The sequence below is a fragment of the Uloborus diversus genome, unplaced genomic scaffold (genome assembly GCF_026930045.1).
Source record: "Uloborus diversus isolate 005 unplaced genomic scaffold, Udiv.v.3.1 scaffold_303, whole genome shotgun sequence".
NCBI lineage: Eukaryota > Metazoa > Arthropoda > Arachnida > Araneae > Uloboridae > Uloborus > Uloborus diversus.
Window position 1 is genome coordinate 1 of NW_026558465.1, and position 144,179 is coordinate 144,179.

Consider the following 144,179-nt stretch of genomic DNA (forward strand, 5'->3'; position numbering starts at 1 on the left):
ATCGCGAGCTGACGTCGCATTTCGGGATCCACTCCCAGATTTCCGAGCTGTCCGACCTTCGTCCGTCCACTGCTTCCAAACATGCATGATTGTGCTGCTGTTATGCTGCACAAGAGCGGCTACTGCACGATAAGACAATCCAGCTTCACGAAGGTGAACTATTCTGCTCCATTCAAACTCCGAAATTTGCTCAAATTTCGCTTTCTTTCGTCGAAGAGGCATAGTAAAGATTCAGTTACTCTAGCATATAACCACCGATAATCATACACGCCTCGCTACAGCCGTCTACTTATATTCGGTTCGATCCGCAGTTCAGAGGAAGCTGCTCAGCATACGCATGCGCTACCGGTCTGCAATTCTGATCATTTGCATATCATGCCGTACTTTACATTTCCTGCAATTTTCAGCTCACTCGCGTAAGTCATTCGTGGTGTTGCAATTTTCCCAAACGGGAGTGTATTTAATTAAAACAATTGATTTACTAATATCTAAACAAAAGTTACTAATACATAAACTACTAATGTTTACTTATGTTTACTAATACATAAACTAAAAGTTACTGCTTGTGATAAATAATGTTCCGTAAACAGATATACAAAGTAAAACAAAGAATTATGTTCAGAAGATTTTGGCATTTTTTTTTTTTTAAATTTCTTTTTTACTTTCTTCTATATCTAATATATAGAAGAAAGTATTGGATTCGTGCAAATTTTCGAATTTCGAAGGATTCGAACGTTTTGAGGTGTGCTGAGTCCATTTCGACCATTTTTGGAAAATGTCTGTCTGTCTGTGTGTGTGTGTGTATGTGTGTGTGTATGTATGTATGTGTGTGTGTATGTATGTGTGTCACGTCTGTGTGTGACCAGTTTTTTGTGGCCGCTCTACAACAAAAACTACCGCATGAAATCGAACGAAATTTAGTACACATATGTGCCCCTATGTGAACTTGTGCCCATTAGTTTTTGGCGCGAATTCCTCCAAGGGGGGTGGAGCAATGGGACGTTTTTCGAGTTACGCGTGCTTGCTATTCCTCAGGAAGTTACTGGCGGAATCAAACAAAATTTGGTCCATATGTTGGTATTAACAGGAACAGGTGCTGATTCAATTTTGGTGTCAATAACTCAAACGGGGATTGAGCTATAGAACGTTTTTTGTCGTCAATTGTGACTGCTGTATCTCAAGAAATAATGAACGGAATGAAAGAAAAATTTATTGGCAAGTATCCCTTAGTGGGTATAAGAACTGATTTTATTTTTGTGTCAACAGCTAAAAAGGGGGGGTAGCGCAATCACCCGTTCTTTTTTTCCATTTTGAGTGCCCTATCTCAAGAAGTAATGCTACGTTCTGGTTGAAATTTGGAATATATGTGAATCCATATGTAAACAGGCTTTGGTTCTATTTTGACGCCGATCGCTCCAAGAGGTGTTGATTTTTTTTTTTTTTTTTTTGCGAATAAAAATATTTTTATTAATGCAACAATAAGAAAGATAAATCGTAATAGATTGTCGTCTGCGTATTTCTCGTGATTTTAATTGTATGGAAATGATAGGAAATATTATCTCAATGATTTAAAATTTTTAACTGTTGCCATCTTATGTTTGTTAACAAATAAAATATTTGTAATTCATTCAAGCAAGGCTTTTAAAATAACTTTCAATTTTCGCTCTTTGCTTTGCTTTTGCAATAATTCAGACATTGGGTCAAGTTTTTGCATGTGTAATTTTGTTTTTGTTGGGAATATTGCTTCCTCGTCAAGCATGGGGAGGGATCAGAAAAAAAAAAAAGAAAAATATAGAAGAAAGTTTCGTGATGGCCACAACATACTAGTTTATTTTTAGATCTGGTTTCTAAATTGGAAAATAAAATAAATAAATGAACCATAGAAAAATAACCCCCATCCCCCCCTCCCCCGAATCGCCGCCACTGCGTTGCCCTTATAACCTCACATGCGCCACGAAAATATTTAGGCGTCCAGCAAAAGGTATAAAACTTATAATTTTCTTCAAAAAAGTTATTTAAATAAAATATCAAGTTCAAAATTTAACTTAAATTTGAAAAAGTCTATACATTGAGCACCATGTGTGAGACATTAACATATTGCAGGAGAGCAAACATTTCTATTCAACGCTTATCGGCTTAACTGTTTATATTGTTCAGCTTGATAACTTTTTGAAGGAAATTTCAAAATATAGGTCTCTTGCGTATCACCTAAATATTTTTTGTGGCACATGTGGGGCCAACTTTTTATCATCATGAAATTTCGAACTGCAAAAAACTTTTTTTTTTTTTCGATACGGCCTAGTACAGTGCTGGTTCACACTTTCAGGCTCAAGTCGGCACGGATTGTCGTTGTTCAAATTATATGAAACTTTTTTACAATTGTTTTTGCCCAAAAGGAAAAACATGAGGCTGTTCGTCTTGAAAAATCTACTTTCGTTTTCTTTTTGGGACACCCCAAATACGCTTGCGTGTGTGTACACACATGCGATATTGGCATTCTTTCCATCTTAAAATTTTGAAGCTTTTTTTTCGATTGGGTTCAAAGCCCCCCCAAGAGAAAAACGTCCAATTCCCTCCCCCCCCCTCATGCGGGGAGGACAAGGCGATCAAGCGCTCTCTCGCGGAAATTTAACGTGGACCAAAACGCATTTTTAAGCAGGCTTTGCTTAGAGGATGAGATTATTATAGGGCACTTAGCCCTTGTAGCAAACATATAATATAGGGAAAGTGGGATCCATTCTCTTAAACTTATTAATAATACTTAGTGCAAAAATTCCTATAGAAGTGTGCACTTTAGGTGCAACTATAATTGAAGTTTAATGAGCATAAATAATAAACACTAACCTGGAAACGCTTCTGTGAAAAATGTTGCTTGAACTCCCTAAAACATTATGTTTTGGAAATTTGTTTTGCCTTTAATTCTGTGACGCAGAAAACGAAGCCCAAAAATGTGCAAAACCAACCATACTGTGATGACAGGATTGCCATTTGCCACTCACTTATAGGTAAAAAATTCTTCGAGTTTACCCTGTGTGAGTAGCAGCATCACAACTGAGCAAACACTAATCCAGTATAATTTCGATTTAACGATATCAAATATACGGATTCCCTCAATTAAATGATACATTTCACTGGTTCGGATTTAACTTTATTGAATATATATATGCTGCTCGATTTAACGATAACTTTCTCCAGTCCCTTGGCAATTGTTAAATCGGTGTATTTGTATAAGAAAATGAATGTCCTAAAAGTTTCATAAAAACTTTTAGGACATTAATTTTTTTTTAAACTTTTAAGACATTAATTTTAGGACGGAGGGAAAATATAAATTAATAAATTAAAGAGGAAATGAAGAATTCATTAAAACTGAATAAATAGCATGGTGACTGAATATTTATATATTTAACTTTTTATTTTTTTTTAAAAAAAGCTCTCTTTAAATCATTCATTGCTTGTACCATAAAAGAAAAACACTAAACGCTAGCAGAACAGTATATTGAAGACTAATCTCATGATCTCTAAATTAAATTAGCATAAAATTCAAGATGCATGTCAAATAAAATATTCAAGACCATTTGATTTTACAAATAGATATTTTAAAATTTACTCAAACAAAAACCTGGGGAAAAAATGTGTATGTTAAAGCAAAATTGATTTTTATTTTAGTCTATTCATTTAATTTTAACTTTTATTTAATTATTAGTAGCTTATACATTTGCAATTTTTCCAACTTCCATTTCTGAAACGTCCTGCATTTTAAGAAAATTTGCAAAATTCCCTAGTTTTTTCCTTTTTTTTCGCGGGGGGGGGGGGGGAGGAGATTTTGAATTCCTTGTATTTTCTGGTTTTTCTATGGTATGGCAACCCTGCGTGACATGATTAGTGTAAATAAGTACAAAAGCTTGATGGATATTTAAGTTTTATGGGTGTGACCCACTTTCCCCAACGAACAAAATCTAAGAAGACATAATATAGTAAACTTTATTCTTCATTCTGTTTTTAATAACGTAGTTGACTCTCTTTTGTCCTAAATGATAAATAGCTGAAAAAAACTACCAATGAAAACAATTATTTATTTTTTATTATGTTATTTTTCCATTATATTGATTAAACTTTTTGGAAAACCAGAATTAGTTAGTGTTCCAAATATTTACTGGCGAGTTAGAGAACATAAAGCATAGTAGTGACAGAAATGTGCATAATGTGATTTTGTAGAAATGGCAGTCTCTGGAACCTTGAAGTGAGAATCTTTACTTATCCTTATCAAAAGCTAAAATTGAAGGAAACTGACATCCTGAGTTTCCAGTCAAAAGAGTCATTGGGATTCTACCTTATTCCCGAAATATAGCAGCCAACTAATTGTTTTTTCGTTTATCTTGATGGTTGTGTAAAGTCATCCCTGGCTATTTGATAAAATTCTTGATAATTTAAATTTATCACTATCTTTTTGCACTGAGGAATTCTTTTCTCAACTTCTCTGATAAAGAAAAATTGTGACAACATAAAATAGGTCAGTTAGAATGAGTCAAAAAGCACAAGTAGAGGAAATGGCAGTTAATGAAACCCAATTTCTGTGCTATGTGCCATTCAGTGGGTACAAAAATATAAGCTTCTTGGGAAAGTGGAGTGAAAAAAAACATACATTATGAAATCAAATTTATTAATATACGAATACATTTTAACAGAATAGAATACAGTAATGGCTTTGCAACTTGTTCAATCAGAAAAAAGGTTTTTTAGTAGTAACTGTAACAAAACTATCTTTTTTTTCCTGCAATTGTTAGTAAACAAGTTCCTATACTAATTCATCCTTTACACTTCCAGTTAGTTCTAATTTGGTTACAGTACTTTTACTACTGTTGCATTTTTTCTCTTGCTAAAGCCTTTGGTGAATAAATTACCTTTCGTAGCTTTCTGCCATTTGCACCTATCATCATTATTGCATTTTTTAAAATATGTTTATCTACTTTAGAGAGTTTATACTTTCTACTTGGGGCTAATTTCTTCAATATTAGTGAAATTAATATTGTTTGGAGAGAATTATAACATAAAAAGATTTATAAACTAGTTCACACAATGATTGAAAAAATTTTTTTCATCATACAACAAATAGATAAGTGTGAGGCATATAACTGTATGATGTTTGCTGCAATATATTTAAAATGTGTTTCTGGAATTTCTAGAAATTTTTCTAGGTCAATCTTTATCTATCCAAAAATTAAAATTCAAGAAATTGATGCCAGTTATAGTAGCTTCAAGTTAAAAGGGTTTCTGATAATCGACATTCTACCCTACTTCAAAACAGCTCAATAATCTAAACAACGCTAACTTTCTTACTAATCTAAACTCACCAACTTGTAAAGCATTAATTGTAATTAAAAGAAATACGTAGGATTAACGTAATTTAAAACATAGAGTACGAGTATTTAAAACAGTATTATATTAATAGGAGTGACTTAACAGCATGCAGTAAAGTGAAATATAAACTGTTATAGCAATAAATAAGATGATTTAGGACATGAAGACAGCTGTTTTTTGATCCAGACCAAGAGCGGAACATGTCCAGGGGTACTGCAACAATACTTTGAATGTAAGGCACCAAGAGAAAATGTGTCGACGAGGATGCACTGAAAAATACAAGCAGAGGAAATAGTAGCTAAAATTAAACCAAATCTCTCCACTATGTGTCATTCAGTTTTGAGCAGTCACAAAATTTCAGGAACCTGGAGGGTAAAAAAGAAAGCATTCATTTTTCAGTTAAAATATATAATAAATATAAATCAATAACATATAGTTGATCTTAATTTGTTCAACCAGAATTTTTTTTTTTTTTTTGTAGTTTTTGCATTAAAATAGTTTTTTATCTGCTAATATCAGAAAACAAACCTTTTCTAAAATTTAATATTGATTCGAAAGATCTGTAGTTTGAAAAATACACAAAGAGAAATTAGAATGGAAACAATATCAACAAAACAAAGGTGTTATGCAATTCAGTAAATAATATAATTATTATTCAGTAAAACCTTGGATTCCTGAACAAAAAAATTTACTTCACCTATAAATGAAAGCAACACAGCACCATAAACTAGCATAGAAGGATACAATTTTGAAGCAATGCATTACATTTTGTAATCAAGGGTCCATTGTACATGGTTTAGGGCCCTGAAGACCACTGTTCCTTGATCCAGACCGAGAGCCGCGCACCCCTGGGATAGAGAATAGAAGAATGTATGGCACCAACAGAATATACGTCGACGAGGAAGCACTGAAAAACACAAGCAGAGGAAATGGTAGATAAAATGAAACCAAGTCTCTCCACTACGTGTCATTCAGTTTTGAGCGGACACAAATTTCAGGAACCTGGAGGGTAGAAAAAAGCATTCATTTTTAAGTTAAAATACATGATAAATACAAATCAATAACATATAGTTGATCTTAATTTTTACAAACAGAACTTTTTCAATAAAATATTTTTTTATCTGCTAATATATATGTCAGAAAACAAACCCTTAAACAAAATCATTCTCTTCACTTCCAGTTGTTTTATTTATTTCATTATACCAGTTGAATTATGTTGCATTACTTTGATTTCAGTTATTCTTTTGCTTAAGAAAATTTCAGTAATTTGCACCTAACTCATGCTTTTGCAAATTTTTAATCTGATACTCTTCCTAGACCTAGAAACACATCTTTGAGCCACTTTTTTCTATTCTAAAATTTAAACTTGATTCGAAAGATCTGTAGTTGCAAAACAAACTAGCAAAGAATCATACAATTTTGATGCAATACACTACATTTTATAATCAAGGGTCCACTGTAGGGTCAGGTGGGGTGAAATGGGGCGGATTTTGTCTATTTTTTAAAATGATGCCATTTGCAAACCCATAAACTTTTTTTGTACTTTTTTCAAAATTTCTTCTTTACATCTGATTCTTTCCCTTTAATTTAAGCTGCTTCTCATTGAAATTTGTTGTCATTGACAATCTGAAAATTACAATTAAAGTATCTGACCCATTCCACCCCACGGTGTGGTGAAATGGGTTTTAATGGGGTGAAATGGGTCACTGCAATAGAAACATACAATAACTAAGAAATTATTACCAAAACACGTACAATAGCTGAGAGAAATTGTTTCCAAAGAACCATTTATTTATTTTAACATATTCAACACCAAAATATTTTGAACTAAAACTCAAAAATATAATGTCCGCAACAATCGAATTCTGCTCATTCAATGTCTTCAGAATTTGACATCTAGAAACAATGTCTGTATCTTCCTACTCAGGAAAGATGTAGTATTTGCCTGAGTTGGCTTTTTGTAGAAAATTTACACTGTTGTAATCTTGGTCATTAACTTTATGTCAAGTGATCAACAAATTCTTTTGATGATTTCTTGCCCGTGTATTAGACAAGAACTCACTTCCCAGGTGTTAGTTCTTGCATAAGTAACTCAGACATTTCTTCATCCAAGAGTTGGGTTTCATTCGGTTGCTGCTTTTTAGAAGATGTCCAGGCTCTTGCTTTCGTGAGCAATTCTTGCTTTCTCTTACATAAGTGGCATGCTGATCTTTTTTCAAAATTCCTGGCTCACTCTATGCCAAGAGTGCCACAATTGCATTTTTCAGAATTAGTCTTTATAAATACCTTAGCAACCATAATTGTATCTTTCTATCAAATGGGGAATCGCACTTTGTAGAGATGAAGCAATACATTTTTCTTCTTCACTTAGCATTGTACGTCTAACCAACCTTTTCGACTTTGTGCGCCGGAGACCCATCTCCTCGATGTTTCTCTTGGCATATTATATTTCCTTGCAGCTGCAGGAATTGCTAAATCACCATCAACTTAAAATTAGTGCAGTCTCTAAATCATAGTCTGAATTTTTCTTTTCCCTTTTTCTTACATACACCCCAGGCATTTTCATTGAATAAATAAAAAATTTGAATTAGGAAAGAGTAGGTAGGTAATAGGTTGTAAATATGGATGGCAAGTTTAGCTTTTGAATTCTACACATTAATAATACATACTTTATTTTTGTTACATGTAAAAATCTTCTAAAATTCCGTTTAAGACCTATTTATGGATTTTGAAAGTCAATTTACTCTCATTATGAATTAAAATTCGCTAAGCCTAACTATGCCCCATTTCACCCCACCACATGAAAATAGCAACAAAAAAAGAAAGAATTGATACTTTTTCTACCTGTTTTTTGCAAATTGTAGATGAAAGTCTGTTCTAACTGATAATGCTTGAGAATTTCAAGAGAAAAAGAATGTATAGCAAGATTTTAAGAAGTTTGTCAGGCTTCTTAAAAATTCACATGTGACTTGAGAAACAAAATGTCAGTGTAGTGCTCCCAGCAATTTACACAGAAACTTTTAAAAAATCAGAATTGTAGCCAAAAAGCCCCTCATAACTTGTGTAAAGTTTGAGAAAAATTCAGCCAGACCAAAAATTTTTATTAATAAAAATACACAGCATGACCCATTTCACCCCATGACCCGTTTCACCCCACCTGACCCTATATGGTTTAGGGCCCTTTGAGACCTGCTACATGTTGCTGTGCTTGAGTCCCAAGTGGAGCTGATATTTTGTTTGACTCGGGTTGCACTTTCTGAAGAAGAAAGGCACCCTTTATGAGGAGAAACTCCTCGGCTCCCCTCATGTGCCAGTCCATCAGCAACTTCATTTCCATAAACATTTACATGTGACGGTATCCACTGAAAAGTAATTTTAGGACGTCTGTAAAAGTAATGTCCGTCTACCTGTTACTATCAGAAAGATTTTCATAACATACAGCACTAGCCAAATGTATATAAAAACAGCACATTTAAGATCCATTACAAAATGACATCACTATTCACAGAATACAGCAAATTTCTCATTAAAGAAAGTTGAAGAATTTACAAAATACAGCAAGAGAAACAAATTGAAAAGAAAAGAGTATTAACAGAACAAATGTATTTTCCAATAAAATAAATACACATGTATTCAGGAAGAATTGCTTTTTATAATCAATGACATTTTAGTAAATTAAGGTAGCACAAGTAAAGATTATGTATTAAAACCAGGATAAAATAATTACTAATGTACACACAATTGTTCATACTATATAATTCACATTTCAAAACTATTTCCCCCAGAAATATTCCAATTAAAAAATTTGTTTAATTAAGCTGCGATATCTATAAAGTAACACACACAGGTAGATTACAGGATTTTAAATTTCTCCTTATTAAAACACATAATTAAACAATAATATTATCGAGACAATTCATACGGATTGACTTCCATTAAAATGCAGATACTACTAAATATTTCACTTTTTACACATATTAATTTCGTTTGAGATGTTAATAAGAGCAATTAAAATGACTTACATTGAATAACTTTAAATTCTGGTTCATTCTTGAATTGCAAATATCAATTTCTTACTTCAGTCGTTACATCGGAATGACGGGTCATAATCAAGAAAAAACACACACTTGGTTCTGTAATTTGTTCAATCAGGTTTTTTGTATCTCTCACTATGAGATAACACAAACCCTTTAAAATAAAAACAATCCATTCTCTTCTCTTGAAATTGTTTTATTTGATGATACCAGTTGTACTTGTGTTGCAGAACTTTGACTTCAGTTGATTCTTCTGCTAAGGCAGTTTTCAGCAATATGTACCTAACTACTGTTTCTGCAAATTTTCAATCTGATCCTCTTACTAGAGTAAAAATCAACTCTTGGAGCTACTTGTCTCTGTACTTGAAAGACCTGTAGTTTATAAAATATACCAACAGAAATTAGAACGAAAAGAATAGCAACATAACAAAGGTATTAGGGAATTCAATAAACAATATAAATATCATTCAGTGAAACCTGATTATCTTAACATACAACATTTTCCAAAAATAAATAAAAGCAACACAGAAATATAAACTAGAAACACAGAGCATATAATTTTGAAGCAATACATTACATGACAATCCAAGGTCCAAGTGCCACAGTTTAGGGCACCGAAGAATGCTGTTTTTTGATCCAGACCAGGAGCCGAGCACCCCCAGAGGTATTGCACCGATATACGAATGGATGGTAACAAGAGAAAATACCTCGATCCATGGATGAGAAAACACTGAAAAAAACAAGCAGAGGAAATGGCAACTAAAATGAAACCAAATCCCCCTGCTGTGTTTCATTCAGTTTAGAGAAGACACAAAAAACGTACTTCAGGAACCTGGAGAGGAAAAAAAGCATTCAATATAAATCAAAATTTATAATCAAGAAAAAACACACACTTGGTTTCGTAATTTGTTCAATCAGGTTTTTTGTATCTCTCACTATGAGATAACACAAACCCTTTAAAATAAAAACAATCCATTCTCTTCTCTTGAAATTGTTTTATTTGATGATACCAGTTGTACAGTAAAATCCCTCTAATACGGACACTATCGGGACAATTTTTTTTGTCCGCAGTAGAGAGGTTTAATAATGTTATTTGCATTGGAACTGGGGAATTAAAAATTGTCCGCATAAGAGGGGTGTCCGCCTTTGAGGGGTGTCCGTTAGGAGGGGTTTCACTGTACTTGTGTTGCAGAACTTTGATTTCAGTTGATTCTTCTGCTAAGGCAGTTTTCAGCAATATGTACCTAACTACTGTTTCTGCAAATTTTCAATCTGATCCTCTTACTAGAGTGAAAATCAACTCTTGGAGCTACTTGTCTCTATACTTGAAAGACCTGCAGTTTATAAAATATACCAACAGAAATTAGAACGAAAATAATAGCAACATAACAAAGGTGTTAGGGAATTCAATAAACATTATAAATATCATTCAGTGAAACCTGATTATCTTAACATACAACATTTTCCAAAAATAAATAAAAGCAACACAGAAATATAAACTAGAAACACAGAGCATATAATTTTGAAGCAATACATTACATGACAATCCAAGGTCCAAGTGCCACAGTTTAGGGCACCGAAGAATGCTGTTTTTTGATCCAGACCAGGAGCCGAGCACCGCCAGAGGTATTGCAGCGATATATGAATGGATGGTAACAAGAGAAAATACCTCGATCCATGGATGAGAAAACACTGAAAAAAACAAGCAGAGGAAATGGCAACTAAAATGAAACCAAATCCCCCTGCTGTGTTTCATTCAGTTTGGAGAAGACACAAAAAACGTATTTCAGGAACATGGAGAGGAAAAAAAGCATTCACTATTAAGTCAAAATTTATAATTAAGAAAAAAAAAAAACACACATGGTTTCTTAATTTGTTCAATCAGGTTTTTTGTATCTCTCACTATCAGAAAACAAACCTTGTTTCATTTATTTCACTATACCAGTTGCATTTATGTTGCAGAACTTTGATTTCAGTTTTCATTATTCTTTCGCTTAAGAAATTGAATAGAAAAGAGCATTAACAGAGCAACAGTACATTTCAATACAATAAATACACGTAATTTCAGCAAGACTTGCTTTTTATAATCAATGACATTTTAGTAAATTAATATAGCATAAGTACAGGATTATGCATTAAAACTAAGATAAACTAATTACTAATGTACTACACATAATTGTTCAACGTTCATATTACATAATTCACATTTCAAAATTATTTCCCACAGAAATATTCCAATTAAGAAAATTTATCATTAAGCTGTAATGTCTATAAAGTAGCACACACAGAGGCTACAGGATCTTAAATTTCTCTTCATTGAAACACATAATTAAACAATAATTGAGACAATTCATATAAATTTGCTTCTATTTAAATGCAGATACTAAATAGTTCACTTTTTCTACACATATTAAATTTGTTTGAGATGTTAATGCAAGTAATTAAAATAACTTACTTCGAATTACTTTACATTTTGATTCTTTCTTGAATTGCCAATAGCAATTTCTTACTTCTGTTGTTCGGGCAGGAACGGTACCTGGAAATAAAGAATATTTTAACAAAACAAATTCCAGAAATTGATTTCTCACCTAAATCAAGTCAGCAAAGAGAGCAATGAAGTTTTTTTTTCTGATATCATAAAAAGCATAATAAAAGATAAGTAATTAATTCATTAAAACAAAAGAAGGTACCTTGCCGCTACCCACATTGCACGTTGGACAAAACAAAGGTGTTTTGCAATTCAGTAAATAATATAATTATTCAGTAAAAATTTGGATTCCTGAACAAAAAACATACTTCACCTATAAATAAAAGCAACATAAACTAGCGTAGAAACATAATTTTGAAGCAATACATTGCATTATATAATCAAGGGTTCACAGTACATATTTTAGGGCCCTTTGAGACCTGCCACATGTTGCTGTGCTTGACTGTGTGCGCTTCGTAGTAAGGCTAGTACCATTTGATCTTCCCAGCTGATTGCCATAAGTAAAGCAAAAACAGGGTGGGTTGCTTTTTACCCATGTGCAGGAGCCCGTCTCTAAGCGGAGCTGATATTTTGCTTGACTCTGGTTGCAATTTCCGAAGAAGAAAGGCACCCTTTACGAGGAGAAACCCCTCGGCTTCCCTCATGTGCCAGTCCGTTAGCAACTTCATTTCCATAAACATTTACATGTGACTAACCACTGAAAAGTTTTTTTAGGACGTCTGTAAAAGTAACGTCTGTCTACCTGTTACTATCAGAAAACAAATCCCCCCCCCCCCTTTCTAAAATTTATCCTTTTCACTTCCGGTTGTTTTATTTATTTCACTTTTCCAGTTGCTTTACCCTCTGTATTACATTATTCTTTTGCTAAAGCAATTTTCTGAGACTTGATTTTCATAACAAACAGCACTAGCCAAATGTACATAAAAGAGCACATCCAAGGTACAAGATTAGTTACAAAATGACATCACTATTCACAGAATGCAGCAAATTTCTCATTAAAGAAGGTTGAATAATTTATAAAATACAGCAAGAGAAACAAATTGAATAGAAAATATTATTAACAGAACAAAGGTATTTTTCAATAAAATATATACACATATGTTCAGGAAGACTTGCTTTTTATAACCAACGACATTTTAGTAAATTAAGGTAGCATAAGTAAAGGATTATGATTAAAAAAAGGGATAAAATAATTAATAACGTACACACAATTGTTCATACTACATAGTAATTCACATTCCAAAATTATTCCCCCCCCCCCTCCAAATATTCCAATTAAAAAAATTTGTTTAATTAGCTACAATGTCTATAAAGTAACACACACGCCTAGGTTACAGGATTTTAAATTTCTCCTTATTAAAACACATAATTAAAACAATAATATCGAGACAATTCATATGGATTGGCTGCCATTAAAATGCAGATACTACTAAATCTTACACTTTTTCTACACATATTAGTTTCGTTTGAGATGCTAATGAGAGGAATTAAAATGACTTACTTCGTATCACTTTAAATTTTGATTCTTTCTTTTGAATTGCAATTCTTACTTCACAGTATTCGTTACATATCGGGATGAGGGTAACCTGGAAATAAAGAATATTTTAACAATACAAATTTCAGAAATTGATTTCTCACCCAAATCAAGTCAGCAAAGAAAGTGTTGAAGCTTTTTATTCTGAAATCAAAAAAGGCATAATTAAAGATAAGCAATTAATGCGTTAAAACAAAAGAACATACCTGACCATTACCCACGTTGGACGCTGGGCGATCCCATTCTTGAGCGGCAAATAGGGGGTATAGGAATAAGATGACATCACCGGCCGGCAGCATAAGAAATGTTTATATTTTTCGAGTCCGGGCAGCCGGCAGCGGAGTCACTTCGTTAAAGGCCATGGGATGGCTGATCAAAACAATTTTATTCAAAATTATAAGCTTTTTGTCACGAAAAATCCATTATTAGCTAATGAAATCGAAGTTGGATTAAAATGGATGTCTTATATTGTAGCTGGTAATTGTTGAAGCACTCTCTTTTGTTACATTTGTCTTATGATGTATTTTTCCCCCATGATTTAAATTCAACTTTTATCAAGTTTTGTTAAAGGTTTTTTAACGTGAAGAGTCTTGATATAATTTATTTGATGTTTTTTCTAGGTCGGTTTTCACAATCACAGGTCATTACGGAGTTGATTCACTGTGCTTCGAATTTACTCACTCTTCTTAATGATAGTATACTGAGAAAGTCTATTGGTATTCCCGTGCACATTGTAAGTTTAAATTGAATCTAAGCTTTGTGTAATTATTTTCGTATCAAAGTTTTTCTTTCAGTCTTCATTGTAATGCTTCTTGAAAGGAAATTGTTTTGCTTTATTGACTTCTGAACATTTTGGCGGAGTGAAAATATTGGTTGGTGAAATGAAATAAACTTTTTCTGGCTTGCCTCAAAAAAACTAACAATGGATGGAGGGGGGGGGGAATTAATTTGTATCTTTACATCATGCAGTGAGTTACCCGAAGGTTCTTACTTTGTTAATAGTAATTTGAAGGGATTAAATCACATGTGAGGCCAATAAAGCAGATAAGAGGAGGAGAGTTAGGGGGGGGGATTTTTTTCACTAATAAAATTTTAATTAAAATTAATCAGGTCAACCAATCCCACGCACCCCCCCCCCCCTGATTTTTTACCTTCCAACAAATCCTGAGTGACTGAAAGATATTCCTTGGTGTCTAGTCCTTTCAGTAAAAGAAGAAAAATCCATTGAGACTACTTTTTATAGGTAAAGTAATATTTGCACTGGTTAAAATTAAGATATTTCGATCAGCAAATTTTTTAAATTTTTTCAGAGCAACATTCGCTGCCCGACATTGAAAATGAAACACCAAGAAGGAGTAGTCTGGAAGGGATGAAATTTAACAAAAAGATAGAAGCAGCAAGGAACAATAACCGTTCTTTGTATCAAACAGATATTCAGATTTCAGAAAGAGAACCACATAGACTCAGTAGGATGTAGGACCAATGCGAACAGTGATGCACAAAAAAATATGTGTAGGTTTAAGGTCAATCAGAGTATGAATGGTGTACTGAGGGATTGCTCTCCATTCTCTGTCAACCATTATTCCCATTAATTCTATGTTTAATTTTGAATTTACATTGCATTGTCACCTACTAATTTCTGTTTGTTCAATTTGATTTTTGTACACAAGAATTTCTAAATAAAGTTAAACATTGAAAACTACCTACCCCTTTTTTTTTCCATAGTGATGTTCCCATCTAATTAGTAATGGGTCAATTTTATTAAGTTCAACTAACTGCAAACTAAAAGCATGTATAAACTCTAATGACATGAGCCCGCACTGAACATTGGTCCAAGAAAGGGGTGTGCTAGCTTTAAAGTTTTAAGCGATTTAAATCACAGGTTAACCTGGAAATTAAAAAAAAATAAAATGCTACTTTAATGGAATTGTGTAAACTAGGAACTAGTTACCAAAAGCGACGTGAACAAGGGTTAAGCTTTAAGATGGCCCTTGATTTTCATCGAGGACTTATAAACTGACTCTGACAAGTCTAGCTGGGCCCAGAGCCTATTGCTGGTTGTCATATTGCATTTGTAAAACTTATTTTGAAAATATTCAAATCCTCAAAATGTCCCAAAAGTCGTAAATATTGCTAACATCCGTTCTTTTTACGTTGTCAACTCTTTGTCTCATGATGAAGACACTATACTTGCAATGATCTTTAATCCTCATTATTTTCCAATTTTCTTAAAAGAATGTTGCTGTTGAGAAATTACAGACTTATCTAGCTGTGCTTGAATATGCTGAAGTGTTTGCAGAAATTGCGGCACGTCGTCTATCGGGGAATCGTGGCAGATGGTTTATCATTGTTTCAGTTCAAGTTGTAAAGTAAGTGGGAATGATTTTAACATGTGTCTCATGACTTGTTAAATGCATGTTGTTGAATACATTGTTGTATAGTAAACCATAATTTAAAATTGTTTTAAAGTAAAACTAAACATATTTTACTTCTCCTAGCACAAGTAATTAAATAGTTGACAGCAGGTAAAGTTGAAATTTAGGATATAAATTTTTTTAATACTTTTTAATGATTTCATCAAGCATTTGTTTTTGGAAAAAAAGTGCAATAATCGTATTTAAGTAGCATGCATAAATTTCTTCATCAAAAAAATCATGAAATTGTCATCCTAAACATATAAAAAAAACTTGCCCATTCATTAAGCCTTAGTGCTGATTTGTGCTTTGATAAGCAAGTAAGTTCATAAATAAGACATTAAAGCAAGTATCAGTTCCCCCTCCTCCCACACCTCCATCATGATAGGAAAACTCATATTTTCTTGCATGACAGAAAAAAAGAAGCTCAGTAGCACATACATGCCAGGTTTAAACCAGAAGAAAGCACATGAACATTAAAGCTTTGTTCAAGGTGTTCTGAATAGGGTTCCCAAACAATTTAAGATGCATTATTACATGAAAAAAAAATGTTTTTGAAGAACAGGGGCTGATACAGCTTTAGGGTCAAAGGAATAAGTCATCTTCTTTTTTAACCAGTTAGGGTAATAGCATCAGTAACAGACATGCTTAAGGCATCGCTCTCAGGTTAACTCAATTTTCTGAGCCTTTTAATGTATTTAGACTTTTTAAACTATTTTTCTCTCGTGCAACTATATCTCATCTCATGTTTGACTGCTTCTGGATCCTCTGAATTAGTTAATTTTATTTTTATTTGCTCCATTTCGAAAAAAGCTCCAAACCCCTGTAACAGACACCGATAATTCTGATCATTCCCAGTAACAGATAGAATAAGGAAAGGATGAGTAATGGACAGAATTCCCCTTTTCTCTTCAAGATGTGCAAAAGTTCTTTATTTTCAGATCTAAAACCTTAATAAATTCAACTGAACATGAAATACCAGAAGACCTTGTGGTGGTTATTGATCACCTTCCACCACTGCTTTGTAAATACCAAGTGGCTGATAAAATTCACTTTAATAACACTAGATGGTTGCGCTGTATTCATGGGCTGCAGCAACATCGGTTTTACCCACCTAAAATTCTTATTTTTTAAATCCAAACTTACGACTGTCTGTTACTGGATCCTTGTCTGTTACTGGTGCCGTTGCCCTATTAAAGCTATCAAAATAGAGGATGTTGATCGGTTTAAGCTTTCCACAGATGACAAAACCAGAGGTCATTCCTTTAAGTTTTTCAAATTCCAAGCTCATCTTGAAATAAGAATAAATTACTTAGAGTGGAAATTTGAAATAGTTTACCAAAAACCTCTGTTTTTGCATTGGGGTGAATACTTTTAAGAGGATGCTTGATCTTTAATTAATGGGCAGCAGCATAAAAATTTGCCAGAATGTATCAGTATTTAATTTTTTAGTGTTAAGTTAAAAGGGTTGAGGTAAAATTGGAAAAATATGCAGATTTTCAAGTGTTGTTCAGGAAAATATTTGGAATTTTTATCTTGTGAATAAGTCTGATCCAACTTTTAATGCTGTTTTTTTGACTAAAATGTTGAAATTTAAGCCAGTATATACGGTAATTATTTCAATGAAAGGTTATAACTTTTTCAAATATTTATTAAGGCGATTGTTCAATGTTTTTACAGCTGCAGTGTCAAAATTTTTGGCATCAATCTGAAATTCATCAAAATCATGGTTCAATTCAGTTTCTTTCAAAATACAACTAAAAAAAACAATTTTGCTATTAAATTGTTGAATTTCAGGTTTGACGCATACAGTAAAATTTGATATTTCTTAAGCAAAATTTATAATGCAGAGCGTACTCCTGAAAATATGGTACATTTTTCCATAACTTACTTTGTAGAAATTGTTGTCTTATTTACCTTTTAATTTATATTCTCCTTAACTAGTAAAAAAAAAAAAAACTGGTTTTTAATTTTTTCAAAGTAAGTCAATTGCTGAGCTGATTTATTTAAGGATACAACAAATGTTTACTTTAAATGATTTTCTTTTCTGTCTCTGATACTAAAAGGAAATATTTAAAGCCCTTCTACTATTTTTTGTATTAAGTAATGATGCATGATTTATCTTTAAAAAAAAAAACTTTATCATTTGTCTCTTTAGAACTTTTATTCGGTCTGTGCTTTTACTTAAATATGAACAAGGACTTCAATTATCACCTCCCATTCCACCTCTGAATAGAAGACGAGAGATATCTCTTGCTGAATCTAAAAGCAAAAAACTTTCTTCTACCGAAAAGACAGATGATTCCACTTTTACTTTGAAAAGATCTGGAAGAGTTATACGAACTTTGGAAACTGGTAATATGCTTCTTCTCTTCACCGCTTTGTTTTTCTTTCACTTTTAACTATTATATAGTTCTGGCTGGAATAACTTTTTTTTTTTTTGAGCAATCACGATTGCTTATTGTTCTCATTTGATTGTTTTTGGCGTTACGCTGATTTTATTTTCCCGCCAGCACCCTCTGCAGCATCACCGTCGACTGGCTCCTCACGATGCTGCTCCTCCAGCGAAAGCCGTCTCCAAGTTGCGTCCATGTCTTACACACACACACGCATACATGCACACACCTATACACACACACACACACCTATACACACACACACACCTACACACAGAAACACATACATACACACACGCATACATACAGACACCTACACATACAGACACCCACACAACTACCCACACACTCATGCCTGCACACAGACACAAACACATATGCCTACACACACACACACACTCGTGATTGCGAAAGACATAATTTGAATTCAAGAAGTCAAAATTCAAATTATTTTTTTTTTTAAATTGCTTTCTTAATGGTACTAATTTATTCATACTAGGTACAGTAAAACCTGTCTACAACGATACTGTTGGGACCTAAAAAAAGTATCGTAATAGAAAGGTTATCGTTATAGACAGTTTGATAATTCATGCTGACATTTTGCTGGGGCCAAAAAAAAAAAATTGTTATAGACAGGTTATCGTAATGGACATTGTCGTTATACACAAGTTTCACTGTATATGTCTTTCATTTATTTTGTATGCGTACTATAAATTTTGGACAAATAACCATGCTAATTTTTTAAATAAATTTTTTGTTTTGTTTCTTTCTCATATATTTTCAGGGATGTGCCAGCTGCTCCAATTGAGGACCCTGTGCCAAACTGCTCCAAAAGACCACCAAATGGACTTTTCTGCACTAAAATTGGACAAACGTGCGCCAAAACTGCAATTTTGCATTTAATGTTGCAGTTCCTTCAGTATATTTGGCAGTTTTGGAAGAATGTCATCAAGTTTATGCATTCAGAGCTTGTTTTTACTATTTTTTAGCTTAGTCCCGTTTTATTGTGCATTTCAAAATACGATTGCATCTGCTTTTGAAAAATTCGATCGTTTTAATTTTTTATGTGATTCTGTTCCTTTGACTAGAAAAATTTTGCACTGATTATTATTTTCAGCCTTTGTTATCTTTTGTTTTCAGTATATGAGGACTTGTAAATTCTTTTTCTTGCCACGCTCACTCGAGAATGTCAGTCCAGTTGCATCCAAATTGATTTCAGTGAATGCCATCTGTAAAAATTAATATTGTTCACCAGTTTTTAATCTTGGGGTTTCTTAAGATTTTAGGATAAAAAATTGATGTCTAGTTTTGGTTGGAGACACTTAAGATAGCAAAAGTCTGGTAATTCTAATGCTCTGCTTTTGAATATGGAGACATTTCAAGTTTCTCAGATTCAGGCATTTTTTCCCATATTGTTAGTTTGTCTTAAAATTTTTATTTATTTTTTTATTTTTTATTTTTTCAAGTTTTTTATATTTTTTCACATGTATTTAAAAATTCCTTTTCTGTGACATCATTTCTCAAAATCATTTTTTTTTCATTGTAATTTCATTATTAATTTTGTGATTAAATATCAAACATTTAAGAATAAAAGATTTAATGTTGCCTGTGCTTGATCTTCAGATTTGTTAATAAGTTCAGTATATAAACATATATGCCAGTAAAAATAATAAAAATAATGAGGTCAAATATAATTGAATAACTTAAATATACAAAAAACAAATCTAATAGTTGTTTAAAACTCACTTGTAACATGTTGAGGTAAAGTTTTTAAATTCAACCATTCTTTTGTGCTTTTTTTAAAAGCCTTTTTGAATATGTTACATAAAAGCAAACAAATTTTAAAAATAGGTATCAAAGCACTCTAACTTAAATGTGCACTAAAGCAGTGATGTATTAAGCAAAGTAAATTTAAATTAAACAAAGTGTAAGAAAAAAGTAGAGCAGAACAGGACTTGTCTTTTGTGAAAAGTATTAGATAGAAAAAAAAGTGATTAAGAGAGCTTCAATTCATAGTTGTAGTTATGGTGTTTTGCATCCATAATCTCTTTTTTTATTATTTTATCATGTCACACACATTTCCGTGTATGAAATATAAGTAGTTGCTCTAAATTGATGTAAAATTTAAATTTTTGCTGCTGCAAGCTGCTCCAAATTTTCAATTTTACTGCTCCAAATTCACCGTTTTACTGCTCCAAGCTGCTCCAAAATCACCATTTTCCTGCTCCCAAGATTGCTCCAAAAAAAAAAAAAAAGTTTTGATCGGCACATCCCTGATATATATAATGTGTGTGTAGCAGTTCCTTACTTCAAAACATACTTTTTGCTGCTCCAATTTCTATAAAACAAACTTTTTGGTGCGCCAAACTGCTCCTAGTCCACTATCCTGAGCCAAGCTGCTCCAAAGTCACTATTTTCCTGAGCCAAATTGCTGCAAAGTCACTATTTTCCTGCACATGAGACTACTCCAAAAATGGGTCTCAGCTGGCACATCCCTGATATTTTTTCATCATATTTTGGTTCAAAGGATTGTATTACTCCCACTCCAATGTTTTATGCAACGGTTTTCAGTTTAAAGACTTGAATTGATTAAAAAATACAGATAAACTTTTTTTTCTAACTTATTGAAATCAATAATCTTAAAAATATTTTTCTTCATATGTTTTTTTTTTTTATATTGTTGTTAAACGTTGACTAAACCAATGCTTTTTGTATTTTTAGCTCCACCATTGACAGCCAGATCTTGGAAAGTACCAAAGTCAGAAAATAATACAAACTTACCTCTAAGAAATCCAACAAAATTGGTGAATCGTCATTTTACAGCTGAAATGCTGCATCTTTTCCGACCTTTGATCCACTGTATCCTTCTCAAAATGCCTCATATTGAATTTAATTTGCGTAAAAAGTGTAATTTGTATCATTTTAAACCTAAATTATTTGACATTTACATTTAAAGTTGATGCTCTTGAAAAACCTTGGGAAAAAAAGTTCATTTTCAAATGCTTGAAAACATTGAAACAGTTTCTTGGTGCTTGAATTCTTTCAAAAATCATCGGCATGTGCTTATAGTTTTAAAAAAAAATACTTCACCAATGCAGTTTTTTGAACATGTGTTCAATATGCAACATCGCGAAAAATTGTTTCTTTGTTTGAGATTTCAATCCTTTTGCATCTTGTAAATATTTTGATGTTTTTGCAATCAGAAGTTATTTTTTCCAATGTTACCTTAGATAAGCTTTTTTTTTCTGTTTAATTTAATTACCAAGGGAATTATTCTAGAAACCATGAAAGCATTAAACTTAATCGGGCTTTGCGGAAAATTGCTTATTATGTTTGAAATTTCAATCTTTTTGTATTCTGCAAATATTTCAACATTTTGGCTAATTGAATATTATTTTCTCATATACTGCCTTAGATTAGCATATTTTATGCTTTATTTCAGTAAAAACTAAATGACTTTATTTTGTGGGAAACATGCAGAGTTTGCAAAAATTTGCTTTCTTTTACGAAGTTTCAGTCCTTCTGCATTTTATAAATATTTTAATATTTTTGGGAATTAGAAATTATTTTGACGCATGCTACATCAGATTAGCTTGTTTTATTATTTTTTAATAACTAAAAAATTATTTACTTTTATTTTGTATAATTATATACCTGTATTCAAAACCTGCTGTCTGGCTATGCCACTGAATTTAGGTATTTTGGTTTCTTTCTATAAAAGTTAAAAGCACTCATGTGGATTTTTTTTTTAATATTAGCTTGCTGATTCTCGAAAATATACTGCTTTTAAATGTGAAGATTGCAAAACTAAACCTCATGTGATCTGCTCCTCTTTATGACTGAGCTTTTCAGACATTTTCAGAAAAACTTTTGGTGCAGTAGATCTTTTATCAAAGTGTCTCTTGTAGAAAATGAAATTTTGATTTTCTATTCTTTGTATACTGCCTACTATTTATATGTTTGCATTAAATTAAATATACATACAATGTTGTTAGTTCGAGTTTAGGATATTGCCTTGTAAAGTTTTTTTTTTGAAAAGTGCTTGAATTTTTTTCTCCTTGAAGGGTATATGAGACCTTTCTGCTGTTTTATACACTTCTTTTTTTTTTAATAAGTGGAAGGAAAAGGTTCTTGTTATTTAAAATTGAAATATCTGTGTTATTAAAAATTTAGTTCTGAGTAAAATTGTGCCAATTTGGATTTAAAATATCTTCTCTATCATACTTTAATGAAAAAAGTATTGTCGGTTGGAGCTTTTGGAGAATTATCTTGGAAGCCTTGGGTGGTTGCACTTGGAATTGATATTGCAAGGCAAGTATTTTTTTTAACTTGTTTGTTTTAATTTCTCAGTTTTTATTTAGTTTTTTTACAACTTCAAAATATGTATTTGTAATTTTATGCATGAACTTTGACTTATGGACAGCATAGCTATTACCCCCATGTGAGGGATGCTAGGGGCACCACAGTGAAAAAAGGGCTGGAATGAGATAAAAACGTATTTTATATTGATGTATTTCTAAACTTGAAAAAACAGGAAGGGGGCCCGTGGCATAATCTACACTGCTCAAAAGAATTAGGAGAGCACATGGTTTTAAGGAAATTGAGAAAAACTTTATTCCGGAAACTAATTTCTAATAAAGCTTCCATGTTTTCAGGAAACATGAGTGTCATGATGCGCGCGATTAATTTTGAAGAGTTATTCAAAAACCAAAAAGATAACAATTCTAGGCCGTGGAAGTGGAAGCATCGCAGCCGCGCATAACCTCAGATCAACAACTGCCTTGAATGCCAAAGAACAAAATTTAAAAGACTTACCCCGTGTAGCGTGTGTGTAGACGACAGGAAAAACAAATTCTTTACCGTATGTTCTTTATTTCATGTTAAACTTCAGAGCAGACAAGATGACAGGAATTTTGCATGGTGATCACCAGAAAAACATTTTTCACTTGGTAAAAAAACACAAATGCGCGGAATACATACTTAAGAGTTCAAAAATAATGGAGCTGGAGTTTGCGAAGTTCGTTAAAGATCAAAAAAACGGGGAGTTCATTCGGATGGTGGTGAAATATTCAAATTAAAATGGGCGCAGGACATGCAGTTCACTTTGAAGATGGTGGGGTGAAATTCAGGGATGTATCATAATCGAGGATATCAGTTGCAGGCCACGCCATGTTGAAAAAAATGGCGCACAAGTTGGTAATCTCAATGGTGATAATGTTGAGATCATCACACAATTAAAAATGGATAGGGGTAATTGCGGCTCCATATCGTCACCACAAGCTATGTTGATCATCAAAAAGGGTCGTTAATTAAGGGCTCGATTCCGGTACATTCTGCGTGCCGCCATCGGACGCCATCATTCACGCAGGTGAAACATTTCCTATGCAACTATCACAAGTTGCACTGAAGCTTATCTTTTCATTTTCTTGGTTATATACATTTTGGAATTAAAAAGGAAATTTTCACCACATTTTGTGGTCATCAAACATGAGGCGGAAAGCCACGGCCGTCAACGGACGCCGTACACATATCCTTCGCTTTCGCCATCATCGGAGAGAAAACGGAGCCGCGAGAAGGACGTCCGATCGAACTGGAAGCAGCAAGCAGAGTGAAGTGGGGTGGAAAAAATGAATCGGCGAATGAGCGATCAGATCGGGGTATGCGGCGATGCGCGGGAACCAATGAGTGCGTTTGGCGCCCAAGCAACGAAGGGAAGGGGACGCTACACCATTTTAATGGTTGACAAGAAGATGCAAAAAAAATTGGATCCACAACTGAAAAAATGTCAAAAAAGTAGACGATGGGAAAAATGAATAAGTCATCAATTTGATATCGTAAAGTGGGCAAAATTTAAAGGGGAACTCGGAGAAAACATGGAATGCACAAAAAAATAAAAAATAATAACAAAATAGGGGGGAAAAAACGATTAAAGTGACCGAAAACATGGGAAAAATATAAATGGGTAAAAAAATGTGATATGCATTATCACAATGAGAGTAAAACATTCACTTTGGAAGCAAATCAACGTTTCTGTCGCCAAAAAGCAGAGAAAGGATACAAGTGCAGAAATCGTGATTTAACAGAATCTCATTTTTTCACTGTCTGAATGATAAAATTCAACAGTTTATTTATTTATTTTTATTAGAAAATGAATCAACGCAGTAATTTACCAGGTTCCATGGCTTGACGTTTTATCGGAAGTCTGGAATCCAGGCATTGAGAGTTTAAAAATTGTTCTATTAATGCATTGTTTTTATTACAGTAGTGCAAAATAAGTTTGTGTTCTGTTGTTTTGCATTTCTTTTAATTGAGCTGAAAGCAAAATAAGTAAATAAAAAACTTGGGAGGAATAATTTATACAATTTTTCAACCAAGTTGCAAATGTTTTGTCTGATTAAAAATTTTTCCACTGTGATTTTTTTTTAAGCTTGCATATGCTTAAAGAAAATGAAAAATTCAACCGTACTGAAAGAATTGAAATTAACCGACGTGCCTTAACCATGCTTATCTACTTACTGAGGTCTCCTTTCTATGATCAAGTTTCAAAGTAAGCAAAAGAACCTCTTCTGCTTTTAAGAAAAAATTTATTTATTGTTGTAATTTTCACATATTGATGCAAATATTGTCTTTTAGGACACATGTAATAAATTTACTGAAGCAATTGGCTGATACTATTCCTGGGAGTGGGTTAATATTACGTAAGTATCAACATACATCGCTATCGCCATACAAAGTACATTTTCTTTTTCTCATTTTTTTTTCTTTCCTTCATTTATTCTTATTGGTTCTTAATGATATTTCAAAATCAATGCTAAATAAAGTGAATAAACTTATGTTGATATTTGATAAGAACGAAAAAACAATATCTTCTTTCACTCACTAGAACACAAAATTCATTCTAACAAGAGCAATTTACAAAATTGAATATAATAATGATTTAACATATGACTCAAACCCCCTCTGTTAGTAAATTGTGTTAATGTAATGCAAAGCAAAGATTAATGCTATTGATGCACAAATAAAAATATTTGCATATAAACAAATACAGTCAACGCTTGATAACTCGAAGTACCAAGGAACCAGCTAAAACGTTCGAGTTATTGGTAGTTCGAGCTATGGGAAGTTTCCACAACAGTCTCAAGATTTTGGGACCCAATGAAAGCTTCCAAGATAAAGGAATATTTGAGTTATAAACTTCTGAGTTATCAAGATTCGACTGTAAATGCTTCAAAATTTCTGAAGACTTTTTGATGCCAAATTCAAGTAGGGGAAAATAACTAATTGATCAATAATTGGAAAATGAGCACAAGTATTTATAAAAAAAGGTACATTCTGTACTGCATACCAAAAAAAAAAAAAAAAGTATGGTTAAATGCCATCATTATTTAACATTTCACAGGGGTGTAAAATAATGGGCTGGAATGTGGCAAATTTTATTACTCACTTCGTCTTACTGCCAAAAACAAATAAAATCAGTTTTAGGGTCAAATTTTCTGAAAGTTTCTTTTCATTCTTTTTTTTTAACTGTGATAAATGAATTTTCTCTTTAAAAATTATTCTACATGGTAAAAATTCTCAACATAAATGGCTCAGCTAGTTAATATAGATACAGGGATACATTTGCTGTAGATATGTGCATCGCCTGATAATTGAATTAATATCAATATTAAACAATGAAACGGTAGATAAATTCCTGAAAAAAGATTCCCTTTTTGCTTTTATGGACATATGATTAAAAGTAAAAGTCATTCTTACTAAATATTATGCCTACTCGGTGTATATGAATTTTCCTACTTGCAGATAGTTTTGAGTTGTGTGTGCAGATACTTTATATTTTTATCCTACTATGATCAGGGCCGCCGAGAGCCAAAGTGGGCTCCTTGTCACTGTGGTTGCCAAGGTCTCTTTCCCTAATAAGCTTATAAAATTAACACTACTTGGACTCCAAGCGTGGCCCCATCGAGGGCCGGGCCCCTAGTTTCTGACTAGGTTGACATGGCCTCTCGTCAGCCCTGACTATGATAAATGGTACCGTGAATAAGGGATTCCTTGTCCCACATTTTGCAATTTTTTAAAACATTTTCCCTTAACTTTGTTGCTATTACTATTTCTAAACTGTGGTTACCTTTTCCATGCAGCTACAGGGTTGCCGCGCACCAGGAAAATATGGAAAACCTGGAATTGTCAGGGAAAATGAAAATCATCTAAAATAGTCAAGGAATTGTCCGGGAATCCCTCTCAATTTTTGTATCTGATGGGTGAAACTGATGCTTAAAAATGTGGAAGTGCGGTAAATGTCGCCTTCCAGATAAGCGAATTTTCCTTACAGTTGAGAGGAAGAAAAGTCAGGCTTATTTTTAAGCACTAAATGTAATAAGGCTACAAAAAGTAAATAATTAAATTTTAAAAATCCATACGTAAATTATAAAGCTCTGATTTATATCATTACATTTTATTTTTCTTCTTTCGGGAAAAAAATATATATATCGTACTATTTTCCGCAAAGTATGTGTGGTCTTACTAGTATTTTAATAGCCTTCACTCTATTTTTTTTCTTTCTTTTTCATGAAATGAATGATCTTAAAAATTTAAAGCCTCAAAATTTTAGCTTTTATAGGTTAAAACTTGTTCTATTGGTAACATACCAACATTGAAAGTGACTTCGCTGAAAATTGCTTTAGTATGTTTGAGATTTCAGTCTTTATGTATCCTTAAAACTTCTCCATCATTTCAATGGTTGGTAGTTATTTTAATTAATTCTGGATTAAAATGACTTTATTTATTTATTTTTGCAAACTTTAACTGTTATCGAGTTAATTAGCAATTACATATTTTTTGTAAAAATACTAAATTGTAAAAAAAAAGAGCATTTAATTTTTTAGTTCTTCACTTGCTTTTAAAGCTAAAGATTTGTAAAAATCTTTTTAAAACAAAAATTAAAGTCCATTTTAGAAGAATAGTGTAATAATTTTCTATATTCTTATGTATTAAGAATATAAATGTTGATGTTTTGAAAACATCCATTGTGACTTTTGTTAAAACCTTGTTTTAATTTTGAACATTTTTTTTTAAACATCAATGTTTTTTAAAAAGTTTATCTCACTAGTTGAGAGTGTAGTATCAACAAGGGCATATTGGTCAAAAATTTCAAAAAACAGTCTTGTAGCATTATAGACTGACTGACGGAATGCTGGTATTCATGCTGCAAGGAGGAAGGGAGACTTAAATGAGATTTCTTATAATATGTTCAGTTATGCTAGAATGGTACCTAGCACAGATCATCTTGCAATAGGAAATGGTTGAAAAGTAAGAAAAAGTTTAAAAAAAGTTCTAAGAAAAAGTTTTGAGTAAACAATGTTTGCATCGAAAGGGAAACTAACTTTTGCACAACATAATTGCAGAGATTTAAAAATAAAAGTAATAATTGGAAATATCTGGTCTTTCAAAGCATTTGTAGTTAAATTTCAAGTTTGTCTTAAATAATATTTTAAAGCATTTTTTGGTTAATGAAGTAGGTTTATTTGCAGCAAAAATTATATTGTATTGATATTAAATAATGTAAGTTGACATTCATTATCCTGGAATGTTTTCTAAAATAGACTGGAAAACCTGGAAATGTCAGGGAATTTCATTCTTGAACTTCTGTGGCAACCTTGATCTAGTATACTCCTTATTTCATTTTTGAACAGTTTATTTCAATGTGCTATCGTTTTTAATTGTTTTTTATTTGGGCCAATGTTACCCTTGTTTCTCTGCTGAAGTTGGTTTTCCCTTTTTAAATTCATTGTACAACTAACTAGAGCCATAGACAGAATTGTATTCATACAAAAACCTATTTATTTGGCAGAAAAATGCATTTCATAAGAAGTTTGAGGCACATATTTGTTTTAAGGAAAGTTAATTTTTTTTTTTTAATTATCTGTTTAGGCTTAGTTATTGGGGCAACTTTTAGGTTAAGAGGTGTGTGGTGATTCTGAAATTTCTAACTAAAAACTTTAATGGAAATGAGAAATAGAACTATTACTTCATGAAATATTAAATGATGTTCTTAAGGCTCTTCTAAAGCTCTCCATAAAATCTGACACGCCGAAATCACGGAATCTGTGGCAACACAGAGGGTGTATCTGGGAGGGTCTAACTCGATTTTTTTTGCACTGCTAATTGGTCAGATTTCATGATGGGCAGCGTCAATCACTGAGTACGTGAATGGACAGTCATAAATCTAAGCTGTGCCCGTAGGTACTGTCTTTGCGATCGGACGAGAGCAGAGAGAGCTGCGAAGGATTCGAAGGATCCTGTTCCAAAACATGTTTCCCACCCGGCCTGTTTCCCCTCCGCAAGTTAGTAAACGTAGTCCTAATTTTGAAATTGGGTGTTATCAATTTGTTCTTCTATGAGTTAGTATTACCAATACATGTTAAACAGGTTTTTTTTCCCCCAATAAATAGCACAAGGTTCCCGATTTCCAAACTCTACATTCAAAACTATGTTTTTCAATACTTATTTAATATATTTGTTTGTTTTTGACCTTGATTTTAAATATTTTGGATGTAAGAAGCCTTTGTTTAAATAACTTTTTACTTGAAATATTGATAAATTTTCGAATTTCGCTATGTTTTGAGAAACTACTGCAAGAACTCAAACAAAACTTGTTGTGCATATGTATCCCATGTATGTATTCCCATTGGTTCAGATTAGTTTGTGATGTGAAGTCCTCCAAAGGCATGGAGCAAAATATTTTCTATATTATTCTAAACTGCTATACCTAAAGAAGAAATAGACATTAAAAAAAAAAAAAGTCTATTGGTAAACTTCAAATGATATAAGTTCTGGTTCAATTTTGACATCAATAACTCCAGGGTTGAGCATTCAAACGTTTTTTTTTCCTCATTTGTGATAATTATTTCTTAAGATAAAAAGCAACATCACAAACAAAATTTGGTATGCAAGAAGGCCTCAGAAAAGAGAGATGCTGATTCATTTTCACATGATAGTAGATGTGTGCACATAAAAAATACATAAAAAGGTATAATATAAAGTTCTGTGCGAACCACAATGTGTTAGTTCCTTTTTTTCAATGGAAAGTAGGCTGAAAAGGATCCTGTATCATAAAGTTGGACAAAAAATGCTCCAGATCAAGTGTCCTGTTCAACACAAGCTGTAAATAATATATATATATATATATATTAGGGTGCGTCTTATAATGCACTTTTTCAAAAAATTTTGAATTTCTTATGGGGCACCCCTTTAATTGCTTCCTTTTGATGAAAAAACACCCACTTAAAAGTTTCAAAAAATTTGAACAAAATTTAAAGGTTGCTACCAGCGATTAAAATTACCTTCATTGTGAAAAATTAGAGTAAAAATATATTCCCAATTTTCTATTGCAGTATTTGACATCAACATGAAATTAGGTTGGTTAAGGTAGACACATAACCCAAATACTTATTTCCTATATATACAAAAAAAATAATAAGCATTTCATGGCTGCTATGCTGTGTAATAATGTAACAAAAATCATGCAAAAGTTCCACTACGCATTTCATTGGTTTACAATTTCAGTCTTTTACACTCACCAATATTGTAATTTTTCCCCCTTTGTTTCTAGTAATGTAAAATATACAAGCCTTTTTCTGATTGCTACTCATCATCCAAACTATTTGATAATATCTCTTCAAAAAAACTTGATGAAAAGACCTTTATGGTGAAAAATTTGAATGTTAGTAATGGAATCCTCCATTTTTCTTTTCCTTTGGTTTTAGTTCTACAACATCTGCTGTTTAGTGTTTCATTGGAGGAGTTGTTCTTTTAGGTTTCTTTAAGAAAGAGACCAATTTGGAGTTAGTCTCTTCAGAAATGACACGTAGATGTCAAATAAAATTACTTGAAGCAACACATTCCTTCTTGTAAGTGAAAATGCTTTTCAACAACAAAAGACCAAATCTAGATAAACTTTTTTGCAAATTCTTGTTCTTCAGAATCAGTCAAAGCCAGAGCCGTGTCCAAGGGGAGGGTTTTAGGGGTTAAACCCCTCCCATTGGCGAAAAATAATAAGGAAAATGAAGAAAATATATGTTTTTTTTTTGGCTTAAATTAATTTTAATGTAAAGTTTGTGTTCAGAGTTTTTTTTTTTTTTAAACTTTCTCTCTTTTCTTAAGTTTTTCTGCAATTTACAACTGTTAAAGTTTTCTCAACTGAAATAATATTTTGGAAAAACTAAGGTGGAAGAACTGCTGAATGATCTATCAATGCAAAGCATTAATATTGCTTATTGTAAGGAGGTTATGATGAATTTAGCATATGTTTTAGCAATGAAAATGCATTAGTGATGGTGTTTGGTAATGTAATTTGTATCTGCAATAACCTCTTTCGTGTTTAGTTTATTAAGCATTATTTCAATTATTTAGAACATAAAACCTGATATACATTCTACATTATAAAATAATTTGTGGATAAATTTTAGTATTTATTGCAATGTACCGCATAGTAAGCAGATTTAATTAAAAAGAAACAAACAAGGTTTGATTAAAGTGAACCTGTAAAATGAAGAATTACTTTGTTCACCTGCACAGCCAAAACTATCCCTCAAAAAAAAAAAAAAAAAAAAAAGGGGGGGGGGTCCAGCAGCCCCTCCAGGTGTATAAACGCCATACTGGGATCGGCAATTTGTCGTAAACTAAAGGTTGTGGGGGGTTCAATTCCCCCTCCCCCAGGTAAGATTAAAACCCCTCCCTTTATGAAAATCTGGACACGGGCCTAAAGCACTGTCAGTTACAACAGAGGTTAAAAAAAAATACTTTCACTACAGCTGATTCAGATTTTTCATGATTTTCTTTCTTTCAAAATTTCTTCTTTTCACGCAAGTTCTGTTGCCTTTTTAAATAGAGATTTATTTGTTACCCATTTCGCCTTGTCCTCCTAGTTTTCTTTCAGTTATAAATAATTTCTCTCCTGGAAGTGAAATCTTGCGTAAAGTATCATCAGCAAGAGCAAGGTCAAGCAAATAATCTGATGACGGATTCCATTAATTTTGTTTTTGATTATTGAAATAGATCTCTTTTAGTTTTCTTTTTGAGTTCTTAACTGACAACTTTTGTTTCTTTGATTTGCTAACCAACAGTTAAGAGTTTGAGAGTTGATTGTAGCTACAGTTAATTAACATGATTTAATAAAATATGAAATAACTTCAAAGTCAGTAACAATCTAATTTATTACTAATTGAAATTAATAACAAAAAGATAACATAAATAAACATTTTTATATTTGATGCAAAAAAAAAAAAAAAAAAAAAAAATAGGTTTCAAATTTTGCAGCAATGGTAGCAACCTCTAAATTTTATTCAATTTTTACTTTTAAGATATGTGAATTTTTTTTTCATCCAAAGGAACAAAATGAGAGGGTGCCTCATGAAAGAATAACATCTTCAAAAATAAGACGCACCCTAATATATATATATATATATATATATACACACACATATATTGCTGATTATTCCCTCACATTTACACGAAAACATGAAATTTAAAAACTTCAAACGTGTGCACCTTATTCTTAACCAAGAATTGATGGAGATCTCATGGCCAAGTCAAGCAGTTTTCATTCTGACATAAGGTTATATGACTTCAACATTTTTTGCAAAATTCCACCTTTCAAAGACATTTCTTCAGCATACAATGTCTTGTCAGTTTCTGTTTCTCATCAAATTTCATTTTTGTATGCATCTTGCAAATGCAAATATTCTTTTTAATAGTATTTTCTTGTTTTTTTTTGTTTCATTTAGGTCCATTGATTGAATACTTACCTGAGTGGCAACAGTCTTATTTTTATACGTGGGATGCATGAATTAGGAATTGTTTTTAGACTTTGACCATTGAATATTTTCTGTTTTTTTCTCATTTTAATGAAAATAAAAATAAATTTTATTTTTATATGTGGTTATTATTGAATGTAATTAATAAACTCTTAAAGTTTATTTGCACATTTTTTTAAAATGTTGTTTGAGGTGAAATAGCTGCGTGCATATGAAAACTACCATCCTGGTTATCCATTCAGACCATACATCACCTATTTATCTGATTTGTGTGGATTTCTATACTTTTATGTATGACAAAATAAAATGTGAAATTTATAACTGTTCATAGCTAGGTAATATACACTGGTGGACAATTGCTAAGGACGGATTTCAATGGGGTATGTAGCATGTAAAAAAGTAAGTGTAATTCGATGCCAAGTGATATAAACTAATGCCAGAACTCCAGAACCTTGCAATGATGATAATTTATTGTGCTTTGAATCCAGAAGACGTTGAAAAGTGTTCAAAGGATGAAACTCCTTTTGGGCTGAATACGTAAAAGTGAATAAATGAAATTACCGCTCCCAGGCGTTCCGCTGAAAGACGTCAATATAGGATATGGCTACCATAGAGAGCAATGCAAGCTTACACACGTCATGTGATGCTTTACACAACATTATCCAGCAGCTGTTGGGGTGATTTATCCCATTCTTCTTCTGTCAGTCACGGATAAGGGTGTCCTTGCTTATTGGAAGGTGTTGTCGACCAGCAAGGCTGCTCCCCGAAGCATCCCAAACATTTTCCATATGATTCAGATCTATAGAACGTGCTGGCTATCCAATGGGTTGAATATTTTGAGTGAGCTAGACACTTTTGGACGTGTAGTGCTAATGACGTTACGATGCCGTCCATGAAAACGAATTTATCACCCACAGCACCACAGAACATGTGAAAATGAGGCAGTAGAACAACATCATATATACGTCACTAACCGTCATAGTCTTGTTTGGAAGCACACGAGTGACGTACGACCATTGATCATAATCCTATCCATACCATGATATAACTTGTAGGATACTAGTCCTTTTATTTTCTGTTTTCCGGCTTCTATACTGTACCACTCTCGTGCCAGGTTAGTTGTCCACAATTAGATGACAGACTGAACCTGCTTTCATCTGAGAGGAATACACAAGCATAGTCAACTTCTCTCCAAATGCGACGCTGAAGACATCATCGTAAATGAGCAAAACACTGACTTGTTGACAATAGGACGTACAAAACAAGCTAATGGACGGATAGTCTTGTTGCTAACTCTGCTATTGCCATCTGTCCTTAGCAATTGTCCACCAGTGTAGAATCATGTGTACATGCCATGCACAGATATATTTGCTGTGAATATGCGCATTGTCTGATAAAAATTGTTAACTAATATCAATATTAACATTGATTAACTCCAAAAATCTGTAGATGAATTAATGGAAAAAGTTCAGTTTTTGTTTTAATGTAACATGATTGAGAGCAAAGGGCATTGTCATACTAAAAATTATAACAACCAACCATATATTGTTTTTCATGAATGCAGATTGCAAATAGATTTGAGTTGTGTGCGCAATATACAGTGAAGCTCCACAAATCCGCCGACCTGAAATCCGCCAAAATCCGAAATCCGCGTCGATTTTTCCCAAAACTTAATTTTGCCGAAAAATCATTTTTGCGAACGCAAAACTGCTAATTTGTCGCCAATAATCCGCCGCAAACGAATTTCGTCACATTAAGCTATCAATCACTGAATAAAAAGATGATCCCAATGCAAAAACAGTCACTAGCAAAATAGTTTTAGTTTTTTACATTTGGCGCAATGACTGAAAGATGTAAGCTCTAAGTCGCTCCTGTCCGATACATGTTTTCTTAGAATGGTTCCAAAGCGCTAGTTTTCGGCTTAAAAATATAATAATGTTCTCAAACATATTGCGGTGAAAAAATAATATTATGCTTTTCGGAGCGTTCAACTTGGAGACTCTTAATACAGTACAATATTCAAAAGAAACTTAAGCTTAAACAGTACAAAAATTTGAAACAATCCTCAATCTCAGAAATGTTTTCAAAGTGTAAATAACCAGTATCAATTGTAAATATGTATATTAAATAATGTAAATAACTGTAAGTATGTTATTTTTATTTATTGTTTTTTTTTTTAATATAAAGATACGGCCTCCTTAATGACCTGAAATCCGCAAAATCTAAAATCCGCACAACCACTTCTCCCAACTTGTGCGGATTTTTGATCATCCACTGTATTTCTATCTTATTTTGCAACTATTGTGATTAACAGATTGGTAAACAAGCATATGTCAAAGTTATAATTTTCCTAAACTTCAGTAGGAAACTCCGCTTTTTACTAACAGGACTTTCTTCTTTGTGCTTCATTCCAATTTTTATTGTCCCAAAAAAAATGTGCACTGCCTTTTTTTTTTTTAAATTAAGCTCATGGTTTTTGTATATAAGTAAAATTTTTAATGATTAATCTCTTCACTTCTTGATTATTCGTTGTGGTATTTTACTAATGAGTATTGGCAAAACGTGTGTGTCTTCAGCTGAACCCTTCTAACAACTTGGTTTTCCGGGATGCTACTTTTCCATACTTCTGTTTTGTTGTTATTGTTAATTATTAATTACCCCTCTTACGCACAAAGAATTATTTTGAAAACCATTAAAAATTACTTGATTTGAAGAGCTGTTAGGCATATGGGAGTAACAAAATCTCTTTCAGCATATTTCAACAAAAAAAGAAAAGATATGTTGATTTATTTTTAGTTCTTTACACTTTTAATTCTTAGTGCTATGCCTGATTGTTAAAAAAGACGTAGCTGTTGTTTTCTTTAGTGTCTAGTTACCTTCTTTTTTGCTCAATCATGCCCCCCCCCCTAGATGGCGCTGACTCTTTCGGACCTTGACAATTCATGACTTTTCTGTGTTAAACCGATGCAACTATGATCTGCTCTTGAAATTGAACGGAATTGGTTTATTTTTCATTGGACGTCATCCATTTTAACCACGAGGCGCCGAACGGAACCCTGGCATCCACCAATCAATGGGAATGTAATGGAAAACAGGGATTCCCTGTAGCGCCCTCTTTGTTGGCCTGGGTTTAAGCGATTGTCACAGCCTAGTGGAGTCATGGCTCAATTTAACTTAAATCCTCGTTTGGAAAAAAAAGGTAGGAAAAAGTCACTCTTTCCTTTTGTAACTAAGTTTAATAAATACATCTAGATTTGTGTTAAAAATAAAAAATAGTTTTATTGTTTTGGTACATACTTCAGAATAAATATATACACATTTATTTTAAAAGAAATATTTAGTCTTTGTATTATTATTATTATTTATTTTTTTTCATAATTTCTATTCTCAAACTTGAAAGACAAGTCCATCTTACAGAGTTGTGCGCTTTGTTGACGGGTTTAGAACTTAAATTGCTTTTTCTCTCTATCTTCTTTCCAAAAAACCTCTTTTTCCATTTTAGTTGGCTGTATTTATATTTTATTCACAATATTTTTCAACTATGGAGAATTTTGCCGAAGTTCCAGCTGTAGCATAACCTCCTTAGGTTGCAGAAGACCCTGTCCTTTATAGAAATCTAGTGGTATCTAAAAGAAAGATTGTTAGAGTATTATTTTAATTCTCTTTCATAAAAAATTTATGAATAAATTTCCATTTCATAGTGATTGGGGAAAATAAATAAAATATTGTTTATCAGATCAAGATTGGGATTTCAGCTGTTTGTTATTCTGATCATTGATTTCAAAAGGTATGCATTTATAAGTAGGGGAATGTGGGGCAAAGTGAAATAATTAAGATGAATAAGCCCTTTCACTATGAACAAATTGGAAATTTGTTTTGAAAATTACAGTATATAAAGAAAGAGCATTGTATTTTATAATAAAACTTGAATTGAATTTTTTTTATTTTTGACAGTAAAATTGTGCCTTTAAAAAAAAGTAGAAAATGTCCACTTTTTTTTCATGGGGCGAAGTGAAAAATGAATTTTTTTTTTTTATTTGTTTGGGAAAAGTATTTTTGAACAAAATAATGAGTAAATAAAAATCAATAAACGGAAAGATAATGAAACAAACTATTAAATTAATTTATTAATTACTACATGAGGAAAAATAAATGAGTGAGTAAAATAGTAAATGAATAAGAAAATAAGTGAAAGATTGAATTAATGAGTGAATTATTGAATGGAGGAATGTAAATAAATAAGTTAATAAATGAATACCTAAATGATTTAGTAAACAAAATGAGTTATTTCACTTTGCCCCACATGCTCTTGACTAATTGTGAAAAATATTTAAAATACAAATAAGCTAAATATTAACTAAATAAATACTGCACCGAATATCAGAAGGGCCCAATTAATATTTGAAAATAAGAGTTTTATCATTTGATAATATAAAAATAATTTTTTATTTACAAAAAAATATTACAACTTGAGTATAAATTTTTGAAAATTGTTTGTATTATCATGTTAGCAGCACCTGTATGGCGATGTCCATGCTAAAAATTTAAAGAATGTCCGTTGAGTAAAAAATCCATCCCTTCTGGTGAGAAATGATCATTTTTCTTCAACTAAAATGCATACACACATTTTCAAAAACCTATTAGAGTCTCTTTGGAATTTAAAACAATTCGCCACATGAAAAGATTAACATTAGCTTTAAAACTCAAAATAATCCTTCAACTTTATAGTTCATCGCTTAACGCGCCAAGCAACCACGCTACCGTAATCCTGCCCTTTAGCGAGTGAAGTGGGTTTTTTTTCTGCAATTTAAAATGTTTTGCCAAATAAACAATACTGTAATGAAAACGTTATAAAGAACAATCACAATTGAATAATACAACAAATGAAATTATTTACTTAGATAAGTAACTATCTTCAACTATAAGAACAAAAACAAATGTTGTAGGAATAAGGAAAACAAAGCCCTATAGAAAAATCCTACAAAATCAAATTATGTACCTCAATATCGAAAAAAAAGGCATTCAAAAATCAGTTCGCTGACCACAACAGTCCCACAATACCGTAATTATCGACACTGTCAGCCAGCGCCCTCTCGAGTTAACTTACCCCGTCATCTATTGGTAATTCATAGAACTAAACTTACCCCACCATCTATTAGGAATTCATAGAACAAAAAAATTAATTAAACATATAATTTGCAATTACAAATATTTCGGGAACGTGATTGAACATGATAAAAAGTATCCTATGTCCGTCTCCTGGTTCTAAGCTACCTTCCCACCAATTTTCAGTCAAATTGGTTCAGCCATTCTTGAGGTATAAATAGTGTAACTAACACGACTTTCTTTTATATTTAAAGATGTTTTGATTTTCAGAGGTAATTTTTTCTTGACTGAAATAGACTACACCTGTTACTACATAGTTAAAATATTACTATGTAAGTGGCACTAAACGCAGAGTAAATATTTCAAAATTTCACTTTACCCCACATTCCCCTACTCCTCCCCCGTTCTACTACTTGATTCTTCCTTATTAGATTAATTCATCTGTTTTAAGGTAGTCGTAAGTTGTTTCTCATCTGTCATTCAAAAGTACTCCTTGCTTGGTTTTAGAAATGAGAATTTTTGGAACTGATAAGGTGTCATCAGCTTGCGACATCCTCTAATAATTATTTTCCCAAAACTGCTGCCTAATCAGAATTAAAACAACATGATACAAATATGTCAGTAATAAGGTGCAAGTTAAAAATCACCAGAAAACTTCAATGATGATACCAATGGAATGGCAACCTTTGTGCAATAAGTTACATACACCCCCCCCCCCAAAAAAAAAAGCATTAAAATTACAAGAAAATAGCAATAAGAATAACTGGTGTGTTTTTCAAGGAAATTAGAAATCCCTTTTTCAGTGCAAAAAGTGAGCACATGGATGAAAATATATCCGAAAGAAGGTTTTACCAAATGAGCTTTCATCCATATACTATTTTTTTGTATGGAAAAAATGTTTGTTTGTACCCCCGAAACATGTGCCTGCAATTCCAATTGCTGTTGGCAGTTTCAATCCCTTTCGTATGTTCTCTGTAATAATATTGCTGGGTACAGTAATTTGACCATACATTTGTGGAAAAGCTTCACTAACCTTTAATTATAATATCTATTTGCTGTACTTTGATTATGCTTTGCTCACGATAATTATTACTTTTCTTTATGGCCAACTTGGAGACAGACTTCTGAGACTAAATCTCATAACCAGAGGTGGCGATTGGGATTGAAAAAGAGGGGGGGGGGAGGGGAGAGAAAGAAAAAAAAAGACAGCTGAAAGACTTTAGCGGCAGTAAAAAAATGAAAGGAGAAAAAAGTAGAAAATTTTGGTAAGGCTGATTTTGAGAGCGTATGAGTGTTAAATGATGTAAATCTAACAGCTTAACACACTTTTTTCTTCAGATTTTGATGAATTATGTACATAATAACTCTCCCCGAAGAAACACTTGGGCATGAGTTAGACTTACATTAATTACCCCCAAAGTATTTTGAGATGTCACAAACACTTGGTGATAATTTCATTAAGCAAGTATGGCTTGTTTAAATAAAACAACTGATTTATTAATATCTAAACAATGAATACATAATATTAACTAAAAGTTACTGCTTATGCAAAATAATGTTTTGTAAACAGATATACAAAGTAAAACAAGTAAATATGATCAGAAAATTTTATTTTGGCTATTGGATATTGTTAATTGACCCTCAAAACTAAAAAATTCACCATCGCCGAATTTTAAAACACCGTGGTTGATTTTTAATGAATTTTTAAAAATCCACGCGCAAAAGTGCGCGCTTCTGAAACGTCACGAGCCTACGTCACAGGGCGCGAATGGGCAGCCTTCCGCCGAAGATCCCTTGTTTTCGCTAGGAACATTTTGAGCGCGCTGATGTTTTTATTTTTTAGAAATTCAATAATCCTTTTGAACACACTATGGAGACCGGATTCGTTAATGCTGCACAATCTAAATAATCTTCCTCATGTAACATCAATGATGATATTCGAATATTTCCGAGAGGATGAGAGGTTTAATGTTCCAGAAACGCGAGGAGATAAGCCTTTTACGTTTCGTCTTCGAAGTCGAATGCGTGATCTTCGGCTTCTCCCCTATCGGAAGAGGGCATGACGTCACTTCCTATGCCATTTGACGTCACAAGCGCTTGAACTTTAAAAATTAATTTAAAAAAAACTGCTTATCGTATCGCAAAAATTTTTTCACCTATGATGTTCACACATGTTACTCTATCATATAAAAATAAAATTGAAAAATCGAAAACTTCCCTATTGGAAAATAAAATAAATAAATGAACCGTAAAAGGGGGACCGCCCCCCCCCCGAGTCACGGCCACTGCTCATAATCATCTAGTGCTCACCAGTGCCTAAACTAACAAAAAGTTCCTTCCATGTGTTTTTGAGTTGATATTGTAAAGATTTAATTGACTTACCTTTGTTAGAGGACTTTTCTTGAATCTAAAAGTTCTGAGGACATAGGCCAGGCAAACTTTGATCTCCATCAGAGCGAATCGCATGGCTATGCAGTTTCTGGGCCCTGCGCCGAATGGCAAGAATGTGTATTGTTCTCGAAGAGCTTTCGACTCGGCATTGAATCTGATATAGGAATAGAAAAGTTGTGATTAACGTTACGTTATTTTCAAAATTTAGAAAATTCTCGAAAACTCGCGTAAGCTGAACATTATGTGTTATTTTGGTTTAAAATGTTGTTATGTATGGATATTTATGTAATTGTAGAGTCCTATAGACACAAATCAAACCCTGAATTGTAGAATAAGTAGCGACACGTCCCATCTTGGGGTTAAACGATGCTTTCTTCCTATGTCTGCTCTGGTGAAGTACTGTGTTTTGCTTCTTGATTGTGGTTTCTTATTAACGCTATGTTAATCCACAATGCAAGAAGCACCTCAACCAAGAAGCAAAACACGCTACTTCATTATAGCAGACTTAGGCAGAAAACGGCATTAAGCCCCAAAATGGCGGACGACCCGCTACGTAAACTAGGATCTAAGGCTTTAGACACAAAGAGAGGTTGCTCATAAAGCATCACTTTGGATTAAAAGTGCCCTATCTTGGTAGGCATTGTTCTTTAATAAAACAGACAATGAAATTTTGTTTCAAAAAGTTTTCAATGTTCTTTAATAAAACAGACAATGAAATTTTGTTTCAAAAAGTTTTCAATGTTTCTATAATAATGAGAGTTACCTGTCTGGATCAAATTTTTCTGGATCAGGATAGTATTTGCTGTCTCTGTGCAGAGAATAAACTGGTATGCTTATGATCATGTCCTTGGGAACTTTGAGGTTAGCCTCTTCTATAAAGTAATCTTCATTGGCTTTTCTTTCCAACCTATAAATAATGAGAAAATAAATGAAATACATTTTTAGAAAATCAAATTAGAAAATTTATGCAATTCGAAAGAATAATAATCTGAAGTTAATATAAAATTGTCATAAAAAGTAATACATGAAATTTTCTACAAGTATAACTTGTTGCTTGGTACTCCATTTAAAAAAATAAATGTATAATAGAAAAATTTAGAGAATAATAAGATGTATGCCGTGCTTAAAATAAAATTAAAAATATAAAACCGAAGACAATATAAGTTGAAGAAAACATTTTTTTTTTAACTTTCAAAAAAAAAAAAAAGAACCAGGTCAGAAAGCGTTAAAGAGCATTTTTCTGATGGTACAAGCAGTTGATTCTTTCTTTTTCTTTCTTTCTTTCTTTTTTTTTGGAAGTGAGAAGAACTGTACAAAATAATAATTTTCTCTATTTTTATTATTTGTTTAAAATTGAACTAAAGATTAAACAATGACTACAGAATTAGTAATAACATAACTATTTTTTTAAATAAAATTATGTTTTTCAAATACTTCCTTGTGGAAACTGTTTGAAGAATTTCTGCTTCGGAATGCACTTAACGTTAGCTGACAAAGGCAGAATTTTAGGTTTATTAAAGAAATTTCATTTTCAGGAAAAATTTCTTGCAATTTACCTGATAGCCGGAGGACACATTCTTAAAGTTTCAGATATCACGTTATCCAAATATTTCATGCTCTGAACTGCTTCGTATGTTAATTCCCCCTGCAAAAAAAAACGGAAAACAAATAATAGTCGAATCATAAATGCTATCTTACAAAGTCGGATACAAATTTAGTATTTTATTCTCTTCCTTGGGAAATACGTGCGTTTGAATATCCTATGATTCTTGCAGTTTGTTTAAGATATATTTCCATCGTTTATTAATCTTCTTTCATCGAAAAGTAGTTAAAATCATTGGAGTGATGACTTCTAATAATTTCAGAGAAATTGCGTAATCTCTAAATTTGACAAAAGTTTTGAGTAAAACGCATTTAAAGATAGGTAGCTTTCCTCGGTAGGCTTTCATTAAATTTTTTTCTAAATCATGCTGTACAGCAGCATCTACCAGGGCTACTAGTACTATATCTTGCCCAAAGACAGAAGAGAGGTTCAGCTACCATTTATACTGATTATCTCTTAATTTTTAACTTTGCTACTTACATCCCTTTGTTTCTTTCTGCCTCAAGTGGAAAAAAGTTTCAATCTGCACGATGTGAGCTTCATCCCAAAAGGCATCACGCATGAAGATGCGGAAAAATCTGGTTAATGATGAGAAGAGATATTGTATACTTCCTAAAAACCATGCCAATACTTTTAAATGTATGAAAAGTTTTCTTGTCTTTCATTCCGCTCTACATAAGACGATTTTTTTTTCTTTCCGGTCTTTTCGGAGTTTTTAAACGGAACACCAACCGTAATATGCTCTTAAAAGTAACTCAATAGTTTCAGAAGACTTTTAATGTCAAATGAACTAAGAACATCCTTTCACACAGCTGGACTGATTAATTGGATTTTGCCAATACATAGCCAATTTTCCACGCAAACATGATCGCATTGATTTTCAAGGGTGGGGGTCTGGTGGATGCTATTTACTTAGGGAGTTATTGCTAAAGTATGCCCTTTTATTTGTGTGTGTGTGTGTGTTTTTTTGTCAGGCAAAGTTTGGCTAATAGTATTTTGATTTCAATAGTGCTTTTTGATATCAATAGTATTTTGATTTTAAGAATACGAAGAAAAGTTTCACTTACGTTATGTGCTTTAATAGTGTCCTCAAGCTCGCCTATTAATTTCTCTTGCACGTCTTCATTTAAAGCAAGCATATAGCTCGCAAAAGACAAAGCCGATGCTGTTGTATCGTATCCGGCGAGGAAAAAGATGCAACATTGAGCCACAACTTCAATTGGAGACAAAGCTGAAATACAAATATCAAATACAATGGCAAGAAGCAACTGATGGATTTATGTATTTATTTTAAACATAATTTCAATAAGAGTGGTTTAAGTCATCCTATCATAGTTTTGAGCAAATTGCAGGTTTTGTAAAAATACCTGCATCTTGTAAATTTTAATTCCAGGAGAAGGATTTGCATTTAAACATAGTGTATTGCGTAATTTTTGCGTTATGTATCAGTTTTAAAATTTAAGAAATAGTTTGGAAATCTCAGATATTTTCAAAGAAAGTGCTAATGTACGCAATGACAAAACCCAAAACTCTTAAATCCAGTCGAAGAAGCAGGAAAACCAGTCGCGTAAAGGAAATAAAACAATTTAGGAGTCAAGAACATGGAGATGCAATTTAATTTATCAAGCATTGTGTCAAAATTTAACATGAATATAATGGAGGTCCAGCATAATGTAAAGTTACAATTGAAAAAACAAATAGAGTTTTTTCACTTGAAGAGTTTTTTTACTTAAACACTTGAAGAATTTACACAATAAGAATGTGTCAAGACAATTGTGGTCCAAGTCCAAAACCGTCTTTCTGCGGCTCTTATTTGCTTTTGCAATCTCAGCTGTATACTTTTCAGTGTTGGGGGATAGCTGTAATCATGAATGAATTGTGAGATTTAAAGCAAAAAGAAAAGTAGAAACGATTTTTGCTTCTAAGCAGGTTATTTACCGATAAGATAGGGTGGAGTTGCTAACTCTGATTTTATCATTTATTTTATCACTGAGTGGTTTGAAGATTTTATAGTGTTATGCTGGTAAAAACTCTCAGTTTCTGTTTCATATGCAAGTATTGTTAAACTTGATGCCCTGCGTGGTTCAGGGTTGCCAAAAGATTAGTTTGGGCTCATAAATTTCCCAAGATCTTGGCAAGAAAACCCGAGCTCATACAATTTTTTCACTTTTTTTTCTTTTGTAATTGTTACTATTGTAGTGGGTTGATTACCAATCTCAAAAATGACAACGTTAAAATGTATAAAACTAAAATTGATCTCTCAATAATTATTTCTTTTTGGAACAATTTCTTAAAAAATGGAGTAGAAATCGTTGCTGGAAAGGGAAAAAAAGGTTTTATTAATGTCGTCATGCAATTATGCTGATAAGATTAACGTCAAAAGGAGTAGTTCCAGGGGTAGAGCTGAGATTCTCCCTCCCCCTTCCCAACGCAATACTTACAGCACGTACATAAAAGAAACCTCCAGTCTAGATTGGTTAGTTAAAAAAATTATACCATTCAGTGGAAATATTATGTTGTATCATCCTAAAATTTAGAATACTTGCATCTTTTTCTTCAACAAGGCCCAAAACCTAAGATCTCTCTTCAAAACATCAAAACATAAGATTGGGGGAAGGGGAGGGGGGAGAGACTCAAGCTTTGGGAGGCATGAATCTTTTTTTTTTTTTTTGACATAAATACAGCTCGTTTTACAAAATGGAACAAATTATTAGTGGGAGCATAATGTTCATATTTTTGTAATTTTGTTTTAGAAGTTTTTAATCAAATAAAAAGTCAAAGTTCTGTCTCGCAGTTATTGGTTTGCAAAGCAATGCATCTTCATATCACAGCAAAGGGTATTTTGGAGGAAATAGGATATACCTGGATTTAAATTTCAATAATTACTACTGTCGAACCACGGATTGCATGGAATTTTCAAACGTCCAGAAAAGACATGTGAATAAGGGAGAAAGGTAAAAATTTGATGCGCATGTTCCGCTTATTTGAATGAGACTGCTTCTGCAAAAGCTGACATCGCTAAAAAATAATAGATTTGTCCATTTCCGGCTGTAAAACGGATGTTTGTCTTTCCATACAATCCGTGGTCAGACAGTTACCAGCAGAGAGTCATAAGAGTGCAATGAACCGAAAATATTGCTTTTAAATTAACAATATGATGTATTTAAGGGTTAAATTTTATGAACTTAAAGATATACTGCCTTTAATTTGCCTTCAGAAAGAAAAGAGAAAAAAATGATAAGGAAGTATTTTGAAGAAAATTTATCCTTACACTTTTTTGAATATGAATTCTTGAAAAGGTCACCATTCATATTCTCAGTTTCGTAATTACTGAGGATGTCGTTTCCTTTTTCTATAGTTTCTGATGTATTATCCTCAGCTTCTTTGGATGCATCCAACAACAGCTGCAAAAAGTCGTTTCTCGTCTGAAAGTAAAAAAAAAAAAAAAAAACTATAATTTACTCACAGTTTAGAATGGCTCAGTAAAAACATTATTGAAAGTCCTTGCTTTAAAAATCCCTTCAATTGATAATTTCAAACTTGATAAGTGGGTTAAAAATAGTTCATATTTCTTGAATGGTCTTACTTTTCCGGACTTTTTCCTTTCTTCGATGAGCTGTAGTGTCACATCCCGGAAAAAGTTCAAGCCTTTTTGTGGAAACACTTTAACTTTGAAGAGCTTCATCAACCGTGGAAACAACACTGGAAAAAAAATGCATTCAAATCATTGCTATTACTATTCATGCAACGTAACAGATTAATACAAATTACAGAACTCTCATCAAGTAGACTAAGAAGGTAAGAAAGGCTAAGTTTAGTGAGACAAAATTGCTTTGTAATGAAATTAAGCTATTGCTGCTAAATTCTTCATTGGGAGGAACTTTAGCATTTTAACATCATGCTAATAAAAAGTGTTTGATTAGAGTTTCATAAACTGATTAGAATTTTATATGCGTACTGCAAGCTTTTAACAACTTTTTTTTTGCTGTTAATCATTTTTTATTACTCATTATTCGTCCTAGAAAGCCGAGGAATTTTATGATTTACGAAATTTCAATTTAACTTGACAGAATGGTGCTGCATAAGAAAAATTATATTAATGAAGAAAAAATAAATGAAAACCTGTCATACCATAAATATTTACTATTTATGTATATTTTAACGTATGTGCTCGGGATACATTGGATTGACAAATATGTATCATTCAGGGTGAATGGTTAGAGAGTTGTTGTAGGCTAGTTTCCGTATTTGCGCATTGTTAATACAATTTACAAACTGAGATTAACATCTAATCCCGATCTAATATAAACTACACCCGAATACTGAAAAAAAAAATAAATAAACATGATTTACTTACAATACATAACAAATCTCCAGTTAATGCCTTTCGAAAACACACTCCGAGCCATGTTTACGAATTCATTCTTTGGGTCGTTGTGAGAATCTATTTTTGTAGAAAAAGCCGAGCTAGCTATTACATCCATGGTGAAAGCTCCATAAAGTCTGAAACGAAACAAAATTTAGTGTTTGTTATTTGATTTTACTGCTGCTACTATTGTTACTGAACATAAGCTGTAACAGTTTCTTATAATTGTTTTAAGGCTCCTGCTACACTATTATTATTATTATTGATGATATTAATTTGAACTATTATCTCGTCACTTCTAACTTCACTAAATTAATACCGTTTCCTACAGATTGTAATTTTCAAAAAGTTATTTTTGATATGCAACTCAGTATGAAATAGTGAACTTGAAGTAGTTAATACGAAAGATACACAACAAAGAATAGACGTACAAGAAAGTAATGTGGTTGAAGATCAGATTTTTTAGATATGTAACGCTATTGATTTCTTCATCTTTTCTTGCTATAATAATGTAGCATTAAATTTTAAATTTTGATTATTATGTTTTATAGTAAATTTATAACATGGTTTCTAGTTTATCATATTGAATTCCTTCACCAGCGTTCACGATGGTGAAAAATAGCCCTTGAGGCATATAACCGAATTGTACCGAATCATTTAGTGTAAAGAGTAAAGACTTTAAATAATATTTAGTTGTCAAATAGAATTTTATGTTCAAATTCATGTACCTTTTAACATCGACAGATTCTCCTTTCTGGGCAGCCGTCGTAAAATTTTTCACAATGGTTTGTGCACATTCTTCGAAAATACTCATCATCTGAAATATTTTTTATCCATATTAAGGGGTCACAGTACCTTTCAAACATTTTTTTTTAATTTAAGTAAATTTAATATTTTTTTGAAACCATAACATGCGTACTTATTTTGTAATCAATTATTTATTTTCAAAGTATAAAAATATTGCCTATTTTTTTTAATTCAAAAAATTGAGGAAAATTTCAATTTTTTAAAATCCCTAAGGTTTTTTAATTTTTGCACTAATTAAAAAAAAGTTTTTTGCTAAATGATCACTATAATCATCTCTAAAAATCTGTGCATTCATTTGGTTATAAGTTTATTAAAAAATTTCTGTGATTAATTATGTAAAAAATCAAAGTTTTTTTTTTTAAATTTGGTTTTTAAAGGTTTAACATGCTCTAAAAATTTGAGTAATTTATAAAATGCTTATCCAATGCACAGTTTCGTCAAATATGTTATCCCAATTGCAAAAAGTATTACTTTAAAGCTGTATCTTTAATAGAAAAAAATCCTTAGGGATTCTAATGACATGAAAACACAAAAAAAAAACCATCATCGAGAAAAAGTCATTTAAAGTTTTTCTTTTGCATAAGAACACATACACTGTAAAAAAAATTCGGAAACGTTTCTGAGTATATCGTGCAGCTGCGGTTCATGAAATTTTCAAAAACGTTTCTGAGTATTTCGGAATTCTCTTTCTGTAATGTCCGGAAACGTGTCTGAGTATTTCGGAATCCTCTTTCTGTAATGTCCAGAAACGTGTCTGAGTATTTCGGAATCCTCTTTCTATAATTTCCAGAAATGTTTCTGAGTATTTTGGAATCCTCTTTCAGTAATTTTCAGAAACGTTTCTGAGTATTTCGGAATCTTCTTTCCGTAATTTCCAGAAATGTTTCTGAGTATTCTGTGCAGCTGTGGTTCATGAAAGTTTCGAAAACGTTTCCGAGTATTTCGGAATTCTCCAAACAATTTTCAAAAACGTTTCTGAGAATTTCGGAATCCTTTTTCCGTGATTTTTTCTGAAAAATAATTCTTTTTTAATAGTATTGCATGCCATATCAGTTTCAATTCTTTCATATCTAAGAGCAATGAAACAAGCAATTTTAGAATCATTCGTGGATTTTTTTTTCTGAATTTCTAATGACAAATAGCATGGTTAACAGCATAACATAACACTCCAGGGTCCCCCGTACCTACCACTATGTGTGGTTTAAACGGTTGGATGGGGCCCTGGTTAACAGCATAACATATGCACAGTTATAAATTTTTGAAAATTTATGAAATAATATAGTAGTTTCATTCATAATCACAAAATCGTCGGGGGAGGGAAGGGGAGTACTTTCTCAGAAGTGGGATTGTTTGTTAAACAATATTAAACTTCAGTTTTTCTCTCAATATTTTCAAGACAAAATTATCAACATATTGTATTTTTAATGCAGAACTTAAAAACATATCTTGTATCAAACTTGATAGCTTTTATTTTCGGATAAAATTTGACAGAACTTACCTTCCCTTCGCGTCAAGTCTATTTCTCTGACGAAAAAAGTGTACCGAAAAGTGCCAACAGAGAAATTGGTGAATTTAAATATGACACCAAGTCCTCCTGTTGGAACCATTCGGGGTGATTCTTCTGTTCTTGCCCTTTTCCAGTTCATCACAAATATAAATACTTTATCAAAATATGTTACTGATTTTATTTTTACAATGTGCGCAAAATGCATTACATATTTTATTTGTTAAAACATTGAATTCTATTGCATGATTACTCCATTTCATATATACGAGATCCCCCCCCCACACCATAGAGTGATGGTGAACCCATAAAATGCTATAAAGCGCCCCCCCCCCCTTAAAAAAAGCAATCCCTGAAAATGTCAATGGCAGTCTGCGTGGTGAACGCCCCTCGTCTTCTCCCCATATGTACATTGTATATTTAATTAATAACATAGTATTTAAAAAAGGATCACTTTTAAAACAATGACATGAAATAATATTTCTTTTTATTTCGGCTTGTAAATGCAGCTGTTCCATTTTTGCCTCTGGCTCATTCCTCCTGACTGTCCTATATTAAACTAGTATATCCACGAAGGAAATGTTATTTACCGAACAAACTAATGTCAAGGAATTTTTTATTGTCAACCACATTTAACAAAATGAATAAGCACATGAATTAATTGCATAACTATGTAGCTTACTAATAGATAACTGGGCCATTTTCTAATGGTATAAATATTTTTAAATAAATGAATAAATTATAATAAAAAAAGATAAATAATACTGGCACATTTTTTGTGAAGCATATTACAATATTAGAAAGCATTTGCATTACCATATTTTTAATGAATTAAACAATTGATTTTTTTTTTGAACCAATGTATGTATATCCAAGTATTTCAAAATAACTTTTCTGTGATTGCTTTTCAAATATAAATCTTATTTCTTTTGCGTAATTAATCAGTTTCAGTTAGTTACAACAAATAGTACACTGCGCTCACAGGTATGTAGGATAACTTTAAATTAATTCGATAAACCCAAAAACAGTTACAATTGGAGCCTCATCAAATGCAAATCAACAAAAATATAAATGTATATAACAACATTTTTTAAAATATTCATTAATACTTACAAGTGAACATGAGCGGAAGAAAATCTAAGTACCTCCATTACAACTGGATAAGTAATCCAAAGGGTTTCGTTTCATTAAGTATAAAAACGGGTGTTGAAACTATTCACGCTTGAACACACAATATAAATGTAATCACGGTTGCACCGGAAATTGTATAAGCAAATCGTTATTAACTAACTTAATAGCTGCGTACATCTTCTAAAAAATCAAGAGCAGCCCAAAATGAAAGGCGTAAAATTAGTTTCGACACAATTTACTACTCTCTAGACATGAAATAACAAGCAATCCAATAGCAACCATAGATAAGAAAAAAAAGAAGTTCTCGTTATTTCCGACTCATTGGCGCCTGTGTTGGAAGGATGAAATAGGTTTCGAAGCGTTGCGTCATCACTTCCGCTTCTAGATATCTTGAAATAACAAAAAGCTTTCTGAATATTGAGGAGTTCGCTATTGGATGAAGGATTCCTACTATTTCGGAAACGTTTCCGATATATCTAGAAACGTTTCCGAAATTTGTTACAGTGTAGCGAGCATGGCCTAAAACCGCTCATAACTTTTTAAATATTTGAACTAAAGCAATGAAACTTTTCTACTGTGTTCAGAATAGTTTTTAGTTTTGAAATAAGCAATAAAATTTTTTTTGATCGTTTCATCATTTTTGAGGTACCCCTTAATGATTAAAATTGTAATAAACAAAGATACCAGAAATGAATACACGTACAGATATGATTTTTCACTTTACTCTGCAGTCTGCATATCATACAGTAAAAATCAGTGTTTACGAGTTTTTTCCAGGCATATAAGCCGCTGTCTGCTTAAGATCTTTCTTAACCAGAAATATCCTGAGTGGAACACAGTCTACAAGCCCAACTTGTATTATTGATGCCAGTCATTAGAGCCTTAGTCCTTATTGCGACCTCCAGTGTATTATATACCGAACTTTTCGGTTCTTGTATTAGTTTTCATGAGACGTATTAAAACGACATCTTGTTTTCGAAAGTTAAAAATGAAATCGAATGGTTACAATGCATTAAAAGCAGAGTTTTGATTCTCACTAACGAAAATGAGTTCTTATTTGTAAAATGCGAAAAATTCGCAATGAATATGGCTACAATGTTTCTCTCCAGGAGAGCCCACCCTTAGACCATTGAGATGATCTAACACTGTAAAAACGATTCAGAAACGTTCCTGGAAAATAATGGGCAGCTGATGTGCCCAATTTCTTCCAGTAACATATCTTACAAAAACCAGGAACATTTTCCGCTAAAATTCAGTAACCTTCCTGAACTATTCAGAAATCTTCCCGTTTACAGCCAGTCGTGTCTCTGGAATCTTAGCCTAAGCTTAGGTGGGTATACTATAATAGTTTGGCACCTCACTGCGTTCCGAGGAAAGCTCTAAAAGCAGTATTGCAAACAAGGCCAAAGCTAAGAAAGAATTGCAAATAAGTACCAAGAATTTTACCCTGCAAATCTTGCTAAGCTACGTAGTCCATAGACTGATTTGCGCCCTTTGGACGATTTATCAGTCCGGACAGGCCGCATTCGAGCTATACCGGATACACTTTATAAATACGCTCAGTTAATCTTTAAACTGGGAGCTAAACATATTTTTTGCAACAGTTTGAAGTTTGATTTCGTGCGACTTGTAGCAATTCAGGAAACTTTTTGACAAGGATACTTGGTTTTGACAGGAAGTGCGTAAAAACCATTGAAATCCCGAAATGTTACACGGAAATACCCAGTAACGTTTCGGAATTTTTTTACAGTGAAGATCATCAATAACCTAAGTGCCCACCCAGAGGAAAGAGGTTATGGCGCAGACTGCGCCATTGAAATTTTTAAGGGGGGGGGGGCGCAGACCCGGATCTATAAATTTTGGGTCTCTCTGCAACAAAATCTGTAGGGCGCCTCCAGTGAGGCCAGAAGTGTATATATGCAACGTTAATAAGTCTTGGTGCTAGTTTTTTTTTTCTTCCAATTTCTTGGCCTGGTAGGGTAGTGTTTTAAAGGGTTTTCTTTTTCGGGGGTCTCACTCTTGGGGGGTCTTGGTGGTATTTATGGGAGGGCTGCGCATTTGCATTTGGGCTTCAATTTCAATCTTCAATTAAAATGTAATCTTGAATAAACTAGAAGCATAACAAATTGAATTCAAATGTATTTCATTTACAATGCTTTAAAAAAAAAAAATCCACACTATATTTTTAAACAATAATTTAGTTATTTATTTACTTTTTGCTAATATAAGGATTCTGATGCTCAATAGCTTGGAAAAAATATAATTTATGTTTGTATTCAATAATTTATAAAATTAATTTTGAGTTATTGGGGCATATGCCGCATGATTCTAAAACTGTTAAACTTCGCATAGTTTTGAGTAATATAATATATTACTACAAAATTGATATGATACATACTCTTTTGATTTTTCCAGTAGAAAATGTCGGAGATACTATAGTACGAACTCGCTTCCAATCTTCTCCGTTTAACACTTGCATCATGTTTTCAAAGATGGGATCTCCAGTACTAAAACCCTAAAAAACGACGGATAAAAATTGGAATCGAGAATAGATAATTGCTTTTAAGCACATAACAACTAAAAAATTGTTACTAAATTGCCTGTCACATGTGTTGCAAGAAATATACAGAAGTTTTGAGCCTCGCCATAAGATCATCCGCTTATAAGGTTACCCCTCACAAGAAGTTACTTCAGAAAAGTCCCAATGGATTTAGTAGAGAGTTCTGTATATTTTTTTCGCGTTTAGCCATTACACCATCTTTACACCCGCTCGTTAGATAATTTAAAAAATATTTCTTGAAAAAAACAACAACTTTTTTTCCTTTCAAGAAGTAATCAGTAGAATTTCCCCAAGTGATTGTTCAGAAAGAACAAGGATCATTACAAAAGACAATCCAAAGGCAACACCTCCTCTTTCCTTTCCTGTATTTGTTTTTAGTTTATTCAATTTATCGTCAAAAAAAAGTATAAAAAATGCACCACTTGCCTATATACTTCAATTCAAATCTCTCCCCCCTTACCCCTCCACCCCCCGAAAAAAGAGGAATGGGTGCAACAAAAAACTGGTCTCGTTTGAGCTATCATTTTAGAAGAAAGAGCAAAACTCTGTATTAAAATAAATCCAAGTTATTAATTTTTTTAAGAGAAATTCTAAAATTACAATGAAACAAATTTTTCCTAATCTGTTTTAAGAGTTGGATTTTATGCAAAAAAAATCTTTAAATATGTTGTAATGCCAATTTGATTACGGGTTTTTTTTTTTGAATCAGCGTAACAAAATACGTCATTAGAGAGTGTCCATCAAAGATGTCATACTTTTGTTCAGCATTTGACCCCCTCCCTCCTTTGTGACAAGTGTCACACTTCACCATACCACCTCCTCTCCAACCCCCCCCCCCGTCACATGTCACGCTATTCTTTACATATTCTTGTGAAAAATGTTTGATGTCACGCTTTTCGTTACCCCTCCCTCCTCCTTGTCACAAACTGTCACAATTTTACGAACCCTCCTCCCCCTCAAAGCGTGACATCATTTTTGGACCTTAAGTGTTTTTTGTGCATTCAGGAGCATCATATAGTTAATAATTGCAATAAGTAGTTAAACAAAACAAAGAAACCAATCTAACAACTAACTATTTCTGTCAAAGACTTTTTCTTGTACAGATTGTTTAAACTACCTACTTAGAATACGAGTATCATGCATCTAAAAATTTCCATAGATGACGTTTTCTTTTGATCAGATTCCACTCCGCTTATAAGAACGTGCGTAAAGGTGCTCCGACGTCAATGCGTAAACTTACCCCGTCGCCAAGTAAAAGAGAGAGAGGGGATAACATTCTGCAAATTTTTATGCATTTGTTCTTTCTTAACGAAGTATTATTTGTTCGCAATAAGCTTCAAAACGTTCAACACAAAATTTACTCAGCTTGGTAAAAAAACAGATTTTCCTTTCCGCATGCTAAACCGAAGCTCGACTGGAGCTCAAAAACTTGTGAGACTATTTGCTAGGGAGCAGCATCAATCTGTTATGACTGCTGGCTCGCTAGTTATAATTCGTTTTGAGAAAAGGGCACTGCGTAAGCGTGCCCCGGTCTACCCTACATTTCCTTTTCCATGATGCAGAACCAAAATCAATCTATTGATGCAAAAATTTGGCTTCAAAAGCACGAACTAAACGAATATCATTGGATAAAAGTAGTGGAAAGATTTCAAAATGATATTTTCATTACTAGAGGGTCAGATGAATGACTTTTTCGTGTACATATATGCACCATGTTTTTATTTCTTCCATTTCCCTGATCGCTCCCTTTCCCTTTTATGAAAGTTAGTTTCAAGTGTAAATTCGAATGTATTTGTGTTATGAATAATTTATTCCAACCATCAATAGGATAACATTTTATGATATAGGTATATTAAATATTTGTATCAAATGTATTGAATTTTGACGAAAACTTTTTTTTGTTAGTATGTATAACAAATGGTAATTTGTAGTCACCGGTATTAGTTTCTTGTCCTGCCTCGCTATTTTGATTTATATTTGGCAAGATAATATTCAGAAATTATATAGTGCCTTGAAAATTTGTATAGTGGAAAGACATGATCAACTGGAACATATTTTCCGATACTAACATAAGGATAATCGTAAAGAATTTTGAAAGAAAAAAAAAAGAATGAAAGAAACTTTTAAGATCGAATCTAGTTAAGTTCATCGTAAATTTCGAAACAAAATCCTAATAAAAAGCAAGCATAACCCTATACTGATCAAGAGAAAATCGTTGAAGATGACGTTAATATAAGAAAAGTAAGAGGAATTACAACTAGCTATATATTGAATAATAATATTTTTTAAAATAGGACACACACACATACACACAAAAGGATTTATCCGAAAGTAACACGCAAGAGATTTAATTATTTGAAGATGGAAGACTTCTCGGAGGCAATTAGAGGACGTGTATCGCGCATTGTTAACAGTACCAACGTACCACCCACCTACGTGAATTCAAAAAAAGTATTTTCAACTGCAGGAAAATGGTGCACTAAAATGAGTTTCAGGCCTAGAGACAATGCAATAGATGCATTATGTTTCTTACTATTATTGATTTTTAATTATGACATTTGTTCCTTCATTTTATATTTGTCCAGTATACGTTTCCATACAATTTTCGCACAAAATTTTGAAATGTGGCAACGAAGCAATATGTTTTCAACTATTTTTTGAGAAATTTCTAATACCGGTATTAATACGGTTATTCCGGTATCAAAAAATACCTAATACCGGTTTTGAATTTTTGGTCCGGTATTGCAATCTCTACGTACGAGGAATGGTAAGAAAATATCAAACAATGGAATAAAACAAGTAAGAAATGCTGGGACTTTTGACAATCAGCTGGGCTCTAAACAAAGTTAATAGCGATTTAACTGAGACAGAAGCAAATAACAAGAAAATCATATACGAAGCACACAATGTAAATTACTGATATACTTACTCTTCTGCCTGGGAATATATGGAAATCTTTCACCAACATATTTCTTAGGACTTTCGGATTACCAACTGATAAACATGGAGTGGTTCCTTCATAATAACTGAAAATAGATTGAGTGTGAATCAACGCATTTCAAGTGTAATTAATTTATTCAAGCCACTTATTTTTTTAATGTTGATACCTGGAAAAATAGGGAAATTCTTGGCTATAAAAAGTTTACTCAACGTAAGGGCGTAAGTTTGGGCTATGGAAAACGTTAATTATAGATTGTCAAAATTAGTCGTAGAATAAATCATGTTCATTTTTGGTAAGAATGTTGGTTTCATACTGCTTTCCAACCCAAAGCCAAAGTTTCTCCCTGCTCAAGTTGAATTTGTGCTAAAGAACTTGGTTCATGAAAACATGATGCAGAAAACAGTTAATGTAATTTTTGCTTTTAATGTTTTTACTGTAATGGAATTTTCTTTCGAGAAGCGTAGGCATACATATTGACTCACCCGTGTATTGATCCTAAAGTCTTATATCTTTCAAAATCTACTTCAAAGAGTGGCTGAAAAGAAATTAAAACGTTATGAAAAAATAAAAATAAATAATTCAATAAGTATTTTAAAAATGAAAGAAATTCTAATGCGAAATTTCACTACAACATAACGTAGAACAAACTCAAAGATTTGATTTTACACCATTTTCATAGGAATAAATACATTCTTTTTCCTTGGGTAGTGGGATTCAAACTCAATTCGAAATTTTTTAAAACGATTTCAAAATGTGCCTTTCCTTTTTTTTTTTTGCTTTAAAACTTATTATTACTGTTTCATTCTTTTTTCCTTTTTTTTTTAATGAAATTATTATTATTGACGATTTGTACAAACTCAGTACTATACCATTCAGATTTTGAATGCCTAACGCTAACAAAAACATCAAAATTTTTTAAATTCAAAAGTGCCAAACTCCATATTTTACAAATTTTTTAAGTGTGAAAAATATGAATGTAAGAAGTACAACTTCGAATGCGCGTACATGAGTACACGCATCACGAGGGGGCCAATTCTCCCCCTCCTTGAGCTGAGATGCTAGAACTTTCCCTCGGCATATTTCCGATACTAAAGTCCCAAAAACGTAATTTTCGACGATCTTCAATAAAATAACAAAAACGAGGGCTCTCCTTTGAAGTTGTAGTCGTAGAAACGCAATTGTAGTACATCTCTTAACACTTTAAGTGGTAGGGATTGGAATTATTTTGTACAAGAAGTTTTTCGAAGTTCCAAAAACTCGGTTTTATTCGATCTTTTAGATGATATTTTACGAGGAAAGTTTTTTAAATTGAAGACAAAAAAAAAAAAAAAAAAAAAAACAGAAAAAAAAAAAAACAATCATAGGACCCTCTTGATGATTTTTTAAGGTGAGGGATAGGGTTCAGTACACTCCTCCGGAATTTTTTAGAAAGGGAAGTTCAAAAAAAAAAAAAAAGTAATAATTAAATAATAATAATAATAATAAATAAGTTTTTATAATAATTTTAAATTATCTTTCGTGCTTTTTGGGGACAGAAGCTTGGGAATTTTGTAAAAGAGTAAGTATCTGAAGTCAGCCGCCCCCTCCTTGAATATTTTCTGGATCCGTCCTTGTATTAGTGTCATTAAAGTGGAACCCCCTCATTTAAATTACCTATTGCAACAAAAACCAATATAATATACGAATAAAATCGAATTTTCTAGATCATATAGATATGATGAGAAATGTGTTGGTAAAACCCTTCCCGAAAGTCTCTGGTTAAGGTCCTGTATGGCACATATAAATTGTGACCTCTCTCAATTTAAAGCTTCAAAAGTATTAGTATTTTTTTAATGATTTTAAAGGGATGATTATATTTTGCATATTTACTACAAATTTCTTGAGCTTGTATCAGAAAGACAAACACTTTTGTCATTAGTAAACATATTAAACATTTCAGTACAAATTGCAATGAAAATTGATGGCACAATTTCAGTTAGTGTTTTATAGAGAAATTCTAATTAATACTTTTAAAAGCAAAAATTATACACAAACTATATTTTTAAAAATTCATCTAACCTTCTTAGTGTTTTTTAAAACTGTTCCAAAGAAAGGCGCGGGTTCAACTTCAGGTATTCCTTTTTCTTTCCAATAACTTGGCTTTTTGGTAAATACTCTAAAACATATTTTTCAATTAACAAACACAAATATTCAGATAAAACTGAGAATAGTTCTTGCTAATAAATTATATAGACTTTTTCATGCAACAAAATTTGAAAATAATGCTGCTGAGACGTTTCTAAAATCTATACATTAATGCAGTTAAATTGACTGTGGATTTTTCTGCAAATTAAATAATGTAGGTTTGCAAAAAAAAAAAAAAATTGCGTACTGCCTTTCTTCCAAAGGCAAATTTGAGTCTCTTTCTAGGCGTTTACACTACATAACTGTACATCAAATAATGCATCAAGGTTTTTTTTTTTCTCGGGTAAACTCAAAAAAATAACATTAATAGTCAGACCACAACGTTTTAAAGTAATTGACTTCATCAGGGGAGTGATTTACGCTGTGTTCGTAAGGAATGCTGGACAAGTTGAAAATAGTTAAGGAAATTTGTTTTGAACATTGCAGTATATAAAGAAAAGACAATGCATTTATCTTAAAACTTGCATTGAAAAACGATTTTTAATTTGTGACAGTAAATTTGTACCTTCGGAAAAAAAAAATTGTAAAATTTTCACTGCGCTTCATACATGAGACAAAGTGAAGAATAAATTATTTTTCTCATGAAATATTGAACATATTTTTTATCAAATGAGTTAATAAATAAAAAAATGAATAAATCAATAAAAAACGTAACAATAAATGATTAAATAAATAACTTAGATATTTAATGCATTTGAAACTCAAAATGAGGGAGTAAAACAGTGAATGAATAAGAAAATAGTTGAATGAATTAATTAATAAGTGAGTCATTACATGAAGTGCTGTAAATGAGTGAATGCTTAAGTGATTTAATAAATGAATTTTAGTAACCAAAAAAGTAAACAAAGAAGTAAACAAAATAAACGGTTTATCTTTGCCCCGATTGCACTTGAAACATTGTATTGAACATTCAAAATCAAAAAATGTCTTGTGTCAGCTAAATAAGTTCTGCACTGGAGATCAGTAGGGCTCAGTTAATATTTAAAATGATGATTACAAAAATTCATAACTTTAATAATTATCACAGTAATTATTTCTGATAAATCTCAAAATATAACAACACGTGTATCAAACTTTGAAAATGACTTGCATTATATTTATTTATCAAATGCCTGGACTAAGACAATCAGGTTATTAGGTAACAAGCTCTTCTTTACAGTATTATACTTCCAATTCTCAAGTGTTGAGCATATGTCCAGATGAGCAAGAATTGTGGAGAATCACACAAAGCACATGATGGTGAAACACTCAAATTAAAACGAAACAAATGAACACAAAGGCAGTCGTGTCGAATCTAAACACAACTACTTGTATCCCTATACACCTTGATCTTTAGAGCAGTTTATTTATTTATCCATTTATTTCTTTATTTTTTGACTGGAATCAACTATACGTTTAAGAACATACAGGGTTTGTCCGGAAAGTAATGAGCCTTATTTTATTGTGACGCGACCGTACACCGCTTGGAAGTGGTGGGGGGAACCCTAAGCTTTCCAGCGAGCCATGCCTCAGTCGCCTCCGAGCTCTGAAACGGTGAGGACGTCATTTTAAGGAGACCTCTGTTTCGCGCCCTTGTCATACTAAAAATGGAAAGAACGATTGAACAACGCTACGCGATAAAATTTTGTGTCAAAGTGAACAAAACTGCCAAGGAAACCTTCGATATGCTTCAGGAGGGTTACGGGGAGGCTTGCATGTCCTATTCGCAGGCAAAAAAGTGGCACAAAGCTTTCAAAGAGGGTCGTGAGGATGTCACCGACGAGGCCCGGTCTGGACGCCCTTCAACCTCGAAAACGGACAACAATGTGAGTTGTGTGCGCGAATTGTTGAACTCAGACCGCCGAATGAGTGTTCGTTTGTTGTCAGACTCGTTGAACTTGCCGAAAACAATTGTCCATGAGATTGTGTCGGAAGAATTGGGCATGCGAAAGATTTGCGCAAAACTTGTGCCCAAAGTTTTGACCGATGCTCAAAAAACGCATCGCTTGGAAGTCTCCAAGGAGATGAAAAAATGTGTAGGGACAACCCTAATTTTTTGGACAACGTCATCACTGGAGATGAGTCATGTCTTTTTTTTGTTTCCCAAACTGAAACGAGAGCTGAAGGGGAAACATTGGGACACCGTGGAAACCATCCAGTCTACTACGACGTCACTTCTAAAGAGCTTATCGGTCGAGGACTTCCAGGGAGCCTTCAATTCCTGGAAATCGCGCTGGCAAAAGTGTATCGACGCAGAAGGGTCGTACTTTGAAGATTTTTAAGTATTTGTAAGAATCTGATCATTAAAAGTATTTTTTTTTAAATGAGGCTCATTACTTTCCGGACAAACCCTGTAGCTAAAATATTAAAAGATAGGTGGCGCTGCAAAAATGAAAATGCTTTATATACTATTTAATTTTGCCCAGCTCTATTCTATTTATCTACATTCCCCAACTTACTGCTTAAAATTTCTGTCTTTTACATTGTACTTCCCATTAAACTAATTAATAAGTTTTACCCCACAATCCATACTTATTATGGTAATAGCAGGGGTCTATCCAGAAATTTTCACAGGATCCTTTTTTTTTTTTTTGCAGTTTAGAGAAACCTTTTGAGGAAAAAAATAATTTTGTGAAAAATCAAATTATTTGCAAAACTTCCATATTTATACATATAGTAATCAAAATCTGTCAGGGCCGCATTCAAGGGGAAGGTTTCTAACGTTCAAAACCATTCCAAAATCTTTCAAATTAATTTCAAAATATGCTTTTTATCTTTTTTTTTTTTTTTGCTGAAAGCATTATTAATTGTATTTATTTATTTTTTTTTTCAATTTCATTTGAAAAGTGAAATTTTCATTATTGAAAAACAGTACAAATTCAGTGCTATATCCGCAGTATTTATTTTATTCTTTGCCGTTATTGCGAATACCATATCTTACGAAACAATACAGCGTTTTCTTTCGGATTTTAAAAACCTGATGCTATCAAAAATATCGAAATTCTTTGAATTTAAAAGAGAACTATTCACATTTTGCATATTTTAATTACTGTCAAAAAATATGACTTTCAAAGTATTACTTCCGATTCACGTGTATAAGTACATGCTTTGTTTCTTTTGAGAAAGAAATTCTTCTAAAAATGCAGAGTACAAAAGACAGTTATGTAGCGTACGTAACTTTATTTTTCATCATTAAATAGATACGTCATCTTCATCTGATTTGAATAACTTATTGTAACAAAAATCAATAGAATATATAAATGAAATCAAATTTAATTTATCACTCAGATTTCACGAGAAATATGTTTGGTAAAACCCTCTCTGAAACAAAAGTCTGGTTACGGTTCTGATATCTGTTTACAATAGAGCTGTTTCCTTTAGTCAAAAGTACTACTTTTAGTCACTGAAATTGATACTGAAATTGACAAAACAAAAAGAAAAAAAAAAGAGTCACAAAAAAACTTTTATTTTTCCAACAGTTATTTTTTATTTATTTTATTTTATTTATTTATTTTTTTGAATGTCCGATTTTGGAAATAAAGCGTGGTCATTATGACGTCACAAGTCATGTACTTTGGCACGCTACTCCATTGGCACTCTAAATGTTTACCCTTTGCTGTCCACCGCGTTGCCAGGACATGATATTTTGTGCTGTGTGCTAATGGCATCAGTGAATGGCATTTCATCACTTGTGATGTCATGTGCAGAAGCGAAAAAAATGAATTTCAATCTGCGCTCCGATCAAAACAATAGTTTAAAAATATTAAACTTTGTCAAATTGTTTAAAAAATGGTTAAATCCCATGTTTTTAAGCATGTTTTTTCAGAAAAAAACCTTTTAAAATTTCAAAAACAGCTCAATTGAACATTGAAACTTACAGTACTGCAATGCTAATATTCACATTTCTTTTGCAGCTATTAACAATATTAAGATTAAATAATGAAAAGAAATAAAGAAAACGTCTTACTTGTAAAAGTAGGCAACTATTAAAGTTCCTATAACAATCGCGAGAGCATTAAATGCATTTATGTAATCAATTATTTCCATTTCGAACGTTCAAACTAATGCTCTAATCAAGAGTTGTTTCCACTATACTTTGCCGGATAAAAGGCTTGAAGTTTAAATAAGAAAAGTTTCCGCTTTTCAGAACGTTGTGTAATCTTTGACATTGCCCATTATTTTGAGCATGTCTCTGTCTGCATTATCTTCATTATCTCTTTCACAATATTATCCCAAGGACAAAGTCTATCTTTTTCTGTTGTGGCTATCTGTGATGCTGTTTTGCATTGTAAAAATCCATTTGAATATTTTTATCTTTTGGGTTAAGATAAATTATTCATTTAAAATTTTTATTTTTAGAACAAATATGCTTGCATGTCTGATGGATATATATATATATATATATATATATATATATATATATATATATATATATATATATAAGCTTTCATCTTCTCGAGTCTTGTCTTCCAAAAAACTGAAAGTAAGACCACACTTAACTGTTAAAAATGATTAAAAAATACAACATTATAAAAACATTGTTATGTGATCAGGGAGCATAAATAAAATTATGTCAATTCTCAATAGTTTTGATTTGATTGTATCAATTTCATGCTACAGTTATTCTGATGATAACTCCAACTATTTTTAATCGTGTCAGAAGTTTTCAATCCAATTTTCCAATTTATTAAAATTAGAGAAAAGAAAATTGATTTCTATTTTGTTGTCTTGAATTGCACTCACACGGATAAATCAGAAAAAAAAGAAAGTTAAATAAATATGTAGATACATTTTCAGCAACTTTTCTAGCTTCCTGTATTTAATGATTTAGAAACACAAAATTGCGTACCAATGCTAAATGTTTTTAAACAATCAGCTTTTTTTTTTCAAACAAGCTAATTTGCAAAATAATTACCTCACAAAATTTATTTTGAAGGTAAAACCTAGAAAATTTAGCTTTGTTAAAATTGTTTTTTTTTTTTTTTTTTTTTTTTTAAATTATTGGCGTGGATCTTTTTCGTTTGTATAAGTCCAAAAAGAGGAGAAGAACTAACAATTTTGATATGACGTGTACTTGAATGTGGAGCAAAGTGCAATGGTAGATTATTTCCTGCTTGCAGCGCCACCTATCCAGCAATATTTAACTATGTTCTTGCACATCTAGTTGATTCCTGTCATAAAATAAACGGCTTTAAAGATCAAGGTAAACAATAATAAAAAATCCAAAATTTGATACACATATTGTAAAATTTTGGTTTTTATTCAAAAGTAATTTTTGTTATCACAAAATAATAAAAGTTTTTGAAATTAACATTTTAAACATCAATTAGAATCTACTGTGTCCAGTGCAGTGCTTATTTAATTAATGCCGGGTATGTTTTGATTTTGAATGTTTAATACGATTGAGCAGGTGCACGCGATGTGAAGCGATATGTTTACGCATTCATTCATTTATTGAGTCACCTAAGTAGTCATTCATTCATTTATTAACTCATTTACAGTCCTTCAGTTATTAATTCCCATATTTATTCATTAATTTTCTTGTTTTGCTTGTGCATTCGCTATTTTATTCTCTCATTTTTTCTCATATATTAATTAATTAGTTTACTTATTTATTCATTTGTTGTTCCCTTATTTATTCACTCAATCATTTGTTCGTTAACTTATTCATTCATATGCGGAAGTGAGAAGCAAAGGGATGTAAGTGGGCATTTTCAAGTTTTGAGTAAAACGCGTTTAAAGATTACGTCCTGGGTAGGCTTTCCTTGCAAATTTTTCTAAATCATGCTGTATCACAGAACCTAATACTGCAGTGCTAAGCACAGATGTGGAATCTGCACATTTTATCAAAATTGAGTTATTGTCACCAGGTGGTCGTTAATGATTTAATTTACCTAAATGTCAAGTTTTTTTGGCGATTTGTGAAAGCGAAATATTAAAAAAAGCTTTAAGAAAAAAGTCGTAACTGCACAGTTTGCGGAGTTTGCAAAGGCAATTTGAACGTAAGTGACAAATACTAAGCCTTTAAAGTGGTATCTGCGCAGTTACCACTTTTTTCCTTAGTAATTTGTACATACGACTTTTATACCTTAGTAAAGCAGCATATTTAATAATGTAGCAGTTTATTGTAACACAGAATATTAAAATTAGTTTACCGTTGAATAGTTGATACAGGTTGATAATAAAAACTAATACAACTTTGCATAATTGTTAAAGTAAATATTCAAGCTTTTTCGATTTAAATGTTTATTTAAAATACAAATTCTAAAAATGAAATGCATGTAAAATATTCATATCTAATTCTTTCATACAAAAAAAAAAAAAAAAAACGCATTTCATTCTACGGCGAGTAATATTTTTATTAAGTATCGTCTGCTGTCAAAATTATCTTCATGCGCGGTAAAAATGAATCTAGAAAATAAAACATTATAAAAAGAACATTCTTTGAATATAAAAAAACGAAAATTGTTATGGATTACAGTTTTAACTGTCTGGAGTTTTGAAAATGGTATCTTTTTAGAAGGTAGATTCTGTTAGATTTGTATTAACAAAATAAAGCGAAACAGCTAAGTCTAAAGAAAGCAGATGTTTTCAGTATTATTTAATGATACATTGAGCACGTTTTACTAAGCTATTTTTGTCCTATCTGTGCAGATACCCCTAAAAATGCATAGTAATTGTCACTTACGGTGAAAATAGCTTAGTATATGAAAAGGTTTTGAAAAGAAAATTTGTCGTAACTACATTTATTAATTTTAAATTAAGATTTTTACAAAAATACTCTCTTACGGTTTTTAGATAAGTTATTTACGAAACAACTACCGCAAGTTGAGCATTTAATTAAGTCATAAATTAAAGAAACGAGTTGTAAAATTTTAATCATCAATTTCTCATTTTGAGCTCTACTGCAGATACCACATCTGTGCTTAGCACGGCAGAATAGGGCTACTGGTACTATCTCTTGCCCCAAGACAGAGAGGGGAGTTTTACCTACCATTTGTGCTGGTTATCTCCAAATTTTTCGTTTTGCCCCTTTGCTTTTCTCTACCTCATATGATGAAAAGTATATTTTGTAACCAAATAGAAAATATTTCATTTGAAAAATGATTCATTTTTGACTTTGCCCCATACATTGGCAAAGTATCCTCCCCGTTCCTTTTTTTTCCAAAAATTTCCACTTCTTGTTTTCGTTAAATGTCGCCAAGATGATTGACATTTGGTGACTTTTTTTTTTTGAATAAAGGAAAAAAAATACTTTTAGATATTTCCAGTGTTTTCTCAGTCGAGAGCATAAATAAACCTTCTCCGAGCTTCAGGAGATAGTTTTCAGTTAGAGGCTGTCCATAAATGATGTCACACCTTTTTTCGATACATTTAAGCTCCATCCCCACTTTTGTCAGAAAGTGCCACACTTCACCTCAACCCTCCCGTCATCACACGCTACATTGCGTTGTTACATAAGCGTAAACATATCGTTACAAAATCTTTTTATTTCAACCAAAATGTGTGATGCTAAATTTCTTTCCGCCCCCTTCCTTCCCCTTTCTCACAAAACCACAAATTCGCGAACGCTTTCAAAGAGTAACATCATTTGAGGCAGTGAGAAGCAAAGGGATGTAAGTGACAAAATTAAAAATTTGGAGATAACCAGTACACATGGTAGGTGAACCTCTCTTCCTCTTTGGGGCAAGAAATAATTGTACTAGTATCCCTAGTAGGTGTTGCTGTACAGCATGAATTAGAAACAAATTTTAATGAAAGCCTACCTAGGATCTGAACTTTAAACGCGATTAACTCGAAACTTTAAATAGTTCACTTACATCCCTTTGCCTCTCACTGCCTCATTGGTGGACGACTCCTTAGCCTGCTTGCTGTTTAGTTCTGTTTCGAAGATTCACTTCTTTGATTTTGCCATGGCCTTTGTTTGCATTTTGAAAGTAGGTCACCTTTTGTGTTTATGGTGCTGAATGAGTTTTGCTGAATTGGCGGACGACCTAACAACTAAATGAACGTTATTTGTAAATACAATTCTGTGAATCAAAGCCAGACTAACGTCAGTCACATTACCACTACTTTGCAGGAGGGCATAAAAACGATTGACTGGTGCAAAAGAATTTTGGGACGAGCGCTCTTTTAAGTCTGGGAAATAATATTAAGGTTTTTTTTTTTTTTTTTTTTTTTTTTTTTTTTTAATGATGTGCGTTCATATATTCCAATGCGGAATTGGATTCTGCACACAATGCAGAAATATCCCGAAAATCACCATTTTTGAACTACAGCTAGTCAGGGGGAGAAACAGACTACCATTTTGGGGGGTCATGTTAAAAAATGAACCCCCCCCCCCAGAATGAACCTACGGTTTTGGGAACGAATTTTTTTTTTTTTTTTAATGATGAGGTGTCAGTAAAAAACACGAAATCACAGAAGAAATTTCAAAAATTTACTTCCAAAAATAATTAATAAATTGAAAAAACAACTGAAAATGTTTGCTTTTTATTCATGCAGTGATTAAACACAGTGTGGCCCGATAGTATTGTCGACGGTTTTTTTTTTTTTTGGGGGGGGGGGAGTCATAACCCTTTCCTTTTTTCCGCCACTGATCCCAGTCTGACCCTGAGGTACATAATTGCAGTTTCTTTTTGAATCGTTTGACAAGAACATCTGAAATAAAAGCAGACTCGTAACAACTTGAATAAATTTTGTAGGAACTCCATTTTGACATTCTTGTGCCATCTGGTTATTTATTCTTCATTTAAATGAATGTCTTTCCGCAGTTGCAGTTTTCTTTTAATATGGATGTTATTTCAACGTATGTAAAAGAACAATGAAAATGCTAAGATTGTATTTTCTCGGATTTCATTTTTAGCTTCTAAACAAACACCACAGAATAAAATTTACTAAAAATAAATTCATCTATTTTCCGCATAAAAAAGTTTGCAATGAAATTAATTGCTATTAACGTTTCTTGAAAGTTTTGAAGAATTACTCAAATTTTGTTTATCTTATGTTTCACTTTCTTCCTGTTTTCGCAAGATAACGATAATTCTATTAATGGAAAGTGGCAAAGAAAGGGAAAGGTAGCAAATAAAATAATATTAATATAATTTAATTTGAAATAGAGAGTTGTTGATAGAGGAATATTATACCTATGGATTGTACATCGTCAAAAGTTCTTCAAAGATTATGTATGTAAAACTAAGAATCAGTTTCTTGAATTAATGTTCCTTTCGTTTTTTGAAACTATCATTTTAGTTTGTATCAATGTTTATACTTAAGTGTTTTGCAATCATGTTTTCGTTTCTTGTCTTTACTAATAATAAAGCTGAAAGTTCCTCTGTCTGTCAGGATCTCTGTCCGGATCTCTGTCTGTCAGGATCTCTGTGACGCGCATAGCGCCTAGATCGTTCGGCCGATTTTCATGAAATTTGGCACAAAGTTAGTTTGTAGCATGGGAGTGTGCAACTCGAAGCGATATTTCAAAAATTCGATGTGATTCTTTTTCTATTCCAATTTTAAGAACAAAATTATCGTAAGATGGACGAGTAAATTACGAAATTATCATAACGTGGAAACGTAACATCGGCACAAGCCAATTTACGAGAAAATTCAGCTTACATTATTTGTAAATACACAGGCGAACCAAAAGATCTTTTAATTTTCTATTACGGGCAAAGCCGTGCGGGTACCACTAGTTATGAAGAATTGTGCAGCATAGGTAAAAAATGTTTTCGAATTTTTTTCCTTTTTCGCCCGTTGCATAAGAGGAGTTCCGTAATTTCTTTCGGATTTTGGAAGGGGTTCGCAAGGGGGAAAGGGCGAGGAACCACAGGTCCAAGTGAATTCTGTAAAAGTTGTTTTTCCGCCATCAGTGAGTTAATGCAAAGAAACCAACCTTTCGTCATTGCAAACACAACTTGAATGATTATCTCGTGTTGGGCAAGTGATGCACATCCCATTCTATTGCACCTTATTTGAACTTTTTTCTATATCTTATATATAGAGGAAAGTATTGGATTCTTGCACATTTTTGAATTTCGATGGATTTGAACGTTTTGAGGTGTGTTGAGTCCATTTCGACCATTTTTGAAAAATGTCTGTCTGTCTCTGTGTATGTGTGTGTGTCACGTATGTGTGACCATTTTTTTTTTCGGTCCTCTACAGTAAAAACTACCGTATGAAATCGAACGAAATTTGGACCACATATGTGCTCCTATGTGAACTTGTGCCCAGTGTTTTTTGGCGCGAATTCCTCCAAGGGGGGTGGAGCAATGGGACGTTTTTTTAAGTTATGCGTGCTTGCTATTCCTCAGGTAGTAACTGGCGGAATCAAACAAAATTTGGTCCATATATTTCCCCTAACAGGAACAGGTGCTGAATCAATTTTCGTGTCAATAGCTCAAACGGGGGTTGAGCTATAGAATTTTTTTGTTGTCAATTGTGACTGCTGTATCTCAAGAAATAATAAACGGAATCAAGTAAAAATTTATCGATAAGTAGCTCTTAGAGGGTATAAGAGCTGATTTTATTTTGGTGTCAACGGCTGAAAAGGGGGGTGGCGCAATCGAACGTTCTTTTTTTTCCATTTTGAGTGCCATATCTCAAGAAGTAATGCTACGTTCTGAATGAAATTTGATATAAATGGGAATCCATATGTAAACAGGTTCAATTTTGACTCCAATCGCTCCAAGAGGTGCTGATTTTTTTTGAGCAATCACGATTGCTTATTGCTTTTATTTGACCGTCCTTGATATCCGGTTCCTTTTTCAGAATGGACCAGGGGCCTCTGCAGCACCGCCGTCCACCGGAGGACGGAGCTGCTCCTCTGGTTTTAGCCTCCACTAGCAGCACTGTCCACCGGAATCCCCTCCTCCTAGGGTGTGGCGTCCATGTCCTGCATACACACACTCCGACATACACACACGTCTACACACAAACAAGTCCTTACATACATTCACACGTAACCGCCCAGGAGGATGGGCAGGCTTGGGAGGACATGAGCCGTTTCTAGAAACAATAGCTTCCAATGAGTAGGGTCCTGTCGCAACTTGTGATTGCGAAAAACATAATTCGAATTCAAAGTGTCAGAATTCAAATTAGATACACACACACACACATACACACACACACACACACACATATATATATATATATATATATATATATATATATATATATATTTTTTTTTTTTTTTTTTTTTTTGAGCAATCACGATTGCTCATTGTTCTCATTTGACAGTCCTTGATGCTGTGGTTACTTTCCAGCTTGGACCAGGGGCCTCTGCAGCACCACTGTCCACCGGTGGTGGCGCGGCGCGGCTCCTCTGGTCCTGAGCAGTCCCCCGGAATCCACTTCTGCTGGGTGGTGGCGTCCATGTCCTACACACGCATGCTCATACACACTCGCCTACGCGCGCGTGCCTTTACACACATACACATGCCTACGTGCACACACGTAAACCTACACACACACACAGCTATACACACGTAACCACCCAGGAGGAGGGACGTGCTGGGGGAAGGGGGGGTATGGAGCCATTTCGTAATTTTGTTTTTGTTGGGAATATTGCTTCCTCGTCAAGCGTGGGGAGGGATCAGAATTATAAGAAAGATATAGAAGAAAATTTCGTGAGATGGCCAGAACATACTAATTTGATATAGTGTGGCTTAAAAAAGAAAGAGAATTACATTTTTGAAAAAAAAAAAAAGTAAATTTACATTAATCGAGTACAAATTAGTGAACTTATGACAGAAGTGTTTCGGGGTTACTAGGAACCTCTTTCTCAATGGAGAAAACATTCTGAGTATAGTATGCTATACAGCAATGACTGCTGCTTAACTTAAGGAGATTGCATGCTGTATCGTTGTGACAAAGTTTATGCATTAGCTAGGGAAGTTTTTGCTGAATTACATTAATGTTATCAGACATAGTCTAGCTTATTTCCTCTATTCCTCTTAAAACAAGGTTGAAATTACTTGTCCGAATAAATGCGTGCTTTTTAGTTCTACTTTCAGTCTTCTCCGAAGGTGTTCATTGGGAATAAAGTCAAGTGCCCATTTGCGTAATTTTTTATTCCTATTTTTCTTTTCTTTCTTTCTTTCTTTTTTTGTTTATGTGTGTGTATGTGTGTGTTTTTTTTTTTTTTTTTTTTGAGTTGCAGTTCCTTTGAAAGTTTAATGAAGGTAAAACTTCAGCATAACTTGAAAGTAGTGAAACATAAGCGTTGTCATGCCAGTTGGTAGGAGCACAGAAAAAAAAGGACTCACCAAATCCAGTGTCATTTTTGTAATATTGATGGTATTTGGTGAGATGTTCGCAGAAGTCCGTGTTTAAGTATTGTCAAAACTTCTATCGAAAATATTTTATATTTCATTTCGCAACACCGCAAGATTGAACTTCACTCTTCAAAAACGCTATTTCTGCTCATTTTAATAGGATAATGAATGAGTTAATAGCAAACTAAATTACGAAATACATTAAATTTCAGTTCACAGTAATATTAATTTTATTTTATTATTTTTTAAAAGTTTTTAAAATATACATTAATAGTTTGCCATTATTAACACATGCTATGGTTTTCTCTGTTTATCTTCCGAAAAAAGACATTTTAATGCTTTTTATTTATTTTCTAAAGTATACTTATTTTTTTCATTATTATTCGGCAACGGGAGAAAAGAAAATCCGAGGCACTTTATTTTACCTGGAAGAAAGAGCATACAAACGATTTTTTTTTTAAGCGAGTTTCTTTTTTTATTATTATTTTTTATGGGAAAAAAATATTTTTGTTGCGTTGTTCAAAGGAGCTACTAATTTTTTTTTTGTTCGTTTGTTTATTTTTTATGTATCTCTTTCATCAGATGAGCGAGGCACATTTTGTTTTCAGAAATCAGCTTAAAACATTAGAAAGGTATGTTTGACATTCTTTGCAGTCTTAGCTAATTTAGAGAATATTGAATGGACTAGAAAATCACCCGTCAAGGTATGACAGGTGAAAATTGCTTCTACATGCGAACGAAGCAATTGCCTGTTTGGTGATATTTTGATAGTTGACATTTTAACCCAAACTCCAGTAGATTAACCCTAAACTCCAGTAGCTAGCGTTCATTGTTGACCACTTTTTCGTTTCTTCACTCTCCTAAAATTACACGCTTATCAGTAAAACAGTTAAGTTACGGGATCCTGTTCAGCCTTGTCAAGATAAAACATTTCCCTGCATGTCAAACATTGCCAGAAAATATTATCTAATTATCATGCTATGGCGCGAGTTTCATCGCTGGTGACGTCAGGAGCATTCCTCTATCATTGAATTGGCTATTATATGTATAAGGATACTAGAAAGTATGTGTTGATATACGGGAAAGTAGGCTCGTTTTGTTCTTGACGAAACTTCTTGTTTTTAAAACATAAATTTTTAGAAGCATTACATCTTATAAGCATGCATGAGTACACACAGCAATTTTTTTCTCTTTTATTGTCATCATTCTTAAAAACATCAAAAGGAAACGTTCAATGACTTTATTTCATATATATATATATATATATATATATATATATATATATATATTTTTAATATGGCTCTTCGAGCTGTAATTCTTACTTGCAAAACATATTTATAAGAGATAATTTCCCAGCTTTCAAGGAATATAAAGGACTATTGTACTTGTAACAAGATTGTCGCTTTTGAAATGCAAAATAAAAGACAAAAGACGAAAATGCTCATCTAAAATAATTTAAACTCTAGCTTTAGAAGTTAAATCAATAGGAGTTTATTAACAAAATAAAAAAATATGAACAAATATATTACAATAATCACACAAATACAGTAAGATGAAAAATGAACACCAAATAGATGGGTTGAAAATTGAAAGAGACCGTTAATAATTTAGACATTCAAAATTAGAATATTTGTGTCAGTCCATTGTACAACATTTGAAAGGCATGATGCTCATCACAGCGTTTAGAGGAATGGTGGTTCATGAACCTATTCCATCCAGTTGTTAAGTTTGTCGTTTTTCTAAATACAACATCACTTCTTTAGGCTGAAGAAGGCCATTACCGATGTAGTAATCCAGCGGTACCTAAAATAATATAAATTCGCTAAAATTGTAAATTTTTGTTTATGTTTAATGAACTTTTAAGAAAACTTGTATAAAATAAGGAATAATGTTAACTGTCAAAAACCAGTTTTACTTTTTTTGTTTGTTTTTGTTTTTAAATAGTCTATAAACTTTTCATATTCCCCCGAAAAATAAATTAATAAATAAAAACAAATATATGGAGAAAAAAAACTTTCAAAAATGCATCTGAACTGATAGTTTGAACGGGGGAAAGTCTCCGATTATTTTTATAATTTTGTTAAGTTTCAAAAGTCCATTATCCACAGTTCCATGTTTGCTTGGGTTCAGTCTTGAAATTAACTTGTTTACTTAACTAACAATAAACTTTAAAATTGATGTTATTCATTTTGTTTATGGCATCTATTAAAAAACGTGTCTCACCAACCGATTCTCCCAAGACAGAGCAAGACTAAAAAAAAGCATAATTTAAAAGAGAGAAAGAGAGAAATAATGTCTTGCATTCAAAAGTTTAAGCAGCCATATGAAATACACGATTTCACCCTAAGTTTTTTCAAAAACTGAAAACTGATTTTAAATTTTATATTAACATTGCACTTAACAAGCAAAACCTACTTGATGTTCTGCCTACTTGAATTAGAAATTAGTGAGTCAAACAATAGCAGTTGTGTTCCGCGGACGGTAGACTCTCTGTTAGCTTCATAATTCGGGGATTGAAATTGAGCAAAAAAAGAAAATCAGAAAAATGCTTAGCCTAATGTTGTCTGATTCAATGATTTTGAGAATCAACGAATTGCTTAGTATCCTCACTTGACCGAAGTTGAGTTGGTCTGATTTTTCTGACTAGTATGACGTCGATAATAATTCTAGCTCGTTGTTTTTAATATTTATTTAGAGATTAATTTTCGTCGTCATGGTTACAAATCGTCTAGTTCATTCATGGCTTAACCCAAGCAGATTTTACATTAAAAAGCGTTGTTTTTTGCGCACAACTATGTTTTTCAGGAAAAATACCAAGAACTTAATCGCAAAACTTCATCTAAATACACAATTTCCAGGTAACTAATTCCACTATTGAAAATTGATAAGAAATTAAAGTACCATAACGGTATAGGCTGTAAATATAATCATTATAGTAAGTGTAAATTGGCCATAATAACCATGACATCTTTATTACCGCATCCTAATTACCATTCCTTTTTAAATGAATATGCCTAGTTTCACCTAATCTAGAAAATTACCATTCATAACATGACAAGAAGCGAATTTTTTCTCCCTTTTCTTTCCATTACATTAGCAGAAACAAGAAATAGAACGAGTAGGGTCCTATTGCGATTCGTGATTGCGAAAAACATAGTTTGAATTCAAAACGTTAAATTTCAAACGAATACCATTTTTTGAAATTTCGTTAAGTGATATCAATGGCTAAATATAATACCTTAGTTTCTGGCCCTCTCTTGAATCTAAATTTGGTTAAGATATGAGCCAAGCAAACTTTCACTTCCATCAAAGCAAACCGCATGCCAATGCAATTTCGGGGACCAGCACCAAAGGGCAGAAAAGTGTATTGATCACGCTTTGCTTTTATTTCAGCATTGAACCTAGAATGAAATAATGAAATTTTACCTTTTTTATGTCGGAATTATCGTGCTGTGATAGTGGAAAATGCTGTTTTTAAATGCTATCTAAAAGTAAAGTTATAAAATTCTGCAAAGTAAGGGAATAAATAAATAAATGAAAAGAAATAAAGAAGTAAAATTAATAACATAAAAAATAAAACAATAATGCAGGAAAACTTTAAAATGGGTCAACTTTACAGGCTTTACCTTCAAAAATGCATTGCGAAGGGTCCCAAACCTGTAAATCCTTCTGTCATAAGAAACCACTTTAGAAATAGATACCTGTCTGGATCGAATTTTTCTGGATCAGGAAAATAAGCTTCATCCCTGTGAATGGCATAAGTAGGAATGGTGATGATCGTGTCCTTGGAAATGGTAAATCCAGCCTCTTCGACTCGGTAATCTTGATCTGCCAACCTTTCCAGCCTGCATGTAAGAACAACCAGCATGTTAATAATCAATAATCGTAAATTAAAACAAAATGCATAGTAAATATTGAACTTTTGATGAAAATTTTATACCTTCTCCAGTTGTGACACAAACTCGGAGGAAATAAACTGAACAAATGTGCGAAGATGATAGTTTGTGACATTATTTAGTAATGAAAATCATAAAAAAGAGGAATGAAAACTTCGATTAGTGAGCCATGAAAATTGAAAAAGAGAGGAATGAAAATTTCTCGATAATTCATGAATGAAAATCATAAAAAAGGAGTGAAAATTTCGATGAGTTCTGTACTGTCCTTAAAATTTAAGTAACATAGAAAGTGAAATGTTTCATTTAAAATACAATCATTCACAACTACAGGCAATCTTTTCAAAAAAAAGAAAATAAATTTACCTCTGTGTTGAAACTAATTAACAAACCAACGTTGGAATAGCAAAAACTGCTTTATTTGAAATGCAAAAATGCTTTTTTAATCAAAATAACAATCTAGTCTTCAAAACAAAAAAGAACTTACCTCACAGCTGGAGGAAACAATCTCATGGATTCGGAAATGACATTATCTAAATACTTCAAGTTCTGAACACCTTCATACGTTAGTTCACCCTAGAAATATATTTGCACAAACGTGAATATCTACTGCGAACTTTTGTCCTTACATCATTAATAGTTTTTACTGAGATTGCACAATACATTATGATGTTTATGCATAACATGCTGTATTATAATGAGAGGTTTAGGGATTTGGCTTTAGTCTCTTACGACTAAAGGCGCAGACTGAAACCTGGCTCCAGTCGGTGGATTTTCGAGATGCAACAAATCGACTGCGTCTATGTCGCATGATTATTGGAATGTAAAAGATCCCCCGAGTACTCGTTTGGCTTGGAGTGCTCTTGGCAAAATTTAACTTCTAGTGCACTTTCGCATTAAAGAGAGTGCTCGTGTCCCCCTCTAGTGGAAAAATTTTCGTGGCATCCGCCGATAGTAACGCGACATGAAAGAATGGATGCTGTATCGAGAATCGCACTAGGCCTGCAAAAAGTTGTGCCTCTAATGCAACCCTATTAGAAAGAAGATGTTGTATTATAATGCAACAATTGCGGTAAAAAAATTCAAAATTCTCAATAGGAATACTACAAACAATAAGTTCAGCAGATATACATGGTGTCCGAAAAATCCTTGGCACATTTAAAAAAATCATAGAAAAGCAATAAATTGTCGTATGAATATACAGTTTGGCCCATAATACTTTACAAATTCAAGAGGGTTTTTTTTTTTTTTTAAATGACATCATTAAAAAAAATATAATAATAAAAGATCTAGTGCTATACTCTCCGGGTAACGAAAAACGTTTCGTACTTAGTATTTTACACACAAAAAAGGTTGACATTGCTGTGCATAGTTAAGCATTCAATAATTCTGAAGTTACTGTTTGTAAGCTATTTTTGAAGTTGTTGAAAGTGCTCTTCATACATTGCTAAACATAGCAATGTATGAAGAGCAGAAAAAAAAAAAAGAACTATGAAAAATATCTAAACGGCAGTAGTATTTATTATTAAATATTTATAACTAAATATTTATCATCACATTTTTTTTATGATGCCATAAAAAAAACTCTTGAACTTGTAAATTATTATGGGGCAAACTTCAAATCCATAAGACAATTTATTGATTTTCTATGATTTTTTTTAATGTGTCAAGGACTTTTCAGACACCATGTATAATGAAATAACTTTGATGGGTATAAGGAGCAAGACCCAATTGAGGCATGATGCATGTTAGAAAATACCAGATGGACATGAAATTCATTTTTTTAGTTTCTTCCGCGTTGAATGGGGAAAAGATACAGAAAAAATTATTTGCTTAAAAATAGCATTTTCGTAGAAAGTAAATACTTTTAACCATAATTTAGGGAAATTATGTACTTGCTAAAAATTTCAAGCCCGTTATGTCAAGATTATTGTGTACGCAAACTTACATTCGCAGCTTTAACGGCTTCATCTATTTCATCAATCAGCCTCTTTTGAATGTCTTCATGTAGGGCCAGCATGTAGCTGGTGAAAGACAAAGTGGAAGCGGTGGTGTCATATCCAGCGAGGAAGAAGATGCAGCATTGTGCCACGAGTTCATTCAAACTCAAAGCTGAAATGAAAGTTTTAGCTCAAAGTTAAACAAGTTGACCACTTAATAAAGTTAAATAATACAAAGTTTGGCATTTTACGACCAATGATCTTCTTAAGTTACGTGGTTATCACGTGATTGAGCAAAATCTTGAACAGTGCCAGAATAAATGACCTCGGCAAAATTAATTCCAAGTGCAGTTTCACATCGAAGAAAACTCAGATGCCTCCATCTGGTTAGAAACTGGGCGTCACAATTAACTGTGCCATTGACATCCGCGCCTCAATGGGTGGCACATGAAAGACTAAATGCCTTACTGGGGGATCGCAATAGGTCTGCAAAAAGGCTAAATAGGCACCCCCATAGGAAAGAAAAAAATGATCCATTTGCCACGAGCAGGCCCGTCATTTCGAATTATTCCGGAGGGGGGGGGGGCGAGGGTATATGTTCAATGTCAATCATTAAAAAAACAGCAAGAATCACGCCCACTTACATGGAGATACATTAATTTCCCAAAGCCAGGAGGTCAATTGCACCACAAAGATTTCCGAAATGACGGGCCTGTCTACGAGTGCATTAATCAACGCAAGTGGTAACAAAATTTCCGACACCGATTTTCGGTGAAAAGAAATGATATTATGATTATGGATCAAAACCCCTTCCAAGAAAAGCATCGCTAAAAAATTTGATTATTACTTATTACTAAGAAGGACTATTGCCCCATTTGATGGATGTTTTGTTATCCATATAAGCTCATTTATTCACACTGAGAAAAAGCTCCCTTTTACCCCAAAATATGAGTCATAAATTTATTGATTTTTTGTCATTTTAAATCGTTGTTTTAGTGTCTTCAAAGTTCCATTTTCATGCTGTTTGAATACTCTGGAATAAAATGCTTTAAAAGAAAGATTGCGAGTTTTATGATTACCAAAATAAAAAAAAGGACAAAAAAAAATTTTTTTTTTTAGATTTTGTTTAAAAGATAAAATTTTTACAGTTAATAGTACAGTGATCTCTTGCTTATACGCGACCTCTGTCATACGCGTTTTTCACTTATGCGCGTTTTTCTCACGGGCCCGGCCAGCGATATAGGAAAACAATGTTAACTCGTGTTCATTTATACGCGAAACTTAAAATGCACTTTTCACTTATGCGCGATAAATTTTTTTCAATTTTAGTTAAATCGCCTAATTCACGCTTGGCTTATCGGAGGATTTGTACCCTTCTTGTTCTTTCTCTTGAAATACATTCACACGACGTTATTCCATTGTTCGGATTCTTCAAAAAAACGCGTTTTTTTTTTTTTTTTTTTTTTTTTTTTTGCACAAGTGTGCAATAGGGGGTGGAATCAGTCTTGTGATTGACTTCGAGAGGGGAGAACAGGTTACATACAAAAAGGTTGACGTCAATAAAAATCGTGCTCAAGCGGTACGCGTTGACATAGCCTATCGAAAATCTTTTGCATCCTCGTAGACTATAGCACTGATCACGCGACATTTTTTTAGGTTTTGGGGAAATCACTTACGTACTGTACAGTGCATAAAAAATGACAAAATGTACAACTTCAAATTTGGCTTTTTTATTAAATCACAATGTATAAATGGAAGTTATGTGCGAATTTATTCATTAGTATTAGTAGTATACTATTAGTATTACTATAACTGATGTTAACTTATTGCATTTAAGCAAATTTTTGGGTTTTCCACTTATACGCGATTTTTACTTGTGCGCGAAAACTTCGTTGTCCCGTTTGGTCGCGTATAAGTGAGAGATCACTGTAGTTAGTAATATTGTTAATCTGCAATTTAAAAAACTTTTCCAGTGAAGAACTTAACAAAGGTTTTTAAAGGAGTTAAGGCTTGAAAAATAAACCTTCATTATGGAAAAACCCTTAAAATCCTTTTTTTTTCTTTCTGAAAAGGAAAATTAGTTTTAGTGTTCTTTCGGTGTGCTTTGAGAAAACTTAAAGCTTTGCTTTCAACCAGGAAAAAAAAACCCAAATTTGATCGAAATGTTCAAAATTATTTAAAATAATCAAATTTTAAGACTTATGTTATTATCTAACTAAATAATACCACATGTAATAATCAATCACTCTTAGCTGGAATGATACTTACATTTTTTGGAGTTAGTACTTTTAAACATTTGGTCGCTTTTGTCATCACTTGTGTAGTTGCTGAGAATGTCATTTCCTTTGTCCGCTGGTTCAGATGTGTCTTCTTCCACTTCTTTAGCAGTATCCATCAGTAATTGCAAAAAGTCGTTTCTAGTCTATTTAAAAGGTAAAAAAAAGGAAAGAGGATAAATAAATAAAGAAATCACATGAATAAAGCATTTTTTATACAAACATAATATCGTGCTAAAAATAATAGTTTTTTTTTTACTTCCTTTTACAAAAAAGAAAGTATTGAATTCGGGAAAAAAAATTTCACTCAAAAATCGACCTTAATTTCCATTTTGCTCAACCCCGAACGAATGTTGAGTTTTTTTTTTTTTTTTTTTTTTTTCCGACTCGACCTCACGTGGATAAGTGCCTAAGAACATACAGACACGCGAACTGTCCATTTTGACGATTCCCGAGTTAATTGCAACGAGTTTTCTCGTGACGTCTGTATGTGCGGATGTGCGTATATATGTCGAATAACTCAAGAACGGTATGTCGTAGAAAGTTGAAATTTGGTACGTAGACTTCTAGTGGAGTCTAGTTGTGCACCTCCCCTTTTGGCTGCATTCGGGTGTTTCTAAAAGAGTCTTTTGCCTCTTTTTGGGGGGAAATCATTGTTAATTTCGATGTAAACTCAAGTGGTGTTATAATTTGGCGGACACTTAGCAATATATCCCCAGTCTTTTGATCGCCAAGTTTTGTCGCCAACTTGACGACAAGTTTGGCATTTTTTTAAAAGTCTGGTTTCAATTTGGCCACTGTTGGTGATATTTAGAGAGTAGATTTTAATGTGATTCAATAGTAGATATACTATTGAATCACATTAAAATTGCCAATAATGGTTAAATGACATTAAATTGGAGTAAAAGGAAGTCATGTAATGCACACACCAGCTCGTTTAAATTAATTTTACTAACCAAATTTTAAAGAGATATTTAATTTACCATCTACTGCCCAAATTACTATTTCCTGTGGAAGAAAATATTTATTTTCGCAGAATGTTAAAGAATAATGTACAGGCGTCTCTCGCATAATACGGTACTTCTACAACATGGTTTCGATATTACGAAACTTGAATTTAATACTTCAAGATTTTGATATAACTCGAATGTTATATTTATAAAAGATGGAATTTCATTTTTGTTTAATACATTCTGTTAATAAGTTTTTACTTTGTTTTTATGAACCTTGGTTTCGATATAACGCGTAAACATCCCTTGATTTACATTATTTCAAAGTCTCGTATAACACGGTTTCGATGCAGCACGGAACACGGTTTCGATATAACACGATACATCTTATATATAACCTGATTTTTCTCATGCACATACATAATTAGTATTAAAAATAAGTAAAAATGTTATTTTTAGAAAAGTCTCGTATAACACGGTTATGATACTACACGGAACGAATTAACCGTGCTATACGAGGGACACCTGTATTTATACAGGTCACTGGAGGTCACTATGACTTTCGAAAACTTCTTACTCAGAAATTTTGTCTGACGATTCGGCAAAATTTGGAGTTCCATTCGGCAAATTGCGACTTTTCGCCCTCCCAAAAAATTTAAGTTCGGGGCGCCCCTGGACATTTCAAATGGATTTTAGTTTTTGGATTTTTTTATATATTTGGAATAGGTTAGCGACCCTGTGACTGAAATATTAACTAGTGTTAGTTCCAACAACCTAATTGTAATGCAGCCATATTCACCACTCAAGTCACACTGGTCAACAAAGGAATAACGCTTCTTTAGGGAAATATAAAGATGAAATTAGCTGAGGCCTCAGAGTCACGTCGGGCAACACTTAATAAAACTAGCTGATGTGTGCATCACATGACTTCCTTTTACTCCAATTTAATGTCATTTCCCCATTACTGGCAATTTTAATGTGATTCAATAGTTTACTCTCTATATATCACCAACAGTGGCCAAATAGAAATCAGATTTTTAAAAAAAAATCGCCAACTTTGTCGCCAAGTTGACGACAAAACTTTATGACCAAAAAACTGGCGATATATCGCCAAGTGTCCGCCAAATTATAACACCACTTGAGTTTACATCGAAATTAGCAATGATTTCCCCCAAAAAAAGGGACAAAGGACCCCTTTAGAAACACCCGAATGCTACCAAAAACGAGGTGCACAACTAAATTCCTCTAGGAGTCTACGTACCAAATTTCAACGTTCTAGGACATACCGTTCTTGAGTTATGCGACATACATACGCACATACATGCATACGTACATACAGACGTCACGAGAAAACTCGTTGTAATTAACTCGGGAATCGTCAAAATGGATACTTCGCGTGCCTATACGTTCCTAGGGACTTACTTATCCACGAGTGGTCGAGTCGAAAAAAAAAAAAAACTAAATATTCATTCGGGGGTTAGTAAAATGGAAATTAAGGTCGATTTTTGAGTGAAAATTTTTTCGCGAATACAATACTTTTTTTATTGTAAAAGGAAGTAAAAAATAGTTCATGCAGTCATGCATAATTTTCTGCCTCAGCGTCATGTCATAATAGAAACGTTTATTGCTCTATTGGAAACTAAGAACTGCTTCGTCTTCCATTGAAAAAAAAAAAAAAAATCTTATACTCATCATAAAAAGCATGCAGTTCCATTAGATATAAACGAATCAACAGAAATGTAAGGACATTCATCCTCAAACGAAATTAATGAGCCTGTTTTTATATTTTAAACAGTAAGTGATGACCGTGTCCTTTGTAACTTCGTATAGAGTTTTTGCTCGCTTTACTCGTCAGGAATGATGATGACCTTTTAATCTCAATTACCGAAAAACAACAACTATTTTATTATGAGTCTGTATCACGCTCGTCATTCTGGGGAGAGCTTTCATTCAATTGTGCATATAAATATGCATAAGTATTACACATTACACTGTAAAAACGATTCAGAAACGTTCCTGGAAAATAATGGGCAGCTGATGTGCCCAATATCTGCCAGTAACATATCTTGCAAATTCCAGGATTTTTTTCCGTTAAAATTCAGTAACCTTCCTGATATTATCCTGGAAGCCTCCTGAAAAATTCAGAAATCTTTCCGTTTAAAACCAATCGTGCCTATGGAAATAATATCTTGGCATCATTCTGATTTATCAAGGAAGTTAAAAGAGCATTTTTGCAAACATGGCCAAAGCTATGCCAGAATTGGAAGTAAGTAAGAACTTTACTTGCCTGCAAATTTTGCAAAGCAATGCAGTCCACACTTTTTCGCTCCCTTTGGGAGCTTAATTAGCATGGACGGGCCGTATTTGAAACAAAGCCGATACACTTTATAAATACGCTTAGATAATCCTTAAACTGGGATCTAAAAATATTTTTCACAACAGTGAAATGTCTGCATTTTTGCGACTTGTAGCAATTCAGGAAACTTTTTGACAATGATACTTAATTTTTCCAGGAAGTGGATAAAAACCATTGAAATTCTGAAACTTGACACGGAAATACCCAGTAACGTTTCGGATTTTTTTTACAGTGTAGGAACATAGAATGTAGGAAGGTTTTATGGCAGATATGGTGTAACCCACTTTATATAGTGTCTTTTTGGAAAATGGAAATCATGCAGCAGAGTGACAAATAATTGAAAAACATTTTAAAACCGGTATTGATAAGTTACAACATTTCTGCCTTTCAACACTCATAAAAGGCAGTGAGAAGCAAAGGGATGTAAGTGGACATTTTCAAGTTTTGAGTAAAACGCGTTTAAAGATAACGTCCTAGGTAAGCTTTCATTGAAAAGTTTTCCTAAATCATGCTGCACAGCAGCACCCTACCAGGGCTACTTGTACTATCTCTTGCCACAAGACTTGCCCCAAGAGAGAGGAGGTTCCCCTACTATTCGTCCTGGTTATCTCCAAATTTTTAATTTTGCCACTTACATTCCTTTGCTTCTGATTGCCTCATATCCTTTACCTACACTCTTTTGAAAAAGTTGAAGGTCTAACCGTTTTGGCCTGTACCTTATTTGGTGGATTAAACTTCACTATTACGGTTTTAGTAAATTTGGAGTTTGAGCATCAAAATATTAGACTGATAATATGATAAAAGATTCAGTTAGTGATATGATAAAATTCAGAAACCTTTCCGGTTCGTTTTCTCTCCTCCATTATTTCCAGTGTGACATTATGGAAAAACTTGAGTCCTTTAGGTGGGAATACTTTGATTTGAAAGAGCTTCATCAAACGAGGGAATAGCACTGTAAACATTTGAAATTGTATTAGTAAAATTAGTTCTAATTAATTGATGTACGAAATTTATGCTAATCATAATTTAATTTATACTAATCAGAAAGTTCAGGTTACATTTATGAGTTTTTTGTAGGGCTATGGAGTCGGGTTGATTTTGGTACAAAGGAATCGAAGTTAGGAGTCGGAGTCAGAGACTTTGGAATTCTAGGAGTCGAAGTTGTTCATTTTTCCTGCTACTCCACAGTCCTGGTTCTTGGTAATTATTATTAAACTAGAAAGTCACCCATCATGGTATGACGGGTGAAAATAGCTTCTACATTAGAACGAAGACATTGCTTGTTTGGTGATATTTTCGTAGTTGAAATTGCAACCATAACTCCAGTGGATTAGCCCTAAACTCCAGTAGTTAGCGTTCATTGTTGACCGCTTTTTTCGTTTCTTCATCCCACTGAAGTGACACAGTCTTACCAGTAAAACAGTTAAGTTACCGGATCGAGTTCAGCCTTCTCACAATAAAGCCTTTCCCTGCATCTTAAACATTACCAAAACATATTATCCAATTATCATGCCGTGACGCGAGTTTCATCGTTGAAACTCGTGGGTTACTCGATCATCGGCTATTATTTATATGAGGATGTACATACAGCCTTGCATGCTTGATTTACAAAAATACACTTACAGGTTTTCCTTCTGTGTGTACTTGTAGCACATGAAGAATAAATCCCCACAGAAGTCGGAAAATACAGAAGAGCAAAAATTGCACCCCTTCCTCATGGACGTAGCTAGAGGGGGGCAGAGAGGGGCAACTGTCCTTCCCTAGAAGAGTCTTTTATCCGACGCTTATCCCTAATGCCACCAGAGATAGTTAAAAATCACATTTTTAGGACATCAATTTCAAAAAATTCTGGAGAGGAGCCGCACTACTGCATTTCCCCTCGTATCAGATCATAAGTTGCACAAAATGTTTACTTGTTTTTCCATTTTTTTGGGGGGGGGAGGGGGTAATTTCAAGTCATTTCGATGTCCGGCAATGGAGGGGTGGGGGACTAAAAACAATCATCTTGCTGCTCTTCCCTAACGGGAGTCCTGGCTATGCCCGTGCCTTGGCTCTGGGGGATGCACATAAAACTGATTCCGTTCTTTTATGTTTTTAAGAAATGTAAGCATTTTATGAAACCAGAATACCGTTACATCAAAATTTTGACACTTGCTGTAGGATTAATCAATAATTTTTATGACACCATGAATGAAACAATGTCCCTATGTTACTATCTGTCCACGGTTCCTGAGAAATTGGCAAACGTCCAGTCAAGACGAGTCTATTTGAATGAGGGGGAAAAGTAAAAATTTGATCCGAGGGTTCTGCTCATTTGAATGTGGCTCTGCTTAGTTTAGAGACTTACACACATCTGTAAAAGCTAGCATCCCTGAACACTAATAGATGCGCCCATTTCCGCCTATAAACCGGATGTTAGACTTTCCATCTCAACGATGGCCAGTCTATACTTTAACTCATGAACATGACATTATTCACGAAAATAGCACCAATATGTGTAGTGTCACGCGGGGCGGAAGTATGATAGCCGGGGAAGCAGGAATTGACATTCTTCCTGTGTGCATGAAAAACAGTACTATGTGCTCTATGAAATGCACTACATTTCTAAAAAGTTATTCATAAATGCCTAAACTTTTTAATAGTTCTTATTTCTTTTATCTCATAGTGAAGAGTTTTCTCTTTTAATTATCTGGTACAATTTTACTCACAAAAGAAGACAAATCTCCAGTTGATGTTCATTGAGAACACGCTTCGTGCCATATTGACAAATTCATTCTTGGGATTGTTGTGAGAGTCAATTTTCGTCGAAAAAGCAGCACTTGCAATAATATCCATCGTAAACGCTCCATAATATCTGTAACAAAATGTGTAATTTCTATTATTTTGAAGTGAAAACAGTAATGAGATACTTTCACACACAGTTTTATTTTCAAATAATAGATATCTTTCATTTTTATGAAAATTTTAAAACTACAATGCTAAACGCACCAAAGCACTTTCATATGTATATATATATAGAATTGTATATACACATATATATAAATGTGTGTGTGTGGTCCTACTTTGATATACTGCAGTTTGAACAACGTTTGGAACCAAAAAAAAAAAAAAAAAAAAGGCAGGGGGTTTATGGTTCTACTCAACGTATCATTTTGAAATGAACAACGTAGATTTTTTAAATATTTTAAAAAAGCATAACATCAATAGGAGTAAAAAAACCTTAAACTAAAAACCAAAAGAGAATGTAAAAAAATTTTCTTTGAAATAATCTTGTAGTAATATATTTTATTACTTACATCTGAAAGCTATAAACCTTGAAATAGTTCACTTGGTAATACATTATTTAGACGAAAAAATATCATTCTTTACAGGATTGCTTTTGAACTTTTCTTGACTCTTAAAAGCTTTTTAAAATAAACTTTGGTTCGCTTCCGATTTGACTTAAGAAAGATAAAAGGAAAAAATACCTAAAAATTATGAAATAATCACGCAAAAAATCCACGTTTAATTTGGCGCCGATTTGAAGTCAAAGAGCTCTTGGCCAACTCAAACCGTTCGTTTTTAGAGGGTAGTCGGAAACCCGGAGTAAGAACCAACGTAAACGATTTTTTTATGTTTTATTTATTTATTTATTATCTTATTTATTTATTATTTTACTTATTTATTTAATTATTTATTATTTATTTTATTAAATTTTATTTATTTATTTTATTTATTACATTATTTATTATTTTATTTATTTATTTTTTCGTACCTTTTAACGTCAATGGCTTCTCCCTTCTCAGCGGCAGCAGTGAAGTTTTTCTCTATTGTACTCGAACATTCTTTAAAGATGCCCATCATCTGTAACCAAAATAAAATATTATGTGAAATGTAATCACATTCTTTCAGGTAAAAACATCACTACACAAAATGTATCAGTTTTAACAGTACTCCATACTTCGTCGGTAAGTGACTGTTTCGGAAATAGCGTCTTTGTAACATGAACAGCGCTGGGATCAGTGAAATTTACCAGATAACTTTTCAAAAAAAAAAAAAAAAAAAAAGGGAAGCTTTTCTTACGACAGCATTCTTAATTGCACTAATACAGCGAGATCCCACTAGGCTTGACCTACCCTAATTGAGTTTCCTAAAAATGTTACCATGGATTCTATAGTAACAGTTTTAGGAATAGATGAAGAGAAAAGTAGTAAATGAAACGTGAAAGTAAGAATTTCTACCTCTTTCACGTGAACTAATCAGGGTTGCCAGGGGTTGAAAGGTACCTAAAAATAAGAAACTTACCCTCATCGAGTTTCCGAAAATCGTTATCATAAATGAAGAGCAAAAGATAGAAATAAAACGCTTAAGTAAGGTTGCCTATCTTTTTTTGGCTCCCTAATCAGGGTTGTCAGGGGATAAAAGGTTTTTCAATGAGGAAGATAATTTATCCCTCATCGAGTTTCCGGAAAGTGTTGTCATAAATGAAGAGTGAAAACTGCAAATAAAACGTCAAAATAAGGTTGCCTACCTTTTTACGATCCCTAAGCAGGGTTGCCTAGGGCTAAAAGGTGCCAAAAAATGAGTAATTTACCCTCATCGAGTTTCCAAAAATTGTTGTCATAAGTGAAGAGTAAAAGCTGTAAAGAAAACGTTAAATTAAGGTTGCCTACCTGTTTAAGGTCCCTAACCAGGGTTGCCAGTGGTTAAAAGGTGCCCAAAAATGAGTAATTTATACTCATCGAATTTCCTCATAAGTTATATAAAAAAATGTAGGTAAAAATATTACAAAACCGATGGTATATGGTTGCCTAAGCAATAGTGGTCCAATCATACGGTTGTTGTTCGAAATTTCAATATTGAAACTTTGATGATGCTTAACAAATTGAACTATTTCTGCTTCATTAAATGCTTTTGAAGCAATTTTGAACAGCGGCAACCCTATGATTGGACCACTTTTGCTTAGGCAACCCTATACCAACCGGTTTTGTAATATTTTTACCATTTTTTTTTTTTTTTTACATAACTTACGTGGAAACTCGATGATGGTAAATAACTCCTTTTTCGGGACCTTTTAGGCTCTGGCAACCCTGGTTACGGACTGGAAAAAAGTAGGCAACCTTACTTTAACGCTGTCTTTACAGCTTTTACTCTTCATTTATGATAACAATTTCTGGAAACTCGATGAGGGGTAAATTATCTCCTCATTGAAAACCTTTAATCCCCTGACAACCCTGACTAGTGACCCGAAAAAGGTAGGCAACCTTACCTTTTTGTATCAAATGTAAAAGTTTAAAAAATTGCTTACCACTGTTTAATTAAAATATTAAGAGACATGACAAAATGTTAATGAAATTTAAGCGTCTTTTTGTCCCGCACTTGACGCTGCGGAATGCCCCTAATCCCTAAAAAATAACAGCATTTCAAAGACGCATAGTAGCAATAATAGCAAAATTACTGTTATTGAGTGATGAACTAGTCTGAAATTTGACCCCCCCCCCTTAAATACTCCTGCAAATGGGCCGTCCACAAATGATGTAACGCTTTGAGGGAGGGGGGTCATGATATTGTAAGTTCATGACAAAGAGAAGAGGCTAACATGAAGTGTGACCTCACGCATTTTTAGATAAGAATATGTTTATGAATAACAGCGTGACATGTGACAAGGGAAAAGGGTAAGGTGAAGTGTGCCACTTTGTGACAAAACGGGAACGGGGGTCAAAAATGGTGGAGAAAAGTGTGACATACTTTATGGACAGCTCCAAAAGAGAAAAAAAAAACTTAACTTACTCTTTTAATTTTGCCAGTTGTGAATGTCGGAGATACAATCGTCCTGACTCGTTTCCAATCTTCGCCATGCAGCATTTGTAACATATTCTCAAAAATTGGATCACCCAATTCAATTTTCTGAAAATAAAATCATCTTGACTACTAAATTTTTACAACTTTTGCAGTTCATGCTAGCATTTCTACTAATATATGAAAGAAAATAACTTTTTTAAAATACAGCTTTTAGTTGAGAGGAGGGGGGGGGACGTTTATGACTCACCCTTCGCCCGGAGAAAGCATGAAAATCTTTGACTAATATATTTCTCAGAACTTTGGGATCTGCAATCGAAAGTAGTGGGCTGGTCCCTTCATAGTATCTAAAAAAGAACAGAAAATTAACTTATTGAGGGTTTTACAACATTTTCTTTACGGCGTATTTTATTTCTTTTGTTACTACTAATGCATACATATATTGCTAATAACGTAATAAATATGATAATAATGTAACGCACATACGTACGTACAGACGTCACGACAGAACTCGGCAAAATGAACTCGGGGAAAGATACGATTTTTTTTTGGTTTTCTATATGTTCGTGAGTGCATACAGACTTCATGAAATAGCTAGTCAAACCTGACACGTGGGTGATTAAAATGCAAATGTAGATAACGTAAAAAAGTACGTACAGACGTCACGACAGAACTCGCAAAAATGAACTCGGGGGGGGGGGGGGGGGGGGGTAGATGATATGAATGTTTTTTTTTCTACATGTTCGTGTGTGCTTACTAACGTACAGACGTCATGAAATAGCTAGTCAAAACTGACACGTGGGTGATTAAAATGTAAATGTAGGTAGAAATTTGTACGAGTACCTATAGACGTCCAAGAGAATAAAAAAGTACGTACAGACGTCACAAAAGAACTGGCCAAAATGAACTCTGGGATGGATAAAAAAGTTTTTGTCTGTCTATATGTTCGTGTGTGCATACTGCATACATAAGTGTAGACGTCACGTAATAACTAAAGTCGTGGCAAACCTAACCCGGCAGCTTCGTAGTGGTGCAGTTAGGATCTGCGTAGCCTTCACAATGCTGCCAGGTTAGTTTTGCCCAACTATAATCAAAGCTGATGAAGTATGAAGTGAAAAGGTGGGCGCTTGAAACTAGCGCGAGCACTGAGACCAGACAAAGCTGATACCTGTGTAATTATAATGTAAATATAGGTTGGAAATTCGGGCGGTAAAAGTTTTCGTGAATACAGTAATACTTTCTTTACCTTTCACTACAATTTAGAAGCTGACTCGTTTACGGATTTGTTTGGACCAACCTGGAACTGTCAGTAATGCAGTAATTTGCATTGGCTGGCCTAATCCACCAATATTCGAGCTCGGGAAAGGCTTAACATGATTGGCTGTAAAAAAATCAGGATGTCTTTACAAACACGTAAGTAAAAGTTTAGGCACAATTTATTGCTTGCAATTTGAGTTTATTTAAATTGAGGAGAGACTTCTTAGTTTATCATCGAGTTCATAAAAACTATCCAGGATAGAAATCCTCTTTGATATTTAAGTGAAAACGACGCGAATCAAAAGCAGTCTCGTAATCAAGTGAAGTTCAGTCGAAAGAAGTCACTACAGTTTAAAAACAGGCAGGGAAATTATTACAATGACACCGACATAACAAAGAAAAAAAAACATAATTCATAATGGCTCACGACATTTTTTGAAAAGCAACTTACCCATATATTTTCCCAAGCGTTCTATATCTTTCGAGTTCTAACTCATGAAGAGGCTAGAACAAAGTTAAAGACAATAATTTATTTTCATCATCATCGTTATTATCATTTACTGTCATTATCAAATTAAAAGTGACTCTAAATAAACATAGAAACTTCGTTTCAAAAATATATTTCAACATTTTTCCAGATTTAAGAGCATTAATTATAGTTTTTATTGCAGAGAAATACATAGCACTTTTAAGTTTAAGAACCAAAAACTCGATGGGATTATAACAGTTGCAACATATTGCGACACCAAAAACAATAAACGAATTTTCTTTAATTAAAAATTACAGAACTGATTAGCAGGCTGTCGTTGTTTTTTAAAATATACCCACATATTTCAATTAACACGCAGTTGAACATTTTAACTTAACTTATGAAATAGCAAAAGCAAAAGATTACAAAAAGTGACTATTTAGCAATGATCAACTAAATATTTATAATAATCCTATATTTTCATATAATGATATGAAAATATAAACTCAGTTTTATGTTCGTTGATTTTGAATTTATTAATGCTCAACAGTTATAAGGAAAGCCATTCAAAGACAACAAAGTAGAAATCGCTCCCATCAAATTTATCAATGTAATGTTAAGCAAAGTAGCAGTATGTACTAACTGAAGTAAAAGGGAAATTAAAATCAAGCTGAAAAAGAGAGGTAGATCAAACACACAATAAAAACACATTTTCGCACTAATGTTGAAATTATTGCTTAATACTTTTTTTGGGTTCCGAAATTGTTTTCCCCTCTTTTTTCAGCTATTTTTGTTGTAGTTATATTATTGATATGTCTCTTAACTAGAAAACATTTTCAAAAATATATCGGAAAAATGTATTAAGTCAGAATTAAACACGCGCTACAAAAATCTGGTAGGCATCAACATAAAAGAAATCAATGTAAATTTCGCAACCTACGTAGGTAGTCCATTTCGTTCAATAAATGTTCTAAAATGGTTGTCAACGTTGTTCAACCATTTTAAAACGTTTAATCGTTACGTATGCTATCTGGAAACTAGACCCTGGATTATATAGAAACATATATGCAGTGCCGGATCTTTGATTTTGCCGAGCTGGAACAAAAACTACTCTTTTATCATTTTCCAGTTCATATAGCAAATGTAACGAAAAAAAAAATAGAAAAGGGGTAAGTTTGCCTCCCCGGGCAAGGGCTCCGACTTGCTGACTCCTAGATCTAGCACTGTGTATATGCAGTACTTGTATATTTGTGCATTTTTATGACATTCACGCAAAATAATAACAAAAAATGATAACTATATTTAAACGCTTATTACTGCCATTTGTATTTTTTTTCCCAACTTGTGCAAAATTAACAACGAATAGTTTTTCTTTAAAAAGAAAGAAAAATCAGTTGATCCATGGAAAGCTATTTTGTGGAAATAAGCACAGCAAATTCCAGTAGTCAATAAGAAAAGAACAAAGGATTTATCCGCGAGTAACCCTGAAGTAATTTATTAAATTGTGCCTGAGTGACTGAGATATGTGAGTAGCAAAACTATAATTTTAGAATGGTGATTCGAATACATAAATATATTTCTTCATAAGTATAATCTTTGCTGCTTAAATTTTATTTCCGATAGTGAACAACGCATTAGCATCGGCAGTAGGAAACTAGCTTAAAACTAAACCCTCGACTCCAGTTAAGGTTCGTATAGAATAGATCACAGAGCTCATCCGATCGCGTTAATACTAGACTTCATACTAAAGTACCAGCACTTCAACCGGTTTCAGACACAATTAGAGAAAGAAAACAATATATATTCACATAACTGACTCTTGAAACTACCTCAAACCATAGAAAGCTAAAAATTGTCGTGCGTGCAAAGGGGTGTGTTCTTAAGATCTACGAGAAAAGAGGAATAAAAGCCAAATTTGATATCAGCATCCTGGATCCTGGTCAACAAACTTACTTTCAAAGAAGTTGCTGTAGTGTTTGATAACGATGTTCGTTGACTCATGTTTTGGTTTTTATACATTCAAGGCCAATGGAAGTTGTTTAAACCAGCATTCTCAACCATGTTTTTGGCCCACAGACCGTTTAACTTAAAAAAAAACTCAGGGATTTTTTTATTTAAAAAAAAAAAAAAGTTTCTTCAAAAAAAAAAAAAGCTGCTTTATAAGTTAAAAGTAACATTTTACTGTAACTTTCTTCATCATTTATTAAAATTTAGTTATTGGACTAATGATTTATATGTAAATAAAACTTTCTTTAAAAAATAACAGAATATTATTCAAAGTAACGACAAAATCTAGATTTTTTTTTAAAGAAAAGCAAAAAAGTAATTGTTGTCGTGTCCACAACTGTGGGAAAGAGGTGTGTCATTATTTTGGAAGGAGGGTGAACTTCTAATATGACAACACATATACACACACAGTGGAACTAGTTTTTAAAACCGAAAAGGACAACAGAAAAATATTTGCCCCAGGGCACCAGTGGAAATCGAACCCACTACCTCAGACATACGAAGCGAGTATTTCCACCGGTCAGCCACGGAGACCCCAAGAAATTAATGCGAGGCGTAACACGTGGTAAATGTGAACAGCCAATCTTCAAAAACAAAATCATAGGATCTAGATCTTGAAATTAAAGAAATTGAAATTTACAATATTATACAAAAAATTTTCTTTTTTTTTTTTTTTTTGTTAAAAAAACTTTTTGAATTCAGACAGGTAGAAAAATCTGAGGACCGGTCCAAGTTTTCCCCCTGCCAGTCGGGGTTGAGAATCTGTGATTTAGCCAAGATTCGACAGAAAAAATGAACTCCATTCTGCCTTGCTTTTGTACGTTTTGATGGTATGATTGCATTAAGTGCTGCAACCAGAGGGAATAAAATTCTACCTAACATGCACAAATTTTTTTATGTATGTAAGACCAGACTCCAGGAGGTGGGGGGCGGGGAGAATGTATACTCAATGCAAATTTTATAGGGAAACAACAGAAACAGCGCCCATTTATATGTAAAAACACTGAACGTAAAAAATAAAAGAATTAAAAAATGATAAAAAATAGTGAGAGACCAAAAAGAAAATAGCACTATAATACTCATTCTTAGAAAACCTCCCTCTTCCAAAAAAAAACAAAACAGAATGTTAACGTTATTTATTTATTTAGTTTTTTTAACGGCGTGATGCATTTCAATTACAAAATAAATCAATTAAGAGTTTCTTACTTTTTTAACATTTTGCAATAGGGATCCAAAAAAGGGAACAGGATCTGCTTCACGAAGTCCTTTTTCCTTCCAATAACTTTGTTTTTTTGCAAACAGTCTAAAAATGAGAGTGATCGAGATACATTATAGCGGAGGGCTGCTTTTATAATGATCACATTTTAAACTATATAATCGACAAAAAATTTTTAATCTCTTAAATTTTCCACCTACCAAAATTATAGTTCGAGTTGCCTCTGTACATAAGACGCAGAGGCGGATACAGACTCCATTTTAGGGGGGCGGGGGTCATGCAAAAGAATGCCCCCCCCCCCCACGAAATCTGTTAGAAATCCGTCCCGAATAGGATACCTAGTAAGCATAATAACGTTGCCTATTAGGTGCCCTATTCCTGACATTGTAAATAAATTTCATAAGCAATGAAAGAAGAAATTTCTAAAAATTACTTTTAAAAATAATTAATAAATTGAAAAGACAACTGAAATTGTTTATTTCTCATTCATTTAGTGTTTAGACACAATGTGGACAGATAATATTGTCGACGGTTTAGGGGGGGGTGTCATTACCCCCATGACCCTCCCCTTGTACCCACCACGGATAAGACGGTGTACTGATATTGTCAATTGCATCGAACTTGCGGTTTCGAATAAGACTCTGAGAACTCATTTATGATTTAGAAACATTTTTATTAAATTTAACTATGTTGACACTTTGTCTATTTAAATTTTTAACAGTTATTGTCACTATTTAAATATTTTCAATATGCCCATGCATAAATTTCGTACAGATGTTTAAGATTTTAAAAGATAACTGATTTTAATTGCTCCAGTTATTTTTCTGTTTTTGTTTTAATTGTCACTGTAACTCGATTTTTTTCTGCTCTGAGCAGTAATTTGAAATAGGTAAATAAATTAATTCATTAAAAAAAATAAAAAAAATGACATGCAGCAGAGTTTTCTCAAAGAAAGTCAGGAATCATTGAACATATCGCAGGCAATTATCATAGGAAACGCTGCCTTTGTAGACGAAATAAAACAGCCATACCTGTACAATAAATAGATTATAACAATTCCAATGAAGAATGTGCCGACACATTGGCCGGCGCAGCTATCCATCATCGCCATTTCAAGCTTTCGTTGGGGCCGCTGATTCTCTATGCTGATTCTTGTCCGCAACAACTGTGAGGAGTGCTTTTTATAGAAATGATAATAGCTGCACGAAAGATGATTAGCAAACAGCGCCGTCAACCTTGAGAAACAGCACGACGCTTTTCAGGAATTATGCAACAAGTTTTCGATTACACAACGTTATCTCACTGACCAAGTTATCGACCGCTCCTAATGGATTCACTAGTTACAACGCGAAGTTCGATTTCATTTCTTTTTTGCATATATCAGGGGTGCCCACTAAGGTGGTTCAAAAAACATTTTTTTTAGCTAGAGTCCAGGACACCCCTTATTTCTTTTAGATTAACTAATAGAATTATGCTGCAAAAGTTTTAGCTTCTTACTCAAATTTTAAGAGGGTACTCAATAACCGCTCAATTTAATATTAGCCGTAGTATAAAAAATGTCACAGATTTAGAAACATTTACTTTACCTAGCTGTTTTTTTTTTTTTGTAAACAATTATTTTATTGAAATGTATATGGATATTACTAGTGTATATTATAATATGTAACATTTTTTTTCCAGTTCAATGTATTTTTTAACCCCCCTCCCCATACTTATGAAGTTTGAGGAGGGGGTTGAGCACCCTCTTTCAGTTGAAATAGGCCAGCTAAACTTTTTCCAGGATATTACTGTCCACAAGTCTAAAAATATTGAGGGGTGTCCTGTTATCAGGGAGAAACTTTTTTATTTGCATGTATTTTTGAACTACCCTAGTGCCCAGTTAGGGGTGGAGGGGTTATGGCGCAGACCTAAACGGCTTTTTAAAGTATTATGCCACCATATATTTGACTCACATGCCACTTTTTCAATAAATAAATAAATAAATAAATAAATAAATTCTTTTATCTTTCTCAAATATGACCACAGAACATTTTATTTTGGAAAAATATGTTACATAGTACCGTCTGGAGACGATAACTGATTTTTTTTTTTTTTTTTTGAAAGTGCAGATACTACTTCTATGTTTGGCATGGCAGTATTGTCTTCGGAGGGGCGGGCATCCCTGGTAAGACCCCTGGCAAATAATCAAAACTACGTTACTAAAAATTGCAAAAATGTGGCACAATCAAGGGAAATTTTCACATTTTGGCGATACGAGGAACCCCTTTCTCAACCCAAAATGTCGTGCTTTAAAGGGGGGTACTAGAAATTCCTTTTTCGATGCAAAATTATTTTTAAACGTAGTCACAAGACGTTATTGATACTGCTGCTTAGAACTTAACAACCTCTTTAGTCCCCCCGAACAGTGTTAATGGCAAATATAATGCTCCCTTCCCCAACAAAGAAAAATGATGACTATGAAACTGTCGAAAACTTAAATAAATGATTGTTTCCAAAAAGTGGGACGTGATTTGGGAAAACGGTGGTTACACATGGGCTCAGGACAGGGGTGCCCAGAGGAAGGTATTATGGCTCAAGTTGAGTCATGAAAAAAAAAAAAAAATTGGGGGGGGGGAATGGAGGGATTTTTAAAATTTATTTATTGATTTATTTTTATTTTAAATTATTTATTTTGTTTTATTATATTTTTTTTATTTCATTTATTTATTTAGTTTGTGTGTTTGAGTGTGTATGTCATTGGCATAGCGCATAACTTTTCAAATAAAATAATAATAATATTTTTTATTATAAATAAATAAATAAGTAAATAAATAAGTATTCAGAAAAGTAAATGAATTTTTTTTAAAGAACTAAAAAAAGTCAATAAAATAAAAAGAGAGTGAACAAATAAAAAAGGGAAAGAGTGTTGAGATTTTTTTTGGGGGGAGGGGAGATTTGCGGATTTGCGCCATTGAACTTTGGGGGGAAGGGCACCCCTGGCTCAGGGGGTCATTTTACATAAGAATTAGCAAGAATATAATGCCAGAAACATTTTGAAGGTTTTTGTTTGCTGCGCAGTGTTGTTAACAACTTTCAAACATTTCGCCTTAAAATGGTGCCTTTGCTCCGATTCGGGCGGTGATCGGATTCTATTTGAGGGGAGGGGGATTATTTCAATAACTGAATTTCTAAAACTAAATTTTGTCAACGAAAAGATTTTCACCATTGATTAAAAATTCGGTTCCTTTTTTGTCATGAAAAAAATACAATGAAGATAAACCTAAGAGAATTATAATTTGCCGGAATGCCGAAGTGAACTCAAGACGTGTAAATCTTGCCTTCCGGTTTTTAACGTCGGCACGGGTATCAAAGCTGCCAGCTGAATTTTTACCAAGTCGTGAGTTGCTGACTGAGTTGCAGTCTTCAAATTTAGATCCGAAAATGGCGATGCGTTGTTGCTTTGAACTTTAACGTAAGTAAAAGCTGTTTCATTTTACAAATGTTATTAAAAATCACTTCTTCGATACGGAGTCCTGTCCAATATTATATTCCCTGCACGCAACTAACCAGGCGAAAATCACGTTTTGTTGATTTAGCTCGGCCGAAAGGGTAAATTTATTTTGACGCACAGTTGAAATTGTTTTGCTTTCCTTTGTGTACTATGTTTCCTTTGAGGTTGTTTGAGTTTAGGATTGTGTAAGTAGGGATTGCAATACCGGACCGAAAATTCAATACCGGTATTCGGTATTTTTAAAACGTGCTATCTGGAATACCGGTATTTATATTGGTATTTAAAATTTCTCAAAAAATGCTTGAAAACATATAGTTTCGCTGCCACATTTCATAATTTCGTGCAAAAATTGTATTTTTGAGCACGTATTGTAAACAAGTATAAAATGAAGGAAAAAATGTCATAATAAAAAATAAATAATAGTAAAAAAACATAATGCATGTATTGAATTGTCCCTAGGCCTTTAACTCATTTAGTTCTCAACCTTCCAACAATTGAAAATACTCTTTCTGAATTCATGCAGGTCGGTGGTTCTGTTAACAATGCGCGATACACCTCCTCCAAAATAAGTCCTTTATCTTCAAATAATTCGGTCTCTTTCGTGTTATTTTTGGAAAATCTTTTGGCACGTGCATGTTTCTTTAGTATTGTGTGTATTATTATTACATATATTTTTTTAGATTTACAGTTAGTTGTAATTTTTTTTCCGAGAGACGATACTTCTCCAATATTAAAACAATTTTCTCTTGAGCAAGACAGGTTTGTGTTTGATTTTAATTATTAGCCGTTTGGTTTGAAATTTACGATAAACTTGATCTTGTTAGTTTTTCTTATTTGTTTTCGCGCTCTTTTCAAAATTCTTTACAAATATAATTATGTAAATATCTGAAAATATGTTTCAAAAGATTATGCTTAACCTTTTTGCAATTTTTCAAGACACTATGTAATTTCTAAATAGTATCTTGCCAAGTATAAAGCGAGACATGACAATAAATCAATACCGGTGATAACAAATTACCATTTGTTTTACTAACATGGAAAAGCTTTTTTGCCCAAATTCAGTACTGTTGAGACAAATATTTAAAGAAAATGCGATAAAGTATTGTTGCAATGGATGGTTGGAAAATAAATTATTCATAGAACAAATTCACTCGAAATTACACTCGAAGTTAACTTTCACAAAATGAGATCAGGGAAATAGAAAAAAATTAAAAAATGGTTCACTAAAGCACACAAAAATGTAATTCATCTCACCATCAAGTAATAAAAATATCCTTTTGCATTCTTTCTGCTACTTTTGTTTAATGATATTTTATTAGCTCGTGCTTTTGAAGCCAAATTTTTACATCTATAGATTGATTTTGGTTCTGTATCATGGAAAAAGAAATAAACATGTAAAATATAAGTAGATATTTAATAAGTTAAATTGAAAATTCTTTAATTGAAACTTTTTTTTCAGCTAATACCTAAAATACCGGTATTGTACCACAGCAAATACTGGTGTTACGAAATTGCAAAGTTGCTCGAAATACAGATATTCGGTATACCAGTACACTGGTATTGCAATCACTAATTGTAAATAACAATTCTAAACAACTTAAGTGGTTTGTTTTGTTGCTGTGTGGCACATTGTGCAAAAACTGTTTTGAAGTAGTATGGAAACAAACCATGCCCGTCATTTGGGCGATCGGGGGGGGGGGGGGGTTGTCAATTGACATCCCCTGGATTTTAGAAACAATGTAATTACGAATATTTGTGTGTATTTTTTTGTTTTTTCTCTGTCAAATGTAATGAATACAAACCCTTTGCACCTTGCCCGGAAACTTTTGAAATGACTGGCCTGAAACAAACGAAACGTCAAATGTAAATTCTGAACGAAACAACGGTAAAATAAGGATTTTAACTAGGTTCCTGTAAAAATACCCTCATTCTTGTTGAATAACGACAACATGAGTGCTCCTACGATCTCCCTAAAAATGTCCTTATATGGTAAGTTTTGACTATTACTATTCATCAATGGTGGGTTTTTTTTCCCCTATGATGTCTAATGTCTCTTTTCCTAATTTCATCCGTCCCGCCCCATCTTTAGACTCTGGAAAACTAAAGCATTTACACGTAGTGGGCGTGGATTTTGAGGTTTTTTGTGTTTAGCATATACTCCCTCCTTCCCTGAAAATACTCTCAAAGTGGCGGGTCTGACACCCCCTCCCCCCCATTCCCAAAATGTATGACCTGGGTACCACTGAACAGTCAAGTTGCTTTTACTTCCTTTTACAAAAAAGGAAGTATTGTATTCGCGAAAAAATTTTCACACAAAAATTTGTCACCAACTTAGTGACAAATTTGGCGATTTTTTTTTATTTGTTTTTTTTTTTTTTAAATCTGGTTTCAATTTGGCCACTGTTGGTGATATTTAGAGAGTAAACTATTGAATCACATTAAAACTGCCAATAATGAGAAAATTACAATAAATTGGAGTAAAAGGAATTCATGTGATGCGCACATCACCTCGTTTCTGATCAACTTGAAGCTAGTTTTAGGTTCCTGGGTGTTCAGCCGAAAAAACGCTATTCGATCACTTAAATGTGACTGGATGCACAGAACTTTGTCTCATACAACCGTTTTTGTATGTTAGCCCCCAGAAAATCCGTATTACTGTGTTGAAGCGTCGATTATTATCGGAGTTTAAATTCTCGAATTTGGAAAGTAAAGACTAAAGATTTTTGTGGAAGATTTAGAATTACGTGTCAAATCGTGGTCGTCTATATTTTCGAGAAAAATGGCAGAATTGAGTAAAAGAGTCACATAAAGGAGGCTTTTTTGAAATATTTGCTCCTTATAGGTCACCAGTACCCGCACAAATAATTTTAGCAGTCGGTTCTAAGAGTTTAGAAAGAGACAGTAAAAAAAAAAAACTGAAATGGCAGACAAAATCAGCGCTGATTTAGTTATAAAATGAAATTGAAGGTAGAGGAATTTATGGAGTTATTATAACATGAATACCATCACAATAACTTGGCTAATCTCGCGAGAGGGTCATTATACAAAAAACGTAGGTTTTTATAGTTGGAATTCATAAAAAAAATTAATTTTTTTAAAAGTTACTTTATATTGTTCCTTCTAGTCACCTTTTTACTCTCACATAGTCACATTCTTTATCGGTTATTTTGTAATTTTCTTTTGTAGTTAAAATTTTGGATGTGAGCGGAGGGTAACGGATAGAATAAATATATATTTTAAATGTTATTTTAAAACTTTTCATTTTAATAAACATTGCATCTTGTATGAGGAGCACGATTTGAACTGATTAAAATGTACATATCTTTCTTAAAATGGATTTTTAAAGAAAGTTGTATGCTCCATTCCCAACTGTATATCCTCCATTATATCTATACTGTAACGGAGGATACAGAAACGGAGGATACAAATACTTATGTTTTGCTATGATCATTGTGTTGATTTAGGGTTAACGCAACATGTTGTTTAGAATTTACTTTAAAAAAAGTGATTCAATTTTAACTTTTTTTTTTTTTTTTTTTTTTTTTTTTTTTTTGTACGCAAACAATTTTTTTTTTTACTCAAGAACGGAGGATACACAAAGTTAAGGACCTATTTGACTTCAAAGAGAATAATGCTGAAATTCTTTCACACTAAATTCTGTAGCTTCACTATGAAGACCCAGAGTTGAAAAGGGCTAACTTGTGATTCTAAACCTCTGTTATGAGCTGCTAGTACTTCCGTCTGTAGAAAATTCTATTACTTAATTAAATCCTGAACGGAGGATACAAGAAATACTGTGACAGTGATTCAAACGATTATGAATGCTATATATATTATATATATATATATATATATATACAGGGGCGGACTGACCAGGTCGGCTAGTCGGGGATCCCCGACTGGGCCAAACGCTGAGTGGACCACTTCAAGCAATTTTTTATTGAACATAATACATTTAAGCTCCCATTTAACATTTTTTAAAATGTTGCAATTAAAAAAAAAATGTAATTTGTTTACTCTATGTGAAAAAAGCGTTTAGAAACAGTTGATTTCTTTCCCCTCCTAAGCCCCAGGGGACAAAGTAAATAGCCGAAGTCCACACAAGCGAATTGACTGTTGATGCGTTCTAGGATTTTTGTGAGTTTAACGTCATTAGATTTTGTGTATCACGCATGCAAACTCGTGAAAAAAGCTCTCTTTTATAATAAAATCATAATTTTTGACACCGTTAAATTATGAAAGCTGATTAGATCCCACAGGTTTCTGACATTAGTCTAAAACTACAACACGTTGAGTATAATTACAGTTCTTGCTCAAAGTTATTCTCTCAGGAGATTTCGAGAAATGGGGTTGTATCCATCAGTCAAAAGTACTACTTTTAGTCACTGAAGTTGATAAAGTAAGCAAAAAATAAATAAATAAATAAATAAATGAATAAAATAAAAATAAATAAATAAATAAGACGGAGAGAAAAAATCTTCTATTTTCAAAACGTTTAATTTTTAATTATTTTTTTAAAATGTCGGTTTTTCAAACAATGCGTGGTCTTTGACATCACAAGTGATGTATAGTGAGGCTCTGAGAAGTTAAACTCCGACTCTGGCAATGTTTACCTCTGTTTCGGAGAATAGGGACGGGTAATTGGTGCTGAGCTGAGAAACTTTCTTAGTAGTTTTTCAAAAATATTCCAACTAAAATCCGAGCCAATAACACATTTTTTTTCACTGAACTCCCTTAAAACAGGTAAATACTGTCAAGGTCACAGCTCAACTAGCCAGAGCTGCATTATACTTCACTGGTGCGATGAATGTATACTAGGGTGGAACGAAAAAAAAAGTTTTTGATTTTCAATTTGCCGTAGTGCGGAAAAGTTGCCTTTTCATGAAAACAAGATGCAAAAAAAATATGAAAAATATTGAAGCACGTCTTGAGGTGCCGCAAAAAGCATGAAGTTTTGCGAAATTGCAATTTTTGCTACATTTTAATTTAAAAAAAAAAAATTTCAAATTTATCTTTTTGCTTCAAATGCTGTCGAAAAGCAATTTTTATGCTCAACAGGTCACACAATAACTTTTTGTTGTTGTTGTTCGGATTTTATCTTGAGGTGCCGCAAGAGCAAAGTAAGTTTCGCAAAAACGCGCTTTTTGCCGAATTCACTGGCATCTGGGAGCTTGAGTCATTGCAGCAGCGGATGTTTAAATGGGGCGGGGCTGGTCAGCAGTGATTTGTGTGAGTGGGGCTAAGCTTAGATCAGGTGTCAATTTCTTTGTTAAGTTGAGTTAGTGAGTGACGTAAAATTTCGTTAGTTGGTAAGATACTTCATTGTTGTGAGTTGCAATGACTCAGTGTAAACAAGTGCAGACGAGACAAACATCAGAATGCCCTACTTTTGGAACCTTCAGCGATTTCAATGAAGTTTTACTACCTATTTACGAAGATGAAATGAAATGCTACTGTTTTATTAGACAGGACCTAAAAAGTGCGACTGGAAAAGATCTTTCTGTAAGTGAAAAATATATGACTTTTTAGTTTCCGGAATAGATTACATTTGGTCAAGAGCTTCTTTGAGACAACAGGAATAGAAGCCTAATAGATTCTTAGATGGTAGAACAAAAGAATCAAACGAATTTAAAGACAAAATAGGTTAACAGCTGGAAACCTGTTCTAATCTTCCTGTGGTAACTTCCTTACCTATTGAAAAGAACCTTCTTTTTGAGAACATACAGGACATAAGTACCGATCACAAATATGTATTGGATATGTGTGTCACTAAATCAAGTGGAACTTGCTCACTAGATTTATCTTCAAGGTACCTGGGAAAACTTCCCCACTCCAGATGACTTACATTTTCAAACCGTATATTTCGATTGTACGTGGCAACTAAAAATCAGACTGAAAATCTCAAGACTCAGACTCAGTACATTGTTAAAGTGTAGTAAAGTATAGTTTCCTTTATATGGGCGTGGCATTTCGCTAAAATTGTTTGAAACAAATAATAATACTGAAATATGTTAATAGTAATTATTATTCATTCATACATTTTCAAGAAAGGATCCGTTTCTTGTACGGATCAAGTGGGCAATGCATATGCTCCTGTGTGGTTTAACATCAAGTTAAAACCTTCTCGTACTTACGGCTCTAAACATTTATTTGAACGTATCTTACATTCACGATATCTCTCTCATGATTTTAAGAACATTATAGACCGGGTTATATAAAAAATGGGTATTTTGATGCAACAGAAAATCTCCATTTGGCTATGTTATGCAAAGAGCGTAGAAATGTAAGAGAACTTGGATTATGACGTGTGTTGAATGCAAGAACACAAAGTAGAGGCGGGGTTAAGAAGTTTAAAGTTCAACAAATAATTTTTTCTGCCAAAGATTACATCGATTTGATCTCATCATGGGGTGAAAATGAAATAACCGAACCCCCCTTTGTAAAACATTTGTCTAGTGAATCCCTCAAACTGAAACTTGTAAACCCTAAGCGGCTCTTAAAAAGTATGGTTCAGTCGTAGGAGACGAAAAATTCACTCAAGAGTTATTTGGAAAAAAGAGTTATTTGGTACAAGGAAAAAAAAAACACTTTAATGTCTCAAAGAAGTAGACACAAACATCATACAGGTTTAACCATTTATTTACAATCATTAAGAATACTTTAAATGGTAAACATGGAATTGTTAATGTCTTTTATAGTATACTTGTGATACCTGCACGGCTTTGACCGTTGTAGAAAAATTAAATGGTCATTTGGTTTGCTTGTATATTTACAAATAATGTAAGAAGAATTTCTCGCCAATTGGCTTGCCCATGTTACGGTTCCACGTTATGACAACTTGGCAATTTACTCGCCCATCTTATAATTTTGCTCGGGTAAATGTGATTAAAATTGGAATAGAAAAGGAACAAAATCGAATTTTCGAAAAATCGCTTCGAGGTGCACACCTCCTATGTTACAAACTAACTTTGTTCCAAATTTCATGAAAATCGGCAGAACGGTCTAGGCGCTATGCGAGTCACAGATATCCTGACAGAGATCTAGATCTCCAGACAGACTTTCAGCTTTATTATTTGTAAAGATTATGATTTTTACTTCCTTTTACAAAAAAGGAAGTATTGTATTCGCGAAAAAATTTTCACTCAAAAATCGCCCTTAATTTCCATTTTGCTCACCCCCAAATGAATGTTGAGGTTTTTTTTTCGATTCGACCACATGCGGAAAAGTGCCTAAGAATGTATAGACACGCGAAATATCCATTTTGACCATCACCGAGGTAATTACAACGACTTTTCTCGTGACGTCTGTATGTATGTGCGTATGTGTGTATGTGCGTATGTGCGTATGTGCGTATGTATCTCGCATAACTCAAAAATGGTATGTCCTAGAAAGTTGAAATTTGGTACATAGACTCGTAGTGGGGTCTAGTTGTGCACCTCCCCTTTTGGTTGCTTTCGGATGTTCCTAAGGGGGTCTTTTGCACCTTTTTGGGGGGAAATCATTGTTAATATCAATGCAAACTTAAGTGGTGTTATAATTTGGTAAACACTTGGTGACGTATCGCCAAGCTTTTGGTCGCCAAGTTTTTTCGCCAACTTGGCGACGATTTTTTTTTTTTTTTTTTTTTTGTGCTTCTTATAAATTAATTGTTCTCCTGCCAAATATACCTAGCCATTCCTGATTTGTTATTTTATAAGAATGAGATTAAAAAAACATATATTCAGCTCAGTGGTGACTCTTTTTTACTTCCTTTTACAAAAAAGGAAGTATTGTATTCGCGAAAAAATGTTCACTCAAAAATCGGCCTTAATTTCCATTTTGCTCACCCCCAAATGAATGCTGAGTTTTTTTTTTTCGACCCGACCACACGTACATATGTACCTAAGAACGTATAGACGCTCGAAATATCCATTTTGAAGTTTCCCGAGTTAATTACAACGAGTTTTCTCGTGACGTCTGTATGTACGTATGTGCGTATGTATGTCGCATAACTCAAGAACGTAATGTCCTAGAAAGTTGAAATTTGGTACGTAGACTCCTAGTGAGGTTTAGCTGTGCACCTCCTTTTTTGGTTGCATTCGGGTGTTTCTAACGGGGACTTTTGCCCCTTTTTGGGGGGAATTCATTGTTAATTTCGATGCAAACTCAAGTGGTGTTACAATTTGGCGGACACTTGGCGATATATCGCCAGTCTTTTGGTAGCCGTTTTGTTGCCAAATTTTTTCGCCAACTTGGCGACAAATTTGGCTATTTTTTTTTTAAATCTGGTTTTAATGTAGCCATTGTTGGTGATATTTAGAGAGTTAGAGAGAGAATCACATTAAAATTGCAATAATAGAGAAATAACATTAAATTGGTGTAAAAGGAAGTCATGTGATGCACACATCAGCTCGTTTTTAAACCGTATTTTGTAATTAGTATTTTTTTCCTAATGTAATGCTTAAAAAATGTATTTACTGTCATATTTTTTGTCGTTATATACAGTAGGAAAGCATAAAAAGGAATTTCATTGTTAAATGGAAATTTTGGTTATTATCAAACTTTAAGCTCGTTGCGGCACCTAAAGATGTTGTAGTAAAGCAATGAAATTTCTTCTGCTTCTTTTTAAGCTTAAATGACAACTCCCCCCCCCCTACGGCAAACCAAAAAAATTGAAAAAAAATTTTAAGGTCATTTTCGTTCCACCCTAATGTATACGCCTGCCGCCTACCGTGTTTCCAGATTATGATAATTCAGAAGCGAATTAAATATTCGTTTTACGCTTACTGAGTGTTACCAGATGGTCAAATCCAGATTTCCCCAATTCCCTTCCAACTTTTCCCCAAAAAGCGATGTTTTCTGTCAAAATTCCCCAAATTCAAAAATTATTTTTCCACTAATATTTTCATAAAATGAATCGACTTCCTCTGATATTTTTGTCTCTTGAATTAATTTTTTCGCCCCAAATAGCCTAATTTTCTTATAAAATTCCCCAACTTTTTTTTTTTTTCTTCCCGTTTTTTTTTTTTTTTTTGTCTTTATCTATTTTTATCTTCACTAACTAATAATAAAGCTGAAAGTCTCTCGTTCCGGATCTCTCTCTCTGTCAGGATCTCTGTGACGCGCATAGCACCTAGACCGTTCGACTGATTTTCATGAAATTTAGCAAAGAATCAGTTTGTAGCATGGGGGTGTGCACCTTTAAGCGATTTTGCGAATATTTAATTTTGTTTTTTTCTATTCCAATTTTAAGAACATTTTCCCGAGCAAAATTATCATTAGATGGACGACTAAATTACCAACTTATCATAATGTGGAACCGTAAAGTGGGCAAGCTAATTGGCGAGAAATTCATCATGCATTATTTGTAAATGTACAGGGGAACCAAAATACCTCTTAATTTTCTACTACGGGCAAAGCCGTGCGGGTGCCACTAGTCATAAGTACAGGTGCCTGACCGAGAGATAAGAAATAGCCCAAAAAAAAAATTCTACTCACATTTACTACTCTGCTTCTGTATGTATATTTAAACCATGATTTTTGTATATATTTTATCCAAGAACATTCTTCATCACACTTCTTTTTGCCTATTTCATGTATCAACTAATAACTCACGCAGAACTATTAATGCAAATTCCGTAGCATAATATTCCACATAATACGAAATACGAATTCCATAAAGTTAAGCAAAGCTAAACCAACGCTGTTTGATACAATTAATGTAACTACCAGATGTCAAGAGGCAAATTTAATTATATTTTTTCCCCCAAATTTTTTTTCCCCAGGTTTTCCCAAAGAAAAAAAAATTTCCCCAAAGAATTCCCCTCAAAACCCATTTCCCCAAAATTTCCCCAGAGAGCACCAGATTTCCCCAAAATGGGGAAAATTTGCATGAACAAAATATGCATGCAAATTTTCATGATGCATGATTTGCATGATGCAAAATAACATTCATGCATGTTATACATGAAGCATGCATGCTATGTGTGAATGCGCTTCCGTGAAGCACGCACGGATGAAATGAACGTAAAAAAGAAATTGAATCAGCGCATCAATTAAAATAATTTTTTAAAAATATTAAACTTTGTCAAATTATTTTAAAAAGGTCAGATCCTATGCTTTTAAGCAGATTTTTTCAGGGAAAAAAAAAAACTTTTGAGATTTCGGAAACGACCCCATTAACCTAAAACTTAGATAGCTTTTGTTTCAAATTATCAACTTTGAGACCGTGCAATTAAAAAAGTTGATTAGTTGCCACGGGAGTAGTGGGAAAATGGGGGTTCTGGGCCAGGAGGAGGTGGTGGTGGTGGTAACACCTCCTCCCACTCCCCCTCTGACCTTGGGGTTGCGCATGAATCTTGAAGAAGGTGACGAGGTTTTCCCGCGTTTTCGCTCTTCCTCGTTTTCGCTCGTCTGCGTTTCCGCACCGTGAAAGGTTATGAAGGTTTTTCGCGCGTTTTTGAATATTTTCCCGCGTTTTTGGACTTCGTTTTAGGGAATAGCAACACTGTGTAGAAGGTAAGTTTTTGGATGACAACGACAAAGTTTTTAGTTTTCGGTTGGCAACACTTGTTTTTCGTAACCTTTTACGAGTTTTGGGATGGCAACATTCAACGTAGAAGTTTCGGATGTGAATATTTTTACGCGAAATTTGAAGATTTTATTTTTGCAATGCTCCTGGCGCCATCTATTGAGAGGTTGATTTTTTATTTCCGAACTTTGAATATTTCCGCGAATTTAATTATTTTTATTTTTACAGAATGTCGCGGCCGGGAATCGAACACGCGTCCACCAAAAAGCATTGACGCTTTAATTGACGCGCATGCCAATTAAGCCACCAATGCTTTCGATCTAGAGGAAGTTAAAATGAAACTCAATATAATTTTCACATGAGGTAAATGCACATGGCGCCATCTATCGTGACTTTGAGTATTTTTTTCTGGACTTTGAATAATTTCGACGAATGGTTGTCAAGACAACCAAAGTTTCGCGAATTTAATTATTTTTTGAATATTTTTCGCGAATTTGATTATTTCAATGCTTTATAAACTTGGATTATTTTTCATGAATTTGATTATTCATTTTAGAGTTCGAATATTTTTTACATTCAGGTCTTAGACTAATTCGACGTCTTTCGTTCTTTTGATTATTTTCGAGCGTTTTCAAACTTTAAATATTTTTCACAAAACTTTTTTTTTTTTTCATAGTACCAATCAGCTTTAATATTCAATATGATTTATACATTTTCATGAGTTATGTTTTAATCGCGTTATTAATCGTTTACACTGTCATTTTATTATTTTCATGCATTTATTATACTTGTAAAAATAAATCCCAACTCTGTTATATTTATCATTCTTTCGGTGATTCTTTTTTTTTTCGGACTTTGAATAATTTCGACGAATGGTTGTCAAGACAACCAAAGTTTCGCGAATTTAATTATTTTTATTTTTACAGAGTGAAATAGGATCTTTAAGATTGAAAATAAACTTTTGTTTTAAGTTGATGGTCCCACCAACCAGCCCGGTGTATCAAATACACCCCATCAACTTTTTTTTTTTTTTCATCAGCCGATGCATACCAATGCAGCTAATTTGGAATATGTCAAATCATTTCCTGAAATAAAATTTTTCTTAAATAAAATTTCCTAAAATAAAATTTTCTCAAAAAAAAAAAAATCAAAGAAGGGCTCTAGAAGTGCTAAAAATCACAAGTCCCTTTAAAATGTGCTGAAATGAAATGCAACTTTTTACGATTCCCCTTCCGAAAATAAACATTGAATGTTCCCCTCCTTTTGAAACGTTAGTCTTTCTCCGTATGCTATGCGTCAACGAATTCACGCATCAGTGAACACGCGAAAACCACAAATGGTCAAAGGGGAGGAAGATAAGAACTTCTCTCTCTCTCTTTCACACATACACACAATGGAAGGAAAACATTTCTCAAATGATTTCATTCTAGCGTTTCTTCTAAGTCTTTAAATAGTTTTATTCATATAATATTTTTTCTCAAACTATTATTTAAAAAAAAAATGTATAAAATAAATTGTCATAGTTGAAAATACATACAAATAAAAACAGAGAAATTGAACCAAATACATTAATTTAAACATACACATTACTAATAATAATGAAAGTACTTACAGATAGGTGTTTAGACTTTTAAAATATTTAAAATCAATTTCTTGTATCATACTATCATATATCCAAACCGATTGTGAAATTTTACTTGCAAGTTCATTTAAATTAACAGTTAGAAAAATATAATTTTCGCTGCATAGATATTTCGAATGAAAGTTTTGCGACATACACTCATGTTTCGATTGCGATTGATACAATATTTTACATCTCGCACAGCGATAGTTTTCGTTCAGACAATCATGCATACTGCTCAACATACGCTTATGAATTTTACTATGTTCGTTAATCACTTTTTTCGGTTTAAATTCATCACGATAAACACGGATCATATCTTGTAAAATCGTTGAAAACATTATTTCGAGTAATTTTTCCATAATCATGCAAAAACTATTCACTAAGCACTTCGCAGATTCACTATGAAGTACGAATTTTTCATTGTTGAATATAACATTCGATTCAGAGATATCAACATGATACATTGTACATTGTCCTGCTACATTAAATACAATTATTTCATTGTATGCAACAAAACTGCAGTCTTTATACACAAGATTAAAACTGCACATTTTTCCCATGAAGTCGACGAAAGCGTGAGGTGAGAAATTAATTTTTTTTCCATTACTGCAATCTTCAATCATCATTACTATACTTCCATTTGGTTTAACCACAACATATAGAAAGGTTCCCAATTGTAAATCATAAGCTTTTATCTTTCTCTCAGCAAATCGTGGAAGGGTACCTTTTAGATTTGCATCAACCCGGTCATCGGAAGGAAGAATGGGAGTCAACCCCATGGGAGGTCTTTCGTTCATATTGAGAATCTGATGGGGTTCGTTTTCTTCGGTCAAGCTTGTTGATGGTGCGGGGGGTTTCTTCAACGTTGGAAGTTCAATTTGTTCGGTAGGAGTACACTTCTCGTCCACAGCATTCACAATGTTTAATTCACAACTTTCAAAAACAGATTGAGATGCGGTGTATCGACTCGGAACTTTTTTTCGTAGAGGAGAGCTGTCCGATGCAATTACCGTTTCAGGATGATTGAAGAGAGGGAAATCATCCACATCTCGAATCGCAAAACGTTTTGAAATTGGACTTGTCATGATATTAGCCTCACTCAATGCGAACATCAAAATCGTCAATGTTCAATCCTAAGCGATTTAAACCTCTTTGCATGGCAACTTACAACGTGCAAATGAGTCAATTCTAATCAGGTCGACTCATACGAAAGGTTGAAGATCACATGATCGAATATAGATTAATCATCACACGCGTTGATAATGATTACCCTTCGGTCAGTGATGATTAAGCACCGGATGGACACAGTCTGAAAACACAGGACGGTGAATCAGCTGATTAAGCATTGATAAGATGTCATTGCTATGTCCCTTCCTCTGGGCACGTGAGGTCGATGATTAACTATCTTGTGATTATCAATCAGAGCGATTACAGCGCCACGACAGGAAGTGAGGTTGTTATCTTGATAAAATTTTCATTCTCGCTCAGATTTTTGTGTGTGGTGTTCAGTTGCTCGGTGCTCTCTCTCTCTCTCTCTTCAAGAATGGATTACTTACTAAGTGCGAATGGTTTGAATGTTCTAGTTAAAGAACAATTCTACACTCGTGAAGTCGCCAACAACATATTCAATGAACTGCTGAAATTGCCGTTCCAGACTATCAATGTGATCGTCCATGGGAGACACTATACCCCAAAACGCAAAAGCTTCGCATTCGGAGATACTGGACTTGATTACCAATACTCTGGCACGTCGAACCCTGCACACGAATGGACTCCGGTGATGTTGCGAATAAAAGAAGATGTGGAAGCTGCGACTGGACAATCGTACAACTACGCGTTATTGAACTATTTTCCCGATGGGACCCGGCATTGGGCTCGCATAAAGACGGCCCCTCCAACGGTGTTGCTTGTGTGAGTCTGGGTGCATCCAGAACGCTAACATTTGAAAGACGTGGATTTCAATCTCAAGAATTACTATGTCGCCATGGCAGTTTATATGTGATGCTACCACCTACCAATGAACTATTTACGCATGGAATTAAACCTGACAGAACTGTGACTTTACCGAGGATTAGCATTACATTTCGAAACATCATGAGTGACGCAAACCCACCTACAGCGAAACGAATGAGAATGGCACTGGATGATGATGCCCCCCTCTTGAACCAGCCTGAAATTTCGACAAGCATCATGTCTCAAGAAAGCGATACAACAATGAACTTTGCTTCGCCTCATGCCTCAGTGGATCCCTCCCCCGTCGTTTCTCCACTTAGTGAAGGAGAAAACCCTACATTCCCTCGGGACGATTGGTTGGAAAAGTTCCTTTCGAGCCCCCTTCAAAGTTTTGAAGAGAAAAAGAACAACATTAGAAGTTTACCGACAGATTTGAACATTAGTGTATGCCTACGACAAAATGGAAAAATCGTAATTCAGTTAGAAAATACTGTTTCGGGTGCCGAAGTGAATTTTCAACCACCGAGTTGGCTGCATTTTTTAACTAAAATGTGGGACTTTAATTCCCACTACGCGAGTAGTAACTTTGTCGTTGGAACGGATGCTATTGTTATTACCAGAGAAAAGCAGTGCGAAGTGCATCAGTTAGAAGAAGTCGACGGTAAAATGTGTATACAAAAACCTCCCATTTTATTACGAGAAGACGTTAGAAAAATTTTGAAAGAAGAAGATGATACTATTCTAGGAGAGATCCTCCGTGCAATTTTCACCATATTTCGTGAAATGCTTCGTGTTGAACGAAAAAATATTCAAGCTCCAACGATTGATGAAGTTGTAGCGCCTGAACTTGCGCACGATTGCTTCATTGAAGAAATGCGTGGAACTGTATTAAAAAACTTTGAGTGTGGTGGATGTAAGGTAGATCATCCCTCACAAAGAAGACATGAATGTATGTCGTTAACCACAAAAGAGAAATATACCCTATTGTGTGAAAACGAGTTTATCTTCATCACCATGAACTTTTGTGAACTTTGCGATAGTATTTCCGAAAAAATATGTTTATGTGAGACTCAAATTGAAATGTTCACCTTGGATTATTTGAAAGCCAGAATGTCTGATTTGTAAGTAGTTTTTGTATATACTATTTTTATTTGTTCAATAAATGTATTATTCCATTTAACTGCTTTTATTGTTTTCATTTGCATGCATCGAAAATAATAACGAGACGGAATTAATGAACTAAAATATTTTATTGATACATAGTATCCCATACAAAATCGGGCTGTCTTTTCGCCCTTTTCTTTCTAGGTGTATCGAGAGACGAAGGTACATTGACAGCTTTAGGTACAAAAGTTGGAGTCACATCTGTTAAATACTTATTTTTCACAAAATGTTTGGGTACATTTATTTCATTTAACGTGTGTAAAAATTCATCTTTCCATGGTACATGAATATTTTTTCGATTGCTGAAAATTAATTTCATCAGATCCGCAATATTACTATTCGGAATGTTTTGTTTTTTATAAATAATTTGTCCTTTTTCATTCCATGATAAAAGATCGGAATGTTTCTTCAGGAGATCCAACAGATTTCTTGCTTGATGCAGGTAATTCTTTGCAACACTTTTCAGTATCGTAGGTTCATAATTTTCAGTTTTTGGTTTTTTTCTTTCTTCTTCTTTTTCAATAACTTTATTTTCTTGAGGTTGGGTCCATCTTGGGTTGAATTCTGTCATGTTCAACTTCCTTTGTAGCAATTCTGTATATTTCAATAACTTTTCATAATCAGCTAACTTGCTCTGTAAAATCTTTAACATTTCACGATCCAATTCACTCAACTGATTGGAAGTGACTGTATGTTTCAGAAATATTTCTTCTGGAACTAGGGAATATTTCTTAGCGTGTTCCATTTCCAAGAATAGTTGACAGGACGCTTACAGCTGCAGGAATGAGGAAATTTAAAAATCCTCCTTTTTGAATGACTAACTTCCGCTTTTTTGACAATGCTAATTTGCGATTTGCCAACTTACGTAGTGTAGTCTTGTGTTTTGACAATTTCTTCTTTTGATGTTTCGATAGAGGAATATTTCCTTTCAATGTGTTGTGACAGCACTCACAAATTGCCTTGATACATTTCACATCAATCTTTTTTAATAACTCTTTTTGAAGTTTTGCTGGACAAATCTGCAGAAGATGTAGCTCGCTCAGCTGTTGCTTGGTAATTGTCATGATGACAAATGAATGTTATTATTTATATCCTTTCACTTTATACTATTTTCCGCTGGTATATATATTGAGTTTGATTGGGTAAAATATTTGTGCGCAGGCGCATTTCCTCGGGTGTATCATTTTTCAAATCGATTAATAGATATGAAAATTTCTCCTTCGTCGCATCCTCATACACTTCTTGAAAAAATTTTAAATGTCTTGGAAAAATTTGTTTTCCTAAATGAGTCACTTGACTCAAATCTCTCCTATTTTTGAAAAGAAGAATATAATGTGCGTTTAAAGTAATTTCACGCATTTCTTTTCCTTTGTGGAAAAAGTTTTGTGTGATGAAAATTACAGATATATTCATATGATGACTTCCACGCGTGAACAATTTAGTCATGACTTCATTTTTACCGCAAGAATGCATTAAATCATCAATTATGTAAACCGTATAATTCCCTAAATACTCTCGATAATTTGAAGGAAATCCTTCCACAAACGTCACATCTGGGATCGTATCATATAATTCTTGATAGATTCCATAGAACCATACAATTTTGTCCGGGATGATTGAAAACATCTCACGTTTATGTTTGATGAGATCGGCAACGAAAAATGACTTTCCCGAAGAAGTTGGTCCGGCTGCGACCATCGTAAAAGGAACCTCCAACTTTGGAAACTCCATGGCGAATGAGAGACAGACAAAGAAAATATTCGTTTAAATATATTTATTGATTAAAATTCGGAAATACATGAAAATGTTTTGCTACAAAATTGTATACAATCTTATCATTACAAACATGTGAATCTATAAAAGAAGACAATATATTTTTCAAGGAATGTCCACGGGGACATTTTGAATACAAATAATAAATACAATATTAACCACATACTGCCGTGACATTACTTTGCAATGTCATGGGATTAAAGTTTACATTTGAAAATTGTGATACAAAATCATCAATGTGTCCTTTGAAAAAAGAAGGCGGATTCCCATAAGAATCGAAAAATTCCAATTGTTTTCCGTCTACATAAAAAGCCACCCAATGGCTTCCGGCTTCCGTCGAAGTATCCACGTTTGCAATAAAACAGGTGGGGGTTGTATCGATGACAATGTCCTTCAGATGATCACTTGGGAAAACACCCAGAAAATATTTTTTGGTGATTGGATCAGTTTGTAGAATACTTTGTATTTGATTTGAATCCATTTTAATTTGCAAAATCACACAACACGTGACGAGATTTTGTAATTTCAATCACGTTTTGAAATTCGGCATAGATCAATAATGATAGCGTTTCTTCGATGGCAGTGCTAAATTTAATTTCAACTCTCAAATTTCCTTGATGTTGTAAATTTAAATGAGGACCGTTGCATAGGTCTGCTGTGAGATCAAAATTGTAAAGTGTCGTTCCGCGTGCGAATTGTTCACGAGACAAATAGATACCCTTATCACTATTGAATCCATCAAACAAACTGTGATAGGCACGAATGTAATTATTATTTTTAAAATCCAATTCCATAGGTTTACTTGGTACGGGTTGACCATCAACGTAAATAGAGATGAAATTTACATCGTTGTGTGAAAATAAGAAAGGGTTCTTTGAATATTGTCCATTCATAGCCGCATTTTCAATGCATGCGATCACTACTCTTTTCGGCATCGCACCTAGAAATACATTATCTTGCATGAAGGAAAAACTTCCTTTCGAAATAGAATAAGTTTTGCATAAAACTCTGTCGATGGGATACTTGGCAGAACTTTTTTCTAAAGCTTTCGCATGACCTAGCGAAACTCCAGGACTCACTTGAACTTTTCGTATAAATAATGACGCATGTTCTAATACCACTTTGTATGCAGCATCCACTTTTGACGATAGAAGACAAAACGCTGCATTGCTTCGAGTCATTTTAATTTTAATATCGACCAAATTTAGTAAAAGACGGTTCTGATTAAACAAGTCGCAATGTAATTGTCCAATCATATCAAATGTTTTACTGTGTTTACTGAGCTCATATCTTGATTTCAATCCGGGTCCAGCGTTCACAGCCTTGGGGTCGATTTCTTCAGGTTGTTCATCTTTGTAAAACAGCTCACAGGTAAGTTGACTTTTCTTAGCATCTTCTCCATAATTTAGCAGAGTTTCAATGTATGCACGATATGGATAAGTGTTGCTTGCAGATGAAATATTTCGTTCATTCAAACTGATGTCGATTTGTGAGAACAGAGAATGGAGAAATAAGTTGGTTGGCACTACAACTTCTTCAACTTCCGATCCATCGGGCTTGGAGGTTTTCGGTGATATGGGGGATCCATCCGCTTTGACGATTTTCGCTTTCACGTAAATGTAGGATGCGTTGAGATCTGTATATTCCACACCGCTTCCAGATATTGAAAATTCGAGAGGCGATCCGTCTCGAATGCTTGCGATGGGATGATATTCGACAAATTGTCCTTTTTCAATAGCAGCTTGAGTGGGAGGCAGTGTGAATAAGTCCAGTTCTGATTTCACACACACTGGAGAATCGCGATGAATGAGAGAAGACATTTTTTTTAAGAGAAAATATCGTGATGTGTTTTCACTCTCTTGGTTTTACGAACACTGACTTGTTTCTTGGGAAGTTTGCGCTTTTTATTCCTTCTGCCGGAGCCGATCATGGTCTTTAATTTAACTGCAGCTTTATCCGTCAAGTTTTTGCCGGCTTCCTTCAAACGTCGTTTAGCAGCCACTTTGAGATTTTCACCACGTGAGACATCGTTGAATACATCAACACCGCTGTTCAAAATTTGTTTACCGACCGCTTTGGCACCCGACTTGAAAAGTGGGACTGCAGCCCTGAAGAAAGATTTAAAGAGTCCTCCGAAACCATAGCCTCTTTGATAGGGTGCACCTTGATAATAATTAAGACCATTTCCAGATTGATGGGTGTAGTAATCCTCAAAGGATTTTTGACAGCATTGATATGGAATATACATCATGAGAGGAATTTCTGACGAAAGTGAAGTTTCACGTACGATCTTCCACGCTCGAATGGCACTAACATTCCTGTGTTGGTTCTTATAACGATTTCGATAGTGTCAATAATTTTTCGACTCACGGGCAAATAGTGAGGTCTTTCATATTCCACGCTGACCATTTCTCCGTCGGAACCGCTGACTTTAATTGTTCGCAGGAGCGGAGCATACACATCGCCTATGATTTGAGGTTCGATAATATCTGTATAAACCATTAGCACTCTGAAATATGCATTAGGATCTGCAATCTGCGGGCTGAACACGGTCTGTTCAACATTTTTGTCGCTATCGCCCCCTATAACCATTGGGGGAAATCCTAACATCTGCGATAATCCTTCATGAAAGACAACGCGTGCATTGTTTTTCACTTTAACACGAACGCGTTTCGTGACGTGATTGTAATTGAAGGAAATCTTATTATCATGATCGGGTATGTTGATTGCCTTCAAAATGTCGGATGCATTTTCGTAACATCCGGGTGGAATATTTCTTCCTAATTCTTTTCCATCACCTAGATCGAATCCAATTAAATTATTCTCTCGATTCACATTATACCAAGTATGCGGGTAAATGACTTCTACCAGCGCACAATCCCAATGTCCAGTCAGTTCAATTGGGGTCGGTAGACGTGTAATAAAATGGGATATTTTATTATCTGGGAAATAGTTTAATGAGCTGTCGCTGGGCAAAGTCACATAGAACGAGCCCATCTTGCAGAGTGAGCAAATGATATCGTGTCTCAAGTATTTATAGGTTGGATAAATGAGAGGCCGGAATCCATTGGTTAAATTTTTCCGGATAACCACGAAACTTGACAAAATATTCAGTTTTGTTTTCCTTTTTTCTCTTTCGTAATATTTTTTCGACAGTATAATCTTCTTTCAGTTTGACTTTTTGTAATTCTTGAGGATAAAAAGTTCCTTGGATGGGTTCACCCATTAAATCTTTCACACGGTACACGGGAATAGCTCTTTTGACACATTCGGTGACGATAAATAATTCCTCCGTCCAATTCGTCTCGTATCCTTTTTCAAAAGTGAGTTTTTGTTTAGAAATACGAACGACTTCACCAACGTTGTAAACACACGGTTTCCTTTCCGCATCTTGATTATCTCCGTAGATCGCGAAATACACTTGTCCTTCATTATTCGCATTCACTTCAACAGGTGCCCTCTTGATGGTGGAATGGTAAGTAGTATTATAACTCTTTATCAAATCATCTAACACGTCAATATAGTTGTAAGTGTTTTGACTCGTGAAATATTTCCACATTTTAGTTTTCAAAGTACGATTGAATCTTTCCACTACCGAAGCCTTCGTTGCGTTAAAAGTTGTGAAGAACTTGACTTGATTGTCTCGTAGAAACTTTTGAAATAGTGCATTTTTAAATTCACCACCTTGATCCGTTTGGAGTAACTTGGGTTTTCTCTCTGTAAAAATAGATTGGAAAGCGTCGACAATCTCTCGGCCCTGCTTCGTTTTTAAAGGCTTCGCCCATGCATATTTTGAAAAAATATCGATACATGTTAATATATACCGATAACCACGATTATGTTTCTGTAAACTTCCTAAATCGGCGAGGTCTGCTTGCCATTGGAAATCTTTATGATGAACGAATACGCGATTCGTCGGGAATTTCTTTCTCACAGGTTTGTGCAGAGTGTACGCATCGACTCCCGCTAGATAATTCTGAATGGCTTTCTTGCTTTCTTCTCCTTCCAAAGCACGAAATAATGCATTGACACCGCCAAAACTTGCTTCTTGAGCCGGTTCCAGGTAAGCCTTCTTCATTGCAGCAGGAAAAATGATTATTCGACACGTTGAAATGAATCATCCTCGGAACGTAATGAGTGAATTAGAGGTATCATTTGGTTTAAGTAGAAAATCAACAGCAAAATCCGATTTCCCTGTCAGAATATAAATGATGCCCATTACACAACATAAACTCAGATAAAGGACCGTAATCCATACAACCTCTTCTCTAGGATGCATGTTTAAGAATAAAATAGAAATACATGAGCTATCATCATTTATAATGGCGGGTGCATCTAAAAACGACATAGTCCAATATGTTTGTAAAAACACTGGAAATAGCTCTGTACAGCTTTATGGAGATGGCATGACAAAAAGTATCACACATTCTTATGACAACAATTGTGACGTTTTGCCATACCCTAAACAGGTTGCCACTCGAAAACCATCATATAAGGTTACAAAGAAAAAAAATAACAAAGTCCAAAAACGCGGGAAAAATCTTCAAAGTCTCAACAGATGGCACCATGTGCATTTACCTCATGTGAAAATTATATTGGGATGACAATTAGTGTATGCATATGTAGGTCTTCGTAGCCGAGTGGTTAGCGCGTGTGCTTAATATCCCTCGACTATGAAGACCTTTTGGTGAACGCGTGTTCGATTCCCAACTTCAACACTCTGTAAAAATAAAAATAATTAAATTCGCAGAAATATTCAAAAGTCCGGAAATAAAAATCAACCTCTCGATAGATGGCGCCTCGAACGTTCTTAAAAGTTGCCATCCAAAAGTTAAAACATAGCAACAAGTGTTGCCAACTGAAAACTAAAAAACTCTGGTTGTCATAACAACCAAAACTTTGACGTTGCCATCCAAAAACTTACCTTCTACACAGTGTTGCCATTCCCTAAAACGAAGTCCAAAAACGCGGGAAAATATTCAAAAACGCGCGAAAATACCCTCGTCATCTTCTTCAAGATTCATGCGCAACCCCAAGGTCAGAGGGGGAGTGGGAGGCGGAGGAGGCGTAACCCCAAGGTCAGAGGGGGAGTGGGAGGAGGTGTTACCACCACCACCACCTCCTCCTGGCCCAGAACCCCCATTTTCCCACTACTCACGGGTTTACAGCCCGGACCTTAAACTACACCACTCGAGCTATAATTGCAGCCGTGACCCTAAGTTGTTTACCCATAGCACAAAGTTATTGACCTCTAAACTTGACCAATAAAAAAATAATAATAATAAAAATAATTTGAATTTTGACATTTTGAATTCAAATTATGTTTTTCGTAATCACGAGTGTGTGTATGTAGGCGTGTGTGTTTGTGTGGGGGGAAGGGTATGTGTGTTGTGTGTAGGGGTATGTGTATGTGTGTGTAGACATGTGTGTTTGTGTCTGTGTGCAGGCATAAGTGTGTGAGTAGTTGTGTGTATGAATGTGTGAGTGGGGGGGGTATGTGTATGTGTGTGTAGCCATATGTGTTTGTGTCTGTGTGCAGGCATGAATGTGTGGGTAGTTGTTTGTATGTGTGAGTGTATTTGTTTGTTTGTGTGTGCATGTGTAGGTGTCTGTATGTATTTGTAGGATTGTGGGTATGTGTGAGTGTATGTGTTTGGGTGTGTGTGTGCATGTGTAGGTGTCTGTATGTATTTGTGTGTGTATGTGTTTGTGCGTATATGTGTGTGTAGTTGTGTATGTATGCGCGTGTGTGTAGGACATGGATGCAACCTGGAGACGGCTTTCGCTATAGGAGCAGCATCGTGAGGAGCCGGTCGACGGTGATGATGCAGAGGGTGGCGGGCGGTGGGAAAATAAAATCAAAGGACATCAAAACAGTCAAGTGAGTACAATAAGCAATCGTGATTGCTCAAAAAAAAATAATAATTAATTAATTAATTAATTTGAATTTTGACATCTTGAACTCAAATTATGTTTTTCGCAATCACGAGTGTGTGTATGTAGGCTTGTGTGCTTGTGTGGGGGGAAGGGTATGTGTGTAGGGGGTATGTGTATGTGTGTAGGTATGTGTGTTTGTGTGCTGGCATAAGTGTGTGGGTAGTTGTGTATATGAATGTTTGTGTGTGGGGGGGGGTATGTGGGTGTATGTGTTTGTATCTGTGTGCAGGCATGAATGTGTGGGTAGTTGTGCGTATGTGTTTGTGTATGTGTGTGTTGGTGTGTATGTATGTGTTTGTGTGTACGTGTGTGTAGGACATGGATGCAACCTGGAGACGGCTTTCGCTATAGGAACAGCATCGTGAGGAACCGGTCGACGGTGATGCTGCAGAGGGTGACGGTGGAAAAATAAAATGAAAGGACATCAGAACAGTCAGATGAGAACAATTAGCAATCGTGATTGCTCAAAAAAAAAAAAAAAAAAAATCAACAACTTAGCTACTAAAGCCTAGAAAAACCAATGCTATTTTCTCAGAACTAAACTGTGGCGAGTATATTCAGTAAATTACCGCCCTATACACTGTCAAAAATGAAACGCTCAATTTTGACGATTCAGCAATCCTCGAGCACTATTTCGTTATTTTCTACGATCCTTTCGTCACCGAATCACGTGATATTTGACGAAACCAGAAATCTCAAATTTTTCACGAAATAATTTCGTCTCGATTTCGTCACATTGCAGTGCATTCTGGGAGTTTTCGTTTCAGTCTTGTACTTGCTCGTTAAAATATTTTACGGCAGTTATTCTAAAGGATTCATAAAAAAGGTTAGTATTTATTAAAATTTGTATGTGCAATGTGCCTTCTTTTATGTATTGTTACATTTTTGTCTAGTGTTTTGTTTGTTGTTGTATTTAAAACACATTAAAATTGAAAATGACCTGTTCGATTTGGTTTGGAATTCTGTATAAACTAACTTTGAGTCACCTCCACGTTAGGCTTAACTAGCGTTATTTTTTATTTGCAAATGAAAATGTGTGCTTGTTGACATTTGTTTCCGAAAACGTACTTCCTTTATTTCCGTTAGACAATTGACAGATATGACCAAAGAATTTTTACGAATTTAAACTTACATAAAAAATTCCACCGTCGCTACAGCAACGCAGATAATAAATACAGCGCCTTGATAAATAGCATAGAACTTTGAAGCTTTTAATTTCAACGTTGAATATGTTTCATGGTTATGTGTTTTCATTCTTCTTCATGAATTTTACTAATATAATTCTGGTGAACGAAGTGTTTTTGTTTAATAATTCACAATTTTTTTCCTCTGCAATTTTTATTTTCTTAAACAAATATTCCGCCCCCCCCACCCCCTTTCTAAGTATTGGTATTTTTTTCTTCTACTCTACATGCAATATTTTATTCAATACAATAATAATTTATACAGTAGCTCTCTCACAAAAGTGTACGTAACACTTATCATTTTCAATGAAATATTGCACTACCCATTAGGTAAGATTAATATTTTGAAATGGGTAAACAATAGATCTTCTATAGTTAATTCTTAACAAAACTACATGAAATATTTTAATAGCAAAATGAAATATGATTTTGAAGAAATTAATACTCAGAAAGTATTAAGAACTTTATCTCACAAAAGTGTTCATAAAAATATTTTTTAATAATTGCTTAGCAACCTTTTAAACAAGCCCACAAAAATCGAGGGAAAAAAAAGCGCTTAATGCAATTAAAAATAAATGCAAACTGGCTATCAGCTTACGGTTCGGAAATGATACCCCCCCCCCCTTTTTTTTTGTTAGGCTCATTGACCGGACTTATTAAAGTCGCACCCCATGTTGTTTATGTAATGTCATCCCCTTCTGCAGCTGTCTCTTGTTTATGTTGTATCAATACTTCACTATTTGTTGAGTCTGTTTCTTTCTTTTTTTCTTTTGAATGGTTTTACTTGCAAAATAAAACATGAAGTAAAGTAAGTATTAATTTAAAACAAAGCATTTTAAGTTACAAATAAAATATTAATTTCTATAAAGAACTATATCTTTGTGCTTTGCAGCTAAATATTTTCAATATTTTTTCAATTTTTCCCAAATTTAAAATAAATTATTGAAGGTAACCTTGATTTTAAAAAAAAGGTAAGTTAGCAGCATGTTTGAAAATAATAACAATTATAAAGCGTTCATTGTTGTTTATTTTCACATTTAGTACGCTAAATTCTATGTTAATTTGTGTTACCTGATTTGTGATAATTATGAATTTTTCCATTATACATAGTTTCTACAGCTGAAATAAATACAGCATTAATTTTATTGCCATATTTGCTGCCTCAAGGAATTATCAGCAAAATAAAGGGAATTCTCTTCAGAAGCATTTCATAGATGAACTACTAGTAAGTCCAAATTTAAGTTAGAGTAATGGTTTTTGCTGCAGACAAAGTAAAATGTCTATGTAAAATTTCAATTGAAAAATTGAAAGGAAAATAAAAAGTATATGATAAAAACTAGTAAACTTTTCTCGATACGCTAGTCACTATTTTCATTACATACCTTTGAATCTCTTACTTGCAATTCTGTCTTAGCGTTGGCCATGGTTGCATTAATGCTTATGGAGCTATCTTAGTAAATCAGTAAAGTTCTAATCAATTATGTTATATAAAGGTACCTAACTTCCCTTGAAGTTCCAGACAGGTAAATATGAAGTATGTATCAAAGTACTTCAAAGTATAAAGTATGTACTGCATGCAATAATACACTTCCTGTATTAAACATAAATTTTGCCAAACAAGCATTCTATATAGAAGAAAAATTAATAAGACAAATAATCGATTGAAAAAAGAAAAAGGTAAGCTTTTTTTCAAGATTATCTAATTTCATTTTCTGTATCTAATTTTCGAACAAAGATATACAAACTTAAAGCTGTACATTTTATTGCACTATTTCTTTAAAATTTATGGTATTAGTTTTAAAAAAAATCTTTTTTTTTTCTGGAATTTTTTATGCGATGCAATGAAGAAGTAAATCCCCAGCAATTTTCTCTTGAGCAAATATTGATTAACTCTGCATAAAAGTAACCTATGTCTTATTCTTCCAGAACCCAATGTCTGCTGAGGAAGTAGCACTTCTATATTCCCAGTAGGACTGGACGATGTAGGAATTTTTACATCGTGATGCATCGCCAAACTTACATCGCGAGTAGTTGAAGCAGTTTGAATTATTCTTCCCGCTATAGGTGGCAAACACCCGATTAGGGGAGTTTTCCTTGCAAAAATTGAAGCTTTTGTCAAAATTTTCCCAAATTTGGCACGAAAACTACCCTATGGGAATTCACAAACATCAAAGGACAAATGTACAAACTTGGAATAGATCCAACAAAAACCCACGCGGGGGATTCCCCATGCATAGCGGGACTAAAATGGGGGAACTCTCGAGCATCAAAGGAATTCTGTGCCAAATTGTTGAAAGATCTTATAAAAACTGGTTTTTGAAAAAAAAAAAAAAAAAAAGACCCCAATAGCTGGACGAAAACTCCCCAATGAGAATTCCTGAGCATCAAAGAAGTTCTGTGCCAAATTCAGAAAAGATCCCACAAAAACTTGCTTTTTATAAGGAGAACCCCAATGGGAATGCCCCCCCCCCCTCCATAGAGGAAGGAAAACTAATCTGCTTGAATTCCCGAGCATCAAACGACCTCTGTGCAAAATTTAGAAAAAATCCGACAGAAATTGGTTTTTACAAGAATAGCCCCAATGAGGGGTTGCCCACCCCCTCCCATAGAAGAACGAAAATTATCCTGCTTGAATTCCCGAGCATTAAAAGACTTCTGTGTAAAATTTGGAAAAGATTCGACAAAAACGTGGTTTTTATAAGAAGCACCCCCAATGGGGTTCCCCCCCCCCCAATAGAGGGACGATAACTACTTTTTGAATTCCCGAGCATCAAATGACCTCTGTGCCAAATTTAGAAGAAATCCGACAGAAATTGGTTTTTGTAAGGAGAAACTCCATGGGCGTTGCCCCCCCCCCCCCATGGAGGGACTAAAACCATTGCGTGTGCATTCCCGAGCACCAAAGGACCTCTGTGCCAAATTTGGAAAAATCAGACAAAAACTTGGCTTTTATAAGGAGATCCCCTATGAGGGTTGTTCCCCCCCCCCCCCCCATAGCGGGAAGGAAACTGCTCAATGAGTATTCCTGAGCATCAAGAATGAACCTCTGTGCCAAATATGGAAAAGATACGGCAAAAAATAGATTTTTTGCAGGAAAATCCCCCTTTTGTGGTTTTAGTTAGATATCATGGGGAGTTTATGGAACCGGACTAACATGCGGGTTTCCGTTTTTTTTTTTTTGCTTGGATAAAAAAAAAAGCTTGGATGTAAGCAAACTTGAGGAGCACACCGATCTATCGGTTTAGAGGTTTTTATTTTAAACCGGTGTAATGATGTAGGGTGTACTGTACATCGGTATTTTACGATGCATCGATGCATCGTAAAGCCCTAATTCCCAGATATCATTTCACATTGTTCTTTAACTTGAATTTGCAATAATTATTTTTACATTTTAAAGAAATTGTCTGCTTGTATTTTTACATTAATAAAATTTTTTTTAACATCTTTTATGTGTCTCTTTTTTCAACAAATACTTGCCTTTTGCTTTAGGCGGAGGGGGGGGGGGGGGAGTGCAGGCCAGTCATTTCGATTTTTTTTCCAATTGTGGAAAAAGGTGTATACTCTTCAAAATAGTATTTATAGAGAACTAACTAAAACCACGGCCTTTCGTACGTAAAGAATAAAAGTTCAAAAATCAAGGGGGGGGGGAGAGAAATGTCAACCCCCATAAATACCCCCCCCCCGTAAATGACGGGCCTGTGAGTGTGACTATGCGCATCAAAGTGGGAAATTATGGTGGTAAGATTCTGAAGTAAAGATTTGACTACATCTTATAAGATACAGTCGAACCTCGTTAAAACGAACTTTAATGGATCATTAAAATCGATTACTCTTAACAGAATTCGTCTTATCCGAAAAACAAAAAACAATGGGACAGAGAATACAAAAAAGTCCGTTTTAGAAGTAATTCTTTTTAAGCGTGTTCGAATTAACGAGGTTCGTCAGTATCAAGAAAAAAAGAAAGAAAACTAATCAGCTCAAAAAATAAAAATAAAAGAAATAAACTCAAAAAATTACGAAATTAACATGCTCAAATATGACGAAATTAATTTGACGAAACTAATACTCTCAAAACTACGAAAATGATTGTCGATTTGACGAAACTAGAATGAAGAAATATTTCGTTACATTTGACGAAATTCGCATCTTCAAACCAGAGACGAAAGCAGTTTCCTCAATTTGACGAAATGTTCGCTCGGAGCATATCCCTGGAAGCGATTTCGTCAGAAACGAAGAAAATTTCGTCGAATATGAAAGTCCATTTCTGAGAGTGTAGGCAGGGCTAAGACAGAAATACATGAAATACACCGCCAGCTCAGTCAATTCCAGCCGAGGACTGCAGTTTCGTGCTTATTAGCACTCATCAGCCCGGCATAGGAGTGACCGATCTGGAGGTGGAAAATCTTTTAATTCTGTATTAGCTGCCAGTTTGTTTGGCACTCTTGGCTTCCTTAAGAGGTTTTCCACCTCCACCTCGATCACTCCTATGCCAGACTGATGAATGCTAAAAAAGCACGTAACTGCAGTCCTCGGCTAGAATTGACGGAGCTGGCGGTGTATTTCATGTGGCGAGTTGATCATATACTTATTTTCGAGGGTTACTCACGGCTTTAGCAGATATCCGGGTCCAAGCAAGGCAAGTAAAAGTAGCATTTTCAATTGACCTTTGCCCTCAAAGCCATGAATGAGTGAGCCACCAAAATAGTTATGCTAGCCTGTACTTATCGAGTAGTATCCACATTTAAAAGAATTATTTCACTCATTGCTTTTAAAGGTATACGCCCAAAATGTCGCGGCCAAAATGTCGCCGGTCCAAAATATCGCCGGTCCAAAATGTCGCCAGCCCGAAATGTCACCAGTCCAAAATGTCGCCGGGTTAAAATGTCGCCAGTTCAAAATGTCGCCTGTTCAAAATGTCGCCATTCCGAAATGTCGCCATTCCGAAATGTTGCCGGGCCAAAATGTCGCCGGTCCAAAATTCCCTCGTTCAAGTGATACGAAAATTTTAAATGTACGTGGATTGTTTTCAGCATAAAAGTTGCGAAAGAATGCTAATTGCCTTTCAAAGTAAGTTCCTTGAAAATTTTCAAAAATTGTCTTCTGTCTTAATTCGTAAACGTCAGACATATTCTAGAAAATCAATAGTATACAGGAAAACATACGTTTTTCTGCATATTATTGCATACGTAAACATACTTGAGGATGTTGCAACGGAATTCTCTTTCTTATTTAATATGACTGCTATATTTCAAGACGTAATTCAAGGATTCAGACAAAAAAATTGCTATGGAAGTAAAACTAAACGGAAACAGGAACTATTATTTCTGTTTTAAAATGATATTTTTAATTGTTTGCGCGAGTCATAGTTAGCGTACTTAAGTAAACATTAAATTTAAATATTTCCCTTAGATCGTCTTAAGATCAGGCAAGAGAGAAAGAGGGCGATTGAGCAAGATATCAAAAATAAATAAATAAATAAATAAATTAGTCAAATTTTCCTTTTTTTTCTGTAGAATTTTAATTACCGGGGATATTAAAAACTGAATTAGCATTCTTTCACAATTTTTGCAGTAAAAATTAGCTACTCGAAAGATCGATTCCTTTCAAGAACAATTTATTTATTTAATTATTACTAGAAAGTCGCCCGTCAAGGTATGACGGGTGAAATTTTGCTTCTACATTTGAACGAAGCCATTGCCTGTTTGGTGATATTTTGATAGTTGAAATGGTTAACCTAACTCCAGTAGATTAACCCTAAACTCCAGTAGGTAGCGTTCATTGTTGACCATTTTTTCGTTTCTTCATTCCCCTGAAATGCCAGTCTTACCAGTAAAACTGTTAAGTTGCCGGATCGAGTTCAGCCTTTCCCTGAATGTTAAACATTACGGAAACATATCAAATTATCATGCCGTGGTGGGAGTTTCATTGTTGAAACACGCCGGTTACTCTATCATTGGCTATTATTTATATGAGGATTATCATTATTAATATATTGTTCTGTTTGAAATACCAAACCATATATAGATCTAGAATAATAACCTTTTTTAAGCCCATTTTAATATGAAGTCTAATTCTTTTTCACGTTTGTTGCGATTTCATTGTTGGCTGGTGATCGGAAAAATCACAACGAATTCAAATTTGCATCTCTTCGTATTTGTTAACAAATAAAGTATTTGTAATTGATTTCAGCATATATGCAAAGCTTTTAAAGGAATATTCAATTGTGGGGCAGAAGCATCGAATGTTGGGTACCCTTTGTTTTTGTCATTTACAACAAACGTGATAAAGAAAAAACAATAATAATGTACGTGAAATGAAAATATAGAAACCTGATATTAGGATCATTTAAGTTTGAAACCTTAAACAAAGTTTTAGCAGTAAGTATTATTTTTTCAAAATTCAGACAACAACCCTTTAAAACCCCTGGTAGAACAAGAACAATTTTATATAAAAAGGCTGCGCGCTCGAAGTCAGAGTCGAACTAAGTTTGAAGTAAAAGCATCGGAGTCGGAGTCGGGAGTCAAAGGTTTGAAATTCCAAGAGTCAGAGTTGGTCATTTTCCTTCAAAGGGCACAGGTGTGCCAGTGCTAGCGCAGCTCACTGTAAAAAAAATTCCGAAACGTTACTGATTATTTCCGTGGAATATTTCATGATTTCACAGGTTTTTATCCACTTCCTGAGAAAATCAAGTATATTTGTCAAAAGGTTTCCTGAATTGTTACAAGTTGCACAAGTGCAGACTACTCACTGTTGTAAAAAATACTTAAAGCTACCAGTTTAAAGGTTAACTGAGCGTATTTAATAATTTTATCGGCTTTAGTTTAATTACGGCCCGTCCAGATTGACAAAGCTCCCAATAAGAACGAATAAGTATCTGGATTCAGTAGCTTTGCAAGAACTGCTTTCGAGTTAGATTCGTGGTATTTGCCTGCAATTCTGTCTTAGCTTTGGTCATGTTTTCAATAATGCTTTAGGCACTCTTTTGGAAAAGTAGGAAGGCGTCAAGTTATTATATTAAACTTACTAAAGTTTTCTCTAAAGGTTCCAAAGACACGAATGGCTTTGATCTGATTACTGAACTCTTCAGAAAGATGCCAGAATATTTTCAGGAAGGTTACTGAGTTTTAGCGAAAAACATGCCTGTTATTTTCAAGATATGTTACTTGCAGATGTTGGACACATTAGGAGCTCATTCTTTTCCAGCAGCGCGTCTGAATTGTTTTTACAGTGTTGGAAAAGGTGTCAATCTGATTTTGGGGTGAAGGAGTTTTAATCGAATACTCCAAAATTCCCAGGACAAGAGTCAGCCATTTTCCCTCCGACTCAGTAACACTGATATATAAAATAGTCCTCTCTCTCTCTTTCAACCCCCCCCTCTCTCTTTTCTCTCTCTCTCTCTCGAGTGATATATTTAAATTTAGTTTATTTTTCATCGCACTTACTCACGCAAACGATAACGAAAATCAACTTAGAACAGAAACAATGCCTGTTTTTGTTTAGTTTCACTTGCATACCACCTTTTTTTTATGAATCCTTGCATTACTTCTTGAGATATAGCAGTCACATAAAACGAGGAAAATTATTCTGTGCTCCATCCTTTTGGGAGGATTTAAGCCAAAAATAAATAAGCAACTCGCCATTTAAGATATACCTGTAGACCAAATTTTGTCTGAATCCTTGTATCATTTCTTGAGATATATCAGTCACAAATAATAAAAAAGAAAGGGAAAAAACATTCGATTGCTCCACCCTCTGGTGTTATTGGCTCCGACATCTGTCCACCTACTGCATCCTAACATTTTATTTGATTCCGGGCATCATTCTTGAGAAATGTCAGTCACGCATATTGATGAAAACGTTCAGTTGCTCCACTATCTTGAACCAATTGGCGCAAAAACCACTCAGCCCTAAATCATGGGTACTCGCGGGCATCGTTCGAATTCTTACTACAGGTTTTTAGGTAGAATGGCAGCAAAAAATCGGAAACATTCACACGTACTATTCTTAAAGAAAAGTTCAAAACAGTTAACGTCTGAACTGATCGCCGTCAGAACTTTTTACAGTTGGTAGATAGCGAGTCACAAGAAATAAGATAACGTAAAAAATGAAAAGTACGTTTGCTTGTATTCTATATTTATTTGCTGTAAAACAGCCAATAGTTACGAAACAAAACGGCAGAAAGTTTTTAGAATTTATCAAGAAACTTATTTCTCTCAGTTCCATTTTTGATGGAAGACATTCATTTAAGGCAGTTACCATTTATTCGTAAATTTGATGTTTAACAGCATTGTTGTACATTTACATTTTTCGTACCGACTGAATGAGCGAATTTCGAACAGGCGACCTCGTAGACTGGCGACATTTTGAACCAGTGACGTTTTGGACTGGCGACATTTTGGCCCGACGACATTTTGGACTGACGATATTTTGGCCTGGCGACATTTTGGGCAAGCGACATTTTGGACCGGCGACATTTTGGCCTGGCGACATTTTGGGAAAGCGACATTTTAGACCGGCGACATTTTGAACTGGCGACATTTTGGGCTGGCGACATTTTGGCAGCGACATTTCGGTGGCGACATTTTGACCCCAAACCCTTTTAAAGCAAAGCGATCATACATTTAGCTCCTTTTTTTTTTCACAAACTTAAACTTCGGCGTTTACTCAAGGAAAAACAAACCAGTTTTTTAAAAAAAGAAACTTCATTTAAAAAAAAAAATCATAGTATCACTAACACGCCCTGAAATTTTCATGAAAATTGACGACATCAACACTTATACAAACCAAGCCTGGAGGGAATTGTCACAAAACCCGGATACTTCGCGGCACCCAGTTAGAGAACCCGTGCGCTAGGTGAAACTTTTAAACTTGAGTTTTGATTTAAAAAAAAAAACGACTACGCATCGGAGCTTTCAATGATCCCCTATTGTACACTGGATGAAACTTTTAGCAGTTTTTGCCATGATAAGTGGGCCCGATATAGCGGACTTCCGACGATTCGGCACTGGATGAAACTTTTGGCGCGGTTCTTTTCCGAGTTTTTGGTGCAGGCGGGCTCTATTTGGACAAAAAAAAAAAAAAAAAACTTGTAAATCTTCCAAATTACTCCATAATTCTTATGACTGCTAAAATAAATTTTAAAAAAGTATCAAGAAAATTTCTTTGGATTCGTAATTGTGATTTCAGGATAACATTTGACAGAAAATCTGCTTTGCCTTATATGTGCGTGATTCGTTGGATATTTTAGCATGAAATATTTTTAAATCGTTACGTTTTTCTGAGTATCCTCGTCAGTTATTACTTTCCCTTAATGAGTTGTTGTGTAGAAAAGCGTAAATATACATTACTTATGTTATATCATATACAAATTTAGGCCATGAAGTAGAACTTGCCTTTTAATCTCAAGTGTCTAAATTCCTTCATTAACTCTGGTTTCAAAATATTGTGTCGCAAGTAGTTTACAAGTCAACATTCGATATAATCATTGCTGTACAAAGAAAGCTTGCATGTTTAGTTATACTAGTGTTCGCCCAGTGTTCGAAATTCGACCATATTCATAAATGAATATTTGCGAAAACTTGTATGAATTTAACTTTTTCCGACATTTTTATTTCTACTCTTACTCATGTTTACTGCATATCTGGAAACATACAATTTTTATACGGACACACAATACCACAGTAATAATTTATTCCAATTTTGCATTTTATCTGTTAATCTCAAAATAAATGGATGAAAGAGGATATTTCGGTAATGGAGTCGTTTAAGAGATTTTCAAAGTATCTTTTACTGAAATGAGATGCTTAAAAACAAAGGTTTTACCCATATTTTAAATAATTTGAAAAAATTTAATATTTTTAACAACTATTTTAATCGGTGCACAGATTGAAATTATTTTTTTGGCATCAAAAGCGATAAAATGCCACTCATTGATGCCATTAGCGCACAGCACAAATTATCATAACCCGAAAACGCGGTTGAGAGCAAATCGTAAATACTTAGCGAGGCAATGGAGTCGCGCGCCAAAGTACATCACTTATAACGTCATAAAGACCACGCCTTATTTCCAAAATCGGACATTCAAAAAAGTTTTCAAAAAACAACTGTTGGGAAAATAAAAGTTTTTTCTGGCTCAACATTTTTTTTTTTTCTCATTCTATCTATTTCAGTAACTAAAAGTAGTACTTTTGATTGAAGGAAACAACCCCATTGAGAAATTGGTGTAATCTACAAATTGCTGGCTTGAATAATTTGATTTTGGATATCATGTTGCTTTGTGCTAACTCTATGCAAATAAATACTTCCCTACTCTTTGTTTACGTATGCAAAAGAAAAACATTTTTCACGCTGGCAATGGAAACAAAAAAAAATTGACGCCAATGGATAAAAATCACCAATTATCCAATTTTCGAAATCTTCCCGTATGAAATGAAGCATCACAAAACTCAATTTATACGTAAAACTTCTGTGTGAACAATGTTACTTATAAAACGTCTACTATTACTGAGAAAGTTGCTTCTTCGTCATTAGAAATATAAATTTCTAAGTATCAAATGAACGAACTCTACTCGTGTCAACATATAACTGTCCATTCAAAAACACTGGGCGTCGTAATTGTTAAATTCCTTGCATATATTAAAGTAGAGGGCGCATTGGCAGTGTGCATCAAGTAGGTGCGCACACGTGCCCCTATGTCATAAAAACTGATTTTGATTATTTTGCCAGTTAGTTGTTAGTTAGTTGTTTGTTGGTCAGTTGTATTTTTTGTTAGTGGTTAGGGCGGTGTTTTCGGTTTTTTTAGTTCATTGTACACTGTTAAAACCAGGGGTTCCAGACGAGAGAATATATTCCCCCTAAGGTGAAGGCATGGTACCGAAGGGTGCCATACTAGCCAGGAAACGCAGCAAGGGTGCGAAAGCAGCAGGCAATCGCAGAATGAATCGTTACGCATGCGCGTTGACTTCGACATTCATTCAACCACTTCAATATGGCGGACGCAGGATAAGTAGCTCGATGTTACGTTCACATTGAATTAAGTAAAATATTGGATTAAAACTCTTCTAGGATTAAAAGTTTCGAGGATTCATCTCCAAAATAACAAGTAAGTACAGCTTTTGATCACTTTGTAGCTTTCAGGGCTTTCAAACATAGTTAAAAGTGTTTTTAAAAGTACGTTTACTGGTTTTTATTGTTTAACGGTTACTGTAGTGCTATCTCCAACATTCAAACCGATACTAAAAATATCTATCATTATTTTCTTGAGTACTCGATAAGCAACGTTTAACCACCACATTATTGACCACAGTAAGATAATAATCAACAAGTGAGATGAAATAGGGTCAGGTGGGGTAAAATGGGTATAAAATAGCCTACTTTTGGATTTTCACTCAAGTATTTTTGTCAAAATATTTCGTTTCTAATTTTTTTTGTTTTATGTATACATTACATATGTTGAGAGTAGAATTAAATGATTTTCACACATAATTTGATACAAATTTATTTTTGAGAGGAGTGTTTATGACTATATGTTTTGTATACCCATTTTACCCCACGCAGGTGAAAATGGGTAGCCTATGGGGTAAAATGGGTATGAAAGTCTAAGAAGTGATAAAAAAGCATACTATTTGTTCAATGAAGTGTGATAGTAAAGGCATAAGAGTCAGTTATCAAAGTTTAACTATTTAATTTAAAAAAATAGTGCAAAGAGTAAATTTGACAAAATATTAATAAGGTTTCTTTGAACACATGATATCCATACTTGTCTTTCTTTTAAAAAAGTAATGGCCTATTGTTACTTTGTGGCGCATTAAAATTTTTTATTATTTGATGTTCTTCAATGAAATCCATGTCGTCTATATCAGGAAAAATAAAAAAAATCCCCCATCTTGGATTTTTTTAAAAGTATTTCACCTCATAAAATTTTCCTCAACAGCCATATATTTGCCAATAAATTCTTTCTTGCTTGTTTCCTCAAAATATAATACTTATACCTTTGCACCTGTGGTTAAACTTTGCTTCATAAGCATATTTTCAGCAGTTTCTATTCCAGATACTTCCTCTGAATGGAGACTTTCTTTTTCATCTATTTTTTATTTTCTTGTTTTTAAATTTCTTACGTTTTTCACTTTCAACTCTTAGCCTTTCTAAAACATCTTTGTCATTTATTTCCTGTATTTGTCTGCACCTGTTTAAGTTGTTTTAAATAAATCATGCAGGTAGTTGTCAAATCTGAAGCACTTGTTAAAATTGCTGTGACAATATTGCACTTTTCAAATCTTTATAAGGTGAGGAAATTGTGCTTTGTGACGCATACTTTTCGGATTGAAACGAGGATGTGTTCCGAGAAATTAAAGGTACATTTGAGTACATCAGAGAAATTGATAGAATCTGATTGCAATCAAATAAAAATGTGACGAGCAGCAGGCTGGGCCAGCATATTCTGAGGAAATTGTTATTTTATGCGCAAGTGCACACAAACATTAGAATAAGTATATCTGTGGCTTATTTTTATTTATTATGATGGAGTAAAGTTTATTTTATAAAATCATGGCATTGTGCATATTTTTATGTTTCAATCATTCTGAATCAACCGCAAATGAATTAATATTCATTTAAAGGAAAATATGCTGTACCTTTTAAAACAACTTGCTGGAATGATAAGCCTAACCATACATACCCATTTTACCCCATTTTCAAAATATGAGATTAAAAATAGAAAAAATTATTTTTTTTCTTCCCTGTAAGTTGAAGCAGCAATAAAAATGTCTAACTAAAGATATTATGACACAGTAATAAAAATTCCTCAAAAATCAGGAGATGGAGAAGTTTAAGCAGACAACATGCGGCTTGAATTTATCGACTTCAATTTAAAGTGTTGCCACTCACTAAAAAATAATCTATTGAAAAAATATATTTTGTGATATAGAATTCAGAACAGCCAAGTATAATAACCAACTCAAAAAAATGCAAATTTAATTTAAAAAAACTGACTTTTTAAACCAAATATTTTGACTACCCATTTTACCCCACTACCCATTTTACCCCACCTGACCCTAATGAAAAAAATGATTCTTGTGCTTCGTAGATTATAAAACAGAATAGCAAGCGGGAAAAAATGAACTAAAAAAAAAAAAACTCGTTCCGTTTAGTTTAGTTTTTTTTTTTTTTTTTTTCATTCAAGTGTTTGAATCATTTCCTGTTAGCGGTTATCTAATTGGTGTTATTTTGTGAAGCCGATAATATAGCGTTAGAAATCTCTTTTGGTTTTTAAAAGTGGCGAAAAACTTCTAGTCTTTAAATTTAAATATATTTGCAACAGCTCTTTGATACCAAGTAAAGGGGGTAGATATTTATTGTTTTATTTATTTTTAATATTACTGAAAAAAAAATCATCAATACGCAGAATTTTTGACACGTTTTTAACGGCCCCAGAGTTGTTGTTTTCATTATTATTATTTATTTTATTAATTTAAAGAAAAGGATAAAAATTTCACTGGTCCGTAATTCTTTTCATTTGCTTTTATCTGTTGTGGGTCAAAAGAGGATGAGAAACACTGAGTTAGAGCACGATCGGATGAATTAAAGCAACACTTCTTAACTATGTTGAAAACTCTGAAATATGATCAAATGCTGTAATTACAAGTTTTAATCTTTTCCAGTGCTTAATTCAATGTGAAAAATGTCTAAAACGTAGAATATCATGAATCAAAACTAGATATATGTAAAAAAAAGGACAACTACACAACCGTATTCAAAAACACACACAATACAGAAGAGGGGGGAGTAGGATCTACAGTAGAAATCAGTAAGGGTGCCATTTTTCTCTCAGAAGGTTCTTTCTGGTCACCCCAGCTGCCTATCTTTTAGAAGGTGCCTGTTTTTCACCCAAATAAGAGGTGCCATTTCGGCTCCATATTGGGTGTCGCTGGTGAACAAGCTTTTCACCCCTGAAAGGTGCCAAACGCAACCTGTAGTTTTAACAGTGTATGATTTTACATTTACACGTTTTTAATAAATGTATTGTCTTGTTCGAAATGAGTTTATTGCCTATTGAAATACAATCCACATAACCTACACAAGAGCATCGTACAGTTTGGTCCGTGCGACCAGGATTGAATTGCATTGAAATTGAATTGCGTTTCAGTTGGTGAACTGTTTTTGAAATTTGAAAGAAATTGGAAATTTGCAATGACGGAACCTGCAACGAAAGTTTCTGATTTAACAATACTGAATAGAAAACGAGGAGCCATCAAAGACCAAATTACTAGGATTGAAAATTGTGTCAATGCTGAAACTCCGCCCGATTCGAAAGTGTTAGAATTGAAATTGTCTTCATTGAACAACTTGACGGAAAGGATAAATTCTTTGCGAAATGAAAGTTTTTGTACTCTTGTAAATGACAAAGACGTGGAGGATTTTGAAGGAACCTTAACAGAGGTAGAGGATTATCTAGGAGAAACAGAAGTAAGTATCTTCAATTTGTTAAAGATTCAAAATACTTCAGGTAGTAAAGCTGAAAAAGTTAATAGCGAATCAATCGCGAATGCTAAAATCAAGTTACCAAGTATTTTATTACCGCATTTTTCGGGGAAATATACCGAATGGTTAATATTTAAATCGCAAATTATTACTTTAATGGATAGTAATAAACAACTGTCTGATTCCCAAAAACTTTTATTTGCAGTCGGCGTTGACAGGAACGGCGAAACAACTGCAAAATATTGATGATTCATATTCTTCTCTGTTTGAAGCATTAAATAGATATGAAAATAAAAGAGTGATTGTTCAAAGTCATATATCTGAAATATTAAATACAAACAAATTAAAGTGTGAAAATCCTAAGGATTTGCGTTATTTAACGGATAATTTGCTTAATAATTTAAGAGCTTTAAAGCAGTTAGGTTTGAATATGAATGCTTTATCAGAAGCAATTTTAATGAATGTTATGCTGCAACGGCTTGATGAAGAATCAAGAAAGGTATTTGAAATGTCTTTAGATTGTAATGATCTGCCAAATTGGGAAAAATTCATTGAGTTTTTATTGAAACGTATTCAAGCGCTAGAGAATGTTCAACGTAGTGTTCCCGTTGCAAAATTTAAACAAGAATGTATACCTAAACAAAAAAGTTTCGTGTTGCAAAATAACAATGTTGTTTGTCCTGTATGTAATGAGAATCATTTAACTTATAAATGTAAGAAATATCTAGATTTACCTGTCCAAGAAAGATTAAATTTAGTTCGTAAATTGCAATTATGCTTTAATTGTTTAAGTAAACATAGAAGGTCAGAATGTTCTAGGTTCGATTATAAATGCCGAATTTGTTCATATTCTCACCATTCTATGCTTCACGGAGCTAATTTCGCAAAAGTAGATTTTGATAAAAGTCAGAATCCCAAAACGTTTGTGAATAATTCCCGACACATGGGCGGATTTATGGGGGGGGCAGAGGGGGGAAATGCCCCTCCAGTTTTGGGAGGACTTTAGGCAGCAACAACACATCCTTCCAAAAATTTAAAAAAAAAATCATTATTTTTTCGTTTTTGAATAGTTTAGAAGAGCATGGGTGGATTTACAGGGAAGGGGCGGGGACAAAGGAGGCAATGCCCCCTTATTTTGAGGGGGTTTATATAGTAACAACTTATTTTCCAAAATCTTATAACAAAAAAAAATCATGATTTTTTCTTTTTTGAATAGTTCAGTGAAAATGAAGAGAATAACGAATGTCCTTTTCTGAAGGGAGAAAAGAAAAAAAAACTGAACATTAAATACAAACAGTACAGCTGTCACTGGGGTACTGGAAATTGGCTAAATTCACTATTTTACGCTGAAAACCATTTGGGCAAGTATATGAATGAAAATATAGGCTAAACGAGCATCATTCAGCTGCAACACTTATAATAATTGAAGTTTGGGACCCTCCCTCCCCCTCCCAAATTTCTGCTAACAAAACGATCTACCCTTCAGGATTCACATGTTCAAATGAAATTCGCTGATTTGAAATGTATGCTATTGCAAAAATAGTACATAGCTAAATGGTTTTGGTACAGCAAAATACTATCAAATGCAACAGTTAACACCATACTCAACAAATGTATGTAACAATGAAACAAAAAACTGGAAAAATTGTCCAACCATTGAACAAACAGAACGTAAAATCACTGTAAACAATGCATTAATTTTTTAGGGGGAAAAATAGGAATCTCAATCCCTAGCAGTTCAAAACTAAATTTCCGATTTTCCAGAATCATACATTGTAAGGAAAACGTCTGAATAAAAAAAAAAGTGAGGGAAATATATTTCCTTCACAAAAGTTTTGCACAATTCTTGTAAGATCGCATTATTACCCGATGAAATGTTTTTATAACTGTGTTTTCTTTTTTTTTTAAAGGAAAAATTTTGTATACATGAAACTAATAGTTAGAGTGCACTTCATGCTCTTGGAAAATTTTTGGCTTGTCTTTTTTTTTTTTGAGAAAGAAAAGTAAATACAGTCGGACCTCCATATATCGAACTTCCACATATCGAAATTTTCTATATATCGAAATCCCAGCAAATTTCTATGTTCATTACATAGAAAAATTGTTTCTATATATCGAAAAAATCTCTATATATCGAATTTTTTTCGAGACATTCGTAGATTTTTTTTTCTTCTTTAGGCTGTTTGTCTCATTAAAAATAAAGGTTAGGGGAGAAAATTATGTTCACTAAAGGTTGCTACGAAACGGTGGACTCCAATTTCTTCCTCAGACCCGGGGGAATAGGGGGAGCTAACAAAGCGCTTATTGTTAGCCGATGCACTCCAACCATACCTCCCGCAGAGAAAGGGGTGTGAGAATACAAAACTGTTTTTCCTCTGAAAATGAAGTTGGCGATTTCTTGGCGTCTTAAGGGGTTGCCCACCCATAAACAGGTGAGTGAAAATTAAGAATAGGTAGCACGTGTGTCCACGATTTCAAAATGGCGGACGTAACATTTATTCTATCTACTAGAAAAAGAAAAACTCCGCGACATATAACGACTATTTGTACTGCATATTTTCATTCCAAAAGAGGAAACAAGACGTACTGTTCCCGCATTAGAAAATTGACATAAAATTGTCGTGAAAATTTTTTGTCTTCTAATTTTAAAATGGTTAACCAGGTTTTTTTTTTGGTTTAAACCGGGTTTATTTGGTTTTCCAGAATAAAAGAACCCTCAAAACTTTTAGTAATAATGAAGTAAAAGTACTTTTGAATAGCGAATGGTTAAACTGATTTTATTTTTTAAACTTCTGAAATTTTTTTAATAAATATATTTTTTTAAAAATTAATAAAGGGGCCATTTCATAGTATTTTTTCCGAATGTAAGGCTTCAACAATTTTTTTTTTTTTTTTTTTTGCAACAACTGCTTGATGTACTGTTTGATGAGCATATTGTTTTATTTTGAGTTTGCGTGTTGGTAGGACTAACTCAAAATAAAACGATGTGCAAATTAAACTGTAAATTAAACTTGGTTAGTCATTCAGCTTGGATACAAATGAATTAAAATTTTCGAAAAAGGTAGAAGTGTACAAGTCCTTAAGTATACACTAAGACATACAAGAAGGGTGTAAAAGAATGCAAAGAACAAAATTATTAATGTAAAAACATTCAGTGAAGAAAGTCGAGCAAGTTTTACAGGAGCAATTGCAAACAGAATTTGAAACACGTAAAACACCAGGATTGACGCCTTAAAGCGCAGGAAACGGCAAAGATACTAATTTTTTACACCTAATCTGTGAAATTCGGTACATATATTTGTTCTAGAACATAAAATCCACAAATCCAAATTGTCAGTTTCCATGTCCATTTTTTATAATTGCTGAAATCCGTGATGATTTTCACTGACTTTCCAGTTGCACGGGTACTCTACAATTACATGTTTGTTCAATATTAAGGGATGGCATTTCTAAATGTTTAAATCCGAGACAGGTTTATAGTTTGCAAGATTACTGGGTAAAAATTGTAGATGTTTGTTGTTTTTGAATAGTTATATAATTCAGAAAGTTCATTTTGTCATCAGAGTCTATCCTAGGGTGTCGGCCGCTCGTGTGCAAAGACCTAATGTGCCGCCCCTGAAGAGCAATTTGCATGTTTTGACTAACACTTAAGGCCCATATAAATTTTTCTTCAAATTACCGTATCAAATTCAAATTCAAAAAAAAAAAAAAAAAACAGAAGAAGAATGAATTTATGTAAAAAGTTAGAAACTCCTTAGGTACAATTTATATCTTTGAAGAAAGTAATAGGTACCGAAATTTACTAGTCGTAAAAATCCATTTTATAGTCTGTCTTTGGTGACATCAGAAGAAGCGGAGAGGATCGTCCCCAGAAAATATACGAAATTGGCGTATGAAAAATAGCTGTAATTAATCTTTGGTTGTGTTTAGTTGCAAGGACAAAAGAGTCGGGAACATTCAAGGTCCATGGAGAAATTTTCAATATTGACGTCAAAAATTGCAGTTTTAGTAAATTTTTCGAGACTTGAGGGGATAGTAATGTTGGGAGTTCTTTCCTGAAATTCTTTCAGAATTGATGTCAAACTGCAGCTATTTTGTGTGACCTTAGTTTAGGAAGGATCGGCGCTCCTCCCGAAAATTTTCTGAAGCAGAAGTTTTAATCACGCAATTTTGGGTTATATTTGTTGAAATTGCTGGAGGGAGGAAGATTCGGTCGTCTCCTATCGAAAGTTTTTGAAATTGAAGTTTAAAACGCAAATTTAGGCTGTCTTTGGTGACGTTAGGGGGTCTGGCATCTTTCCTCCGGTATTTTATCGGCACTATTGTTTCAAAAACACATTTTTGGCTAGATTTGGACACAATAGGGGAAACGGGAAAATATTCCGAACTGAAATATTTTCCGGAATTAAAATCAATTTTAGGCTCTTTTTATGAAGGGAGGATTTTGGGGCTCTAAAAAGCGCAATTTTGTGCTAACTTTAGTGACGTTAAGGAAACCGGGAATTGTATCTTGAAATATTTATCTTGAAATTATGAAATGCAAAATTATACATTGTAAGAAACGTTATTTTATAAAATTACTATTAATTGAAAAAAAAAAAAAGTTCAACTTTCGAGTAACAAAATGTTTTAATTCTCAATCATTATTAAACAAATCAAGAATATATTAACCAAAAAGTTTATGAACTTATTAAATGATTGATAACTCTAGAATCATTTGCATCGAGAATAAAATCTTTTGCAAATCATTTGCATCGAGAATAAAATCTTTTGCAGTTTTTTCTTTTGTGTGGAAAATAACGCACTTGACAGTTTCAGAGCTAGTTCAGTTAGAATATCAGGATCTATCAATGTTCGATAGGGTGGAGCAAAAAAAAAAAACGATTTTTTTTTTTTTTTTTTTTTTTTTTTTTTTTTTTGCGAGTTGCTATAGCACGGAAAAGTTGCGATTGGTGAAGACTTAAAAGAAAAAAAAGTGCAATTGGATAATAGCTTCCAGTTGTGCAACAAGCCTGGAAAAAAAATATATATATGTTTTTTCACGAATTTTTTAAAACTTTTGAGTCTATGATGTTTTTAATGCTCTAAGACGGAAATGTTGCAAATGATGAAGCCTTCAGAAATTAAAAAGAAATGTTGAAATACAATACCTTCTAATTTAGGAACAGGCCTAAAATATCGAAAAAATTGAGAATTTCAGCTTTTCTTTGAGATTTAAAAAAATGGTCTAATTTTTTTTTTCGTTTTTTTTTTCGTTTTTTTTTTTTTTTTTTTTTTTCCAGTAATATAGGGAAAACTCTTTTATAAAGCACTATTACACAAAAGCATTCATTTATTTATTGATTCTGAAGGTATCTTCTAACCATGCAACCCCATTCTTAACAGTAATAAGCCATTTTCAAATATTAGAAAGTTGTAAAATATTTAGCAAAATTTCTACCTTCTAGTACATTAATCTTACTTTTTTTAGTGTTACTTGTTAAAACTAATTTATAATCAGAGTTTTTGGAAAATTGGGGTTTAAACCAGGTTTTTTTGGTTTAAACCGGGTTTATTTGGTTTTTATTACTATTTGTAAGAAAAACAATTTTATTTTAGGAAAATCATGAAGGTTTTATTATTAATTGTTAAGGAAAGTTTTATATTCATATTTGTACCTAATTTCTTCGTAATTAATTAAATAATTAAGAGCAAAATCTTATAATATATCATTTTCTCATACTTGGAGATTTCTATAGGAGAATAGTGTTTGAAAAATTTTAACTCCTATAAAAAGTACAATACGTAAATGAGTCTTGGTATAAATAATCAAATAAAGAATTTACTGTAATAGTTCATACATTATTAATCGTAAATAACCAAGAATAAATTCTTGCAAATTAATTTCCTCATAATCATAGCTATCTGCTATAAATAAAAAAATAAAAGTTAAATTAAAATCACGCATTTTAAAGCATGGAAAGTATTTTGTAGTATCTACAAATGAATCATAATTTGATGTACATTATACAACTTTAAGAATCAAAAGTTCAACAAATATTTTGTCAAAAGATTTTACCTAATGTATCAGTAACAACAATTATAGAAACAGGACAAGTAGGTTTTAAGATAATCGTTATGTTTTTCATTGTAGACATTATTTCTCTTGGTTTAATGCATGTAACCAAAGAAAAAAAATAATTTTAATTAAAAGCCTCAAACTTAAATGAAAATACTCTTTAAACATATTTTAATAATAAAGACTGTCAAAAAAAAAAAAAAAAATAGTTTTTATTGATTCTTCCACTATTCTGAGTACATGAGATTTCTTTTATTATACTGGGATAAAAAAAAAAGTTCTTTGAAAGGTGAAAATGTAGCATTATTTATTTATTTTTTTAAGAACACAGAGTTGCATGAATGTTTTCTGTTTTCTTAATTTTATACATTTTTTTTCTTGCTTTGACTGCATCGTCTTTCGGGGATGCAAAAAGTGTGCAGGTATAAGCGCAATTTTATGCCTATACTCTAAGTGTTCTTGGACTTTAGTTAATCTTTCTCTCTTGTCAAGTATTCTACACTGTCAAAAATGAAACGCTCAATTTTGACGATTCGGCAATCCTCGAGCACTATTTCGTTATTTTCTACGATCCTTTCGTCACCGAATCACGTGATATTTAACGAAACCAGAAATCTCAAATTTTTCACGAAATAATTTCGTCCCGATTTCGTCACATTGCAGTGCATTCTGGGAGTTTTCGTTTCAGTCTTGTACTTGCTCGTTAAATTATTTTACGGCAGTTATCCTAAAGGATTCATAAAAAAGGTTAGTATTTATTAAAATTTGTATGTGCAATGTGCCTTCTTTTATGTATTGTTACATTTTTGTCTAGTGTTTTGTTTGTTGTTGTATTTAAAACACATTAAAATTGAAAATGACCTGTTCGATTTGGTTTGGAATTCTGTATAAACTAACTTTGAGTCACCTCCACGTTAGGCTTAACTAGCGTTATTTTTTATTTGCAAATGAAAATGTGTGCTTGTTGACATTTGTTTCCGAAAACGTACTTCCTTTATTTCCGTTAGACAATTGACAGATATGACCAAAGAATTTTTACGAATTTAAACTTACATAAAAAATTACACCGTAGCAACAGCAACGCAGATAATAAATACAGCGCCTTGATAAATAGCATAGAACTTTGAAGCTTTTAATTTCAACGTTGAATATGTTACATGGTTATGTGTTTTCATTCTTCTTCATGAATTTTACTAATATAATTCTGGTGAACGAAGTGTTTTTGTTTAATAATTCAAAATTTTTTTTACTCTGCATTTTTATTTTCTGAAACAAATATACCGCCCCCGCCTCCTCTCTAAGTATTGGTTTTTTTTTTCTTCTTCTACTCTACATGTAATATTTTATTTAATACAATAATAATTTATACAGTAGCTCTCTCCCAAAAGTGTACGTAACACTTATTTTCAATGAAATATTGTTCTACCCATTAGGTAAGATTAATATTTTGGAATGGGTAAACAATAGATCTTCTATAGTTAATTCTTAACAAAAATACATGAAATATTTTAATATCAAAATAAAAAAATGATTTTGAAGAAATTAATAATCAAAGAGTATTAAGACCTTTAACCTCACAAAGGTGTTCATAAAAAATACTTTTTAATAATTGCTTAGCAACCTTTTAAACAAACCCATAAAAATCGAGGAAAAAAAGCGCTTAATGCAATAAAAAATAAATGCAAACAGGCTATCAGCTTATGGTTCGGAAATGATACCCCCCCCCCTCCCTTTTTTGTTAAGCTCGTTGACCGGACATATTAAAGTCGCACCCCATGTTGTTTATGTAATGTCATTCCCTTTTGCAGCTGTCTCCTGTTTATGTTGTATAAATACTTTATTATTTGTTGAGTCTGTTTCTTTCTTTTTTCTTTTGAATGGTTTTACTTGCAAAATAAAACATGAAGTAAAGTATTAATTTAATTCAAAGCATTTTAAGTTACAAAGAAAATATTAATTTCCATAAAGAACTATATCTTTGTGCTTTGCAGCTAAATATTTTATATATTTTTTCAATTTTTCCCAAATTTAAAATAAGTTATTGAAGTTAACCTTGATTTAAAAAAAAAGGTAAGTTAGCAGCATGTTTGAAAATAATAACAATTATAAAGCGTTCTTTGTTGTTTATTTTCACATTTAGTACACTAAATTCTATGTTAATTTGTGTTACCTGATTTGTGATAATTATGAATTTTTCCATTATACATAGTTTCTACAGCTGAAATAAATGCAGCATTAATTTTATTGCCATATTTGCTGCTTCAAGGAATTATCAGCAAAAAAAGGGAATTCCCTTCAGAAGCATTTCATAGATGAACTACTGGTAAGTCCAAATTTAAGTTAGAGTAATGGTTTTTGCTGTAGACAAAGTAAAATGTCTATGTAAAATTTCAATTGAAAAATTGAAAGGAAAATAAAAAGTATATGATAAAAATTAGAAAACTTTGCTCGATATGCTAGTCACTATTTTCATTACATACCTTTGAATCTCTTACTTACAATTCTGTCTTAGCGTTGGCCATGGTTGCATTAATGCTTATGGAGCTCTTTTAGTAAATCAGTAAGGTTCTAATCAATTATGTTATATACAGGTACCAAATTTCCTTTGAAGTTCCAGACAAGTAAGTATGAAGTATGTACCAAAGTACTTCAAGCATGAAGTATGTACTGCATGCAATAATACACTTCCTGTATTAAACATAAATTTTGCCAAACAAACATTCTACTTAGAAGCAAAATTAATAAGACAAATAATCGATTGAAAAAAGAAAAAGGTAAGCTTTTTCTCAAGATTATCTAATTTCATTCTCTATATCTAATTTTCGAACAAAGATATACAAACTTAAGCTGTCCATTTTATTGAAATATTTCTTTAAAATTTTTGATATTAGTTTGATAAAAATCTTTCTTTTTTTTTTGGAATTTTTTTATGCGATGCAATGAAGAAGTAAATCTCCAGCAATTTTCTCATGAGCAAATATTGATGTAACTCTGCATAAAAGTAACCTATGTCTTATTCTTCCAGAACCCAATGTCTGCTGAGGAAGTAGCACTTCTATATTCCCAGTAGGGCTGGACGATGTAGGAATTTTTACATCGTGATGCATCGCCAAACTTACATTGCGAGTAGTTGAAGCAATTTGAATTATTCTTCCCGCTATAGGCGGCAAACCCCCGATTAGTGGAGTTTTCCTTGCAAAAATCCAGGCTTTTGTCAGAATTTTCCCAACACGAAAACTAACCTATGGGAATTTACAGACATCAAAGGACAAGTGTACCAAACTTGTAATAGATCCGACAAAAACCCACGCGAGGGATTCCCCATGCATAGCGGAACTAAAACGGGGGAATTCTCGAGCATCAAAAGAATTCTGTGCCAAATTAGGAAAAGATCTTATAAAAACTGGTTTTTGAAAAAAAAAAAAAAAATAGACCCCAATAGCTGGACGAAAATTACCCAATGAGAATTCCTGAGCATCAAAGTTCTGTGCCAAATTCAGAAAAGATCCCCCCAAAACTTGCTTTTTATAAGGAGAACCCCAATGGGGGTTGCCCCCCCCCCACATAGGAAGGAAATCTACCCTGCTTGAATTCCCGAGCATCAAAAGACTTCTGTGTAAAATTTGGAAAAGAATCAACAAAAACGTGGTTTTTATAAGGAGCACCCCCATGGAGGTCCCCCCCCCCCATAGAGGGACGATAACTACCATTTGAGTTCCCGAGCATCAAACGACCTCTGGACCAAATTTAGAAGAAATCCGACAAAAACTTGGTTTTTATAAGGAGAACCCTCAGGGGCGTAGCCCCCCCCCCTCCCCATAGAGGCACTAAAACTATCCTGTGTGAGTTCCCGAGCATCAAAGGACGTCTGTGCCAAATTTAGAAAAGATCCCACAAAAAACTTTGTTTTTATAAGAATAACCCCAATAGGGGGTTTACCCCTCCCCCCCATAGAAGAACGAAAATCATCCTGCTTGAATTTCCGAGCATTAAAAGACCTCTCTGAAAAATTTGGAAAAGATTCGACAAAAACGTGGTTTTTATAAGAAGCTCCCCCATTAGGTTCCCTCTCTCCCCCCCACAATAGAGGGATGATATTCCCGAGATCAAGCGACCTCTGTGCCAAATTTAGAAGAAATCCGGCAGAAACTTGGGTTTTGTAAGGAGAACCCCCATGGGGGTTGCCCCTCCCCCTGGAGGGACTAAAACGATTGTGTGTGCATTCCCGAGCATCAAAGGAAATCTGTGCCAAATTTGGAAAAAATCCGGCAAAAACTTGGCTTTTATAAGGAGAAAGCCCATGGGGGCTGTCCTCCCCCCCCCCCCCCCATAGCGGGACGAAAATTGCTCAATGAGCATTCCTGAGCATCAAAAATGAACCTTTGTGCCAAATTTGGAAAAGATACGGCAAAAAATAGATTTTTTGCAGGGGGAAAACCCCCTTTATGGGGGTTTAGTTAGATACCATGGGGAGTTTATGGGGCCGGACTAACATGCGGGTTTCCGTTCTTTTTTTTTTTTTTTTTTGCTTGGAATAATAAAAAAAAAAACTTGGATGTAAGCAAACTTGTGGAGCACACCGAGCTATCGGTTTAGAGGTTTTTATTCTAAACCGGTGTAATGATGTAGGGTGTACTGTACATCGGTATTTTACGAAGTATCGATGCATCGTAAAGCCCTAATTAGAAGATATCATTTCACATTGTTCTTTAACTTGAATTTGCAATAATTATTTCTACATTTTAAAGAAATTGTCTGCTTGTATTTTTACATTAATAAAAAATTTTTTAAACATCTTTTATGTGCCTCTTTTTTCAACAAATACTTGCTTTTTGCTTTAGGCGGAGGGAGAGGGGGGCAGGCCAGTCATTTCGATTTTTTTTCCAATTGTGGAAAAAGGTGTATACTCTTCAAAAATTTTATTGAAAACCAACTAAAACCACGGCCTTTCGTACGTAAAGACATAAATGTTCAAAAATCAAGGGGG

General features: G+C 33.5%; 2 protein-coding genes across 2 annotated transcripts; one reads left to right on the forward strand and one right to left on the reverse strand.

Annotated features, from left to right (window-relative positions):
• Positions 1–13,779: 13,779 nt before the first annotated feature.
• LOC129233269 (peroxisomal membrane protein PEX16-like) lies at positions 13,780–32,137 on the forward strand. Its single transcript, XM_054867319.1, has 9 exons — positions 13,780–13,891; positions 14,035–14,147; positions 15,650–15,783; positions 17,987–18,183; positions 20,946–21,083; positions 22,463–22,535; positions 24,652–24,771; positions 24,858–24,922; positions 32,006–32,137. Exons 1-9 carry the CDS (start codon positions 13,780–13,782, stop codon positions 32,065–32,067), a joined length of 1,014 nt encoding a protein of 337 aa, XP_054723294.1. The 3' UTR covers positions 32,068–32,137.
• A 3,159-nt stretch (positions 32,138–35,296) lies between these two features.
• On the reverse strand, positions 35,297–92,176 carry LOC129233267 (uncharacterized). Its single transcript, XM_054867317.1, has 28 exons — positions 92,053–92,176; positions 91,012–91,108; positions 87,781–87,833; positions 86,323–86,419; positions 86,064–86,180; positions 84,049–84,137; positions 83,003–83,148; positions 81,131–81,246; positions 76,981–77,134; positions 74,721–74,884; positions 73,260–73,348; positions 72,581–72,724; positions 72,118–72,280; positions 70,627–70,682; positions 60,575–60,664; positions 56,503–56,599; positions 54,927–54,979; positions 54,433–54,529; positions 51,342–51,458; positions 46,230–46,318; positions 45,493–45,638; positions 44,722–44,837; positions 44,407–44,560; positions 42,203–42,366; positions 41,089–41,177; positions 40,296–40,439; positions 39,524–39,686; positions 35,297–35,661 (listed from the first exon to the last, which is right to left on the reverse strand). Exons 1-28 carry the CDS (start codon positions 92,130–92,132, stop codon positions 35,575–35,577), a joined length of 3,171 nt encoding a protein of 1,056 aa, XP_054723292.1. The 5' UTR covers positions 92,133–92,176; the 3' UTR covers positions 35,297–35,574.
• Between the last annotated feature and the right edge of the window lie 52,003 nt (positions 92,177–144,179).

Excerpts from the sequence above, each read along its gene's own strand:
- LOC129233269 (XM_054867319.1), top strand. The coding sequence starts at position 13,780 with ATGGCTGATCAAAACAATTTTATTCAAAATTATAAGCTTTTTGTCACG. Across the intron at positions 14,148-15,649 it reads TTGGTATTCCCGTGCACATT|AATGTTGCTGTTGAGAAATT; the intron begins GTAAGTTTAAAT and ends TTTTCTTAAAAG. Across the intron at positions 21,084-22,462 it reads TTTCCGACCTTTGATCCACT|TATTGTCGGTTGGAGCTTTT; the intron begins GTATCCTTCTCA and ends TAATGAAAAAAG.
- LOC129233267 (XM_054867317.1), bottom strand. The coding sequence starts at position 92,132 with ATGGCGATGATGGATAGCTGCGCCGGCCAATGTGTCGGCACATTCTTC. Across the intron at positions 86,420-87,780 it reads ACGCTTGGGAAAATATATGG|ATACTATGAAGGGACCAGCC; the intron begins GTAAGTTGCTTT and ends GTTCTTTTTTAG. Across the intron at positions 54,530-54,926 it reads ACTTTAGGATCAATACACGG|TTATTATGAAGGAACCACTC; the intron begins GTGAGTCAATAT and ends ATCTATTTTCAG.